Genomic DNA, 144179 nt, shown 5'->3' with positions numbered 1-144179 from the left:
GTTCCTGGTTCAATTTTTTGAATGGGGCATGCTTATCTAAGATGGTGAGGAAAGCACTTTTAAAGAATAACCAGGCATCCTCTACTGACGGAATGAGGTCAATATCCTTCCAGGATACCCGGGCCAGATCGATGAGAAATGCCTGCTTGATGAAGTGTTTTAGGGAGCGTTTGTGATGAGGGGTGGTCGTTTGACCGCAGAACCATTACGGATGCAGGCAATGAGGCAGTGATCGCTGAGATCCTGGTTGAAGACAGCAGAAGTGTCTTTAGAGGGCAGGTTGGTCAGAATGATATCTAGGAGGGTGCCCGTGTGTACGTATTTGGGGTTGTACCTGGTAGATTCATTGATAATTTGTGTGCGATTGAGGGCATCTAGCTTAGATTGTAGGACGGCCGGGGTGTTAAGCATGTCCCAGTTTAGGTCACCTAACAGTACGAGCTGTGAAGATAGATGGGGTGCAATCAATTCACATGTGGTGTCCAAGGCACAGCTGGGGGCAGTAAGTGATCTATAACAAGCGGCAATGGTGGGAGACTTGTTTCTGGAAAGGTGAATTTTTAGAAGTAGAAGCTCAAATTGTTTGGGCACAGACCTGGATAGTATGACAGAACTCTGCAGGCTATCTCTGCAGTAGATTGCAACTCTGCCCCCTTTGGCAGTTCTATCTTGTCAGAAAATGTTATAGTTAGGGATGGTGTCACGCCCTGGTCGAAGTATTTTGTGTTTATCTTCATGTATTGGGTCAGGCCAGGGTGTGGCATGGGGTTTTTGTATTGTGGTGTGTTTTGTCTTGGGGTTTTGGTGTGTATGTATTGGGATTGTAGCTAGGGGGGTGATCTAGCAAAGTCTATGTCTGTCTGGAGTGGTTCTCAATCAGAGGCAGGTGTTTATCGTTGTCTCTGATTGGGAGCCATATTTAGGCAACCATATTCTTTGAGTTTGTCGTGGGTGATTGTCCTTAGTGACCTGATGTCCTTGGTCTGTGTTACTTGACACAAGTATAGGCTGTTTTCGGTTTTCGTTACGTTTATTGTTTTTGTAGTGTTTTGTATTGATTCGTGTGTTTTTTCCATTAAACATGGATCGCAATCTACACGCTGCATTTTGGTCCGACTCTCCTTCACCACACCTAGAAAACCGTTACAGATGGAAATTTCTGAATTTTTGGTGGCCTTCCTAAACCAGGATTCCAACACAGCTAGGATATCCGGGCTGGCAGAGTGTGCTAAAGCAGTTAGTAAAACAAACTTAGGGAGGCTTTTACGGTTACAGAAGTCAACAAATGAGAGCACCTGGGGAGTGGGAGTGGAGCTAGGCACTGCAGGGCCTAGATTAACCTCTACATCACCAGAGGAACAGAGGAGGAATAGGATAAGGGTACGGCTAAAGGCTATAAGGACTTGTCACCTAGTACGTTCGGAACAGAGAGTAAAAGGAGCACATTTCTGGGCGAGGAAGAATAGATTCAAGGCATAATTTACAGAGAAGGGTATGGTAGGATGTGAATACAGTGGATGTGAACCTAGGCATTGAGTGACGATGAGAAAGGTTTTATCTCTAGAGACATCATTTAGACCAGGTGTGGTCACCGCATGTGTGGGAGGTGAAACAAAAAGGCTAGCTAAGGCATATTGAGCAGGGCTGGTAGGCTCTACACTGAAATAAGACAGTAATCACTAACCAAAACAGCAATGGACAAGACATATTGACATTAGGGAGAGGCATGCGTAGCCAAGTGATGATAGGGACCAGTGGATAGCTAGGCGAGCTGGAGACACGGCGATTCAGACAGCTAGCAGGCCGTGGCTAACAGAAGGGCCTTAGGCGGACGTTGCGACGGAAGAAGTCTGTTGTAGCCCCCTCGGACAGTTACGGCGGCAGACCAGTCGTGTTGGATCGGCAGGGCTCTGTGTAGGCAGTAAAAGGATCCAGGTCAATTGGCAACATAGGTATTGTAGCCCAAGGAGTGGCTGATGGTCCTCTTCAGCTAATAGTCCGATATGCTCTAGACAGCTAGCAGGCCGCGGCTAGCAGACGGGCCTTCATGTGACGTTGCGACGGAGGAGCATGTTGAAACCCCTCGGATGGATTACGTTGGTAGACCAGTTGTGATGGAATCGACAGGGCTCCTTGTCGGCAGTAAAGGGGGTCCAGGCCATTTGGCAAAATAGGTATTGTAGCCCAAGGAGTGGCTGATGGATCTCTTAAGCTAGCCGGGAGATTGGCCTAGCACGAGGCTAGTTCCAGGCTTACTGGTGCTTGCTTCGGGACAGAGACGTTAGCCAGGGGGTAGCCACACAGATAGCAGCTAGCTAGCTGCGATGATCCATGTGAAAAGGCTCAGAGCTTACGGTAGGAAACCGGAGATGTGGAGAAAAAGTAGTCCGGTATGCGCTGGGTTGAATCGCACTGTGCAGACTGGCAGGAGTTGACCGGGCTAAGGTTAGCTGATGACCGCTAGCAGTGGCTAACTGACTACTAGCTAGTAGCTAGTTAGCTGACTAGCCTCCGTTGGGGGTTCCGGTTCTAATGTATAGAAAATAGCAGATCCATACCACATTGGGTGAAGCGGGTTGCAGGAGTGTATGTTGAAACGGAGGATAAAAATATATTTAAAAAATACGAAATATATACGAAGAAAAACAAGATGTATACGAGACGAGCATGACGAGACAAAGACAAAAGACATCTGAACTGCTACATCTGAACTCCTACGCCATCTTGGATAGACCTGCCAGTCATACTAATTGGTTTCCCACCATGAATTACATTACATTACTATTTTTAACCATGCATCCCATGCGGGTAATGTAAAGCTCACCCAGCTTTCCAAATGGCAATTGGCTTAGAGAACTAAAAATGAGTTTAGAGAGAGCAAGAGCTCTTGTTAGCACGAAGTCCCAGTCAAAGAGTTACAAATATCACACTCTCGTTGGAATCATGACCTCACCAGGGCCACTGTGTGTAACTGTTGTTGTTTTAGCTACTCTGCTCACTGTGAATCATGGGCCCATTAAAAAAGGAGCTTGGAGCCATTATGGAGGTATCACTAGGCAACAGTGTTTCCAGATGGTGCCGGGAGGCAGAGGTAGAGCAGAATTAATCACCTGGGCAGGTCTGAGGGTAAATATTACAGGTGAAAGACCTACCTGGCAAACATGAGGGAGGGCATTAGGATTTAAACCATAGGTGGGAACAAGAAGTCACTCTTATTTGAGTCACAAGTAAATGCTAAATCATAAGGTCTGAGACCTTGCAAAAATGGGACAGACCCTCAGCATTTATTTGATAGAACTAGAGGAGATGGGCCTGTTAAAATCCACTTATTTAACAATATGCCTTGGGTTTTTAATTTAATTGGACTTGGGCTGTGAATGGATTGGTCTTTTGTGTAGGATGGTGTGGGGTGCTCATATCCCTCTCCACCCCACACATGGTGCTGTTCATAACCCGCCCCCACCCAGCCCACACAGGCTAACACACATCTTCAGCGGGAGAGAGAAACCTTGCACCTTCTGTCATGTCCTTTACTCTCTCTCTCTCTCTCTCTCTCTCTCTCTCTCTCTCTCTCTCTCTCTCTCTCTCTCTCTCTCTCTCTCTCATTCACACTCTTTTCCTATCTGCTTTATTTCTCTCTCATACCACCCATCTATTCAGTCAACTGAAATGATCATGTCTTAGATACTTTCGCTCTTTCTTTCTCTCATCATCGACAGAGAAATTAAATCAAAATCACAAACACCACATATTATTTTATTCTGATTGATTCTCAAAAGGGAGTGGCAATTCCAGAAAGGAATGTGTCCCACAGTTTTTGATCACCAAAGCGATTGATTGATACACCTAATCTAGTCCTGTGTTCCCTGGACTGTGAGCTGTCCACGGTGTTGACCAGACAGGACGCTGCCTGCCTGGGGCCTTCGCCCTCCAGCTGGTGGGTGAGTTTCTGCTGGTCCTTATGTAACATTATGATAGAAGTGACTCAAGGCTGAGTGGTATCACACATTTCAGCAGTATGTGAGGTGACAGTAATCTCAGGCTCAAGCTGTCCTGAGCAAATGGCCTGTGGACACTGATATCCTCTTTTTTTTTAAATGTCAAAGCATTAGAAGATGGGAGAAGTCCAATTGGGGAATGGAAGTTCCAACCTTCTGGACCTGGAGACATTAGCTACAGTCCCTTGGAAGTGCTTATAACGTGCATACCAAAGATAGGATTTATACAATACATTGCTTTCTGCAATGATGTAGAATTGCATTACACCACATAATCTACAGTACAGTGCTTTCAGAAAGTATTGTAATGACCTGACTAGATCATGAAGGAACAATTGTCCAAACTGAGGCTTGAGTTTACAAATTGACGGTTTATTAACCCAACTTTACACAGGTTACAGTTTGGCTGTAGCCCACGCAAATTAAATGAAAGATACCCCACAAACCAACCGTGAACTTCTCTTGTGAAGGCCAAACGTAAGAGAGAGAACAATGGCTAAACCTGGTCTTAACTTCCAATGCTCCATCCCCCTGCACAACCCCCCTCCACGCCACTACGCCAACCGCCAGGATGCCCGGCATCAGAACATTCCAGGCATTCCCGTGATTGGCCTATAGCAGGTTGATTGGCATGTCGGACCCCGCGAACACTGGTAAGTACAACACAACCCACTAATAGCCTAACACACAGCAGTCTGTGCAGGTCACTACACAGCCCCCCCGCCACAAAGTCCCTCGTCCCCGAGGGAAGAAACAAAGTATCTGAAGCGACCCGGAGGTCTCCTTTGCCTGTGTGGCCGTGATGATCTCAGAGTGTCCAGATGTGAAACAGGGGGCTCCATCTGTGGCAGGGGGCTGCCCCTCTGGGACCCAGGGGATGAAGGAAGGGATATGGGGGACAAGGAAGCAGGAATGGGGAACACAGTTCGTGGCTCCGGGGAACCACGCGGTGACACAGGGAGGGAGACAGGGGGAGTGGGCTGTCTGGAGTCTTGTCTGCGGCACCTGGAGGTGGGTGCCTGGAGAATGTCATTGCCAGAGAGGGGAATTGTGGGGGTCCCTGGGGTTTGGAGAGAAGAGGCCCCTCTGTATGGGGCTAACCTGTCCTGGTGCAGTGCCACCTTTCTCCCCTTGGCAGGAAGCTGCACCCGGTAAACAACCTCCCCTACCCTCTCCAGGACACTGCAGGATCCCACCCAGTGACTGTCCAACTTGGGGCATCTGCCTTTCTTTCTCAGGGGGCTGTAGACCCAGACCAGCTCCCCAGCCACAAAGTGCCTTCCCCGGGTGTGCACGCCATAGTTCCTTTTCTGCCTCACACCTGCATTCACCAGCTGCTCTCTGGCGAAGGTGTGGACTGTCTCCAGGCGGTCCTGGAGTCTCCGGGCATACTCCGGCCCCAGGGGAACATGAGGGCTATCCAGGGGCCAACCAAACGCCATCTCCGCAGGGGTGCGAATCTCTCTCCCCAGCATGTGGAGGGCAGGTGTGCAGGAGGTGGAGTCTTGGACAGCTGAGCGGCATGCCATGAGGACCATTGGCAGTTGCTTGTCCCAGTCACGCTGGTGTTTGGCAGAGACGATGGCTAGCTGCTGTCCAAGCGTTTTGTTGAAGTGCTCCACAAGGCCATCACTTTGAGGATGGAGAGGAGTAGTGCGGGCTTGTGCATACCCAGCCTCTCACACATGGTGGCGAAAACACAAGACTCAAAGTTTCTGCCTTGGTCGCTGTGGATGGACTCTGCAGCTCCAAACCTGCTGAACATCCCCGCTGTCAGGGCGTCGACGATGGTCTCTGCCTCCTGGTCAGGCAGAGCATAGGCCTCAGGCCATTTTGTGAAATAGTCCATGGCCGTGAGCACCCAACGGTTTCCACTGTCTGTGGTGGGGAACGGCCCAACTACATCCACTCCCACCCTCTCCATGGGAGCCCCCACTTGGAACTGTTGGAGCTGAGCATGAGAGAGGCCTGGGGGGCCCTTTCTCGCTGTGCAGTGGTCACAGTGGCGGCAAAAGTCCTCCAAATCCCTCTAGTGCTGCCCCCAGTAAAAGCCGTGACGGAGGTGGCAGAGTGTTTTTGTGACCCCAAAATGTCCAGTCACCACCCTCCCATGAGTACTCTGGAGCACAGCCTCCCGTGGTGCTTTTGGGACCACCACCTGCCACCTCTCCTCTCCCGTAGCTGACTCCTTCCATGCCCGCTGTAGCACGCCCTCAGCCAGCCGCAGTCTCTCAAACTTTGACCACAACCCTTTGGTCGTGAGTGAGAGCGCTGTCACCTGTTCCCATGGTGGCCTCACCTGCGCCCCTACCCACTGTAGCACTGGCTGCAGGCCTGTGTCCCATCCCTGCTGCTGCCCCCATTCAGCCACGTCGACTTTCTGCAGCTCACAGCAGACAGGCCCGCACGCCCGACACACTGTGGCACAGGCCCCCTCCGCTGCACACAGCTCTCTCTCACGTCGCTCTGTCCGCTCACAGTGGCGGCAGCCGTCTGCAGTACAGGGCCGATGGGACATGGCGTTGGAGTGGCGTGCCCCTGCCCTGGCACCACGTCATACGGCTGAAGCTCCTGGCCACCTGCCCCTCTGGCTTTGAAAAACATGAGCCACTGGAGAGCAGAGTGGTCAGTCCTTACAGTTAAGGGCAGGCCACCCAGGTAGTACTTGAAGTGTTTGACGGAATCCACAACAGCCAAGAGCTTCCGCCGGGTGACACAGTAGCAGCGCTCATGTTTGTCAAATGTTTTTCTGAAGTACGCCACCACTCTCTCCCCCGCTGGGCCAGCACCCCACCCATGCCCACATTGGTCATGTCTGTGTCCAGGATAAAGGGCAAGGTGAGGTCAATGGGGGCGAGCACGGGGGCCTCGATCAGTGCACGTTTGAGGGTGTTGAAGGCCTCATCACACTCCACAGTTCAAGTGAAGGCCTTGTCCCTCAGCAGCAGGCGGTTCAGGGGAGTAGCGACGCTTGAGAAGCCCCGTACAAACCTCCTGTAGTACGAGGCCAGGCCCAGGAAGCTCTTCAGCTGACGCTGGTCGGTGGGGGTGGGCCAGTCTCGGACAGCCCCCACCTTGTCCTCCATGGTGCTGATCCCCTCCTTCCCCACTCTGTGTCCTAAGAAGTGACACTTCTCTGGGGTGGAGCTTCAGACCTGCGGCAGCCACCCACTCCAGCACACGTTGAAACGCCACCAGGGCTGACTGGAAGGAGCTGCCATGGGCCAGGATGTCATAGAGGTATACCAGACACTGCTGTTGGGGGATGCCATCCAGCACCCTGTCCATCAAATGCTCCAAATTAGCTGGAGCTTTGCACAGGCCGAAGCACAGGACCTTGAACTGCCAGTGTGCTCTGTTAGTGGAGAATGCAGTTTTGGCTCTGGCCTCTGTGGAGAGAGGCAGTAGCCACTGTGGAGGTCTAGTGAGGAGAACCAGGCGGACCTCCTAACCAGGTCCAGCAACTCATCGATACGTGGTGTGGGGTATGAGTCCTTCCTGGTTACCTCATTCAGCTGCCTGTAGTCCGCACAGAACCTCAGCTTGCAGCACCCATCTACACACAATGACAAAGTGAAAACATGTTTGTTTTTTTATTGTTGCAATTGTATTGAAAATTAAATACAGAAATATCTCATTTACATAAGTATTCATGCCCTTGAGTCAATACATGTTAGAACCTTTGGCAGCGATTACAGCTGTGAGTCTTTCTGGGTAAGTCTCTAAGAGCTTTCCACACCTGGATTGTACAATATTTTCCCACAAATCTTTTCAAAATTCTTCAAGCTCTGTCAAATTGGCTGTTGATCATTGCTACACAACCATTTCCACGTTTTGCACAGATTTTCAAGCTGATTTAAGTCAAAACTATTACTCTGCCACTCAAGAACATTCACTCCAGTGTAGGTTTATCCTTGTGTTTTAGGTTATTGTCCTGCTGAAACGTGAATTAATTTCCCAGCATCTGGTGGAAAGCAGACTGAACCAGGTTTTCCTCTAGGATTTTGCCTGTGCATAGCTCCATTCCACAATTTCTTTTAATCCTGAAAAACTCCCCAGTCCTTAACCAGTTAAATGTAACTGAAAATGTCCTCTAAATAATCCCCCAAATGAATTATTTATAAAAATTGTTATAAATGACTGGGGTGTAGTCACTTTTGAGGACACAAGCTCAAGTACACAGTACAAATATGATAAAATATGAAATATTTGAAATTATGTATTTCCTATTCAATAAAACTGTATGAGCAAGACATGCAATGACTTATATGCTTTCTAAATATAGCATAATTGTAAGGTCCAGGGGGGGGGGGTCTGGAAGCAGGTGCAGAAGGTGAGTTTCATAATAATTACAAAACAGGAGCTGCGTACTGAACGCACACAACAACAAAAAACAACACAGCCTGATGACCGAGGAAACTGAGAGCTATATGAAGGAAGAGTAATCAGGGTGGTGATGAAGTCCAGGTGCTTAACGATGGGGAGCAGGTGTGCGCAATGATGGTTGCCAGGTGTGCGCAATGTGGGTTGCCGGTGTTGTGCCGAAAAGTTCCCCCCTGCCAGAACACGCACGCACTGAATTCTTCATTGCTGCGACTTGCTTGCTGGTTGAGATTTCTGTTCACGTTAGGCTGCGTTTAATTTGGCTTTGTATTTCGGTTTGATCGCGAATCGTGGGGAGGCACTTGTAATGTCTGCAGTTTTCGGTTTGGCTTTTTGTTTCAAGTGTTAGTATATAAATACATCTCTTTGCCAAAATTCGTCTTCTTTCCCATGTCTTATTTGACTAGTAGTTGTTCTGAAATGTTTATTGCTTGCCTACATTTTACTCCCTCCTCTATGTTTAATATAACACACATACATTAATTATTCATTTCGGTTGCCTATCCTGATGTGAAGTTTGTTCTATAGAAAGTATTTGAATCTGATGTGTGCCACAGAATGTATATGACTCTAGCTTCAAAATTAAGGAAATTAGAAGGGGGACTGTTCTATTTTGGGACTGTGTGCTCAAAATGATAGACTAAAGAATTTTGGATCATTTCTATCACTTTAATAATTCAATGATTCATTTAGGCCTATCCAAATAAAAATAGGCCTTCAACTTGTAGGCACTACAATTTAGGCTATCATTTTGGGTACTGGTGTCTTGTGGAATAATTTTAAGAACTCAATTTTGTGTTTTATAACTGTTTCTATTATAAGGCTCCCCTTAAAAAGAGACCCTAGCTCACAGGCCTCTAAATATAGCCTCTAAATACATGTTAAACAAAAATATTTGAAGAAGCACGTGCAGTGGCTGATAGGGAAAACAGATCTGGCAATAAGGCTATAGATAGTCTTGACCATTTGGGACCCTTCAGCTATTTCACTCGGGACATGTTATAGCCAAGACCTAATATTTTGTTTTGTCTCATTTATTGATATGGATATAGCTTCAGCGTGATGGGGTTGTGTAATGCAAATGGCTGTAACAAGCCTGCATACAGAGCCTAATATAAGGCCTACACTCCGTGCTCCCAAATACTGGAAGTGTTATTCATTAGGTTACATCATCATCACAGGAGCCCCATGCGGCTATAAAAATAAATGGCCATTAAATAACACACAATAGCATGGCATATATAAATAGCACAATAGGCCTAGCCTAAATAATATTTCCTTTCTATTTTGCAGCTCAGGCAGTTATTCTAGACAAGGCTCTTCTGTGTCTTTATCATTCTCACACAAGTCATTTGCTGAATGCCAAAGCCTATACTCCGCCATCTACTGGTATAACATCATTATTCAATGCAGTTCTAAAACAAGCTCTAGACTTTTATTTTGGAAATGAAGCCGGAAGCTGCAAAGCACTCTAATGTCTGGGCTAGAGTTGCTTGATTGACTAGCTAACTTCAACTAGCTACAGTACGTTCGCTTCATGTCCTTCGCAGGTGCCACATTACTGACAAAAGTTTGTACGCATAAAAAATATCTGTAACCGAATAAAGGGAGATGTAAAGTTAGAATTGAATGTGTAAATGTTAATTCATAGTCGTAACATAGGGTTTGTACGTTTATAGATCAAATTTAATGTTTACGTTTCATGCATGGCTTTTCTTACTATCCTAACAATTTACTTATGGATTTTCTTATGATCTTAACGATAGGTACGTTCAACCTTTTGGCAGCTATCTCGCTCCATACATGTGCTTTGTCAGTGGTTGCAAAGTAAGGTTCAGCCAGGAGGTCATGGACAGTCGGAAGAGAGAATGAAATTGTAGGAGGGACATACCAGTGGTTTCAAATTTCACATACTGTGTCACACGGGCTCAGATATACATACTACTGTGTTCGTGGGAACCAGGGCTATCGCTCAATGCAAGCAATTTTGATCTACGGTGTCCACAGATTGATTTATAAGGGAAAATATTGGTTAGAACTGGTACCAGAACCACACAGGTCCCCAAATCAGGGGACCTTACATCTACAAGTGATTAAGACCATAACATGATGCAGCCACCACTATGCTTGAAAATATGGAGCATGGTTCTCAGTAATGTGTTCTATTGGATTTGCCCTGAACTTAACACTTTCTATTCAGGACAAAAAGTGAAATCCTTTTTTTGCATTATTACTTTAGTGCCTTGTTGCAAACAAGATTCATGTTTTGGAATATTTGTATTCTCTACAGGCTTCCTTCTTTTCACTCTGTCATTTAGGTTAGTATTGTGGAGTAAGTACAATGTTGTTGCTCCATCATCAGTTTCCTCCTATCACAAACATTCAACTCTGTAACTGTTTTAAAGTCACCATTGGCCTCATGGTGAAATCCCAGAGTGGTTTCCTTCCTCTCCGGCAACTGAGTCAGGAAGGATGCATATATCTTTGAAGTGATTGGGTGTATTAATACACCATTCAAAGTGTAATTAATAACTTCATCATGCTCAATGGAATATTCAATATCTGCTTTTCTTCTTTTTTTTTACCCATCTACCAATAGCTTGTCCTTCTGACCTCCCTGGTCTTTGTGGATGAATCTGTGTTTGAAATTCACTGCTCGACTGAGGGACATTACAGATGTGTGGGATACAGAGATGAGGTAGTCATTCAACAAGCAAGCTTATAACTTTAACTAGTGCACAAAGAGTGAGTCCATGCAACTTAATATGTGACTTGTTAAGTATATTCTTGTTCCTGAACTTATTTAGGCTTGCCATAACAAAGGGGTTGAATACTTGACAGAAGATGTTTCAGCTTTTCATGTTTAATTATTCAGCAGAAATGTCTACTTTGACATTATGAGGTATTGTGTGTAGGCCAGTGATAAAATACCTCAATTTAATCCATTTTAAATTCAAGCTGTAACACAGCGAAATGTGGAAAAGTCAAGGGGTGTGAATAAGGTCTGATAAACGAGTCCCCATGCCTCTTCCAGATGTGACAGCCTCTCCATCATCTAACTGCCAATGTGGATGAATGTCTCAACTCAGAGTATTCCTCAGCTCCTGGCAACATATCCCCAAATGTGTGGCGTGAGACCTGCACCTTCCACCTGCCTCTCTCATCGCCTTGCCTTTGTGGGAATGAATTGCCCATTTGGGGCTAAAATCATAATAGACAGAGAGAAACAGCATTGTAATTATGTGTAATTATGAATGAGTAAGCTCATTGTGTTCCAGATTGGTGGCCAGGACAGGCAGAAGAAGAGCTTTACAGCAGAAGATCTGCCAGGGCCCCAATCTCTGGTTTCCCTGTATTGAAAGTAGAGAGAGACAGAGGCACTCTGGCAATAGGAACCAGTCTTCACATGTGTCATCTGCTTAAATACAAAAGAGCCAGTGAGCTCAAACAGCATAGCTAGTTATAAATAGCGTAGTGCCTCTGCATGCTTTTACTAAATTGCTTCTCCCCTGTCTTCACTGTGTCTGTCATTAAGATGCACTCAGTTCACTCAGTAATGGACATGCTGCTGATGATTCACCCTGGCCTGTACACGCTTGTCATTTGGGCCTAAATATATGCCAGTATACAAACAAGCACACTCACACAGCTCTACAAGCTCACACACACAATACAACAAACAAGCGATGCGACTGAACGTTTATCATCAGAAGGTACAGTAGTTAGCTAGCTGAATTACCGTAAACTCTGAAAACAAATGTGTTATAACAATACACATGATTGAGTATGAATTTGTATTTCACGTCACTGCTACTAACTACATAGACGCAGGTAAAAGTAGTCTCCCATGGTGGGAGGAAGTCTGCCTAAATGCACATCAGTTCATCCATAAAAACAGAATAGAATTGACACAAAGCCTGCATAATGGGCGACTTCTCTGTTCTGATCTTCTACCTTTCCTTTGTCTAAAGTTTCTCAGAAAATTACAACATGGATTCTGTGCTCTTATCCATAGAAAGCCATTGTATGAATTATGTGTGGGAGAATGTAATTAATAAAACCGAGTCCAATTGAACTGTGACAGATCCCCTCGATTCAAGTAGACTGAGAGAAATGCAATTTCTCTCTCCTTCTCGCCACATTGTACCTCATTTGTCAATCTATTAAGCCAAAAAGAGAACTACTACAGACTGTGACTATGAGACTTAAGAGTTAGAGGCTTATGTTTGAAAAATGCCTAACATTCCAACTTGACTATCCAATTCATCAACTCATAGATAACCTTAATAGGCCCCTCCGATTTGTATTAGAGCACCGTGAAACATAGAAGAATTCAAAAATAGTAATAAAAACATCCCACACTGTAGTATCAACACCTCTAACATGTCATGCCCAATATTCTCAGACATTGACCATACAAATCTATCTCCTATTGCTGAGGAAGAGGAAGGAGAGGAGATAGGTCCAGGAGCATGTCTACCACAGTTAGACATTTCCATAGAAGCCCACCCTGTCTTGCTGCTTCTCACCAGCCTGGATCCACCTGCTCAGGTAAATGGGTCCCCACACAAACGTTCACAGGCTCCCGCAGATCATCAGGAAGTGACCTCATCTTCCTCTTGTGATACGCCAGGGCCCCCTGATTGAGCTGCAGACAGGTGGACGTGAGAGGTCAGAGAGGGTGAGTGGGTGAGAGAGAGACTCATAACCCAATCCGGCTCGTAACAAAGAGGGAGACAACGCGGAGATAAAGAAATAGCAAACATATTTATTAATTACAGGATTAACTAAATGTCAATATAAATAACCCTTATAGATGTATACTGTATGTTATCCGAAGGTCAAGGTGGATGACCTCTGCAACCCTGCATTCAGGTCTGCATGATATTTAATTTTGGAAGCATGAACTGGAAAATCTGAAGCCTATACGTGCATCAGAAAAAAATCCATATGATGTTCACACATCAGCATTGGAACTCTTCTGTATCTAGCACATGTTGGAACACAAGATAGAATTCCACATTTGTAATTTGTTGACCAGTAGGCATATAGGATCTGTACATGCTTAAGATTGAACTGTATGCAATATGCGTTATTACATGGGTTAGCTCATCTGCGTATTGGATGGCCAAGGCCTGGATGGCCAATCTGTTGTAACAACATTTACGACAACCGGCACTATATACCAATGCATGCGTACAGACATGTACGGACAGGTGTGTGTATGTGAATGTGTCAGACCAGGGATCAAATACATGTGTATTTGATTATTTGTTATTTGCATACTTACTTTCTGTGTATTTGAGTATCTTCAAGTAACATGGACCAAATCAAGTATTTCTTTTGGAATTATTTGAAAGTATTTTCAAATAATTTCCTATAAATAGCTTACAGTTTGAAAATATTTTCAAATACTTCTTTCAAAAACATTATTTCAAATACTCCTAGGACCTGGGTTCAAATGAATGGGAGTATTTATGTGTATTTGAAAATGCTCTATGTATTTAATTTTTTTCAAATACATGCCAGTGCTTTCCAAGTGTATTTCCAATTACATTGCAATATGCAACTACTTGTATTTTCAAAAAAATATATTTGAATACTTACTTCAAAATGTATGTGAAAGTAAATAAAATAATTGTGTGTGTGTGTGTGTGTGTGTTTGTTTACAGCACCTGATTGGCCAGGCCTGGTGTCTCTTCACCAGAGTATCCTGCTGAGGACTGCTGTCTGTAGACTACAGTACCAATACGTGTGTAATGTAGTTCGTCTGCTGTTTGAAGAGAGTCAGACCGAAATGCAGCGTGTAGGTTACTTATGACTTTTAATGAAGAAAATAGCGGTACATGAAATAACTGAAAATACGAAAACAACAAACGAGTGAAACTAATACAGCCTATCTGGTGACTAACACAGAGACAGGTACAATCACCCACGAAATACAACGGGCACTCAAGCTACCTAAATACGGTTCCCAATCCGAGACAACTAGAATCAGCTGACTCCAATTAGGAATCGCCTCAGGCAGCCAAGCCTAACTAGACACACCCCTACTAATACACACTCCCAATTAATACAAACCCCAATACGAAATACAACATATAAACCCATGTCACACCCTGGCCTACCTAAACATATAACAAAAACACAAGATACAATGACCAAGGCGTGACAGAACCCCCCCCCCCTAAGGTGCGGACTCCGGGACGCACCTCAAGAGCATAGGGAGGGTCCGGGTGGGCGTCTGTCCATGGTGTCGGTTCTGGCTCGGGACGTGGACCCCACTCCATAAATGTCCTAGTTCCTCCTCTTCGAGTCCTAGGATAATCCACCTTCTCCGCCGACCATGGCCTAATAGTCCTCACCCTGATCCCCACATAACTGAGGGGCAGCTCGGGACCGAGGGGCAGCTCGGGACCGAGGGGCAGCTCGGGACAGAGGGGCAGCTCGGGACAGAGGGGCAGCTCGGGACAGAGGGGCAGCTCGGGACAGAGGGGCAACTCGGGACAGAGGGGCAACTCAGGACAGAGGGGCAACTCAGGACAGAGGGGCAACTCAGGACAGCGGGGCAGCTCGGGACAGAGGGGCAGCTCGGGACAGAGGGGCAACTCAGGACAGAGGGGCAACTCAGGACAGAGGGGCAACTCAGGACAGAGGGGCAACTCAGGACAGCAGGGCATCTCAGGACAGAGGAGCATCTCGGGACAGAGGGGCAGCCCGGGACAGAGGGGCAGCCCGGGACAGAGGAGCAGCCCGGGACCGAAGCAGCCCAGTACTGAGGGGAAGCCCGGTACTGAGAGGCAGCCCAGTACAGAGAGGAAGCCTTGTACTGAGAGGCAGCCCAGTACAGAGAGGAAGCCTAGTACTAAGAGGAAGCTCAGTACTGAGAGGAAGCTCAGGCAGGTAGTAGGCTCCGGTAAATCCTGGCTGGCTGGTAGAACTGGATGATTCCGGTTGTCTGGCCGATCTAGAAGATCTTGGCAGACTGGCACTTCTGGCGGATCCTGGCAGACTGGCACTTCAGGCGGATCCTGGCAGACTGGTGACGCTGGGCCGACTGGCGGCGCTGGGCAGACAGGAGACTCCGGCAGCGCAGGAGAGGAGAAAGACTCTGGCTGCGCTGAACAGGCGGGAGACTCCAACAGTGCAGGAGAGGAGAAAAGCTCTGGCTGCGCTGAACAGACGAGGCGCACTGGACGCGCTGGGCCGACTGGTAGCACTGGTGGCGCTGGACAAACAGGAGACTCCGGCAGCGCAGGAGAGGAGAAAGGCTCTGGCTGCGCTAAACAGGCTGGAGACTCCGATAGCACAGGAGGGGAGAAAAGCACTGGCTGTGCTGAACAGGCGATGCGCACTGGACGCGCTGGACCGACTGGGAGCACTGGTGGCGCTGGACAGACAGGAGACTCCGGCAGCGCAGGAGAGGAGAAAGGCTCTGGCTGCGCTAAACAGGCGGGAGACTCCGATAGCGCAGGAGAGGAGAACAGCTCTGGTTGCGCTAAACAAGCGGGAGACTCCGGCAGCGCAGGAGGGGAGAAAAGCACTGGCTGCGCTGAACAGGCGAGGCGCACTGGAGGCCTGGTGCGTGGTGCTGGAACTGGTGGTACTGGCGCGAGGACACGCACAGGAAGCCTGGTGCGGGGAGCTGCTACCGGAGGACTGGTGTGTAGAGGTGGCTCTGGATAGACCGGACCGTGCAGGCGCACTGGAGCTCTTGAGCACCGAGCCTGCCCAAGCTTACCTGGCTCGATGCCCACTCTAGCCCGGCCAATAGGAAGGGCTGGTATGAGTCGCAGCTGGCTCTGCACCCGCACTGGAAACACTGTGCGCTCCATAGCATAACATGGTGCCTGCCCGGTCTTTCTAGCCCAACGGTGAGCACAGGGAGTATGCGCAGGTTTCCTACCTGGCATAACTATTCTCCCTTTTAGCCCCCCCCAATAATTTTTTTGGGGTGACTTTCCGGTTTCGTCGCAGTGCTGCCTCCTCATACTCGCGCCTCTCCGCTTTAGCTACTTCTATTTCCTCCTTGGGACTGCGATATTCTCCCGGCTGCGCCCAGGGTCCTTTTCCGTCTAATATCATCTCCCAAGACCAGAAGTCCTCATATTGCTGCTCCTCACAATTAACAGGGAGAGTAGGCTCAGGTCTGACTCCTGACTCTGCCACTCTCTCTCTGCGCTTTCCCCGTTACCTACGGTTTTCGCTCTGTATAGCCGTGCTTTCCTTTTCGATTCCATCCGTGTATAGCCCTCTTCACATTGCTGTAGGGAATCCCAGGCGGGCTCCTGCACTCGCTCTGGGTCGGCAGCCCACCTGTCGATTTCTTCCCATGTCGTATAATCCCTGCTTCTGCCGTCCATAACGTCCTCCTTTAGATCCTGCCAGTTCACACGCTGCTCGGTCTGTGAATGGTGGTGGGCGATTCTGTAATGTAGTTAGTCTGCTGTTTGAAAAGAGTCAGACCGAAATGCAGCGTGTAGGTTACTCATGACTTTTAATGAAGAAAATAGCGGTACATGAAATAACTGAAAATACGAAAACAACAAACGAGTGAAACTAATACAGCCTATCTGGTGACTAACACAGAGACAGGTACAATCACCCACGAAATACAACGCGCACTCAAGCTACCTAAATACGGTTCCCAATCCGAGACAACTAGAATCAGCTGACTCCAATTAGGAATAGCCTCAGGCAGCCAAGCCTAACTAGACACACCCCTACTAATACACACTCCCAATTAATACAAACCCCAATACGAAATACAACATATAAACCCATGTCACACCCTGGCCTACCCAAACATATAACAAAAACACAAGATACAATGACCAAGGCGTGACAACGTGTCAATGAGGGCAGAGACTTTGAATGGCTGTGTGTGAATGCCAAGCAAGCGTGAATGCCTGAAGGACATGAAGAGTATGTCTGTAAACAGTTAATCTGGTCAGTTACTCTACCCGTTACAAATTAGATGCTACAGTACAGTGGCAAGAAAAAGTATGTGAACCCTTTGTAATTACCTGGATTTCTGCATAAATTGGTTATCAAATTTGATCTGATCAATAGACAAACATAGTGTGCTTAAATTAATAACACACACATTATTGTATTTTACTTGTCTATATTGAATATATCCTTTAAACAATCGCAGTGAAGGCTGGATAAAATATGTGAACCACTAGGCTAAGGGCTTCTTCAAAAGCTAATTGGAGTCAGGAGTCAGCTAACTTGGAGTCCAATCAATGAGATTGGAGATGCTGGTTAGAGCTGCCTTGCCCTATAAAAAACACACAACATTTGAGTTTGCTATTCACAAGAAGCATTGCCTGATGTGAACCATGCCTCAAACAAAAGAGATCTCAGAAGACCTACTTAAGAATTTAAGAATTTTTAAGATTAAGAATTTTTGACTTGCAGAAAAGGGTTACAAAAGTATCTCTAAAAGCCTTGATGTTTATCAGTCCATGGTAAAGACAAATTGTCTAGAAATGGGGAAAGTTAAGCATTGTTGTTACTCTCCCTAGGAGTGGCCACCCTGCAAAGATGACTGAAGAGCACAGCACTGCATGCTCAATGAGGTTAAGAAGAATCCTAGAGTGTCAGCTAAAGACTTCCAGATATCTCTGGAACATGCTAACATCTCTGTTGACGATTCTACAATTAGTAAAACACTAAACAGGAATGGTGTTCATGGGAGGACACCATGGAAGAAACCACTGCTGTCAAAAAAGTCTGAAGTTTGCAAAAGTGGACCTGGACATTCCACAGCGCTACTGGCAAAATATTCTGTTAACAATGAAACTACAGTTGTTGTTTGGAAGGAACACACAACACTATGTGTGGGAAAAAAAGGCACAGCACACCAACATCAAAACCTCATCCCAACTGTAAAGTATGGTGGAGGGAGCATTATGGTTTGGGGCTACTTTGCTGCCTCAAGGCCTTGACGTATTGCTATCATTGACGGAAAAATGAATTCCCATGTTTATCAAGACATTTTGCAGGAGAATGTTAGGCTATCTGTCAGCCAACTGAAGCTCAGCAGAAGTTGAGTGATGCAACAGGACAACGACCCAAAACACAGAAGTAAATCAACAACAGAATGGCTTCAACAGAAGAAAATACGCCTTCTAGAGTGACCCAGTCAGAGTCCTGACCTCAACCCGATTGAGATGCTTTGGCATGACCTCAGGAAAGTGGTTCACACCAGACATCCCAAGAATATTGCTGAACTGAAACAGTTTTGTAATGAGGAATGGTCCAAAATTCTTCCTGACGGTTGTGTAGGTCTGATCCGCAACTACAGAAAATGTTTGGTTGAGGTTATTGCTGCCAAAGGAGGGTCAACCAGTTATTAAATCCAAGGGTTCACATACTTTTCCCACCCTGCACTGTGAATGTTTACACAGTGTGTTCAATAAAGACATGAAAACGTATAATTGTTTGTGTTTTTAATTTAAGCAGACTGTGTTTGTCTATTGTTGTGAGCTAGATGAAGATCAGATCAAATTTTTATGAACAATTTATGCAGAAATCCATGTATTTCCAAAGGGTTCACATACTTTTTCTTGCCACTCAGGAGGTGCAACCTGAGAGGAGATCAATACTGATGGCTCACAATAGATTGGACAATTCCATCAAGTGGTCTTTTGTTGTGTTGGCCAAATAAGTTATCACATTATAACCCCTCTCTGAAATGCAAACTACCAGTAAAACGTTTTAGAACACCTACTCATTCAAGGGTTTTTCTTTATTTTTTTACTATTTTCTAAATTGTAGAATAATAGTGAACACATCAAAATAATGAAATAACACATGTAGTAACCAAAAAAGTGTTACAAATTAAAATACATTTTAGATTCTTCAAAGTAGCCTCCCTTTGCCTTGATGACAGCTTTGTACACGCTCTCAGCTTTGACATTCTCTCAACCAGCTTCATGGGGTAGTCACCTGGAATGATTTCAATTAACAGGTGTGCCTTAAAAGTTAATTTGTGGAATTTCTTTCCTTCTTAATGTATTTGAGCCAATGAGTGTTGTGACAATGTAGGGGTACTATACAGAAGATGGCCCTATTTGGAAAAGTCCAAATTATGACTCAAATAAGCAAAGAGAAATGACAGTCCATCATTACTTTAAGACATGAAGGTCAGTCAATATGGAACATTTCAAGAACTTTGAAAGTTTCTTAAAGTGCAGTTGCAAAACCCATCAAGCGCTATGATGAAACTGGCTCTCATGAGGATCGCCACAGGAAAGGAAGACCCAGAGTTACCTCTGCTGCAGAGGATAAGTTCATTAGAGTTACCAGCCTCTGAAATTTCTGCCCAAATAAATGCTTCACAGAGTTCAAGTAACAGACACATCTCAACATCAACTGTTCAGAGGAGACTGTGTGAATCAGGCCTTCATGGTCAAATTTCAAAGAAACCACTACTAAAGGCCACCAATAATAAGAAGAGACTTGCTTGGGCCAAGAAACACGAGAAATGGACATTAGACCGGTGGAAATCTGTCCTGATATTCGGTTCCAACCGACTTGTCTTTGTGAGACATCGTGTGGGTGAACGGATGATCTCCGCATGTGTATTTCCCACCATAAAGCATGGAGGAGGATGTGTTATGGTGTTGGGGTGCTTTGTTGATGACACTGTCTGTCATTTATTTAGAATTCAAGGCACACTTAACCAGCATGGCTACCAAAGCATTCTGCAGCGATACACTGCTTAGTGGGACTATCATTTGTTTTTCAACAGGACAATAACCCAACACACCTCCAGGCTGTGTAAGGGCTATTTTACCAAGAAGGAGAGTGATGGAGTGCTGCATCAGATGACTTGGCCTCCACAATCCCCCGACCTCAACCAAATTGAGATGGTTTGGGATGAGTTGGACCGCAGGGTGAAGAAAAATCAGCATTCCGGTGCTCAGCATATCTGGGAGCTCCCTCAACACTTGGAAAAGCATTCCAGGTGAAGCTGGTTGAGAGAATTCCAAGAGTGTGCAATGCTGTCATCAAGGCAAATGGTGTCTATTTGAAGAATCTCAAATATAAAATGTTATTTTATTTGTTTAATTAACACTTTTTTGGTTACTACATGATTCCATATGTGGCACGTGTGTCTGCGTGTGAGTGAACAGACAGGGTGGTCGTGAATGAATCACATTTCTGTACAATACACTTCCTGTTCCACTCTCCCTGTCTACCACAGTAGATAATGATAATGAAAACCATGTGCATTTCTGAATGTGGATGTGGAAAGCCCTGAAATAGTTACAGAGACACGTGTACATCCTGTTGTTGCCATTAAAGTAATAGACCTGAGACATCTATAATTATAATCTGTAATAGCAAGTTCTATTTTAACTCAAAAGGAATATACTTGCCACTGTATCAGTCTTGGCAGACTCCTCAGCCAGGCCCACGCTCACTGCCCTTTTCAGCCTAAGTATATATATAAAAATAATGTAATTGATTATGTTACCATTAAACTTTGTAGTCTATGTCTAAAATGAAGATGTTCCAACTCAGAACACAGCAGCACTCTACCACGTGCAAATGATTTTGCTTTCCAACCTGCATTTAAAGCTCCTAATACAAGAACACTATGCACTGTACCAGTACATTGAACAATGATTGAATCAATGAGTTGAATGAGTGGTCTTTTATGTGATTCCATAAGTACACATTCAGCTCATCTTGCCTTGTCTGAACCTGAGCGCTTTGACTGCCCTTACTTCTTAGTCTCCTTGGATTCACTTGGGGAGGAAACAGACAACACTCGTCACTGGAGATGATTTTGAGGCCATTTAAGTGAAAGCCTCACTCAGCCCATTACATGAAAACTATCATTCCAAAAATATATTCTGCAGCCAGGCTGTAAGATATTGTTCCAGTTCATATTTTGTAAGTGTAAGGGGTAATTAAAGATGTCCAGTATCTGTTTGATAAGTAAAAACAGAAGGTATCTTATCCCTTATACTGCTGTTTGAACACCTGGTGGCTAACGGCTGGCCTTAGATAACCATCTGCCGGGTGGAGACACTGGATTACAATCACAAGCACTCCCTGTCTTATATACGCATATACAGTGCCTTGTGAAAGTATTCACCCCTTGGGATTTTTCCTATTTTGTTGCCTTACAACCTGGAATTAAAATAGATTTTTGGGGGGGTTGTATCATGTGATTTACACAACATGTGTGTGTGTGTGTGAAGGTAATCCAGTGTAAACCAAACAGATACTGGACCACTTTGAAGATGCAAACAACTTTTTATTGTGAAACAAACAAGAAAAAAGACAAAACAGAACTTGAGCGTGCATAACTATTCACCCCCCAAAGTCAATACTTTGTAAAGCCACTTTCTTGCAGAAATTATGGCTATATATACTTGGTATATCTAGCCATTGGGATTTTTGCCCATTCTTCAAGGCAAAACTTGAAGAATGGGCAAAAAAACCCTTTCGGAAAAGCTGACCACGACTCCATTTTGCTGATCCCTGCCTACAGGCAGAAATTAAAACAAGAGGCTCCAACGCTGAGGTCTGTCCAACGCTGGTCAGAACAAGCTGACTCTACACTCCAAGACTGCTTCCATCACGTGGACTGGGACATGTTTCGTATTGCGTCAGATGGAAATATTGACGAATACGCTGATTCGGTGTACGAGTTCATTAGAACGTGCGTCGAAGATGTTGTTCCCATAGCAACGATAAAAACATTCCCAAACCAGAAACCGTGGATTGATGGCAGCATTCATATGAAACTGAAAGCGCGAACCACTGCTTTTAATCAGGGCAAGGTGTCTGGTAACATGTCCGAATATAAACAATGCAGCTATTCCCTCCGCAAGGCTATTAAACAAGCTAAGCGTCAGTACAGAGACAAAGTGGAATCTCAATTCAATGGCTCAGACACAAGAGGCATGTGGCAGGGTCTACAGTCAATCACGGACTACAAGAAGGAACCCAGCCCAGTCACGGACCAGGATGTCTTGCTCCCAGGCAGACTAAATAACTTTTTTGCCCGCTTTGAGGACAATACAGTGCCCCTGACACGGCCTGCAACGAAAACATGCGGTCTCTCCTTCACTGCAGCCGAGGTGAGTAAGACATTTAAACGTGTTAACCCTCGCAAGGCTGCAGGCCCAGACGGCATCCCCAGCCGCGCCCTCAGAGCATGCGCAGACCAGCTGGCCGGTGTGTTTACGGACATATTCAATCAATCCCTATACCAGTCTGCTGTTCCCACATGCTTCAAGAGGGCCACCATTGTTCCTGTTCCCAAGAAAGCTAAGGTAACTGAGCTAAATGACTACCGCCCCGTAGCACTCACTTCCGTCATCATGAAGTGCTTTGAGAGACTAGTCAAGGACCATATCACCTCCACCCTACCTGACACCCTAGACCCACTCCAATTTGCTTACCGCCCAAATAGGTCCACAGACGATGCAATCTCAACCACACTGCACACTGCCCTAACCCACCTGGACAAAAGGAATACCTATGTGAGAATGCTGTTCATCGACTACAGCTTGGCATTCAACACCATAGTACCCTCCAAGCTCGTCATCAAGCTCGAGACCTTGGGCCTCGACCCCGCCCTGTGCAACTGGGTACTGGACTTCCTGACGGGCCGCCCCCAGGTGGTGAGGGTAGGCAACAACATCTCCTCCCCGCTGATCCTCAACACGGGGGCCCCACAAGGGTGCGTTCTGAGCCCTCTCCTGTACTCCCTGTTCACCCACGACTGCGTGGCCATGCACACCTCCAACTCAATCATCAAGTTTGCGGACGACACAACAGTGGTAGGCTTGATTACCAACAACGACGAGACGGCCTACAGGGAGGAGGTGAGGGCCCTCGGAGTGTGGTGTCAGGAAAATAACCTCACACTCAACGTCAACAAAACTAAGGAGATGATTGTGGACTTCAGGAAACAGCAGAGGGAACTCCCCCCTATCCACATCGATGGAGAGGGTAGCTAGTTTTAAGTTCCTCGGCATACACATCACAGACAAACTGAATTGGTCCACTCACACTGACAGCGTCGTGAAGAAGGCGCAGCAGCGCCTATTCAACCTCAGGAGGCTGAAGAAATTTGGCTTGTCACCAAAAGCACTCACAAACTTCTACAGATGCACAATCGAGAGCATCCTGGCGGGCTGTATCACCGCCTGGTACGGCAACTGCTCCGCCCTCTACCGTAAGGCTCTCCAGAGGGTAGTGAGGACTGCACAACGCATCACCGGGGGCAAACTACCTGCCCTCCAGGACACCTACACCACCCGTTGTTACAGGAAGGCCATAAAGATCATCAAGGACATCAACCACCCGAACCACTGCCTGTTCACCCCGCTATCATCCAGAAGGCGAGGTCAGTACAGGTGCATCAAAGCTGGGACCGAGAGACTGAAAAACAGCTTCTATCTCAAGGCCATCAGACTGTTAAACAGCCACCACTAACATTGAGTGGCTGCTGCCAACACACTGTCATTGACACTGACCCAACTCCAGCCATTTTAATAATGGGAATTGATGGGAAATGATGTAAATATATCACTAGCCACTTTAAACAATGCTACCTTATATAATGTTACTTACCCTACATTATTCATCTCATATGCATATGTATATACTGTACTCTACATCATCGACTGCATCCTTATGTAATACATGTATCACTAGCCACTTTAACTATGCCACTTTGTTTACTTTGTCTACACACTCATCTCATATGTATATACTGTACTCGATATCATCTACTGTATGCTGCTCTGTACCATCACTCATTCATATATCCTTATGTACATATTCCTTATCCCCTTACACTGTGTATAAGACAGTAGTTTTGGAATTGTTAGTTAGATTACTTGTTGGTTATCACTGCATTGTCGGAACTAGAAGCACAAACATTTCGCTACACTCGCACTAACATCTGCTAACCACGTGTATGTGACAAATAAAATTTGATTTGATTTGATTTGAACTGCTCCAGCTCCTTCAAGTTGGATGGGTTCCTGCTGGTGTACAGCAATATTTAAGTCATACCATAGATTCTAAATTGTATTGAGGTCTTGGCTTTGACTAGGCCATTCCAAGACATTTAAATTTCCCCTTAAACCACTCAAGTGTTGCTTTAGCAGTATGCTTAGGGCCACTGTCCTGCTGGAAGGTGAACCTCCGTCCCAGTCTCAAATCTCTGGAAGACTGAAACAGGTTTCCCTCAATAATTTCCCTGTATTTAGCACCATCCATCAGTCCCTCAATTCTGACCAGTTTCCCAGTCACTGCCGATGAAAAATATCCCCACAGCATAATGCTGCCACCATGGTTTTCTCTGGGTGATTTTATTTTTATTTATTTATTTCACCTTTATTTAACCAGGTAGGCTAGTTGAGAACAAGTTCTCATTTGCAACTGCGACCTGGCCAAGATAAAGCATAGCAGTGTGAACAGACAACACAGAGTTACACATGGAGTAAACAATTAACAAGTCAATAATACAGTAGAAAAAAGGAGAGTCTATATACATTGTGTGCAAAAGGCATGAGGAGGTAGGCGAATAATTACAATTTTGCAGATTAACACTGGAGTGATAAATGATCAGATGGTCATGTACAGGTAGAGATATTGGTGTGCAAAAGAGCATAAAATAAAATAAATAAAAACAGTATGGGGATGAGGTAGGTAAAAATGGATGGGCTATTTACCGATAGACTATGTACAGCGGCATAGAGGTGATGAGAGGTGTTGGGTTTGTGCCAGACATAGCATTTTCCTTGAAGGCCAAAAAGCTCAATTCTAGTCTCATCTGACCAGAGTACCTTTTATTCTTTCAGCAATGGCTTTTTTTCTGGCCACTCTTCCGTAAAGCCCAGCTCTGTGGAGTGTACGACTTAAAGTGGGCCTATGGACAATTATTCCAATCTCCGCTGTGGAGCTTTGCAGATCCTTCAGGGTTATCTTTGGTCTCTTTGTTTCCTCTCTGATTAATGCCCTCCTTGCCTGGTCCGTGAGTTTTTGTGGGCGGCTCTCTCTTGGCAGGTTTATTGTGGGTGCCATATTCTTTCAATTTTTTAATAAGGGATATAATGGTGCTTCGTGGAAGTTTCTGATATTTTTTTATAATCCAACCCTGATCTGTACTTCTCCACAACTTTGTCCCTGACCTGTTTGGAGAGCTCCTTGGTCTTCATGGTACCGCTTGCTTGGTGGTGCCCCTTGCTTAGTGGTTTTGCAGACTCTCAGGCCTTTCAGAACAGGTGTATATATACTGAGATCATGTGGCACTTAGATTTCAAACAGGTGGACTTTATTTAATTAATTATGTGACTTCTGAAGGTAATTGGTTGCACCAAATCTTTAGGGGCTTCATAGCAAAGGGTGTGAATACATATGCTGTCTCAACTTCCACCGAAGTCGGCTCCTCTCCTTGTTCGGGCGGCGTTCGTCGGTCGATGTCACCGGCTTTTTAGCCATCGCCTCTCCATTTTTCATGTATCCATTTGTTTTGTCTTGTTCCCTATGCACCTGGTTTTCATTCCCCAATCAATATACATGTATTTATTCCTCTGTTCCGCCATCAGGTCTTTGTGTAAGATTGTTTGTGTTATGTTTGTACTGTTGACGCGCCAGACTGGCTTGTTTTTTTCCGTGTTATTTTTCACAAAGACGTTTATTGTTAAACATAATTCTTGTGACTGTTTTGAGCGTTTTGCACTTTTGCTTAAATAAAGTGTGTGCCTGTTCACAAATCTCTGCTCTCCTGCACCTGACTTTGCTACCAGTGCACACACTTTTGACATATGCACGCACCACTTTTCTGTTTTAATTCTTTTTAATTTTTTGAAACAAGTTATTTATTTAATTTCATTTCACTAATTTGGACTATTTTGTGTATGTCCATTACATGAAATCCAAATAAAAATATATTTAAATTACAGGTTGTAATGCAACAAAGTAGGAAAAACACCAAGTGAGGAGAATTATTTTACAAGGCACTGTATAAGCACACACACACACGCACACGCACACACACACACACACACACACACACACACTCACTCACTCACTCACTCACTCACTCACTCACTCACTCACTCACTCACTCACTCACTCACTCACTCACTCACTCACTCACTCACTCACATATATATATATATATATATATATATATATATATATATATATATATATATATATATATATACAGTGGGGCATGGGGCAAAAAAGTATTTAGTCAGCCACCAATTGTGCAAGTTCTCCCACTTAAAAAGATGAGAGAGGCCTGTAATTGTCATCATAGGTACACTTCAACTATGACAGACAAAATGAGGAAAATAAATCCAGAAAATCACATTGTAGGATTTTTAATGATTTTTTTGCAAATTATGGTGGAAAATAAGTATTTGGTCACCTACAAACAAGCAAGATCTCTGACTCTCACAGACCTGTAACTTCTTCTTTAAGAGGCTCCTCTGTCCTCCACTCGTTGCCTGTATTAATGGCACCTGTTACAGGCCTCTCTCATCTTTTTAAGTGGGAGAACTTGCACAATTGGTGGCTGACTAATGCCTTTTTTGCTCGACTGTACGTACGTACGTACAAGCAAGATTTCTGGCTCTCACAGACCTGTGAGAGGCTTCTTTAAGAGGCTCCTCTGTCCTCCACTCGTTACCTGTATTACAGTTTTTTTCGATTGCTAAACGACAGTGGACACAACTGGAGTCACATGTGCAAAACTCTAACTACAGTCTGCACAGAAGCAGTTCATGTGGACCAAACTCTAGTTCGTTTTTCATTGCTTGAACACAGTTTTCAAAACTCTACACACTTATCCCATGACTTTAACCACAACCTGCACAACACTGTGGATTTACAGCACTTTGTTCAAATGCTAACACCCTGCTGTCATAACTGTGAACCACACATTCAAAACGGAATAGATTTCAGCCTTGTGCCTTTCAAACACTGCTGATTGCAATTTCAGCTGAAAGGCTAAGCAGGTGTCTTGCTTTAGACTTGTTAGTGAACACACACACATATTACAGTATATATATGTAGAGCTCAGAAAAATGGAACAAGGAAGATGGGTTCGTGGAGGGAGAAGGGTGGCAGGGAGAGGGCGGATGCGTGGAGGAAGACAAAGAAGACAAAGAGCTGTTATTTCAGATGAAATAAGGGCTACGCTTATAGACCATGTTGTGAACCATGGTCTCTCATTGAGAGAGGCAGAGTTGAGGGTGCAACCCAATCTGCAAAGATCCACAGTGGCATCTGTAATGCAAATTTCCATCATGCAAACAGGTGAGAGTTACATCCTTACAGTAAATGAAAACATTACAGGAATCTATTTTGTATTGCAATTATAGGATATTTACACAGATATATATTACATATATTACAGTAAGTTTGACTGTAAAATATATTTTTACAACAGGACCCAAAGGCTGCCCCCAACAGGGGAAAGAAGAAAAATATTTTCAAATGCGCAGGAAAATGCTATTGTTGACATGGTTGTTGTCAACATTGCAATAAAACTGCGGGAGATTCAAGATAGAGTGCTGGCTGATAATTGTATTTATTTTATTTCACCTTTATTTAACCAGATAGGCAAGTTGAGAACAAGTTCTCATTTACAATTGCGACCTGGCCAAGATAAAGCAAAGCAGTTTTACAGATACAACGACACAGAGTTACACATGGAGTAAAACAAACATACAGTCAATAATAAGGTATAAAGAAGTCTATATACAATGTGAGTAAATGAGGTGAGAAGGGAGGTAAAGGCAAAAAAGGCCATGGTGGTAAAGTAAATACAATATAGCACGTAAAACACTGGAATGGTAGTTTTGCAATGGAAGAATGTGCAAAGTAGAAATAAAAATAATGGGGTGCAAAGGAGCAAAATAAATAAATAAATAAATAAAATACAGTTGGGAAAGAGGTAGTTGATTGGACTAAATTATAGGTGGGCTATGTACAGGTGCAGTAATCTGTGAGCTGCTCTGACAGTTGGTGCTTAAAGCTAGTGAGGGAGATAAGTGTTTCCAGTTTCAGAGATTTTTGTAGTTCGTTCCAGTCATTGGCAGCAGAGAACTGGAAGGAGAGGCGGCCAAAGAAAGAATTGGTTTTGGGGGTGACCAGAGAGTTATACCTGCTGGAGCGTGTGCGACAGGTGGGAGATGCTATGGTGACCAGCGAGCTGAGATAAGGGGGGACTTTACCTAGCAGGGTCTTGTAGATGACATGGAGCCAGTGGGTTTGGCGACGAGTATGAAGCGAGGGCCAGCCAACGAGAGCATACAGGTCGCAATGGTGGGTAGTATATGGGGCTTTGGTGACAAAACGGATTGCACTGTGATAGACTGCATCCAATTTGTTGAGTAGGGTATTGGAGGCTATTTTGTAAATGACATCGCCAAAGTTGAGGATTGGTAGGATGGTCAGTTTTACAAGGGCATGTTTGGCAGCATGAGTGAAGGATGCTTTGTTGCGAAATAGGAAGCCAATTCTAGATTTAACTTTGGATTGGAGATGTTTGATATGGGTCCGGAAGGAGAGTTTACAGTCTAACCAGACACCTAAGTATTTGTAGTTGTCCACGTATTCTAAGTCAGAGCAGTCCAGAGTAGTGATGTTGAACAAGCGGGTAGGTGCAGGTAGCGATCGGTTGAAGAGCATGCATTTAGTTTTACTTGTATTTAAGAGCAATTGGAGGCCACGGAAGGAGAGTTATGGCATTGAAGCTTGCCTGGAGGGTTGTTAACACAGTGTCCAAAGAAGGGCCGGAAGTATACAGAATGGTGTCGTTTGCGTAGAGGTGGATCAGAGACTCACCAGCAGCAAGAGCGACCTCATTGATGTATACAGAGAAGAGAGTCGGTCCAAGAATTGAACCCTGTGGCACCCCCATAGAGACTGCCAGAGGTCCGGACAGCAGACCCTCCGATTTGACACACTGAACTCTATCAGAGAAGTAGTTGGTGAACCAGGCGAGGCAATCATTTGAGAAACCAAGGCTGTCGTGTCTGCCGATGAGGATGTGGTGATTGACAGAGTCGAAAGCCTTGGCCAGATCAATGAATACGGTTGCACAGTAATGTTTCTTATCGATGGCGGTTAAGATATCGTTTAGGACCTTGAGCGTGGCTGAGGTGCACCCATGACCAGCTCTGAAACCAGATTGCATAGCAGAGAAGGTATGGTGAGATTCTAAATGGTCGGTAATCTGTTTGTTGACTTGGCTTTCGAAGACCTTAGAAAGGCATGGTAGGATAGATATAGGTTTGTAGCAGTTTGGGTCAAGAGTGTCCCCCCCCCTTTGAAGAGGGGGATGACCGCAGCTGCTTTCCAATCTTTGGGAGTCTCAGACGACACGAAAGAGAGGTTGAACAGGCTAGTAATAGTGGTGGCAACAATTTCGGCAGATAATTTTTGAAAGAAAGGGTCCAGATTGTCTAGCCCGGCTGATTTGTAGGGGTCCAGATTTTGCAGCTCTTTCAGAACATCAGCTGAATGTGTCATGTTTGTCATTTATTATCATGTCTTGTCCCTGTGCTCCCCATGCTATTCGTTTCCCTCTGCTGGTCTTATTTGGTTCTTTCCCTCCTATCCCTCTCTCTCCCCCTCCCTCTCTCACTCTCTCGCTCTCTCTTCTCTCTATCGTTCCGTTCCTGCTCCCAGCTGTTCCTATTCCCCTAATCATCATTTAGTCTTCCCACACCTGTTCCCGATCCTTTCCCCTGATTAGACTCCCTATTTATTCCTTTGTGATCCGTTCCTGTGCCGTCGGTTCCTTGTTTTGTATTCCATGCTGTGATTGCGTTTCGCCCTGTCCTGTCGTGTTTTTTGCCGTGATTGTGTATCACCCTGTCCTGTCGTGTTTTGTGCCTTCTTCAGACGCTGCGTGTGAGCAGGTGTCTCAGTCGACTACGGCCTGCGCCTACCCGAAGCGACCTGCAGTCTGTGGCCGCTTCTCCAGTTGTTTTCCCCCTCTACAAATCTAGAGGATTTCAGTTATTCCGTTTTGAACATTAATAAACTCTGTTTCTGTTAAGTCGCGTTTGGGTCCTCTTTCACCTGCATGACAGAAGGAACCGACCAAGGAATGGACCCAGCGACTTCAGACGCTCGTTACACTGCCGTCGAGTTCCAAGGTTCCATGCTCGGCAGACACGAGCAGGAATTGTCCGCTGCTCGCCATGCCGTGGAGAACCTGGCCGCTCAGGTTTCCGACCTCTCTGGACAGTTCCAGAGTCTACGTCTCGTGCCACCTGTTACTTCCTGGCCTGCCGAGCCTCCAGAACCTAGGGTTAATAACCCACCTTGCTACTCCGGGCAGCCCACTGAGTGCCGCTCCTTTCTCACGCAGTGTGAGATTGTGTTCTCTCTCCAACCCAACACATACTCTAGAGAGAGAGCTCGGGTTGCTTACGTCATTTCACTCCTTACTGGCCGGGCTCGAGAATGGGGCACAGCTATCTGGGAGGCAAGGGCTGATTGCTCTATCAAATTCCAGAACTTTAAAGAGGAGATGATTCGGGTTTTTGACCGTTCAGTTTTTGGTGGGGAGGCTTCTAGGGCCCTGGCTTCCTTATGCCAAGGTGAACGGTCCATAACGGATTATTCCATTGAGTTTCGCACTCTTGCTGCCTCTAGTGAGTGGAACGAGCCGGCGCTGCTCGCTCGTTTTCTGGAGGGACTCCACGCAGTGGTTAAGGATGAGATTCTCTCCCGGGAGGTTCCTTCAGATGTGGACTCTTTGATTGCTCTCGCCATCCGCATAGAACGACGGGTAGATCTTCGTCACCGGGCTCGTGGAAGAGAGCTCGCATCAACGGTGTTTCCCTGCTCCGCATCGCAACCATCTCCCTCCTCTGGCTTTGAGACTGAGCCCATGCAGCTGGGAGGGATTCGCATCTCGAATAAGGAGAGGGAACGGAGGATCACCAACCGCCTGTGCCTCTATTGCGGAGTTGCTGGACATTTTGTTAATTCATGTCCAGTAAGAGGCCAGAGCCCATCAGTAAGCGGAGGGCTACTGGTGAGCGCTACTACTCAGTCCTCTTCATCTAGATCTTGTACTACTATGTCGGTCCATCTACGCTGGACCGGTTCGGGTGCTACATGCAGTGCCTTGATTGACTCTGGGGCTGAGGGTTGTTTCATGGACGAAGCATGGGTTCGGAAACATAACATTCCTTTCAGACCGTTAGACAAGCCTACGCCCATGTTTGCCTTAGATGGTAGTCATCTTCCCAGTATCAAATTTGAGACACTACCTTTAACTCTCACAGTATCTGGTAACCACAGTGAGACTATTTCTTTTTTGATTTTCCGTTCACCGTTTACACCTGTTGTTTTGGGTCATCCCTGGCTAGTATGTCATAATCCTTCTATTAATTGGTCTAGTAATTCTATCCTATCCTGGAACGTTTCTTGTCATGTGAAGTGTTTAATGTCTGCCATCCCTCCCGTTTCTTCTCTCCCTACTTCTCAGGAGGAACCTGGCGATTTGACAGGAGTGCCGGAGGAATATCATGATCTGCGCACGGTCTTCAGTCGGTCCCGAGCCAACTCCCTTCCTCCTCACCGGTCGTATGATTGTAGTATTGATCTCCTTCCGGGGGACCACGCCTCCTCGAGGTAGACTATACTCTCTGTCGGCTCCCGAACGTAAGGCTCTCGAGGATTATTTGTCTGTGTCTCTTGACGCCGGTACCATAGTGCCTTCTTCTTCTCCGGCCGGGGCGGGGTTCTTTTTGTTAAGAAGAAGGACGGTACTCTGCGCCCCTGCGTGGATTATCGAGGGCTGAATGACATAACGGTTAAGAATCGTTATCCGCTTCCCCTTATGTCATCAGCCTTCGAGATTCTGCAGGGAGCCAGGTGCTTTACTAAGTTGGACCTTCGTAACGCTTACCATCTCGTGCGCATCAGAGAGGGGGACGAGTGGAAAACGGCGTTTAACACTCCGTTAGGGCATTTTGAGTACCGGGTTCTGCCGTTCGGTCTCGCCAATGCGCCAGCTGTTTTTCAGGCATTAGTTAATGATGTTCTGAGAGACATGCTGAACATTTTTGTTTTTGTCTATCTTGACGATATCCTGATTTTTTCTCCGTCACTCGAGATTCATGTTCAGCACGTTCGACGTGTTCTACAGCGCCTTTTAGAGAATTGTCTCTACGTAAAGGCTGAGAAGTGCTCTTTTCATGTCTCCTCCGTTACTTTTCTCGGTTCCGTTATTTCCGCTGAAGGCATTCAGATGGATTCCGCTAAGGTCCAAGCTGTCAGTGATTGGCCCGTTCCAAGGTCACGTGTCGAGTTGCAGCGCTTTTAGGTTTCGCTAATTTCTATCGGCGTTTCATTCGTAATTTCGGTCAAGTTGCTGCCCCTCTCACAGCTCTTACTTCTGTCAAGACGTGTTTTAAGTGGTCCGGTTCCGCCCAGGAGCTTTTGATCTTCTAAAAGAACGTTTTACGTCCGCTCCTATCCTCGTTACTCCTGACGTCACTAGACAATTTATTGTCGAGGTTGACGCTTCAGAGGTAGGCGTGGGAGCCATTCTATCCCAGCGCTTCCAGTCTGACGATAAGGTTCATCCTTGCGCTTATTTTTCTCATCGCCTGTCGCCATCTGAGCGCAACTATGATGTGGGTAACCGTGAACTGCTCGCCATCCGCTTAGCCCTAGGCGAATGGCGACAGTGGTTGGAGGGGGCGACCGTTCCTTTTGTCGTTTGGACAGACCATAAGAACCTTGAGTACATCCGTTCTGCCAAACGACTTAATGCCCGTCAAGCTCGTTGGGCGTTGTTTTTCGCTCGTTTCGAGTTTGTGATTTCTTACCGTCCGGGTAGCAAGAACACCAAGCCTGATGCCTTATCCCGTCTGTTTAGTTCTTCTGTGGCTTCTACTGATCTCGAGGGGATTCTTCCTTATGGGCGTGTTGTCGGGTTGACAGTCTGGGGAATTGAAAGACAGGTTAAGCAAGCACTCACGCACACTGCGTCGCCGCGCGCTTGTCCTAGTAACCTCCTTTTCGTTCCTGTTTCCACTCGTCTGGCTGTTCTTCAGTGGGCTCACTCTGCCAAGTTAGCTGGTCATCCCGGTGTTCGAGGCACTCTTGCGTCTATTCGCCAGCGCTTTTGGTGGCCGACTCAGGAGCGTGACACGCGCCGTTTCGTGGCTGCGTGTTCAGACTGCGCGCAGAAGAAGTCTGGTAATTTTTTTTCTGCTTCTGCTCCTGGTCTTGCTGGGTCTCAGTCTGTTCCCTGCCATCGCATCTCTCCTGTTCTTGTCCCTGCCCTTGCTGTGTCTCAGTCTGTCCCTAGTTCTCATTTTTTTTTTAGAGTAGTACCCTAGTTTCCCTTTTTATCGTTTTTCGTTACGGTCCTGAGGAGAGGAGTTGGGTTCTTTCTCGGGACGTGCTGGACCGTTTGATCTATGATTTCCTCCGTTGCTGCCAGTGTTCCTCCTCGAGAGCGCCAGGAGGCGCTCGGTGAGTGGGGGGGTACTGTCATGTTTGTCATTTATTATCATGTCTTGTCCCTGTGCTCCCCATGCTATTCGTTTCCCTCTGCTGGTCTTATTTGGTTCTTTCCCTCCTATCCCTCTCTCTCCCCCTCCCTCTCTCACTCTCTCGCTCTCTCTTCTCTCTATCGTTCCGTTCCTGCTCCCAGCTGTTCCTATTCCCCTAATCATCATTTAGTCTTCCCACACCTGTTCCCGATCCTTTCCCCTGATTAGACTCCCTATTTATTCCTTTGTGATCCGTTCCTGTGCCGTCGGTTCCTTGTTTTGTATTCCATGCTGTGATTGCGTTTCGCCCTGTCCTGTCGTGTTTTTTGCCGTGATTGTGTATCACCCTGTCCTGTCGTGTTTTGTGCCTTCTTCAGACGCTGCGTGTGAGCAGGTGTCTCAGTCGACTACGGCCTGCGCCTACCCGAAGCGACCTGCAGTCTGTGGCCGCTTCTCCAGTTGTTTTCCCCTCTACAAATCTAGAGGATTTCAGTTATTCCGTTTTGAACATTAATAAACTCTGTTTCTGTTAAGTCGCGTTTGGGTCCTCTTTCACCTGCATGACAGAATGGATTTGGGTGAAGGAGAAATGGGGAAGGCTTGGGCGAGTTGCTGTTGGGGGTGCAGTGCTGTTGACCGGGGTAGGAGTAGCCAGGTGGAAAGCAAGGGCCAGCCGTAGAAAAATGCTTATTAAAATTCTCAAATATGGTGGATTTATCAGTGGTGACAGTGTTTCCTATCTTCAGTGCAGTGGGCAGCTGGGAGGAGGTGTTCTTATTCTCCATGGACTTTACATTGTCCAGAACTGTTTTGAGTTAGTGTTGCAGGAAGCAAATTTCTGCTTGAAAAAGCTAGCCTTGGCTTTTCTAACTGCCTGTGTATAATGGTTTCTAGCTTCCCTGAACAGCTGCATATCACAGGGGCTGTTCGATGCTAATGCAGAACGCCATAGGATGTTTTTGTGTTGGTGAAGGGCAGTCAGGTCTGGGGAGAACCAAGGGCTATATCTGTTCCTGGTTCTAAATTTCTTGAATGGGGCATGTTTATTTAAGATGGTTAGGAAGGCATTCAAAAAACATATCCAGGCATCCTCTACTGACGGGATGAGATCAATATCCTTCCAGGATACCCCGGCCAGGTCGATTAGAAAGGCCTGCTCGCTGAAGTGTTTCAGGGAGCGTTTTACAGTGATGAGTGGAGGTCGTTTGACCGCTGACCCATTACGGATGCAGGCAATGAGGCAGTGATCGCTGAGATCTTGGTTGAAGACAGCAGAGGTGTATTTAGAGGGGAAGTTGGTTAGGATGATATCTATGAGGGTGCCCGTGTTTAAGGCTTTGGGGAGGTACCTGGTAGGTTCATTGATAATTTGTGTGAGATTGAGGGCATCAAGTAATGATATATTTGAAAATGTTCATTCTGTCAGCACAACAACTATTGCTCGAGTCCTAAAGAAACACTAAGTTACAATGAAACAGTTATACACTGTACCGTTCGAGAGAAACAGTGAACGGGTAAAAGAGCAAAGATACCAATATGTCCAGGTAAGACATCTGAGGTTACGTACACAGCTATACAAAATATTTACAGTAAAAAAAACACTAGCATTTCTACAGTAAAACTGTGCACTTACTGTTTTTCAGAGAGTAATGGAGGTGGAAGCACTGGAAAGACCACATTCATTTGTATTTATCGATGAAGCTGGATTTAACCTTGCCAAAACACGGCGCAGAGGAAGGAATGTTATAGGTCAAAGGGCCACTGTGGAGGTTCCAGGCCAAAGGGGGGGGAAATATCACCATGTGTGCTGCAATGGCCAATGATGGTTTGCTTCTCAACACACCACTCATTGGCCCATACAACACAGAAAGGCTTATAGCTTTCCTAGAACAGCTCTATACTCAGCTAGTGCCAGCAGAACAGGGGGAACCAGTAAGAAACCCCCAAGTTTTTGTCAGAGTTTGCGATAACATTGCTTTTCACCACTCTGCAGCTGTCACAGATTGGTTTGCAGCACATCACAGATTTATTGTTTTGTACCTGCCTGCATATTCACCCTTCCTCAACCCAATAGAGGTGTCATGCAGGTGAAAGAGGACCCAAAAGCGACTTAACAGAAACAGAGTTTATTTAAGTCCTAAACGGAATAACAGAAATCCTCTAGACTTGTAGAGGGGAAACAACTGGAGAAGCGGCCACAGACTGCAGGTCGCTTCGGGTAGGCGCAGGCCGTAGTCGACAGAGACACCTGCTCACACGCAGCATCTGATGAAGGCAAAAAACACGACAGGACAGGGCGATACACAATCATAGCAAAAACACGACAGGACAGGGCGAAACGCAATCACAGCATGGTGAATACAATACAAGGAACCGACGGGACAGGAACGGAACACAAAGGAATAAATAGGGACTCTAATCAGGGGAAAGGATCGGGAACAGGTGTGGGAAGACTAAATGATGATTAGGGGAATAGGAACAGCTGGGAGCAGGAACGGAACGATAGAGAGAAGAGAGAGTGAGAGAGTGAGAGAGGGAGGGGGAGAGAGAGGGCTAGAAGGAGGGAAAGAACCAAATAAGACCAGCAGAGGGAAACGAATAGCATGGGAAGCACAGGGACAAGACAAGATAATAAATGACAAACATGACAGTACCCCCCACTCACCGAGCGCCTCCTGGCGCTCTCGAGGAGGAACACTGGCGGCAACGGAGGAAATCATAGATCAAACGGTCCAGCACGTCCCGAGAAAGAACCCAACTCCTCTCCTCAGGACCGTAACGAAAAACGATAAAAAGGGAAACTAGGGTACTACTCTAAAAAAAAAAAATGAGAACTAGGGACAGACTGAGACACAGCAAGGGCAGGGACAAGAACAGGAGAGATGCGATGGCAGGGAACAGACTGAGACCCAGCAAGACCAGGAGCAGAAGCAGAAAAAAATTACCAGACTTCTTCTGCGCGCAGTCTGAACACGCAGCCACGAAACGGCGCGTGTCACGCTCCTGAGTCGGCCACCAAAAGCGCTGGCGAATAGACGCAAGAGTGCCTCGAACACCGGGATGACCAGCTAACTTGGCAGAGTGAGCCCACTGAAGAACAGCCAGACGAGTGGAAACAGGAACGAAAAGGAGGTTACTAGGACAAGCGCGCGGCGACGCAGTGTGCGTGAGTGCTTGCTTAACCTGTCTTTCAATTCCCCAGACTGTCAACCCGACAACACGCCCATAAGGAAGAATCCCTCGAGATCAGTAGAAGCCACAGAAGAACTAAACAGACGGGATAAGGCATCAGGCTTGGTGTTCTTGCTACCCGGACGGTAAGAAATCACAAACTCGAAACGAGCGAAAAACAACGCCCAACGAGCTTGACGGGCATTAAGTCGTTTGGCAGAACGGATGTACTCAAGGTTCTTATGGTCTGTCCAAACGACAAAAGGAACGGTCGCCCCCTCCAACCACTGTCGCCATTCGCCTAGGGCTAAGCGGATGGCGAGCAGTTCACGGTTACCCACATCATAGTTGCGCTCAGATGGCGACAGGCGATGAGAAAAATAAGCGCAAGGATGAACCTTATCGTCAGACTGGAAGCGCTGGGATAGAATGGCTCCCACGCCTACCTCTGAAGCGTCAACCTCGACAATAAATTGTCTAGTGACGTCAGGAGTAACGAGGATAGGAGCGGACGTAAAACGTTCTTTTAGAAGATCAAAAGCTCCCTGGGCGGAACCGGACCACTTAAAACACGTCTTGACAGAAGTAAGAGCTGTGAGAGGGGCAGCAACTTGACCGAAATTACGAATGAAACGCCGATAGAAATTAGCGAAACCTAAAAAGCGCTGCAACTCGACACGTGACCTTGGAACGGGCCAATCACTGACAGCTTGGACCTTAGCGGAATCCATCTGAATGCCTTCAGCGGAAATAACGGAACCGAGAAAAGTAACGGAGGAGACATGAAAAGAGCACTTCTCAGCCTTTACGTAGAGACAATTCTCTAAAAGGCGCTGTAGAACACGTCGAACGTGCTGAACATGAATCTCGAGTGACGGAGAAAAATCAGGATATCGTCAAGATAGACAAAAACAAAAATGTTCAGCATGTCTCTCAGAACATCATTAACTAATGCCTGAAAAACAGCTGGCGCATTGGCGAGACCGAACGGCAGAACCCGGTACTCAAAATGCCCTAACGGAGTGTTAAACGCCGTTTTCCACTCGTCCCCCTCTCTGATGCGCACGAGATGGTAAGCGTTACGAAGGTCCAACTTAGTAAAGCACCTGGCTCCCTGCAGAATCTCGAAGGCTGATGACATAAGGGGAAGCGGATAACGATTCTTAACCGTTATGTCATTCAGCCTCGATAATCCACGCAGGGGCGCAGAGTACCGTCCTTCTTCTTAACAAAAAGAACCCCGCCCCGGCCGGAGAAGAAGAAGGCACTATGGTACCGGCGTCAAGAGACACAGACAAATAATCCTCGAGAGCCTTACGTTCGGGAGCCGACAGAGAGTATAGTCTACCTCGAGGAGGCGTGGTCCCTGGAAGGAGATCAATACTACAATCATACGACTGGTGAGGAGGAAGGGAGTTGGCTCGGGACCGACTGAAGACCGTGCGCAGATCATGATATTCCTCCGGCACTCCTGTCAAATCGCCAGGTTCCTCCTGAGAAGTAGGGAGAGAAGAAACGGGAGGGATGGCAGACATTAAACACTTCACATGACAAGAAACGTTCCAGGATAGGATAGAATTACTAGACCAATTAATAGAAGGATTATGACATACTAGCCAGGGATGACCCAAAACAACAGGTGTAAACGGTGAACGGAAAATCAAAAAGAAATAGTCTCACTGTGGTTACCAGATACTGTGAGAGTTAAAGGTAGTGTCTCAAATTTGATACTGGGAAGATGACTACCATCTAAGGCAAACATGGGCGTAGGCTTGTCTAACGGTCTGAAAGGAATGTTATGTTTCCGAACCCATGCTTCGTCCATGAAACAACCCTCAGCCCCAGAGTCAATCAAGGCACTGCATGTAGCACCCGAACCGGTCCAGCGTAGATGGACCGACATAGTAGTACAAGATCTAGATGAAGAGGACTGAGTAGTAGCGCTCACCAGTAGCCCTCCGCTTACTGATGGGCTCTGGCCTCTTACTGGACATGAATTAACAAAATGTCCAGCAACTCCGCAATAGAGGCACAGGCGGTTGGTGATCCTCCGTTCCCTCTCCTTATTCGAGATGCGAATCCCTCCCAGCTGCATGGGCTCAGTCTCAAAGCCAGAGGAGGGAGATGGTTGCGATGCGGAGCAGGGAAACACCGTTGATGCGAGCTCTCTTCCACGAGCCCGGTGACGAAGATCTACCCGTCGTTCTATGCGGATGGCGAGAGCAATCAAAGAGTCCACATCTGAAGGAACCTCCCGGGAGAGAATCTCATCCTTAACCACTGCGTGGAGTCCCTCCAGAAAACGAGCGAGCAGCGCCGGCTCGTTCCACTCACTAGAGGCAGCAAGAGTGCGAAACTCAATGGAATAATCCGTTATGGACCGTTCACCTTGGCATAAGGAAGCCAGGGCCCTAGAAGCCTCCCCACCAAAAACTGAACGGTCAAAAACCCGAATCATCTCCTCTTTAAAGTTCTGGAATTTGTTAGAGCAATCAGCCCTTGCCTCCCAGATAGCTGTGCCCCATTCTCGAGCCCGGCCAGTAAGGAGTGAAATGACGTAAGCAACCCGAGCTCTCTCTCTAGAGTATGTGTTGGGTTGGAGAGAGAACACAATCTCACACTGCGTGAGAAAGGAGCGGCACTCAGTGGGCTGCCCGGAGTAGCAAGGTGGGTTATTAACCCTAGGTTCTGGAGGCTCGGCAGGCCAGGAAGTAACAGGTGGCACGAGACGTAGACTCTGGAACTGTCCAGAGAGGTCGGAAACCTGAGCGGCCAGGTTCTCCACGGCATGGCGAGCAGCGGACAATTCCTGCTCGTGTCTGCCGAGCATGGCTCCTTGGATCTCGACGGCAGTGTAACGAGCGTCTGAAGTCGCTGGGTCCATTCCTTGGTCGGTTCCTTCTGTCATGCAGGTGAAAGAGGACCCAAAAGCGACTTAACAGAAACAGAGTTTATTTAAGTCCTAAACGGAATAACAGAAATCCTCTAGACTTGTAGAGGGGAAACAACTGGAGAAGCGGCCACAGACTGCAGGTCGCTTCGGGTAGGCGCAGGCCGTAGTCGACAGAGACACCTGCTCACACGCAGCATCTGATGAAGGCAAAAAACACGACAGGACAGGGCGATACACAATCATAGCAAAAACACGACAGGACAGGGCGAAACGCAATCACAGCATGGTGAATACAATACAAGGAACCGACGGGACAGGAACGGAACACAAAGGAATAAATAGGGACTCTAATCAGGGGAAAGGATCGGGAACAGGTGTGGGAAGACTAAATGATGATTAGGGGAATAGGAACAGCTGGGAGCAGGAACGGAACGATAGAGAGAAGAGAGAGCGAGAGAGTGAGAGAGGGAGGGGGAGAGAGAGGGCTAGAAGGAGGGAAAGAACCAAATAAGACCAGCAGAGGGAAACGAATAGCATGGGAAGCACAGGGACAAGACAAGATAATAAATGACAAACATGACAAGAGGAGTTTGTCTCTGCCTGGAGGTGGAAAGTGTTTGGTCACCACCATGCATACCGGATCACCATGTGTGCCGGATGTGATGACACGAGTCCAGAGGACTCCAGAGTTGGATAAGGCACTCCAGAAGGTTCTTCCCCAGGTGCATGGCAAGATGTATCGTGAGATTTTGAGTGAAAACCTCCTTCCAACAGCAAGGGCACTGAAGATGAAACGTGGCTGGGCCTTTCAGCATGACAATGATCCCAGACACACTGCCCGGGCAACGAAGGAGTGGCTTCGTAAGAAGCATTTCAAGGTCCTGGAGTGGCCTAGCCAGTCTCCAGATCTCAACCCCATAGAAAATCTTTGGAGGGAGTTGAAAGTCCGTGTTGCCCAGTAACAGCCCCAAAACATCACTGCTCTAGAGGAGATCTGCATGGAAGAATGGGCCAAAATACCAGCAACAGTGTGTGAACACCTTGTGAAGACGTTTGACATCTGTCATTGACAACAAAGGGTATATAACAAAGTATTGTGATAAACTTTTGTTATTGACCAAGTACTTATTTTCCACCATAATTTGCAAATAAATTCATTAAAAATCCTACAATGTGATTTTCTGGATTTTTTCTCTCTCATTTTGTCTGTCATAGTTGAAGTGTACTTATGATGAAAATTACAGGCCTCTCTCATCTTTTTAAGTGGGAGAACTTGCACAATTGGTGGCTGACTAAATACTTATTTGTCCCACTGTATATATATATATATATATATATATATATATATTTCCCAGTGAAATTCCGTATATATATATATATATAATTTTATGTATGTGTGAGAGAGTGAAATACCGTATATATATATATATATATATATATATATATATATACACACATATACACGGTATTTCACTCTCTCACACATACATAAAAACCCGCACCACAATACAGGCCACCATAAGCTGGCCAAGGACCCTGAATAACCTGTATGGATGGCTGACTCATTTATTACTTCAGGTATTGTCTTTGTAAAAGATAATTTCCTTGTCTAATACCCATGCACACATGTGATTTCTACAGACACACACAGGCACACACATGAGTTCCTTATCTATATTTAGAGGTCCTGCATCATATAGGTAGGCTACTGTGATGTGTTTTGGCCCACCTCTCCAGAACGTTGAGTTCACTGATCTGTGTTTCTGTGGACATCTCCAACGGCTTGGCAAGTCGCAACAGGAAGTATCAGTAGTAGAGTGTCAGCTGTACCAAGTGCTAAACAGACCTAGCGGAAGTCTCCACTGAATTGTGTTAGAGAACATGCAGTATGTGCTGTCAAACTTCATATACAGTTGAAATCGGAAGTTTACATACACTTCGGTTGGAGTCATTAAAACTCGTTTTTCCAACACAGAACAAATTTCTTGTTAACAAACTATAGTTTTGGAAAGTCGGTTAGGACATCTACTTTGTGCGTGACACAAGACATTTTCCCAACAATTGTTTACAGACAGATTATTTCACTTATAATTCACTGCATCACGATTCCAGTGGGTCAGAAGTTTACATACACTAAGTTGACTGCCTTCAAACAGCTTGGAAAATTCCAGGCTTTAGAACTTTAGAATTCATGGCTTTAGAAGCTTCTGTTAGGCTAATTGACATCATTTGAGTCAATTGGAGGTGTACCTGTGGATGTATTTCAAGGCCTACCTTCAAACTCAGTGCCTCTTTGCTTGACATCATGGGAAAATCAAAAGAAATCAGCCAAGACCTCAGAAAACAAATGGTAGACCTCCACAAGTCTGATTCATCCTTGGGAGCAATTTCCAAATGCCTGAAGGTACCATATTCATCTGCACAAACAATAGTATGCAAGTATAAACACCATGGGACCTCGCAGCCGTCATACCGCTCAGGAAGGAGACACGTTCTGTCTCCTAGAGATGAACGTACTTTGGTGCAAAAAGTGTAAATCAATCCCAGAACAACAGCAAAGGACCTTCTGAAGATGCTTGAGGAAACAGGTACAACTGTATATATATCCACAGTAAAACGAGTCCGATATCGATACAAACTGAAAGGCCGCTCAGCAAGGAAGAAGCAACTGCTCCAAAACCGCCATAAAAAAGCAAGACTACGGTACTTTTTGGAGAAATGTCCAAATGAAACATGTCGGATGAAACAAATAGAACTGTTTGGCCATAATGACCATCGTTATGTTTGGAGGAAAAAGAGGGAGGCTTGCATTCCAAAGAACACCATCCCAACAGTGACGCACGGGAGTGGCAGCATCATGTTGTGGGGGTGCTTTGCTGTAGGAGGGACTGGTGTACCTCACAAAATAGATGGCATCATGAGGGAAGAAAATTATGTTGATATATTGAAGCAACATCTCAAGACATCAGTCAATAAGTTAAAGCTTGGTCGCAAATGGGTCTTCCAAATGGATAATGACCCCAAGCATTCTTCCAAAGTTGTGGCAAAATAGTTTAAGTACAACAAAGTCAAGGTATTGGAGTGGCCGTCACAAATCCCTGACCTCAATCCCATAGAAAATTTGCGGGCAGAACTGAAAAGGCGTGTGTGAGCCAGGAGGCCTACAAACCTGACCAGTTACACCAGCTCTGTCAGAAGGGGTGGGCCAAAATTCACCTAACTTATTGTGGGAAGCTTGTGGAAGGCTACCCAAAACGTTTGACCCAAGTTAAACAATTCAAAGGCAATGTGTCAAGATGTGTATGAAGACGAAGTCAGGTGCAGGAGAGCAGAGTATGATTAAATAAAGCGCACTTTATTATAGTTCCAAACCGGGAGCACAACAAAACAAACGCGCTCAAAAAACAGAACAATAAAGTAAAAGAGCTTAACGAACAACACTAGACATGAAAACAATTACACACAAAACATGATGGAAAACAGAGGGTTAAATACAAGTAGATTGATTGGGGAAATGAAAACCAGGTGTGTATGACAACAAGACAAGACAAATGGACACATGAAAAATGGAGTGGCGATGGCTAGAAAGCTGTTGACTTTTTTTTTGATTGCCGAACACTGCCTGAACAAGAGAGGAGCCGACTTCGGGCGGAAGTCGTGACACAATGCTACCAAATACTATGTGATGAAATAAATAAAAGCTGAAATAAATCACTTTCTACTATTATTCTGACATTTGTGAAAAATTAGGAATTGTGAGAAACTGAGTTTAAATGTATTTGGCTAAGGTGTATGTAAACTTCCGACTTCAACTGTATATAAAAACGACTAACACAACCTTTGCCATGCACTTGCACGCACTCGTGTGACTGTGACTGCCTGAGACCTGACTATGACATGCTTCTGTCGCTAGCTCGAGTGGCCTTCCAGTCCGGGGGGGGGGGGGGGGGGGGGGTCTGTTCCCTGGGCGGTGAGGTCACAACCCAGAGAAAATGACCTGATTGACCTCTATCTGATGCAGATACAGAGCTTATGTTAAGAGCGCCACAGAGCACCTGGTTTTGATGGATAATCAATACTGTGCTACAGGCCTGGCTGGATTCCAGCCATCAGCCTAAGGCATGAGGTGAGATTGACTCATGAGTTTAGGTGCATGGTGGGGCCGTGCACATGGGAATGAGTCACAGTTTTGTGTGAGTCCAGAGGAAATTGATAGACATGGTAAACAGAGCCAAGAGCAGTGTACGGTGAGAAATGGTTAGGGTGCTCAGTGGTTAGGGTGCTCAGGTGAATAGTCACAGGTGTAAGTTCATTACACACTATTGGCTTTGAATCAACACACCTTACCTGAACTGCTCATCCAGTACATGGATGCAATGTAAACAATAAAGACATCCTTGAATAAGAGATACATTATGTTTATGGAAAGAACTATCAAAAATATCCTTAATATCGAATTGACTCTGGCAGTTTGTCTGAACTTCACTGTACCTCTTCCTCTTCTTCATCTGATCACACTGCTCCATCCACAGAGCTCTGAGATCCACCTGCAGCCTCCCCTTCTGCTCCATCTCCCTCTTCCCTAGGGACGGTCTCTGCTGATCCCTACAGTAATACCCAGAGGGGGATGGATGATCCATAGAGATCCTATTAAATTACTAGAGGGGCTATCCCATAAACTCTCAATGTTCCATAATGGGGTGAAAATGGCAGCCATATTGATCAGGGAGAACTCCAAACCAGTCTAATTGGAATGAATGACAGTATAGGCATAATTCATATTTGACGTCTGCATGAAGATAAAAGTAAGGCATGTGATATATCATAAATTGAGTAATAGAATTAGTGACAACTTTATTATAAATTTCTGTATAAATAGCCTCTAAAATATATGTAAACAGACCATAGCGTGTATGTTTTCTTAGAAAGCTGTGAGAGCTATTATATGTTACAATATCAATACTCTAAGTCCTATCATCAACAGATTTCAGCCAGTGTATGGCTGTGGACTGACTACATAGTCTGAATGGAATGTTGGCATATTGGCAGTTCAGTTGAACAAGTATTGGAATCATTCCTCTAAAACTGTCTGACTAGCTAGCTAACAAAGCTAGTGCAGATAAATTCAAATTCATTATTTTACACAATATCTTACCACATCGCTGGCAAACCATGTATGAACAACTCCCTGACCAAAATGTCTGACCTTTATCCCATCATAAGAAGGTTCATACCCAATCTATTTTCTAATTATATGGGGTGATCTTTGTAAACTCACGGGGCTCTATCAACGGCTCCAGGGGCGTTATCAGGCCTCCATATCACTGCCTCACATAGAGGTCTGTTACTTCATCCTAGGAGCAGTATGCTGATTTAAAGTAGGATCCTAGGGCCAGGATGTTTTCCTGATAATGTAACCTGACCAGGAAATGGTCAGGTAAAACTCCTGGTCCTATTACTCAACAAAAGCGTCCGGGTACAAGCCTAGAATTGTTCTTCCACAAGCAATAAATGTTTCTAGTTAAAAACATATCTTACACATTACATTTTAGTCATCTAGCAAGCACATTTAGAGGATATTTTTATCCCTTCATTAAGGGCTCTACCAAGAAAAACACATTAGCTGAGGAATATTCCAAATCTCCCCTGAAGCTAATTATTATAAGTCTAAATATAATTCTTGTTAATTAAACTGGCCAAGAGAAAAACAACATGAATACATTCTGTGTGTCTGCCATCACCCCTAGTGGGTGAGATTAAAATAAAACATGAATTTGTTGAGTCATAAAATTTGAACTACAGAGGGCGTAGAAACATCTAGGAGTGTAGTAATTGTGTAGTCTAGAGCGATTTTCTAGGTTCGCTAGCCATCTATTGTCGTTCTTTTAACGCAACGTAACGTAAACAACACTGCTAGCTAGCCTGCTAGCCCCCCGAATAGCAACACTGCAGAAACTATTACACTCAACGGAACGACTTGATTAGTGTAGTGTCAACAACGCAGCCACTGCCAGCTAGCCTACTTCAGCAGTACTGTATCATTTTAATCATTTTAGTCAATAAGATTCTTGCTACGTAGCTTAACTTTATGAACATTCGAGACGTGTAGTCCACTTGTCATTCCAATCTCCTTTGCATTAGCGTAGCCTCTTCTGTAGCCTGTCAACTATGTGTCGGTTTATCCCTGTTCTCTCCTCTCTGCACAGACCATACAAACGCTCCTCACCGCGTGGCCGCGGCCACCCTACTTTGGTGGTCCCAGCGCGCACGACCCACGTGGAGTTCCAGGTCTCCGGTAGCCTCTGGAACTGCCAATCTGCGGTCAACAAGGCAGAGTTCATCTCAGCCTATGCCTCCCTCCAGTCCCTCGACTTCTTGGCCCTGACGGAAACATGGATCACCACAGACAACACTGCTACTCCTACTGCTCTCTCTTCGTCCGCCCACGTGTTCTCGCACACCCCGAGAGCGTCTGGTCAGCGGGGTGGTGGCACCGGGATCCTCATCTCTCCCAAGTGGTCATTCTCTTTCTCCCCTTACCCATCTGTCTATCGCCTCCTTTGAATTCCATGCTGTCACAGTTACTAGCCCTTTCAAGCTTAACATCCTTATCATTTATCGCCCTCCAGGTTCCTCGGAGAGTTCATCAATGAGCTTGATGCCTTGATAAGCTCCTTTCCTGAGGACGGCTCACCTCTCACAGTTCTGGGCGACTTTAACCTCCCCACGTCTACCTTTGACTCTTTCCTCTCTGCCTCCTTCTTTCCACTCCTCTCCTCTTTTGACCTCACCCTCTCACCTTCCCCCCCTACTCACAAGGCAGGCAATACGCTCGACCTCATCTTTACTAGATGCTGTTCTTCCACTAACCTCATTGCAACTCCCTCCAAGTCTCCGACCACTGCCTTGTATCCTTTTCCCTCTCGCTCTCATCCAACACCTCCCACACTGCCCCTACTCGGATGGTATCGCGCCGTCCCAACCTTCGCTCTCTCTCCCCCGCTACTCTCTCCTCTTCCATCCTATCATCTCTTCCCTCCGCTCAAACCTTCTCCCACCTATCTCCTGATTCTGCCTCCTCAACCCTCCTCTCCTCCCTCTCTGCATCCCTTGACTCTCTATGTCCCCTATCCTCCAGGCCGGCTCGGTCCTCCCCTCCCGCTCCGTGGCTCGATGACTCATTGCGAGCTCACAGAACAGGGCTCCGGGCAGCCGAGCGGAAATGGAGGAAAACTCGCCTCCCTGCGGACCTGGCATCCTTTCACTCCCTCCTCTCTACATTTTCCTCCTCTGTCTCTGCTGCTAAAGCCACTTTCTACCACGCTAAATTCCAAGCTGCTGCCTCTAACCCTAGGAAGCTCTTTGCCACCTTCTCCTCTCTCCTGAATCCTCCGCCCCCCCCCCCTCCTCCTCTCTGCAGATGACTTCGTCAACCATTTTGAAAAGAAGGTCGACGACATCCGATCCTCGTTTGCTAAGTCAAACGACACTGCTGGTTCTGCTCACACTGCCCTACCCTGTGCTCTGACCTCTTTCTCCCCTCTCTCTCCAGATGAAATCTCGCGTCTTGTGACGGCCGGCCGCCCAACAACCTGCCCGCTTGACCCTATCCCCTCCTCTCTTCTCCAGACCATTTCCGGAGACCTTCTCCCTTACCTCACCTCGCTCATCAACTCATCCCTGACCGTTGGCTACGTCCCTTCCGTCTTCAAGAGAGCGAGAGTTGCACCCCTTCTGAAAAACCTACACTCGATCCCTCCGATGTCAACAATTACAGACCAGTATCCCTTCTTTCTTTTCTCTCCAAAACTCTTGAACGTGCTGTCCTTGGCCAGCTCTCCCGCTATCTCTCTCTGAATGACCTTCTTGATCCAAATCAGTCAGGTTTCAAGACTAGTCATTCAACTGAGACTGCTCTCCTCTGTATCACGGAGGCGCTCCGCACTGCTAAAGCTAACTCTCTCTCCTCTGCTCTCATCCTTCTAGATCTATCGGCTGCCTTCGATACTGTGAACCATCAGATCCTCCTCTCCACCCTCTCCGAGTTGGGCATCTCCGGCGCGGCCCACGCTTGATTGCGTCCTACCTGACAGGTCGCTCCTACCAGGTGGCGTGGCGAGAATCTGTCTCCTCACCACGCGCTCTCACCACTGGTGTCCCCAGGGCTCTGTTCTTGGCCCTCTCCTATTCTCGCTATACACCAAGTCACTTGGCTCTGTCATAACCTCACATGGTCTCTCTTATCATTGCTATGCAGACGACACACAATTAATCTTCTCCTTTCCCCTTCTGATGACCAGGTGGCGATCGCATCTCTGCATGTCTGGCAGACATATCAGTGTGGATGACGGATCACCACCTCAAGCTGAACCTCGGCAAGACTGAGCTGCTCTTCCTCCCGGGAAGGACTGCCCGTTCCATGATCTCGCCATCACGGTTGACAACTCCATTGTGTCCTCCTCCCAGAGCGCCAAGAACCTTGGCGTGATCCTGGACAACACCCTGTCGTTCTCAACTAACATCAAGGCGGTGGCCCGTTCCTGTAGGTTCATGCTCTACAACATCCGCAGAGTACGACCCTGCCTCACACAGGAAGCGGCGCAGGTCCTAATCCAGGCACTTGTCATCTCCCGTCTGGATTACTGCAACTCGCTGTTGGCTGGGCTCCCTGCCTGTGCCATTAAACCCCTTCAACTCATCCAGAACGCCGCAGCCCGTCTGGTGTTCAACCTTCCCAAGTTCTCTCACGTCACCCCGCTCCTCCGTTCTCTCCACTGGCTTCCAGTTGAAGCTCGCATCCGCTACAAGACCATGGTGCTTGCCTACGGAGCTGTGAGGGGAACGGCACCTCAGTACCTCCAGGCTCTGATCAGGCCCTACACCCAAACAAGGGCACTGCGTTCATCCACCTCTGGCCTGCTCGCCTCCCTACCACTGAGGAAGTACAGCTCCCGCTCAGCCCAGTCAAAACTGTTCGCTGCCCTGGCCCCCCAATGGTGGAACAAACTCCCTCACGACGCCAGGACAGCGGAGTCAATCACCACCTTCCGGAGACACCTGAAACCCCACCTCTTTAAGGAATACCTAGGATAGGTTAAGTAATCCCTCTCACCCCACCCCCCTAAGTTTTAGATGCACTATTGTTAAGTGACTGTCCCACTGGATGTCATAAGGTGAATGCACCAATTTGTAAGTCGCTCTGGATAAGAGCGTCTGCTAAATGACTTAAATGTAAAAATGTAATGTATTCCATTAATATTTTTTCTTCATGGCGTTCTTCTTGAGCGCATTGAATGTGTCACTGTATTTCTGGATGAGCTGCTCTACTTTCTTCTGGAACTTCTTCCCCAGTTCCTTTATGTCCTCACAGGCAACTGTGGGCAGCTCTGAAAGAGGACACATGATATATGAATTTCAGAGGCTCCTTAGAGCATCCTCCTTAGTGAATTTCCTGAAAATAAAAATAGTGAAACATTAAAAAAGTTATCCTTTTTAGATTAAACTATACTAAATATATTCACATCACCAAATAATTTATTAAACACACTGTTTCACAATGAAGGTCTACAGTAGCATCAACAGCACTGTGTAGGGTAGCACCATGGTGTAGCTGGAGGACAGCTAGTGTCATCTGGGTACATTGACTTCAATACAAAATCTAGGAGGCCCTCCAACCTATCAAATTAGGACGTCCTCCAGCCTATCAGCTCTTGCAGTATGAACTGACATGTTGTTCACCCAATTAAAGGATCAGATAATTAATCTAGTACTAAAAGCATACGCTACAGCTAGCTAGCACTGCAGTGCATAAACCGTTGGTGAGTAGTTGACTCAAAGAGAGAAAAAGATAATAGTTTAACAGTTTTGAACAGAATAATTTAAAGGAGAAGAAAGAGAGACAGAGAGAGAGAGCTATATTTCATAGTATTTTTTACTTTCACTTACTTAGCTAGTGAATGCAGCTAGCTAGTTTAGCCTACTCAAACACCCGGCTCAAATAGAGAGGGATGCTAAGGTAGCTAGCTGGCTATTCAACATTGGAACTCTTCCAAGTCAAGGTAAGCTTTTGGTTTTGTAACGATGCATGCTGAGAGTCAGGAAGCAAGTTGAGGGAGTGAGTGTTTTAATAAATAAACACAAAATAATACAAAATAAGAAACACAAACAACGCACAGACATGACATAGAAATAATAACGCCTGGGGAAGGAACCAAAGGGAGTGACATAAAAAGGGAAGGTAATCAGGGAAGCGATGGAGTCCAGGTGAGTCTGATGACGTGCAGGTGCGCGTAACGATGGTGACAGGTGTGTTCCATAACAAGCAGCCTAGAGGCTGGAGAGGGAGCACACGTGACAGGTTTTATTAATTTATTTCCACCGGGACCCACCGGTGAAACTGCTAAACTACTTGCTGACTGTACTCCGTACTGCATGATTGTAGTGGATTTACTAACGTTTTAGTTTTAGTTGCTATGTTGATTATGGCGTTAGCTAACATGGTGACAACGATATAGGCTGTATGTAGCGGTTAGGATTTGAAGGTTTGGCTTGGAAAGTTTTTTTTGCTAGGTCACAGACAGCTGATGTGTTGTGAACTGAAGTCCACAAGCGAAGGGAACAGGTAAGAGGAATTATACGATCAAAGGGATTATGCTGTTTGTATGTGGTTGGTATGAAAGTGAACTGTGCTTGTGTGTGAGCAGGGGTGTATTCCTTCTGCCGATTCTGTTGAAAAACGTTTATTAACTGGAAGCAAGCTGAATGAAAAGAGAATAAACATACCTGAACTCTTGTTTGCAACTGTTGGACTAATGATTACACCCTCAGATTACACCCTAGATCAGCTAGATGCAGGCAAGAGTGTGCAAGGCATTATTGAACGTGTCAAGGTCAATCAACTTCATTGCTCAAATTTCTATCAACCTATACACCTGTGTTGTAAACTTTCATTTATAGGCTAGGTTGTAGCAACCTCATGATGGGCATAGGGATAATTAGAGTATCATGTAGTTGTCTAAACTTATCAATGTTACATTGAGCTGGGTGAATGGAATATGAATGACAGTCATCCAATATGCTATAATATAAATAAGGGAAAGGGGGATACCTAGTCAGGTGTACAACTGAATGTACCTTCTGCATTTAACCCAACCCCTCTGAATCAGCAATGCTCATGAAAAAAAAACATCCTCCCTCATCTTAAATGCACCAACCGCCACTGATGTGTTTCCTTTTTACAACACAGAAGAGTCACTGGTGTTACCTTCATTGGCATCTACAGGAGTGGAGTCCTCAGGTGCAGGATCAGATGAGCTGGGCTCAGATGGAGGGTCAGGAGCCACAGCAGGGTCAGAAACAGGAGTGGATTCCAGTGGAGGCTGCTGAGGGGAGAACGGCTCATAATAATGGCGGGAACGGAAATAATGGAATGGCATCAAACACCATTCAACTGACTCCGCTCCAGTCATTACCACAAGCCCGTTCTCCCCAATTAAGGTGCCACCAACCTCCTGTGGTGGATTCAACATCTGGATCAGGGGTAGGGACGACCTTGGGGTCAGGAGTCAACTCTGTGGCTGGTTCAGCCTCTGGGTCAACCTTAGGGAGGCCCTCAGGCTTTGGAAACTTCTTAACACTCCCGGTGGAGGTTAACAACAGATGGCTGAATGATTGTGGCAGGTTCATCCTCCACACTGACAGTGTTTGGGGGTGACATTTAATCCATGTTGGGTTCAGGCTCTGAAGGGGCCTCTTCAGGAGTAGGTGGAGTATCCTGGGTACTAGTAGAAGTATCAGCTTACTTCACTGGAGAGGAAGCTTTAGTATCTTTAGTATAGTGAATTGAAATCTTGGCCCTATCCAACAGGAAACAGCCTTCTTACCTGTTTCTGCAAATGCAGTCTCCTCCCCCACAGTCTGTGTTATGTTGACAAGGGGCGCCTCAAAGGGGGAGACGTAGTCTGCTGATAAATGTGGGGACAGAGCACAAGTCCATCAAATCCCTAACAAAGACACCATAAAACCAACCAAGCCCTGTTCACATCTTACTATGGAAATGTTTTGTTGTGAAAGGAGAACCTTAGGAGTGAAACATGTCATTTTCAGTGTTTCAGTGAGCTCTGTCTGGGAATTGATTTACCTCTGTTGTCTTTGTTGCCTTCTCATAATTCTTTGTTGGGTTGAATAAGGCATCTGAAATCTGAGGCAGAACAAGACAGTACAGAAGAAATCAGTCCCCTAGTGAAAATGTTATTTCAAATCAATGACTCTTAAAACACCATCGATAGGTGTTCTACCTATCCTACCTACACAATCATCCAATGTGAAAATTATTGTGTACCTTTTCTAAAAATAGAAACTGAAAGTAAGTGTACTGTACCTGCAAAAGCAGCAGGGATGTAGTCCTTGACCTCGATGTACACAAAGAGAGCTGTCAGAGTGAGCGGCATGTTGCTCTCGCTGCGCAGACAGATGTGCTGGAAGCCTGCAGGGCTCAAACCCCCATGAATCAATCAGACACAGTCAGAAGCCTTCTGACTCAAGGTCTACTTCAATCAGCCTCATTGTCGGGAAGACTGGGCAGAAGTGCAGTTTAAACCCATGTAGAAATACTGTAGGTAAGCTACATGAAGTTGCTCTTATATCTGTGTAGTAAAGCTGTAATCACTCAACACTAACAACACCATGTTAATACTGCGGTTTTACTAGATTAATAGCAGTGTTACTTCACAGGTATAAGAGAAAGGTAATGCAACATGTTATCATACAGACCTGACTGAAAGGCCTCAGTGGGAATGATCCTGTGGCCCAGAAACTTCCCGCCCTCCTCGTGAACCACGATCCTGAGGGAGGCCATGTCAGGCAGCAGGATCTGTCCACACAACAAGCTTGACCCTTCTGACATGCATTCAACAAGGCAAAATGGTTAGCTTTGAGAAATGATAGTTAAACGAATGCCTTCTCAAAAACAAATGGTTCCTCGTTCCACACTGGGTTAATGGTGTTCGGTATGGGATACAACTTGGTCTGGTACTTCTTACACGCCTGTCTTCACACTCTTGTCTGACAGAAACGGGCCTGAATAGATCTGTAAGGAATTACGATGGAGTTATGATAACGGATATATATGATACACATGAGGTTGGTGGTGCCTTAATTGGGGAAGACGGGCTTGTGGTAATGCCTGGAGCGGAATAAAACACATGGTTAGCATTTTTGTTGTATGCCATTCCATTTGCTCCATTCCAGCCATTATTATGAGCCGTACTCCTCTCAGCAGCCTCCACTGAGGATTTTAATTTAATTTATTTTTTTAACCTTTATTTAACTCAGTCAGTTAAATGACTGTAATGCCTTTAGAAACACATGTAGGCCTATGGTAAGGGTCTTTCTATTAACTATGTTAACATTGAGGATTTCCTACCCTGGACATCTAGTTACAACTGATAATTGATAATAATCTCCCCATTTTTTTCATGTCATTACCTTAATATATAAGGGAGGATCATAGCTCGATTCAATCAAATGTACAAGTTGATTTGCAACCTATGTTTAACCCTTTATCATGGTTGCTGTATTGATTGATTTGTCCACAACCGTGTGGCATAAAACATTTTTTTTCTATGCTTGCATTTATGACAGTGCAAGTTGTTAAGTATGAATCAGTTAAATTTGTCATTGAACTTGAACCCTGTAAGAATCCTGGATCTAGACCTTGATACTTGAAACCTTTATAGACTACTTGAACTTGGAGCTCAAAAATGTAAGCAGCCTACTGGAATAGGCCTACCTTGAAAATATGAACATTTCCTCAATTTGGTGCTTGAAATGTTCTTGTAATCATTGTACTCAATTTATAAGTTCTCATGCTCCCATATAATGATCTGTGATTTCATTTTGATCCATTTTTGTGAGAGATGTGGCAATTTACGTTTGTTTCGCACCGCTTCAATTGAAGGGTATTCTGCTACTCTGTTGCGGTAAAACCACATTCGGTTATTATGAGGACGACAACATCTAATGTTGGCTTCAACTTGGCTTTCCATAAAAATCATTCCTCCAAAAAAAAGAACCTTGTTTTTGGTCACTTTCTCATCATAAAAACTGCGATGGTGAGATTCAAATGGTGAGATGAATTTCATCGCTATTTATGGCTTTATTATGTGTCTCTGTGTCGGCCACATAGGCTACAAAACAATCAGCATGCATCCAATCTATTTAGTCAGGCAATGTCCACATTATTCTCACATATTTTAGAATGTAATAATAATTTGAATATCAATGCATTGGCAAGACCAAAAATAAATATTTATTCTTAAACTGGTAATGGCTTACTTTTTTGACACTTTTTGCTTGCTTTTTTGGGGGGAGGGTTCTATTTTAGGCCCTATATGTACAATTATATAAATAATACAAGTGTATAACATTGAGGTCCTGAAAAAACCTTGAATTGACTTGCCAAATGTCTGTATAAAGCCTTCTTAAAGGATTTATAGTCCTAGGCCTATGATGTTGTATAGGTAGAGTTATGGGCCAATTTTAAAATATTCACTTTTATTCCTCTAAGTACACATGTGGAACTGCATAAAAATATTTTTGCTCTCGTTTCAAACCATTTAGAAATTTGATCCCAATGTCACACATTTCCCCATTATTTATAGAAAGACCCAAGAAGAAATAGAGCTGCAGACACAGCAGACCTGTATACATATTGACTGTCCACTTACAGTAGACTATCACAAAACAGACAGACATATTCAACCAAGATGAACACACACACAGAAAGAGAGAGATGGGAGCGAGAGAAAGCCTGAGGTTATGCTACTCTGAAAAACAAGTGGGAGGAAAATAGCCCCTAGTTACAAACAGCCAGCTGCATCAGCTCTTCCAAAGTGGAACCGTGGATAATAATCCAGAGTGGTTTGATAATGACTAAACAGTCCAATAACTACATTAGATTTTTTTATGAGATATTTTCAATGCCTGGCACAAAAGCCTGAAGCAAGAATACTGAATAGTGCCGATGTCTGCTGCTCTCTCTGAGATTGGAGTTAACATAATAATAATAATTACATGCCTTGATGGTCAGTGTGTTGTCAATGATGGTGTCGATCCTGTCACAGTAGGGGTCAAACGTCTTGTTACTACTGCAGAAGAGGTCATGATTGAGGAGGTAGTCTGTCCTTCTGTTGAATTCAAATAAAGACGTTGTGCTGCATTAGGAAATCTGGAGAAAAAACAACATATTTTCAGAACATTTCAAAATCACATTCATGTTTCTTCACTAACGCATACAGCACAACATTTTCATGTGAGATGGATCTGCAGTGTTGTGGCATGTGCAGTAGAGCAGTGTGCAAGTCAAAACAGGTCAACACTGACCTGCAGTGGTGAATATAAGAAACACTTATCATCAATAAAGAAACTCTACAAATGTGCCTTATAATGACTAATAATAATAATGGGAACAATCATAAGTTATTACACCAGTTTATCAGCCATAAAACAATCCTAATCCCAGATAGATGTTATACAGTAGCTTTACCCATAGTTTGAAAGTTGAGCGCCACCATCGGGCAGCCAGCATTCCAGAAGGGCTGTGGGCTGTAGTTGGACTAGTCTGGTTCCTTTAGGGTAGATTATTCTCATCTGCCTGTTATACCCGGATTGACATGTTAAGGGAGTTTGTATTCACAATGTGTGGCAGAAAATAATTGTGATTTCTTAGTATTTGAGGGTAATTCAATCAGGGCTAAAGTAGCAGTTGAGAAAAGGATACCCCATAAACTCCACTGCAGTCTTGGATATCAAATCAAATCAAATCAAATGTTATTTGTCACATACACATGGTTAGCAGATGTTAATGCGAGTGTAGCGAAATGCTTGTGCTTCCAGTTCCGACAATGCAGTAATAACCAACGAGTAATCTAGCTAACAATTCCAAAACTACTACCTTATACATATAAGTGTAAAGGGATAAAGAACATGTACATAAAGATATATGAATGAGTGATGGTACAGAGCGGCATAGGCAAGATACAGTAGATGGTATTGAGTACAGTATATACATATGAGATGAGTATGTAAACAAAGTGGCATAGTTTAAAGTGGCTAGTGATACATGTATTACATAAAGATGCAGTAGATGATATAGAGTACAGTATAGATGTATACATATGAGATAAATAATGTAGGGTATGTAAACATTACATTAAGTAGCATTGTTTAAAGTGGCTAGTGATATATTTTACATCAATTCCCATCAATTCCCATTATTAAAGTGGCTGGAGTTGAGTCAGTGTGTTGGCAGCAGCCACTCAATGTTAGTGGTGGCTGTTTAACAGTCTGATGGCCTTGAGATAGAAGCTGTTTTTCAGTCTCTCGGTCCCAGCTTTGATGCACGTGTACTGACCTTGCCTTCTGGACGATAGCGGGTTGAACAGTCAGTGGCTCGGGTGGTTGTTGTCCTTCATGATTCTTTATGGCCTTCCTGTGACATCGGGTGGTGTAGGTATCCTGGAGGGCAGGTAGTTTGCCCCCGGTGATGCGTTGTGCATACCTCACTACCCTCTGGAGAGCCTTACGGTTGTGGGCGGAGCAGTTGCCGTACCAGGCAGTGATACAGCCCGACAGGATGCTCTCGATTGTGCATCTGTAGAAGTTTGTGAGTGCTTTTGGTGACAAGCCAAATTTCTTCAGCCTCCTGAGGTTGAAGAGGCGCTGCTGCACCTTCTTCACGATGCTGTCTGTGTGGGTGGACCAATTCAGTTTGTCTGTGATGTGTACGCCGAGGAACTTAAAACTTACTACCCTCTCCACTACTGTTCCATCGATGTGGATAGGGGGGTTTTCCCTCTGCTGTTTCCTGAAGTCCACAATCATCTCCTTAGTTTTGTTGACGTTGAGTGTGAGGTTATTTTCCTGACATCACACTCCGAGGGCCCTCACCTCCTCCCTGTAGGCCGTCTCGTCGTTTTTGGTAATCAAGCCTACCACTGTTGTGTCGTCCACAAACTTGTTGATTGAGTTGTAGGCGTGCGTGGCCACGCAGTCGTGGGTGAACAGGGAGTACAGGAGAGGGCTTAGAACGCACCCTTGTGGGGCCCCAGTGTTGAGGATCAGCGGGGTGGAGATGTTGTTACCTACCCTCACCACCTGGAATGGTGGTGGAATATTCTCCCCTTTGGTCCCCTTTGGTCTCCACAAAAGATGAGATGAGGTAGCTCTTGTTTTTCTCTGTCCACAGGATAATGAGAGGGTGTAATGAGGTCTGTGTGTAGCTGGTGTAGAGGAGTCAGGCGCAGAACAGCAGATATGAGTCAATAAATGTACTTTATTCAACATATACAAATGGAATACAAAAAAGAGAGCCCACATTAATGGACCATACTACATAAAACCATTACAAACAGACATGGGGGAACAGAGGGTTAAATAATGAACAAATAATTGGGGGATTTAAACCAGGTGTGTAAGACAAAGACAAAACTAATGGAAAATGAAAAGTGGATCGGCGATGGCTAGAAGGTCGGTGACGTCGACCGCCGAATGCCGCCCAAACAAGGAGAGGGACCGACTTCGGCGGAAGTCGTGACAGAGGGATCATGCAGAATATTATTTTCCATCAGCAACAACAACTATATTAACAGGTTCTATATATAACATGTACTTTGTGTAAAGTTTGTTTTTAATCATATGAGGTTATTATTTTAACAAAAACTGCATCTCTCATTCCTATTTCTGTAGAGGCAAAAGTTACCCTCATCTAACTCCTGCCCCAACTTAACATCAGCAAATCCCTTCGGGCGCCAGGGGGGAAGAGCGGGAGCAGGCGTGACAGATTCAATGCAAACAAGACACAGTGGCACTGGAGAAATATGATAAGATGAACACATAGGCCAATCTCTCTGTTCATTCTTAGCCTGACATTTCAGTGATTTGTGTGGTATTAAAAAATATTCTGCTAACATGTGTCAAATAACGTGGATTTGCATAATATGTTTATGGCCCGCTATCAAAATTCCTGCGTTGCCATGTAATGATTACAGAATGAAGAAAAGTTTTTAGTACTGCATATCCAGGCTCTGGTCTGTCCACGAAGTGAAGGTAAACGGTAGACATGTTCTCTGTATCCACTTTATCTTTTAATTATTATTTTGGGTATAAGGGAGGATCACCTGTTTTTTACAAATATATTTTGCTGAAGAGAGGGCCATCCATTTTCAATTCAAAGAGGTCCGATTTTATCCATGTAATCCTTATTATAAATAATGTTCACTCCCTGAATGAGCTGGAGGCAGGCCAAACATCATCAAGCCTGGAGGAAATCAGTGTGTGACAGTAAACTATGCTGAGGCGTTTGGTTTGGTCTGTGTACCAGTTGGGTGCCCTTAAATGGCAGTGTTGAGTAAAGGGGCCATGAGATGTGTGGTGTGGTGTGGAGTGGAGTGGAGAGGCTGCTGTGCTGCACACATGCTTCAGTGCCCAGGCCCAATATGACACTCTGTATTGTGTCTCAATGGACACCTGCTGGCAGAGCCCCAAAAAAAGCTGTCACTGTGAGATGTAAAGCAGGGGCCACTTCCTGGTACACTGTTTCTGTAGGCACTGGGGTCTGGACTACGGTTGTAACACTCTCTATCATTAGTAACACTCTATCTCTGTTGTCTGTCTGAGTCTTAATGAATGAGGTATGTGTTTATGGGGACTACAAGAGGGGTCGACAATTGGTCAATGGTCTACATTAGTTAGATGCTTTGTTTTTGTTGGCACACACCATACCGGATCAATAGGGCTATTCTCTAGCATTAAGGTCCAAAATAGCATTAGGGTAAGTGTTAGGACTGGGGCTAGAATCCCCCAACATAGGTGGCATATTCCATTGAAAATGGGTGAATAATTTGTTTACTACAGCACTATTGCACTGCCTGGCACTGAGAGATGAGGACTGACTGACACCCGACTTTGAACAGGATCTCGGTTGTCATGGTGAATCAGTGGATGATGATGGGTTCTTCATCCAGTGGTTTTCCCTTCCAGCAGTCCAGCTCCAGGCAACGGCAGCCGGCCAGCAGACACTGGCGGCGCCGTCACGCCGGAAAACTGACCCACTGTGGAGGGATCACAGGGAAATATGTTCCATTACACTCTAGAGACACTCAAAGGCATAAGCAACAGTCTGTACGATTTTAATTAATGAAATAAACCAAAAAGGATTGTATAAATTATCATTAATCCATAGACTTTCTATTGCTTCTATTACTGGCTCTGTGCTCACATTTACAGACAAGAAAATGCCTTTCCATTTTTATAGCTCTGGGTAGACTTTCATAAACCTTGTTTACCATAGCCGTGTTAAATGTGTGATATCAGGTCTAAAGGCAGTTCTCGCCTGACCTGTCTGGTATGTGTTGGACTTGATTAGGCAATGTGGCAGCGGTTGGCTCATCTCCTGACACTTGGCCAGTTTGTCCAGTATTACCACAGATGTCAGATAGAACAGCGGACCTGTAGAATAAGACACATGCACATCATAGCAGTGTTACACATCTCTCTTCTATAAAACACTGGATTGAAAATACAGTAATGATTGGGAATAAAGTGCAGTCAATGATGATCGGTTAGTTCTCCTGTCCTGTCTGTAGTAATCAGACAGCATCTATGTGTATCTCTCCTCTGTTGGCGTTGGAGGAGCAGGGCTCATACTTTTCGATGAGGTCCTTCATCTGGTCAGGTCCGATACGGGAGAAGAGCTCTTCAGTGAGGCGGGGGTAACGCTGCTTCTTGTTGACCACGCCAAACCCTAAGCCAGGGAACCACTGCATGAGCTGGACCCTCCAACCGAGCAACTGTTGAGGGGAACATAATGACAATCACACCTGGCATCGCCTCATGCCTGTATTCTCCAATTAGTAAGAATCACACTGCTCGGTCAATTTCGATTTTTCACTTACTAGGATGTGAATATCTCATATATCTCAGGCCAGGGACAAAGACTCATCAGGAAGAGCTTGAAAGCAGCTTCATGGAAGATGTCCAGTTCATAGTGTCACCCTGAGAAAACACAATTTACCTCTCACATTATTACATTCCACTGGAAATCATTCATGACACACATTCAGAAAGGACTATAAGTACTTGAACTATATTTGTTTGTCATTTAGTAGACACTCTTCTCCAGAGCGACTAGGTTTAAGTGCTTTGTTCAGAGCACATATTTTTCACCTAGTCTGCTTTGGGATTCAAACCAACAACATATTATTTCTGTTACAGCCCAATGCTCTTAACCACAAGGCTAGCTGCCGCCCTATACAGATGCAAAACTCAGAATTGTGGGGAGGTGTGCTGAAGCCAGGGCACTCTCCACCCTCTTCTTATCGGCTAGAAACATCTTGTAAACACTGAAGATGAAAATAAAGACAACACATGAATCTAGTTTAAATTGATTGAATATGTTGAACTGTTGTGGGAGCTGTTCAACAAATTCAACAAAATTGTCTGTGGCTCACTTTTTGACAGGGATCTTAACATCTTTATTGGTCTGAAGGGAGATACGGACATACCTAGGATGGAGAGTTTCATCATTTTTTTACATTTATTTTTTACATTCAACATAAAGAGAGACCGGTCCTTTTCCACTCACATTTTCTCCATGAAGACATGTCTGCATGCGTTGGTCCTCGATGGGTTGTAAGCAATGGACAGGATATCAGCAGCCCAGTTCTATAACATCAGACCACAACCGCATGAAATTGCTGTCTGGATTTACTACTTGTCATGATAATAACTGTTTCGTTTTTGACCACTAGAGGGCATAGAAATGATCAGTCACAGTGCCTCAGGAAGAGAACCAATTGTTATTTTCATTAGAGTTCATTAAAACTGGATATTGTAGTCGTAAACTCATAAAGAGTGCAAGGACAGAGGATGCTTTGTGGAGGAAATGAAGGCTCATATTAGTGGTTGACCTGAGGCAAGGTTAGTGCTGCAGAGCCAGTTTGGAATCTGGCAACTAATATAAACCAATGTTGGCGGTTAGGTGATGCTGATAAGCAAATGTACTCTAGACATTTTACATACCTATTGATGCATGTTTATGACACTTAATGATTTTAAGATATGCTACATACAGTATGTGTAGAATGAGCTCTGGTTATTTCATGTTGCTGTGGGGAAAGATGTCATGATGTAAGGATTGTGATGTGTATTACCTGTAATCACATTCTCCTTGTAAGCAAAGAAGCTGTGGTAAGTCACTGTTTGGAAAATGCAGGTTGAACACATTCCTGACTTTAGGGTGCCGTTGATGAGGACGGACAGACGTGAATAAAACAAAGATGAGGGACCAAAAGTCATTCCTATGTTCCTACGTTATCACAATGATGATTATTGTGTAGGCAAAGTATTTCGTTTTGTGTTTTTATGATCTCTTTCTTTCACACAGTAAAAAAAGTACATTATTTGACACTTTCTCTTGTATTCCCCATCATCCTCTACTATCCTCTAGGTCTCCATGTATATTTGGAAAGGGGGAAATGAAGCCTGCTACATCCTGGTGTCTGTCTTCCATACACAGGACGCCTGGGAGCTCAAGCCTGACCAGACAGGCAAATCACTGCAAGAAAACTCCAGACAAGAGCAGAGAAAGATGAGAGCAGCAGCTCAGCAGAGGAACTGGGGATCTACTATATCTTCAACAGATCAAGTGTTTGTTTTGATACAGTATCCGTGGCTTGCGGAGGAGCAACTGATCCCCTTGAAAGCAGAACAGAGGATAGAGTGTCATCCGATGGCACACCAGTTATAGGGATGATGTTGTTTATTCCCCAAGGAATAGCTGTGACCTCCCTCAGTAGTAGGGAGTAAATGGCTGAACACTGAAACTCTCTATGGAGACAGCTCAGGGTGGGTGCAAGCAGTGGGAGAGGTTCAAACTGTCAAACTCAATCATCTCTCTACAGCTTGATCTGCTAAACAGAAATCACAAATCTGGGCTCTCTCGCTTTAGCTGCAATCACATCACCAACACTGTGTGTGGCCAGTATGTGTGCATTTGCATTGTGTTTATTGCTGCTTTTGCAAGACAAATTCCCTCTCAGTTACACAACACACACTTTAGAGGCTTTGACAGGAAAGCAGATAAAGACTGGCTTTATTGAGTGGATCACACAGCAGTGGAAGCTGTGCACATCTTAGACAATGGTACTCACTTTAGAAAGTTTTGCATATTTTCCTGATATGTTCTCAACATCCAGGAGCTCTGTCTACTAGAAATGGGGAATTATAAATCCACAAGCCAATGACTATGATAGAACAATTATTATTTTATGATTGCATGAACAGATAGGCATCTGCAGCACCCATAGTTAATTGAATTATGCGTTTTACTACTTGCCTGAATCCTCTGTACGGAACAAGTGGTTAACAGACTGATGTACTGCAGAACAGAAGGTGTTGTGAGAGGAGCGAGACGGAGAGAGGTAGAAAGCAAAAGAGCAAAAGAGAGAGCACTACAGTAGAGAGAGAGAGAGAGAGAGAGAGAGAGAGAGAGAGAGAGAGAGAGAGAGAGAGAGAGAGAGAGAGAGAGAGAGAGAGAGAGAGAAGGAAGCAGCTGTCAGCCCAGTGAACGTTGTGCGGTGCAACAGGCTGGTAACAGGCTGGTAAAACCCACATCAGCTGTGATCAATACAATTCACGAGGCTGCTGGGACTGTAACGCGTAATGCAGAGTTTTGAACCATCTCACAACTCTGTTAACATATATTGTGGTAACAGTGGTTGCGGCGCTGAGTCATCCCAAATCCTGACGGACCCCATTTCAGAGTTGTGGAGTCTGAAGCAGCCAGCACAGCTGCCAGGACACGTTTCTGTTGGTCTGGATTCAGGATCTAAACTGTTCAACTAAACAACCAGGCAGATAATATAATGTGACAATATTTACTCACTGTAAATCAATTACTTCCAAGTAATTTCTGGTTGTACTAGCCGTTAGGGTCCATCTTCATGGTGACAGGTGTCACGAATTCCACCAAAGTCGGTTCCTCTCCTTGTTCGGGCGGCGCTCGGCGCTCGGCGTCACCGGTCTTCTAGCCATTGTCGATCCACTTTTCATTTTCCATTTGTTTTGTCTTGTTTTTCTCCACACCTGGTTCTCATTTCCCTCATTTTGTGTTGTGTATTTAACCCTCTGTCACCCTCCATGTCTTTTTGTGGAATTGTTTGTTTGTAAGTGCTTGTGCACATTGGTTACTGGTGCGTGTCGGGTTTTGTACCCATGATGGTTATTTTCTGTATGCTGTTGGTTTTGAATTAAACTGCTCCGGCTATTACCTCGTTCTGCTCTCCTGCATCTGACTTCAATGCCACCTGTTACACACCCCTTACAACAGGCACAGTCTTGGTTGACTCCTGATATTAGAGAATTACATTTTGAGATATTGCAAACTTCTACACAAATGACTTTGCCACAGAACTATGGCTATTGTTATTGAAGACAGACAAGTTGTATTATTTATAGAGGCAACATTTTGTAAATTGCAATGGATGTTTTACATTAATGGAGTCTTGTAAATGTCATATTATGTTTTTCAGAAAGGGCTTTCTCTGATTCTCATTCAAAGTGAACTAATTAACTTGTTTTCAACTGCAGATTTCCTCCAGGAATTTGCTGCACTTATAAGAATAGCCGACTCACCTCTGACCATTTGGTAAACCCACCTCCTTTGACCAAGTAGCGTTTGACCTCTGGTGGCTCCAGGGTATACGTCTCTTGTCCATTGTGTTGGTTCCTGTTGTTCCTCTCCTGTTGTGTGACTGGTGGAGGTGACCCCCCTTCCATTTTCAATTAGATTTTATTTTGATCACTCCTGGCCACTAGCAAATAAATGACTGACCTTATGGACCTTAGCAATACTTAAGTCTGTTGACGTTTTTCCTCTTCTCAGACACATGCTTTACAAGATTTAAGCAAATGTCACTGCATACCTCACATAACAATCAGTACCCAAATATAGACTGCCATACTGTACAATATTGAGAGACAATAGCCAGGATGCTTGTTCAATCTGTGATTGCTGATCTACCGGTATATTGATATTAATTTGCATTCAGTGTTGTGGAGATGAGAAATGAAATGTACTGCATCATGTTAGATGTCCAGATGTGGCAGGGAGGGCACTGATTAATGTTGATTCATGGCCTCTGCTCCTGACTCCTCCCTCCCTGTCATTTGGGTAAAATCCATTTTAACAGCAAGTAATACCTTAGGCAAATTGTATAGGGATCGGAGGACCCAAGTTACATAAGGATAAAAGTGTTTGGGGTAATAATAATGTATCTTACTTCCATTAGATTAGATCAGGGATGGGCAAATGTCACGTAGAATTACATTACATTTGTTATAAAATTGCTAAATCTTCTCCAAGCCCATGGCAAATATATATATACGTATCTGCATTCAAGAGGGGGAGTCACTAAAATGTTTTACTGTGGCCCCTGATGAATTCAGATGTGTTTGTGGCCCCCAGCCCCCCACCCCATCAAAGTTGCCCATCTACCAATTATATCAAAAAGAACATGATTCACACTTTTCAAGGGAAACTTGATAGGCCAGTGGAAATGATTTCCAATGCAGCAATAAAAGCAGACAGTATGGTAGAACTACAACATACAATATCAAGCATTTACACTGTAGAGATCCTCAGTCAAAAGTATGTGATTCATATAATGAATAGATGGGCCAGGATCAAAAGAAAAACGGGGTTTCACTCATACCCCTCACTCCCCGTCACCATATAGCAGGCACCATATAGCAGGCAAATAAGTCAGTCAAGCCCCCCCCCCCCTGGCTGCGTCATCTATATAGATTCCATCCCACACGAACACACGCACGAAAACAAACACATATGAGACAAATACCCCCAAATGATCCTGCTGAGCTGCCATCCTGCTGAGCTGCCACGCTTTGTTTAAACGTCTGACCTTTCAAGCTGTTGAATCCATCCGTAAAACCAATTGTGTTTTATTAAAAGGTTTGTATATGACCCACATATACTATATTACATGTTTTTCATTTGCACCCAATGTCCTCTGCTCTGCCAATTTAGGATCAGTTGTTGCCATGTGCACCAGTAAGCCTATCGCGAAAATATAGGTTATCTGCCACTGTCCAAGGTGCTGAAATCACAAGGGGCTGAAATCATATGCGCGCCACAGCACCAAGCGTTGGCACTGCCATTGGTGACGTTTAATTTGAGCCTTCAGTACCTGCCCTTCAAGCTTTCCATCCCTCATTCTCATAAATACAGTCTAGACTCTACACCGCAACACACACTGCTTCCTTCCTAGTACCAGTTCCACGTTTATGTCATGACGCAATCATGGGCTACTTGGTCTGGACAATTTACACCATCCGCATACATGCATTTATTTTTTTAACTCTAGTGTTGGGGTGCGTTTGGTGCGGTATCATTAGTTAATGCAGCCATCTGCATATAGCTGCTGGCTCTTTAAGAACCGTCACACGCCCCCTCTCCTATATTTTTAGCTGAGACAACCACTTCATTTGTTGTAGGCTACGGTAAAGACAGCTGTGTACCGTATGATTTCACTTAATCGATTTTTTAATGACATCGAATCCTTTACTGCGGATTCGCTGTATAGATGATTCCTTGGGAAATGCCGTCGGAATAAACATTGGTCGTACGGGACCGGGATTCTGCTGGTGGATGCTGAAATTCTCAAGAGACCCTGAGCTGCCTGCCTCATCCATGGTGTACATTATGAAACACAATGTTAAACTTGGTTTCTGAGACAAACCGCAGTGCCTTCTAAGATGAAATGAATTAACCAAAAATATATTTAGCAGTAAACTGTTCAAGACCGCATATGGTCCACAGTAAGCCTGACGTCTTCTCTCGACCGGATAGGTTCCCGTGTTCTCTTGGATTGTGGATAACAAGAAATCTTCAAGACGGACGGGGTAGTGGAGCATCGAGGGAAACATCGGGGCAATATGAGAGAGCGGGACTTTATGCCCAACACGGAGAGGGGCAAACCTGCCACTTATACAGGGGACAAAAAGGCTAAAATGGCTGCGAAGACGAACAAAAAGTGGGTGAGACTAGCCACTGTCTTCGCATATGTATTGTCTGTGTCCTTAGCAGCCATCATTCTAGCCATTTACTACAGCTTGATATGGAAGCCAACGAGCGCATCCTCTCCAGCCGGGAAGCTAGGGATGCCCGAAGGGGTCACAGCCTCTGCTAACATCTCAACAAACATATCCACAAGCACTAACGTCTCAGACACTAACTCTACACAGACAGACATTTTATCTGTCAATGAAACCAGGTTTGGTGTAAAGTCTCAGACCAAGGCATTTCACTGGGAGGGCAGAAGCAAAAGCGCCGCCGTCATCTCCGACGGCGTTTTATCAGAAAGTGCGCATTCGCAACCGAAAGGACTCTACACGTCTGCCCAAAGCCACATAGCCGCACAAACTGCGGAGAGACCAAACACTGCGGGGAGAGATAACCAGGCGTCTCAGCCTGCTGAGGACAATCGGAGCCCGTTGCGCACTGGAGCCCACAACACCATGCATAATGAAAAAGGGGAGAAGGATGCGGACCGACCAACTACTGGCAATGCGGATCAAGCAGCGGCGGATGCTGCTCCTTCATCCACAAAGGTTCCGCAGCGCACCTCCGCTACGAGACAACAAGGTTTGCGTAAAGGAGAGTAACCAGGCCATTAAACAGGAATCGAACCAGGAGTGTTTGACAGACGTATGCAGGGGGTCGGATAGCCTAGATAGTGGTCTTCGTGGAAGATATATCAAAGAACGGATGATGCTGCGAGAATTGCACATGCACGTATTTTATTGATATCTTATATACCAATAATCTGAATGTGTATGACGGACAATTATAGACTTAAACTGCTTAAAAGAAATATTGTTTCCCCTAAAATACTATGCGTTTTCTGTTACTGTATGCCTTAATTGATGTAAGTCATCTTTCCTTTGGACAGCTCCACCAAGTAATTTATTTATAACCATATTATGGACAAGGACATGACACACCTGTATTTAACTGGTAGGATATATGCCTTTGCAGGATATGTAAACTACGCATTACTTATAGGCCTCCAATGTTATTCTATAACACAACCATTTATCACTGCCTTTGATGGGCCGAGCTGTTGAATAACAGGAAGCATTTATATAGCATTTCGTCCTCTATAGATACATCTGGATTGCTGGTATAGAGGAACCTGTATTATTGAGTTAAGCTCAGGTATGTGCATATAACCATGGAAATGTATTGAGTATTTGGTCATGTATATTGAGATATTGAACATCCTTTGGCCTTGATCGAACTTTTAGTCTAATTCAACATTTTTTATTAAGACTATGTTAGGTCTAGGCATCTATTACGAGGCAAATAAACTTCCTTGTAAAAATGCTTCATCATTTAGATTTTGTTTAAAAAAGGTTCACACAAAGCAACTTAATAATAACACCTTTCATATTAAACATTTTATTTTTGAGAGATCTGAAATCGTTTTTGAAAAACTATGTAAAGAAATTGTGTTGGTGTTTTGGAGTTTTGATACAGGTCTATGATCAAATTTGATAGAAGCTGTTTTCAAATCATGTGTTGTGATATGTTAGATATATTAGATAAGCAATGTTATATCACTTTCCAGTCAAAGGGCTTGTTGTAGACATAGTCAACTCTTAACCAGCTACCAAGTTGAATTAAGAACCAGTGATAATCCGTCCAATGTTTTGTCCTACAGCTCAAAGGACAGTCAGTTTACTGTCGATGTCTTCATGTGAGCCTAAAATCTATGACTTTTACAGTATGAACAGGCTAAGATGTGTTCAACAGAGGCAAGGCCCATTGTTTATCAGTCTGCCACAGCACATAGTCAGATATATCTCGTTCTCTCTCTTTCTTTCATATTCCTGCTTCTGACTCACTTCTGGTGAACTCTGGAGAGGGGAAAAACAAGCCTGTATGTATGTATGCTTTCTACTTGAACTGAACGGCATGTGAGGGAGGTGTATTGATTGAACGCTCTGTAGTTACAGTCCACAAAGGAAAGAGGAACGCATTACATAATACTGGGTCGGTACTATTTCCAGCAAACATTCTTTGAAAGGCTTATTTTTCACTGAGTGGTGGGGGGGTTCTGTTGCTGGTTGGACCATCACACTGTATCACAGTGAAATGTAAGCCTCAGTTGAGTAGTGCTGCACTGAAAACCTGTCATGGTGGGTATCTGTTACACTGAGACGTAAACAAACATAATGTAAACACTTGGGACTATTGTAAAACAGCAGGCACAAGTAGCAGGATACTTTGAACAGATTTGTGCACAGCACACAGTGGATATCGCTACAGTTGTTTCCCCATAGGCGCTACAACACGACAGTGACATGTTTTGAATATTTCAGTTGGTAAAATCAAATCAACAACAAAAAATGAATGTGCCGAATAGACCTTACCGTGAAATGCTTACAAGACCCTATGCTTGTGGATGAAAATAATAATGGAGCAGGATATTGATGAAGGAGTGGATCTGATGGTCTCATCTGATGTTCTTATTCTTCTATATCTGCCCATGAAGAGTGGGAGGGGCTAGTGACCTTTTGACCTCTAAACCCAGTCGCCCCAGAGAATGTTTACATGATGGAGTACTCTGTAGGAGATGGGGGTTGCTGCTCTGTCATCACTGGGGCCAGGAGTTGTTCCTGACCATCTGGCCTGGCCCAAGTCATCCCCACTACTCTCAAAATATCACACCTGAATCATAGATTCTAGCAAAGATGAAAGATGTCCTGTTATCCTCTTTTCTAAGGCATCCGTTTAAAAAAACAACAGTTTGCTCAATCTCACAGCACCAGCTGGATTATGTTACAGTATTTGAAGCTCAAGCACAGCTACCACTACTTGGACAATGCAAAGCTGAGCGGGCAACATCTTGGGTCCCAGGGAGTTGAGAGTTACACTACCAGTGGGGATTAGCTCAATGCCAGCTATGGAGGATGAGTGACTGTTGATACTGTTGACAGTGTTAGTCATCAGGGCATTACTCTTTGCACAGCAGCTTTCCTCTACTTGCCTTTGGATATCCCAGAACTTCTTATGTTTATCAGTCTCTGCATGTACTGCAGTGACACCAAGCATTATTTTAATGTGCCAAAATGCCACCCTGGAGAGACTTTTAAAACAAAGGCAAAATAATCAACGTTTAGAACCCCATTGTCTGAACAAGATACTAACACAGGAATTGTGAATAATTAATGAGCTCTTGCAACACAGGAGAACAATATGAAGCAAGCTCATAATAGGCTCTTCAATTATTAAAGTCCGGGAAGAATTATAGGCCCAGATTTTATTAATCAAACTAAAGACAAGCCCATGCTGTCATAGTCACTCTTTCCCACAAGATACCATATGGTAAAGTATTGAGGTTTATACAGTGCCTCAAACCATGCTGGGATTTATTTGACCATGGGAAATAGAGCTACTGTGTAAATACCTCAATACGAGTTCAGTTGAGTTGAGCCCTTTGTTTTCAGGGACCTTTTAACCAGGACCTCTCAGATGATTGCTGGACTAAGTGTGTATGATTTCACCATTACAACATGGGGCACAGGTGTAGAACCATGACGCAATGCAATAAGCACATGGTGAGGTAGACGTTTCATACGCCTATTTTTTTTAGAACCAGGCTGTCTATTGAACATCTCAACGACACCTGCCAAGACCCTATGCTGATATTTCATAACAATGCATTTATTCAATAAGGAACAACAGAAGTGCTGGTCTTGAGTCAGTTTAGCTGTGGTTCCCTATAGGATTTTATTTTTATTCTTATTTTACTAGGCAAGTCAGTTAAGAACAAATTCTTATTTTCAATGACGGCCTAGGAACAGGGGCAGAACGACAGAATTGTACCTTGTCAGCTCGCGGGTTTGAACTGGCAACCTTCCGGTTACTAGTCCAATGCTCTAACCACTAGGCTACCCTGCCGCCCCAGGATAGATTAATAAAAAATGAATGCTTGTTACTGACACCCACCATTTTCTGTTATATAGAAGACTACTGGTTGCTGCCTATACCTTTAGATTGAGGACTGACCTCTCGCCAATGGAGGGTTTCCTGCTGAAATATCAGAGGGTGACAAAATACAACTTCAGGGAAAAGCAATACATTTATTTCATACAAAACATCGCAGTAACAATCAATATGGTAGTCTGACAGGCTGTCTGCTGGAGTTGTTTGATGACACAGTACCAGCGGAGGTACCATGGCTCAGATCAATAAGGCAAGCTGTACATTGACGGCCTTGTTAGCCCCCTCTCTGGGGGGGGGAAAAGGAAGAGCAGAGCACGTTCAGATACCTCCCGTGTGCCTGTGATGGACCAGGCCAGCTGCTGAGGCGTCTTTGGTTGGTACAGCCTGGGCCGCCATATAAGGGCAGAGGGATGACACACACGCTCAGTAGGGGAAGAGGCCTGCCAAAATCCACCTGTCTGTACAGAGTGTCAGGGCCACAGGGCTGGATAACCCACGCCAATCAATGCAATGATTATTAACCAGACCATGATCGGAAAGAGGTTATTACAACTACAGATATAGAGATATAAAAATGTCATGGTGCCTCAGATTCACTATCACCCTAACACATGCGAGAGCAAGTTGGTTGCATATCCAGAGCGTAGCTTTAGGAGCTTACTATCCTCACCAAGGCACTTAGGGCTACAAGAATTTCTGAACCTGGTTCAGATAAGGCTTTTGCTTTGACAGAACATGATTGTCTGAAGGAGACAGCTTACTCCTGGTGAGGCCTCTCTCCTAGCCCCGGGGGAGAATGCAGCAGTCAGGACTGAAACGTGTTAATGCCCTTGAAAGGCCCCGTTTCCTGCAGTGACAGCATCACCCATGGTGACAGGATTGGCTTCCCGCTCAGAGACTCTCTGCTGCCAAATGTTAGGGTGCTTTGGACTGACAGCCGAGCTACTGTCACATCCTTTACGACAGAAAACTCTCTGCGTTTCAATTCTTATCTTGCTGTGTGTGAAGACAGGTGGCATAGTCCCATACTCCTCTTTAATCCCTCATCAGTTTGTACCACTTATTTCCAAAGCTACTCATAATCACACTGTTAAAGCATAGAGGTGCATCACACCCCTAAAAAAACTATTAGTCGCCACTGTGTTCAAACTGTAAATTATATCTGGTAGCTCAGTGAGTTAATTCATTTTCATTATTGGAATGAATACCTAGAGACGGTGGCCCCATGTCCATGAAATACGGTAATTTAAAGGAACAAAGGATAAATTGCCTATTGTTTTCTACCAGGTAAAAGGCTATGAAACATGAAAGTAAGGGCTGATGCAAATGCAACTAAAAAACAAGGAGCCACAAAGCACCATGCTGAAGTCACAGGGCCCAGGGCCTTATTAATGACAGGTGGCCCTAGTGAACGCCAGAGGAAAAGGTAATTAAAAGATTAACACCTTGGAGGATTCTCACCAGAGAAGATGGAGGGAACTGTCTCCAACACAACAGGCTGTTAGAGCAGGCCCATGGAGAGCTCATTTGAAATTAATCAGAAATGACTCCCAAATGGAGGCAGCTTAACACCACACTGTCACAGTCCCCCATTCTGAAACACAATTAGTTTTTGCCTTCAAGTTCAGTCAAATCAAGGGATATCGTGTGCTGCTATCGTGTCATATTACATTATTCAATCCAACTCTCATGGAACACAGATCACACAGTATCATACTTTTCTAAAGTTGGCCTGTTATCAGTGGTGGTTAAGTACTTTGCATAAGCTATCCAATATGGGGAAGTTGGCAGCTGATATGCATGCGAATCATCAGAAACTTCTCCTGGGAAATTCACTGGTGCTGCTTATCAGTCCCCAAATTTAGTATGGGAAGTCAATTGTATTTCAAATGTGACATACAGCGCATTCAGAAAGTATTCAGACCCCTTCCCCTTTTCAACCTTTTGTTAATTTTTTTCCTCATCAAGCTACACACAAAACCCCACAATGACAAAGCGAAAAACGAATTTATAAAAAATATATTTTAAAAATAGTATTCAGGTTCTTTGCTATGAGACTTGAAATTGAGCCCTGGTGCATCCTGTTCCCATTGATCATCCTTAAAATGTTTCTACAACTTGGAGTCCATCTGTGGTAAATTTAATTGATTGGACATGATTTGGAAAGGCACACACCTGTCTAAATAAGGTTCCTCCGTTGACAATGCATGTCAGAGCAAAACCATGAGACAGGATTGTGTCAAGGCACAGATGTGGGGAAGGGTACCAAATATTTCTGCAGCATCGAAGGTCCCCAAGAACACAGTGGCCTCCATCAATCTTCAATGGAATAAGTTTGGAACCACCAAGACTCTTCCTAGAGTTGGCCTCCCGGCCAAACTCCACGATGGTGGGAGAAGGGGCTTGGTCCGGGAGGTGACCAAGAACCTGATGGTCACCCTGACAGAGCTTCAGAGTCCCTCTGTGGAGATGGGAGAACCAGCCAGACAGAAGCAAAAGTCTCAGTAAAAGGAACATGACAGCCCGCTTGGAGTTTGCCGAAAGATACCTAAATGACTCTCAGACTATGAGAAACAAGATTCTCTGGTCTGATGAAACCAAGATAGAAATTTTTGGCCTGAATGCCAAGTGTCACGTCTGGAGGAAACCTGGTACCATCCCTACGATGAAACATGGTGGTGGCAGCATCATGCTGTGGGAATGTTTTTCACTGGGAGACTAGTCAGGATCATGGGAAAGATGAACAAAGCAAAGTAAAGAGAGATCCTTGATGAAAACCTGCTCCAGAGCACTCAGGACCTCAGAGTGGGGTGAAAGTTCATCTTCCAACAAGACAACAACCCTAAGCACACAGCCAAAACAACGCAGGAGTGGCTTTGGGACAAGTCTCTGAATTTCCTTGAGTGGCCCGGCCAGAGCCCGGACTTGAACCCGATCAATCATCTCTGGGGAGACCTGAAAATAGCTGTGCAGCGATGCTCCCATCCAACCTGACAGAGCTTGAGAGGATCTGCAGAGAAGAATGGGAGAAACTCCCAATATTCGTGTGCCAAACTTGTAGCATCATACCCAAGAAGACTCAAGGCTGTAATAGCTGCAAAAGGTGCTTCAGCAAAGTACTGAGTAAAGGGTCTGAATACTTATGTAAATGTGATATTTCAGTTTCTTATTTTTATACATTTGAAAAAATGTCAAAAACCTGTTTTTGCTTTGTCATCATAGTGTATTGTGTGTAGATGGATTGGGTGGGGGGGGGTCTATTAAATCCATTTTAGCATAAGGCTGTAAAGTAACAAAATGTGGAAAAAGTCAAGGGGTCTGAATACTTTCCGAATGCACTGTACTATAGTGTATATAACATAGGAAAAATATGTTTCACATTAACTCTGTTTTGATGCTGTTATAGGGCAGGGACAGGGTACAAGACAAACTCTGTCTAAAGATAGGGTTACAAAATTCCTGGAACTTTCAATAAATTCCCTGGTCTTCTCAGAATCAGGAGGGAATTAACAGGAAATCCAGAACCCTCCAACCAGGATTTCTGGAAAACCAGGGAATTTATTGAAAGTTCAGAATATTGCAACACTAGTAAAGCACGACAACAAGAGCAAGACAGAATCTGTAGCAGCGGGTACTTTATTAATGTGCTGTATGCTAACTTAAGTTAGCAAGGAACTTTAATAGTAAAAAAAGCTGAGAATTAAGCTCTATGCACACACACGTCCTGTGTGAGTCCATGAAGCACATGGTTGGGTGATGCACACGGATGTCGAAAGGAGCAGTAATGTCAGACAATCACCTCTCAATTTTCAAGAGGCCTTAGACAAGGCTTGGTGATAACATAAATATCAAGCGAACCTTGAAGAAATACATTTACCAAACAAACTGCAACCGTTATGTATAAACAAACAGTCACGGAACAGGGAAGTATGTTCTGCACTAGTCACATGGTTGAAGTCAATTCCACTACTTTTCATTAAAAAAATATCCCTATGTTCAACTCTTTCCATTTCTCCCTCTCCCAGGATAAATTTGATCCGTTCAACTACAATGCATTGAAGCAATTCTCCTTTCTCCCAACAAATAACTTCAGTTCTGTTAGCTCTCAATTCCAGCTATTCTTTTCTTTTGCACCTTCACGGCTCCAAAAGTCATTTGAATTACAAATGAAATTACCTCAACCTGTTACTGTGACTTGTCACCTGGTTATGGCAATGCACATTTAATGCCAGTGTTATAATGCTTGAGGAAACTCAGTCCTACTAAAAGTAAAATTGCTTTGGCAGGTCAGAAGATAACATCTTCAGTTAACTGCCACAGTTCCCTCTCCAACATGTGCTGTACACTGAATTGCCTAAATAAGTTCTCTAAAAAGAACAAAGTAAGTGCTTCGTTAACACACTATTTATTATATGCTAAGGCTCTTTGTCAAATGATGTTGTCAGACTATTAAAGTATAATAAAACAAAGGGGTACAAATAAATAGCCTTTCCCTCCTTAAAATAAAACAATCCAGCTGCTAATGCATGTCAACAAGGGTTTATTCTCCAGCAAATTATATTTGACAATCAGTAGTCCAAAGGAGAGAATAAATAAATAAAATCAATAATGACAGTTAATACCACATTTCAAAATTTAAAGTCAAAGGGTTCCCCGAAAACATTTGAATAAATATGAAACAATTTTAACTATATTTTATCTTTTTAGCATTTGTAATATCAAATTCAATAGTTATGGTTTTCAAAGTAATCATTCCCACACTACAATAATGCACTTGAATTTACTTTTACTTCATTTAACTGGTTTCACCAAACCAAGCTGTAAACTAACACATGAATGAATGAGCTATCATATCTCAGTCGTTAAGTGCAATGGTCAGAGCTTTCTAATTGGAAAAGTTACATACAGTACCAGTCAAAGGATTTAGAACACCTACTCATTGAAGGGTTTTTCTGTATTTTGACTATTTTCCACATTGCAGAATAATAGTGAAGACATCAAAACTATGAAATAACACATATGGAATCATGTAGTAACCAAAAGTGTTTAACAAATCAAAATCTATTTTAGATTCTTGAAAGTAGCCACCCTTTTCCTTGATGATAACATTGCACACTCTTGGCATTCTCTCAACCAGCTTCATAAGGAATGATTTTCCAACAGTCTTGAAGGAGTTCCCACATATGCTGAGCACTTGTTGGCTGCTTTTCCTTCACTCTGCGGTCCAACTCATCCCAAACCATCTCAACTGGGTTGAGGTCGGGTGAGTCTGATGCTGCACTACATCAGTCTCCTTGGTCAAATAGCCCTTGCACAGCCTGGAGATGTGTTTTGGCCATTTTGCTGTTGAAAAACAAATGATCGTCCCACTAAGCGCAAACCAGATGGGATGGCATATTACTGCAGAATGCTGTGGAAGCCATGCTGGTTGTGTGCCTTGAATTCTAAATAAAATCACAGACAGTGTCACCAGCAAAGTACACCCACACCACCTCCATGCTTCACAGTGGGAACCACACATGCAGAGATCATCCATTCACCTACTCTGTCTCAGAGAAACACACTGGTTGGAACACAAATCTCAAATTAGGACACAGACCAAATGACAGATTTCCACCGGTCTAATGTCCATTGCTCAAGTTCCTGGCCCACGGAAGTCCCTTCTTATTAGTGTCCTTTAGTAGTGATTTATTCGCAGTAATTTGACCATGAAGGCCTGAGTCACGCAGTCTCTTCTGAACAGTTGATGTTGAGATGTGTCTGTTACATTTATTTGGGCTGCAATCTGAGTTGCAGTTAATAGCAGATTTCTGAGGATGGTAACTCTAATGAACTTATCCCCTGCAGCAGAGGTAACTCTGGGTCTTAATTTCCATGAGAGCCAGTTTCATCATACCGCTTGATGGTTTTCACGACTGCACTTTAAGAAACTTTCAAAGTTCTTGATATTTTTCAGATTGACGTTTTAAAGTAATGGACTGTTATTTCTCTTTGCTTATTTGAGCTGTTCTTGACATAATATGGACTTGGTCTTTTACCAAATAGGGCTATCGTCTGCATACAACCTCTACCTTGTCACAACCTAACTGAATGGCTCAAACGCATTAAGAAGGAAAGAAATTCCACAAATTAACTTAAGGCACACCTGTTAATTGAAATGCATTCCAGGTGACTACCTGATGAAGCTGGTTGAGAGAATGCCAAGAGTGTGCAAAGCTGTCATCAAGGCAAGGTGTGGCTACTTTGAATAATCTCAAATATAAAATATATTTAGATTTATTTAACATGTTTTTGGTTACGACATGACTCCATGCATGTCTTTATTATTGTACAATGTAGAAAATAGTTTTTTTTACATGAAAAACCATAGAATGAGTAGGTGTGTCCAAACTTTTGACTAGTACTGTAAATAAAGTCAGTGTACAACTATTAGCATATAATGCTAATTATATTTTGTCATTCAACTGCTAAGGCTGGCAAAGGTTAATGGCAGGGCCTGTTCAGGTTATGTAGGTTAGTCATCCATAGGAACTGAACTAATACAAGCATTGGGACTGGTACCTTGAAATAATACTTCAAATGTAAACAAAAACAGCCATTCAAATAACACACTTAAAGATGGAATCCGCAGTAAGGGGAAACAGCGCCGCTGGCCGCCCCACCACCACCATTGTTACTATTGCTGAGCTGAGGAGCGCCGTGCAGCATGGTAAAAAAAAATGCAATACATATTGTGCTCTTCTATCACGCGTGAAATGATGTCAGAGGAGAAAAAAAAACTGTTCGTTGTTTGCAGTAACTTCTTTGTTGTTGTAATATCGCAAACGGACGTAGCGGTTTCACCATTAAAGATTCCAACTTTAAGTAATGTATGACATGTCAGTACTCATACCTCATAAAGAATAAAGTGCTTGTAAGCAAAGTATTTTCAAGCAGACAAAAGGCTCAAAATGACTTCACTTGAACATGTATGGTTTCCTTTTCCCACCTGGAGCAGCTAGCATCCTTTCAAAAGAAACAACATTGTGCATGTTAGTCTTAACCTGACCAACTAGACATCTACAAAGAGTTATTGGAAGCAAGTGCGGTATTAAACTAAAAGGCTCATGGTAAACGCTTGAATTAATTAAGCATGTTGTTGTTCAGTTCTAGAAAATATTATAGCAACATCAAAAGTCCTTCAAACAATCTTCCCATTTTCTCTTGCCTATGAAACAAAACAATAAAAAGGGGTTAAACAATGTGGTTTTTAAAAATAGGTGTAAAAGTACATTGTTTTTACTCAAGAGGAAGGCATATACAGTACTTATATTTACAGTTGTAATGCAGCACCCTGCTACAGTGGTTGGTAAAGCATTATCACCCTGCCACAGTGGTTGGTAATGCATTGTCACCCTGCCACAGTGGTTCTGAACATGCATCGTCTCTCTTGTCTATTCCAAATCTACTTAAACACTACAGAAGACCATAGGGAATGCACTCATGCAGCAATCAAAAATCCCAAATTTGCAGTGATGATGAATCATACACTAATCACCTTTTCAATCCATCCACAGCTTCTTTCTTTCATTCACTCCCTCTCATAGTCCAGACTACAATGCATATGAGTCATGCACTCATTTCTTTCCATCAAGTTGTTCATATTCTCTCAGTCCATACTGACCTTATCGGTACTGGTGGTGTGGGTTGGGTGAGTCTCTCCTGACTCCAGGCTGAGAACAGACAGACTGGAGTCAATCAGCTCCTCTGTGAAGGGAACCAAGCATTACTTACATTGCATCATAGTGATAACTATACACTGTACCTATTTCAAATCAAAATCTATTGGTCACGTGCGCCGAATACAACAGGTGTAGACCTTACAGTGAAATGCTTACTTACAGGTTCTAACCAATAGTGCAAAAAAGGTGTTAGGTGAACAATAGGTAAGTAAAGAAATAAAACAGTAAAAAGACAGGCTAAATACAGGAGTGAGGCTATAAAAATAGCGAGGCTACATGCAGACACCAGGTTAGTCAGGCTGATTGAGGTAGTATGTATATTTGACAGGGACTAACCACGAACAAAACCATTGCCTACCTGTATTGCTCTTGGCATGCTCTAAAGGTTGGACAGAATTATCCTGTGGAGGGGCATCGCAGTGTGAAATGAGAAGAACAGGGCTGAGCACACCGTCATGGCCGCTTTCAGCACATTCTGTTTTGGAGGCATCAAGAAACGGAGGGCCCTCCTGACCCTGTCTATGCCCATCAGATGAGCTCTGTGCCTGGAAAGCTGCAGCCTGCCGATCCCCCCAGTCCAGGTCATTACCAGCATGCTCCTGGTCGCCCTTGGGGGACTGCTTCTGCTCCTCGAACTTCTGTCCGTTTTTGATGGGGGAGGCAACTTTTAACACGCTGGTGCCCTTGGTTTGTGAGCGGGCAGAGTTCTGGGCTCCAGTACTGGGCTTCTCGTAGGCACCGGGCCCCTTGATGAGCTCCTCTGAGAAGCGGACCTTCTTCTCTGTAGCTTGAGGGGACGAGGCCTCAGCCTTCCCCTGTCTGGATGTCCCATCCTCCAGGGGGTCGGCTGGGGCCTGAGCCGTCTCGGCCTTGTCCAGGCCAGGACTGACGCTTCCACTCTCTTTCTCGGTCTTCACCACATCCAGGGTTAGCGAAGACTCCATTTTGAGGTCACCCTCTTTGACCTCTGGAGTTTCTGCAGTGGAGTCATCCATGTCAGGGTCAGCCAAAGCATCAAGCTCTTCTAAGAATTCATCCAAACTAGTCTTAGAGGCCTGAAGGAGCAAAAATAAAATTCCATTAGTTATATGATAAAGAAGACAAAGAGGTCTTTGTTGAGCCCAAGCACAGCCATTTTTCACCAAAGCACAGCATTCAGTTTAAACCTCTCACCTGCAAATCTTCCCCATCCTCGCTGGCATCCCATCTGAAATATTAAAATAATGATTAGAAACATACAGAATGAGAAATGTACCCTCTGTACATCCTGAGAAATGCTCTACAGTCTACACTTAGAAAAAGGGTTCCAAAAGGGTTTTTAGGTTATCCCCATTGGAGAAACCTTTTGTGGCTCCAGAGTGGCGCAGCAGTCTAAGGCACTGTATCTCAGTGCTAGAGGCATCACTACAGACCCTGGTTAGATTCCAGGCTGTATTACAACCAGCTGTGATTGGGAGTATCATAGGGGGAGGCACAATTGGCCCAGCATCATCCGGGTTAGAGTTTGGCCTGTGTAGACCGTCATTGTAAATAATAATTTATTCTTTAACTGACTTGCCTAGTTAAATACAAAATGGATCTAGGTAAAAACCCTTTTGATTCCAGGTATAGCCCTTTTTGGTTCCAGGTAAAACCATTTTGGTTTTCATGTAGAACCCTTTGTGGAAAGGGGTTTACATGGAACCCAAAACGGTTCTACATGGAACCAAAAGGGTTTTACCTGGAACCAACAAGGGTTCTTCAAAATGTTATCCTGTGGGGACAGCCGAAGAACCTTTAAGGTTCTAGATATAACTTTTTTTTCCTAAGAGGTAAGGCTGGTCTGAGCAGTTCTCTTCACGCTCTGGTCTTTTCCAATTAGCACCAGCAGCAAAACCTAATAACAGGCAACTGAGGCAAGAGACCACTCTGCCTGGACATACCTGACTGCTCTTCCCCCTGGTCAGCTCAATCTCACAGAGGACCGCACAGCCACCAATACCTGCCTCTCAAGCGCCACTAACAGAACCCAAAAGTAGTCTAGCCTCACCAATGGCTTCAGTGCAAAAAGTTGGAACAGTGGGCTTAGCTGTTTTTGGTCATTTTGGTCATTTGACACGTTGTGCTCTTTAGAGTAAGTCCCAGTGTGTTTTGCATACAGCAAGGCTAGGTGTGTGGTTTCCTTACATCAACACAGGCTGTTATGATTAAATCTGCTGTTACTGCCACTCACCTTCTGGCCCTCCCAGTCAGCCGGTCCTTGCCCTTGGCTTTACTGCTGACCACTGGAACATTTTTACCCCGCTTGTCTTTGCCCCCCAGCTGCTGACCTGGAGATGAAAACAAGCAAAGCTAAGAGAAACAGCAGAATAGTTCTCCATCATTGGCTGATTGGTTGCTTGTACTGAGGATTTAAATGATTCAGCTGCTGGTACACCGTATAAAGCATTCAAACTCACCCAGTGGATCAGCATTTGATTTGGGGTGACCTCTCTTTGCATTTCTTCCTCCTGGAAATCAAACAAGTTCAACAATTATTGGGCATCACTGGAAATAAGACATACTTGATTATGGTCTGACTATTCCTCAGTGTTTGAGTTGAAAATAATTTTACTTCAGAGTGAATTTCTCACCTCTGGCTGTAGGCCCCCTTTCTCTCTCCCTAGGAGATTTATCTGAAAACCTAAAGAGAGACATTTAGTTTACAGTGAAATAATTAAAACCTAATACACAGCTGGGATGTTCCATTAACAGATGAACTACCAGATAACGAGGCCATGGTTTTGGTGTTAAAGTAAACAGACAAAATCTTACCTACCAGGGTTAATGAAGGGTCCAATGCATTTGGTTGGACATTTCTCAAGTATCTGTGTTGTTCCACTAACCTAACAATTTACATTCCATTACTTTCATTCAACAGCCATTTTCATTTCCAAGTAATCATTACATGCTGAGCTCAGAGCTAGAATGAGACATTGTACAGAGATGGCTGTGATATCTTGAGGTCGTGTAGCTACAGATTTGAAATGCTCTCAATCAATGAGAGAAGATTTGAAATGGACAAGACGGCTGCTTACACATTGTTGGATTACTTAATGGAGCAAAAAATATATTTTAATAACGGTGCATTTTATAACGTCAAACAAACCACCTGCGACTGAACACATTTTAGAAGATTCATGTTTGGCCGAGTCGAGAATGAAGATAGTATCGCCACGTCAAGGTTGGTTGAAAATTCTCTGCTCTACGCCAAACAGTAAATTTCCTGTAACGGCTAATGGAGAATCACATTACAAATCTGTAGCTAGAGGTCACGATCCTACACTCCTCATTCATTGACAACATCTAAACTGCTGAATCAAAAAATATTTTTCCTACTCTAGTTAGTCTGAGGCCTTTTTTAAACCATGCCACAAAAGGAAAGGCATCCCAGCCCCAGCTAAAATTATCCTATTATCTTGTCTCTTTAAAGTTTGATGCTTCTTTCTTCTAAACAGAACATTTATTTATCCAGCCACTGTACTGCTCACAGCACATCTGTTGTGTTTGTGTTTGAACAAGGAACAGAAAGAGGGGTGTCATATATTTAGCTCCTAAGCAGTAAGGACGCCACTGTGAGAAAGGACAGCGGCTCCATACAGTCAAATACTGGGTTCCAAATTCAAATCATGTAAGCTATATATAAGCAGATGTTTTCATTCCGTGGCGCTCAAGGCCTAAAACTGGCCTACTTTTATCCTTTCTCCATGGTTCCAAAACATTGCATATCAGCTTGTTACAAACTTCTTCTAGTGAAAGTGTCCAATGTCTAGCATAGCTGACAAAGGGAGAGGGTGGTAAGAGTACTAGGTAGAGGGTAGTTAGATGATAGGATAAATACCATTTCAAGATTTATCAAAGCCATTTTCTGAGAACGGCTCATAAACAGAGGTGATCCAATAAGGACGATACCTCAGAAGAGAACAAACACATTTTTGCCAGGTCATTCCGTCTCCCTCTCTAATAGCGTTATTTGCCAGTCTCCATCCAACATCATTACATTTGCTGTGACTTGTTATTTATGTCTTGTGACTTGATTGGATTAAGTCTTGTGACCGTGTGAAATCAGTATCATGGGATAGGGCATGGTCCAAAATGTGGATCGCGTGAATACCTCCAACAACGGAAATCTTCCACCAGAGTAAATTAGCATTCTGAAAGTACCTAGTTTATACCACTATCTTCTCTGTGCAGACACCATTCTGCACTTCTTTAGAAAATTCAATGCAACCATTTCTAAGTTTAAAAGTACAGAAGATAGAAAGACTGAGATACAATCATTGTTCAATAGAGGCAGTAATAGAGAAGGTAATCTGCTTGATGTGTCAATGAGTTAACGTTTTAGTTTAGTTACAATGACAAGAGAATGGCCTATTTTGCATGGTAAGAGATGAGATGTGTGGTAGTTAGCTGTAGTTGTTGTGAGAACAAGACCAGAAGACGAGCACATACAGAAGAGTACTCATTTAATTGTAACATTAATTTAGAATCTAAATGGAATTTGAGCACTCAGACATGCATCCTGCAAACATAATAGCCAAACTGAAATGATTGACAGAGGAAACTAAAGTGAAGAAGTGCAAAGCAGCCAGGGATGGGAGTGGGCTTACATATTCTCTGTTTTGTCCATGTCCCATGCCCGCCTCCACTGGCCCTTGGCATTTTTGTGGCGCGCCAAGCGTTCACGGTCGATCTGCTCACGCTCCATCTTCCAGCACAAGTACTCCTGCTGCTCCACTTTAGACGTGGGGATGGTGAGGTCTGTGTCGCACGCTGGGTCTAGCCTCTCAGACTCCTGCAAGAAGAACACAAGTACCAGTCATAGCTTAGTGCCAGTGGTGAAAACTGCAAAAGGCCTACCATGGTCAGATATCCAATCTGTACTTCGGCTGTGAGAGTAAGCTTTCTTCAAACATTTTGTGTGAGACAGTGGCAATACAGGTCAAAATAACAGCCTTATATAATAATTGGCCTTGGGTTGGTGAAGCCTCTGGGCAGTCCAGAAGATCAGAGGAACCGCAGGGGTCTGAGGGAGAACTGAACAAGTGCTCTTAGTTCATACATAAAAGAGGTCATATCTGTAGATTGGATGGGCTTTCATCACATCATTGTGACTAGTCACCCGGGGTCCTAGAATGCTACACTGTCTGAAGGCTTTCATCCAAGTTATCCGCTTGTTTCACTCATTAATATACTTCAAATTGAGAATCACCCTGCCTGACCAGTGTTGGTAGTGGACATACAGTGTGATGAGGTCTTCAAGGGTCTAAAATGTTGGACCTGTTCCAAAATTGACCTGGAGCTTTCCCACCCGGACCCAATATGCATAAAAATGTTTTACACACACACACACACACACACACACACACACACACACACACACACACACACTTTATTAACTGGAACTGATACAGCGTGAGAGGGAGAGAGGTGATGCTCTAGCAGGCGAGGGAGGAGCTGTACTGTGAGCAAGTGACACTGAGAGGTAGAGACGAGGGACAGAAACCAACCAAGCTGACTCGCGTTATAGTTGACTAACAGCTGCCATAGCTAGGCTATTATCAAATATGATTACACAGTACCTGTCTTGACTGCATCAAAACCAAGAGAAGCTAGTTAAACTAGCTAATGTCTCCGTTCAGAATATAAAGTAGCAGCCTGCCTACCTGTGTGCTCTCAGCTTTGAATTCCATAATTTAAATTCCATTTCCATTGATTAGATATCTCCTAACTTTTGCCACCATGGAGGCTCTATGATTTTAGACTGTTGTCGCATTCGGATCTGTACAGGCCCTTCCGGACAAGTCAGTTAAAATTACACATACCCAAGACCACTGACAATCATATCAGATCCGACCCAGACTCGTGAAATTATTTAGAATTCTGGATCCGTTCTGGTCTCGGATCAGGTCTTGGGTATTCTGGTACAGCTGGATCCATGAAGACTTCTTGTGTGATGATACTGGTGGTAACGTAGCGTGATGATACTAGCGGTAACGTAGCTGGATGATGCTAGCGGTAACGTAGCTGGATGATGCTAGCGGTAACGTAGCGTGATGATGCTAGCGGTAACGTAGCGTGATGCTAGCGGTAACGTAGCGTGATGATGCTAGCGGTAACGTAGCGTGATGATGCTAGCGGTAACGTAGCGTGATGATGCTGCGGTAACGTAGCGTAATGATGCTAGCAGTAAAGTAGCGTGATGATGCTAGCAGTAACGTAGCGTGATGATACTAGCGGTTAACGTAGCGTGATGATACTAGCGGTAACGTAGCGTGATGATACTAGCGGTAACGTAGCGTGATGATACTAGCGGTAACGTAGCGTGATGATACTAGCGGTAACGTAGAGTGATGATACTAGCGGTAACGTAGCGTGATGATACTAGCGGTAACGTAGCGTGATGATACTAGCGGTAAGGTAGCGTGATGATACTAGCGGTAACGTAGCGTGATGATACTAGCGGTAACGTAGCGTGATGATACTAGCGGTAACGTAGCGTGATGATACTAGCGGTAACGTAGCGTGATGATACTAGTGGTAAGGCTTCCATGGCTGGCCAAACTAAACTGCTACTAATATGAGCTCTAAGAAATGCCCTTCACAACATTCTCAGGGACACAGGGATGTTGATGGATGTGCTTGTCACATGGCCCCAAAGATGCATCTCAAATATCAATAAACTCCTGTCTTTAGGGAGACTTGATGCTTGGCAACAGCAGGGTAAGGAAAAAGGCTGGAGCGTGTCATTGCTGAGAGTGTGTGCACTGTGCAGGTGAGGGGTGTGTCTCCTGAGAGTGTTGCTACAGACAAAATAACTTACACACTGCTCCAGAATCCAATGCTTTACACCACTCCAGCCGATGCTTGGCATTGCGCATGGTGATTTTAGGCTTGTGTGTGGCTGCTCGACCATGGAAACCCATTTCATGAGGCTCCTGACAAACAGTTATTGTGCTGACGTTGCTTCCAGGGGCAGTTTGGAACAAGATAAATCAGTGTTGCAACAGAGGTCAGATGATTTTTACGCACTGTGCACTTCAGAACTCGGCGGTCCAGATCTGTGAGCTTGTGTGGCCTACCACCTAACAGCTGTTGCTCCTAGACGTTTCCACTTCAAGATAACAGCACTTATAGTTGACCAGGCCAGCTCTAGCAGGGCAGAAATTTGACTAATGACTTGTTGGAAAGGTGGCATCCTATGACAGTGTAACGTTGAAAGTCACTGAGCTCTTCAGTACGGGCCATTCTACTGCTAATGTTTGTTTGTGGAGATTGCATGGCTGTGTGCTCATTTTATACACCTGTCAGCATCAGGTGTGGCTAAAATATCAAAATCCACTCATTTGAAGGGGTGTCCACAAATGTTTGGCCATGTAGTGTAGATACTACTCTACAAACCAGGAGAATCGATGTGTGGTTCCATTCATGTTCTTTCTGTGAAGGGTTTTTACGACTGGACAGGAGCAGTCAGGAGACAAGAATAATGGAGACCGACAGACAGACGCAAACCACTGATTGGGCACAGAGGGATAAACTAGGGACAGGCAGAAAGATGTTTTCCTCCACGGTGTGGACCAATCAGAGACAGGTAAACATGTGGCTCTCCTGCAGGCAGTATCGGGAACGTGGCATCTGTGATCATCTCTCGGTTTGCTTCTCCTCGCTCTTTTTTGTCTATTCTTCCCCGGTCCTGGGGGATGCAGGGGCCACAGGGGACGGCAAGTCTCACATGTTCTAACAGGCCTGCTCCCACTGGCTCCGTCAAGCACACCACTAGTTAGTACTTTCAATTTCCTGCCTCTGAGGGGCTCCCTCCCAGGGTTACAGGGGTTCAGGGAGGAGCAGCACACTGGCCAACAGAAAAAACCTGGGTCATATTCATTAGGGCATTGTAGCAAAACATTTTAACAGAAAATGAAAACAAGACTGATTGGACTTAAGTTCAATAGGTTTTATATTTATTATTCTATTTGGTGTCCATTGAATACCCTGGGCTCCGTCTTGTCTTGAACTGTCTGACCATACTTATTCCGAAGCGGTGTTGGATACCTCCCAAAACAGAACAACTTCATATCTAGGCTATATCAGATCATAACTGCTAACATAGCTCTGATCATGGTCTTCTTATGCAACTCTGGCATCCAAAACCAGCCACGATGGAAGAGGTTGCATAACTCATAGCATTCTCCACAGCCGGGCTGAGAACACACCAACGTAGTATACCCGAGTGGGACACGAACAGCATCACTTGTCATGTGGCTCCTTCCTTAGGGGTAGGAGCGTTGTGCCAGTAACCGAAAGGTTGCTTGGTCGAATCCCCCTGAGCCGACAAGGTAAATATTTGTCATTCTGCCCCTGAGCAAGGCATTTAACCCCCAAGAACAATTACTCCCCGGGCACCAATGATGTCGATTAAGGCAGCCCCCCGCACCTCTCGGATTCAGAGGGGTTGGGTTAAATGCGGAAGACACATTTCAGCTGTACAACTGACTACGTATCTCCCTTTCCTCTGAAGGCTCTGTTCCCTCCCTGCCTCCTGCTTCTGGGTGTTTATCACACTCCTGATCTGTTACCCCACCTGCCCTGCTCCTACCCTATATTTGACTGGCAACACTAACAGACCAAGAGCACAGGTGGCACATGGGGACAACTTACCAGAGGGGGGTGTAAAGGGAGGGGGCGATACTTTTGTTTTGGGAAAGATGCAGTCTTCTTCAACTCCAAAGACCGGGAGTGTTGGAGTCTGTTTCTATATTTCCTTGGTTATAGAAATATGTGTTTATTAGATGACATTGCTCATTAAGAATATAATATTGCATTTCTATATACATATATGGTGTTTACATTTATTTAGTTATGTGGCCTCTTATTATGGTCCTATAATTTGAATTAAAATATGGCAATTACGCCCTCTAGGCTCAATCAGTTGGAAGTACGGGTGGGCTTTCCCAGATAGGTGCATATTGGGTATAAGGAGGGGAAGTAAGTGCCTACTAGTTATGGAAAATGTTTGTGATACTGGGATGGCATACATTTTCTGAACCATATACATTTTTACCCTGATCTTTCTTGTTTGCCTTGCATTTAACATTTTGGGTTCCACAAATAAAACGTCAAGTTTGATTCATCATGCCATCGATTTAATTTGGATTCTTGGGTTTTCTAAAACAGATTTTGGATGTACGTCTCAAACGTGGAACTAGTTTTCCCACGGCTATTCAAAAGCCACCACATTTAAGTTAAATTGTCATGGATTTAGTACAGTTCCACACTTTATAGATTTATCAAGTCACCTGGAGCAAATCAGCGATGCCAACCAAAGAAACCGTGAGTACAGTACGGGTATAATTTTCAAGTTAAGCCACTTCTTTGTGATGTTGGTTTGGAAACATTGTCACAAGCTATTCAACTGTAAATGAACCATCCGTGCGATGGGAAGCTGTTAAGCGCTATTGCTCAGAATGTTTGTAATAATTTCCTAATACCGACAAACACTTCTGGATCATGAATCGGAAGCCACACACTTATGGCTTAGTCTCGCAGATCTGGAATAGTAGTTTCGCTACTTTGTTCCATGCACAGCGGGCTTACCTGTTCCCCATGGCCGAGATGACCTAAAGCAAAGCATGCAACGAAGAGGAGGAAGGAAAGCGAGGCTGAAAAGACGGGCTACATTGCCTACTTTTCCTAGTATCCTGATGGCTAATGTCCAATTGCTGGAATTTTATTACTTTGAACTGAGCAAGGCTTCAATCGCAGCGGGATATCAGAGAATGCTGTGTCTGTATTTACTGAGACGTGCCTTACTGATAATACACTCGTCTGCCAGACAGCTTCACCATACTCCGAATGGATCGAACAGCGGCTTCTGGTAAGACTCGGGGAGTTGAGGGATGTTTCCTCAAACAATTTCTGGTGTACCGAAGTTGAAAACATTGCAAGCTCCTGTTCACCTGACCTGGAGTTTCTGACGATAAAATGCCGACCCCACTATATGCAGAGGGAATTCACATCTGTTATTATCACAGCTGTGTACATACCGCCACAAGCAAACACCAATGGTGGCACTCAGTGTATTGTACAAGAATATTAGAAGAATCCTCTCCACTAGAAGCAGTCTAAGACATGTATCCTGCCCCACAAGAGGATCCGGCGTGCTTGACCATGTATACACAAACATTTGTGACACGTACAAATCCACCCCCCGGCCCCACTTCAGCCAATCAGATCACGTCTCTCTGTTCCTATTCTCCACCAACAAGCAGCAACTCACGAAGGAGCCACCAACTCAGACAGTAGTGAGGCCCTAGACAGAGACAGTCTCAATACTGAGGGATTGTTTTGAGAATACTGATTTGGAATATGTGACCCACCACCTGGATTCGGTCCTATGTAACATTTAAAAATTTTGTTTTGTATATTGTATAAAAAGTAGACTCATGGCTAGAAAATGTTATTATACACTGCAGTTGAGGAACAATGGGAAAATAATTCTGCTTTTAAAGTTGATAAACTTGTAACCCCACTTGAGAAAATGGCCAGTGAGTGTTTTGGCAAACCTACTGGAGAACTCTTCTTTGTCGACAGCCATTCAGCATCGTTCACACCCTGCAAATTGGTCAGATATCTCTTACTCCTTGTCAGAAGAGGACAATTTGCACATTAATATGTAAAACTGAACACTACAAAATAACAACGTGAAAGACCAAACAAAAAAATAGAGACACCGGAAACAATCACCCACAACTCAAACGTGAAACCAGGCTACCTAAGTATGGTTCTCAATCAGGGACAACGATTGACAGCTGCCTCTAATTGAGAACCATACCAGGCCAAACACAGAAATCCCAAATCATAGAAAAAGGAACATAGACAACCCACCCCACTCACGCCCTGACCATACTAAAACAAAGACATAACAAAAGAACTAAGGTCAGAACGTGACACTTAAGCCTTAACCCCATCCATCTCTTTAAGGAATAACAGTGTAGTAAACAACCAAAGATTTCAAGACTAAAAGTTTTAATTTGACCTTTATTTAACTAGGCAAGTCAGTTAAGAACAAATTCTTATTTCAATGACAGCCTAGGAACAGTGGGTTAACTGCCTGTTCAGGGGCAGAACAACAGATTTGTACCTTGTCAGCTCGGGGATTTGAACTTGCAACCTTCCGGTTACTAGTCCAACACTCTAAACACTAGGCTACCCTGCCACCCCAGTGAATAAAGTAGTAGTAAAAATGCACTTTATTTTGTCCTTGGCCTATATCCACTGCTTAATTTGTAAATCGGTAGGTGCCGGAACAAAAAAAGTGAGCGTGAGAGGAAGGTGACTTGGAGAGCTCTGAGGCACCAGAACATCACCTTTATAGTAAAGCATTGTAAGCATATTATCGCATTTGTATAGTGGTCTAGACTATAGCAGTAGAGCAGAGGGGCTTGCAGAATTTATTTTGTAGCCTTGGGTGTGGGAAAAATTGGGCCTTTTTATAAACTCATTTCATGCAATTCTATGTAATTTTACATGACTGGAGACTTTAGCAGAATCTCTTTTAATACCGCACAAATGATTGAAATGCCAGGCTACTTTGACACTGACAAACTGAGAATAAAAAAACAACAACCTCGTCTTCAATCCATCAATAGCCTAGGTATGTGTGTGTGGAGGAGACACCCATACTACACAATATGAGGAGGAAATTATAGTCTTAAGCCTAGTCCTAAACTTTCTAGTTTCAATGACTCACCCAATGATGTGCAGCTCACTCACCTGCGATGGCCGATGTGCTCATGGCAAAAGTCTCTCGCTCTCTTTTTAGTTTGTAAAAACAATGCTGTTCGCTCAATAGGCCTATTTGTAAGTTGATAAAATAGTTGCATAGCCTACAGACAGATAAGTATTTTTGTTTCAGCAGGGGCCATTTGCTTTCCAACCTGTGCTATCCCACGATTGTATTTGAAATATTGCAAAAAGGCCTGTTTTGGCTGCATGCTGTTCACCGACATTTACCACTCGTTCCCAGGGTAGCCTAGTGGTTAGAGCGTTGGACTAGTAACCGAAAGGTTGCAAGTTCATATCCCCGACAAGGTACAAATCTGTCGTTCTGCCCCTGAACAGGCAGTTAACCCACTGTTCCTAGCCCGTCATTGAAAATAAGAATTTGTTCTTAACCGACTTGCCTAGTTAAATAAAGGTAAAATAAAATAAACTGTAGGGAACCTTGTGATTGGGCTACACACAATCCACTGCTAGGCCATTTTTTTTAATTAAAAAGCTATTGATCCCATGTGTCTAAATTATAGGCCTACTGCTGGTGTAGTATTCTGAATGTTATTTCTGAACAGACAGCAGTAATTCTAGAACTTTGGCAAATGTATTTACATTTATCAGGGGTGATAAAGCACCACCACATCTATTCACATGACTATGATTCTATAAAGAAATACATTCAGTACAACTCTGGAGAGATGGTAGTTGCAGGCTCAAGTCTATCAGAGCAGAGTGAGGGAAAGAGCTCATAGAAAGTGAATCTCATTCTGGTTCTGTGAGACATACAGGCATGCTTTTCTCTCACACCACAGTAACTGCTACGAGTTGGTGTCCAGGCTACAATGTTGCTCAAATCATATACCCGGACTTACCCAACCCAAATCAATTCTTAGAATATCAGGCTCAATATCATTCTTAGAATATCATATATGTTTTCACATTAGGCAACGTTTTTTAGGGGGCAGGATAATTACATTTACATTTACATTTAAGTCATTTAGCAGACGCTCTTATCCAGAGCGACTTGAGGTGGAAACTCAAATTAATGCTGATTGCTTTTATTTGAATTTTTACATTGCAAACAGTGAACATTTATTTGTCATACCAGGTGAGGTACCGGAATCTCGCAAATAGGTTCCGGAACGAAACAGTCCAAAACTGAGAACTGCCTATATCCTAAAAAAACAAGCTTCGACTGGAGAAAAAAAAGATTTGAGCTGTCATCCAACTCAGAATTCTAACTCGAGAAACCGGGCTTCTTTTAGAGCTCCGACTTTTCCAACCTGAAGATCAATATAATAATATAATATATGCCATTTAGCAGACGCTTTTATCCAAAGCGACTTACAGTCATGTGTGCATACATTCTACGTATGGGTGGTCCCGGGGATCGAACCCACTACCCTGGCGTTACAAGCGCCATGCTCTACCAACTGAGCTACAGAATGACTCAGGATCACTGACGTCATGCTTTGACCTCGTATTTTTTCAGAGTTCCCAGTTGTTTTCAATGCATCAATACTACCATGGAGGAAGCTAAAGCTAACAACTAGGTTCAATGTTAGCTAGCTAGCTAAAATTAGGCTATATCTAGCAATACAAATGGGTTTCTGAGAAACTAATAGTATTACTACACAGATCAAACAAGTAATGTTAGCTAGCGAGCCAGCCATCTAATGTTAGCGAGCTAGCTAACAGTATCCTTTAACAGGCAATGAAAACAACTTTCTTACAAATTAGAAACGTTTAATATCTGAAAATGTAGTGAGACTCTTACCGGTATGCATGGATGAACGCTTCTCTCCCTCTGTCATGGATGCCATGGTTGCCCTTAGTTTGAAGATGTAATCCGGAGTGAGGTATTTTACACAACAGCCTTTGTTGTGTTCTCTTTTTGGACTCTCTCCGGATTTTGGCAATCTTGCTGCTTCCACCGGGCATTCCACTGATTTCAAAACTGTCAACTTCTTCCGTGACAATGACAAAGTTTCTTCACCACCATTGTCATCAAAAGACTCTACAATGTCTGATTCAATGAGAATGTTTTTACCTAAATCAGGGATTTCCTTATTCCTCTGATTCATTTTCAGAGTCCGAGAGTGTCAGCATGGCACGATCATTATCCAACTTTTTTCCACTGAGCTATGTTGATAGCGCTACTAACTTCAGGGCAGCATTGCTGAGAGCAGTAGCAAAATGTTCAGTTATTCATGGCATCTTAAAAATAAATACAAAATTTAAAGCTGCAGTAGAAAGGATTATCCACACAAACTGAGCATCTCATGTTATAGACAGAAGCACGCTAAATGGCAGACCAATCTGAGTTCATCTCTAGGCATGTCCAGCCCACCCATAATCTCAGCCAATCATGGCTAGTGGCTAAACCAACTTGGCTCAAAATTTAACAATTGTATTCATATTTACAGATGGCATACAAGTTTGTTATTAAGGCACATGAAAGTTCACATGTTCCACAAGATATTTCTGCAACAAACAAAAAACATTTTGAAAGAAGAAAAAAACTTCAAATGCTACTCCTGTGAAATAGTAAGGTGCGACATACGCAGAGCTTATTGAAATGGGTCCAATACAGTGCATTCAGAAAGAAGTCAGACCCTTTTAATTTTTTTACATTACAGCCTGATTCTAAAAATGCATTAAATTAATTGTTTTCCTCGTCAATCTACACACAATACCCCATAATGATAAAGTGAAAACCAAACTTGTTTTGCGTGGATTCCTCATCTCGGTTACCTTTTAACAGCTAGGACCGCTATTTCTTGACCCGGAATCCCGCTTAACAGACAGGTTGAAGCATGCTTGACAGAGATGCTAAGCTGTTAGCCATCAAGCTAATTAATTTGGTACCAGATGAGTTTTGCAATGGAGCCCTCTTTGTCTGGAGAAATAAACAAACAGTTCCAGTGCTGTAGGAGCTGTATCTACTACGCTTTGTTTCGGGACAAACCGGATCACTCAGAGTTCCAATGCAATTATTTACTTGCCAGGGATTATAGGCTTGAGGAGGCTTTCTTGATCACGCAGGTCGCCAGCCTACGTAAGAAACTGGGGAAAACACAGAGTTGAATGTTTACATTTTATACGCCAGTGGCTGGACGACATTCACGCTTGTTGGATGCATCTCTGCCTTGCGGAGTCGAAGGAGCACAGCAAGAGGAGCAAGGCAATCAATGATGGTCGCATGTCACGAGCCGTGGAAGCCAAAGACAGCGGCCTCCCACAAAGCCATCTACACTCCCAACGAGAGGCCCGGGGCGGATACAAACAATGAATAGTTTAGCATCCTGGAGCCTGATCTTCTTGCACCTTCGTCGCTGGGGTTGCCGGTGTCTGAGGCCGCAGTGCATACTACTACGATTTCAAAGTCGACATCGTCAACCTTCCGTCCCTGCTCTGGATCAAGCAGGGCTTCTCCATCTGTTGGAGGACTGCACCAGGAGCCGGGAGCAACGGGCTCAAGTTATCCTGCCTCTCGCCCATCCATAAAGGGTTCTCCAAATCCTGTGAAGCGTGGGAGTGGGTGGATTTCCTCGTCATTCTCGCCAGATATGATTTTGGGTAGTTCCCTGGTAAGAAATGTGACCATTCCTGGTGCAAAAACAACGTCCTACCCCGGAGCTCAGGTAAAATACATTACTAAGCTGCTCCCGAATGTACTACGTCAGGACATTGAAATCGATCCTATTGTAGTCCATGTGGGTTTAAATTACATTATGAAGGGCAGCTCTGAACAGTTGAAACTGGATTTTAAAGAGTCTGCTAGACACTAACAATATACCCATCATATCTGGCCCTGTGCCGCCTCTGAATTGTGGCATTGAACACTTTAGCAGGATTCTCTCTCTTCACAAATGGCTACGTGAGTATTGCAACTCAATGGGTGTAACTTTTGTTGACAATTTCGATAACTTTTGGAAACAAAACACATTTTTTATAAGCATCTCAATAATTTGGGTTCCTGGACCGTTTCACAGCATTATAAGACTGTGTTGGGACAATGGCTTATCAATGACCCAAGCCCAGCTCAGCTAATCCCTACCATTGTGACGCAGAGTTGTCATAATGCTTCAGCAAATGTACATTACCAGGGGCGTTGGTAGACAGAATGTAAGTAACCTAATTAATGCCTCTCTTAACTGTCCTGAATGCATCTGCTGATCCTACAGCTATAGTATGCAGTAATCATGTGCCTATGAACCAGATTTATACTGCTGGCACTGAGCCGGTGTGCCCTAGGAGGAAGTTCACTGTTTGCAGTTCACCCTGCACTAACATAAATAACATGAGCGTATCTACTTCTGCTAAGCTTCCCAGTAAAGCAATAAAAATAAGTAAGCATCCTTAGAGGAAAAGTGATCAAAATAGCCCAAGTTAACATGTGTAGCTTAAGAAACAAGGTTTATGAAATCAATAATTTGCTAGTAAAAGATGACATTCATATTCTGACTCTCAAACTCACTTAGATAATACTTTTGATGATACAGTGGTAGCAATACAAGGTTATAACATTTACAGAAAATATATAAATGCCAATGGTGGAGGTGTTGCTGTTTATAATCAGAACCACATTCCTGTAAAGATTAGATAGGATCTCATGTTAAATACTGCCTCTCCTAAAGCCCATTCTGGTGGGAAGCTGCTATAGACCACCAAGTGTTAACACTCAGTATCTGGATAACATGTGTGAAATGCTTGATAATGTATGTGATATCAGAGGTATCTTCTGGATTATTTTAAATATTGACTGGCTTTTATCAAGCTGCCCACTCAAGAAAAAGATTCAAACTGTAACCAGTGCCTGCAACCTGGTTCAGGTTATCAGTCAACCTACCAGGGTAGTTACAAACAGCACAGGGATGAAATCATGAACATGTATTGATCACATCTTTACTAAGGGTGCAGAAATTTGCTTGAGAGCAGAATCCAGATCCATCGGATGTAGTGAGCACAAAACAGTAGCCATATTTAGGAAAAATCAGATTTCCAAAGGCTGGGCCTAATATAGAGTATATGAGGGAATACGATAAGTTTTATAGTGATTCCTATGTTATTGATGTAAAGAATATTTGCCAGCAACAAACGCTGACACTACACAGACAAGTATATATTGTCATTTTGAATTCCTTAAAGTGAGTGTGTGTCACGTTCTGACCTTAGTTATTTTGTTATGTCTTTGTTTTAGTATGGTCAGGGCATGAGTTGGGTGGGTTGTCTATGTTCCTTTTTCTATGTTTTGGGATTTCTGTGTTTGGCCTGGTATGGTTCTCAATCAGAGGCAGCTGTCAATCGTTGTCCCTGATTGAGAATCATGCTTAGGTAGCCTGGTTTCATTTTTGAGTTGTGGGTGATTGTTTTCCATGTCAGTGTTTGATCCACACGAAACTGTTTCGGTTTTGTTATTTCACGTTGTCGTTTATTGTTTTGTTCAGTGTTCATTATTCTTATTATACAATATGGACACTTATCACGCTACGCATTGGTCCTCCTCGTAAGAGGATTTGTGACGCATTCATCTCGTGCTACACGTAACTGGTCTGGCAGAGTCTAACCATTTGCAACATCCGGCTCACACCGTATTCTGCTTGGTCTAATGTGAAAGGGGTTTTATGCACGCTGGTAAAAGCGGGCGTTCCATGACGCCGACATAATGTCTGTGCTCATCTGGGTGTGGTCACTGACTGGGTAGAACATTTATGAAAAACTATTCTCATTTAGAAGGCTAAAATCACATTTCATCTTATCACAAACAGTTTCATATTTAATCTTATAAGTTCCACAACATTTAGATGTAAACCTGACAACTTGGAAATGTACACTTTCAGAGATAGTTATGTTGTTCTATTGTCTTTAATGACATCACAATATCGAAATTAAGATTTGTTATTTAAATACCCACGGACAATTCCAAATGTTTGGATTACAGAAATACTGTTTCATTATCCAATATTGGATGTTACAGTACTATAAAATAATTCTCTCTGTTGTAAAAGGGATTCTTTTTTACTTCCATTTCTACAGAGTGGGAGAGAAAGTTCCTGCAAGGTATTTAAGACCATCATAAAATGGCCACCTTCCACCCCCCTCCTCTCTGGTGGGAGAGAGAGGGGCTCTCTCTGATCCTCACACAGGAGGGAAGGTCATGACACTATCAACCAACGGGGTTTGACAACTTGGATGGAAAATTGAGGATAATAGTGGACGATATTGCCACTCCTATTTGCCATATTTTCAATTTAAGCCTTCTCGAAAGTGTGAACCCCCAGACTTGGAGGGAATCAAAAGTCATTCCGCTACCTAAGAATAATAAAGCCCCCTTTACTGGCTTAAAGAGCTGACCAATCAGCCTGTTACCAACCCTTAAAGTTGGAAAAAATGTTTGATCAGATACAATGTTATTTTACAGAAAACAAATTGACAACAGACTTTCAACACGCTGATTGGGAAGGACATTCAACAAGCACAGGTCACTTACACAAATGACTGATGATTGGTTGAGAGAAATTGATGATACAAATATTGTGGGGGCTGTTATGCTTCAGTGCGACTTTTGACAATCATAGTCTGCTGCTGCTGGAAAAATGTATGTGTTGACTACACCCACTGCTATATTGTGGATAAAGAGTTACCTGTCTAACAGACACAAAGGGTGTTCTTCAACGGAAGCCTCTCCAACATAATCCAGGTAGAATCAGGAATTCCCCAGGGCAGCTGTCTAGACCCATTACTTGTTTCAATCTTTACTAAGGACATGCCACAGGCTTTGAGTAAAGACAGTGTGTCTATGTATGCAGATGACTCAACACTACACATGTCAGCTACTACAGTGACTGAAATTACTGCAACACTTAACTTCTTATGGGCAGGTGGGACGGTAGCATCCCACCTTGACAACATCTGGTGAAATTGCAGAGCGCGAAATTCAAACTATAGAATTATAAATATTTAACTTTCATACAATCACAAGTGTAATACATCCAAATAAAGCTTACTTTCTTGTTAATCCAGCTGCTGTGTCAGATTTCAAAAAGGCTTTATGACTAAAGCACACCATGCAATTATCCGAGGACAGCGCCCCGCATAAAAAAGCATGAAAAACATATTTCAACCAGGCAGGTGCGCCACGAAAGTCAGAAATAGCGATATAATAAATGCCTTACCTTTGATGATCTTCTTCTTTTGGCACTCCAAAAGGTTCCCAGATACATCACAAATGGTCCTTTTGTTCGATAATGTCCTTCTTTATATCCATATCCATATCCATATCCCTCCATCACAATGCATATAAAAAATGAATCCCAAACATTACAAATAAACTTTTCCAAACAAGTCAAACAATGTTTATAATCAAACCTTAGGTACCCTAATACGTAAATAAACTATCAAATTTAAGACGGAGAATCGTTAGTCTTTACCGAAGAAAAATACCAAAGAACGCGCTCTCTTCCAAGCGCTTGGAAACACTACAGCCAAGATGGGAGCCACCTAGAAACACTACAATTTCTGGCTCATTTTTCGATAAACCAGCATGAGACTATTTCTAAAGACTGTTGACATCTAGTGGAAGCCCTAGGAACTGCAATCTGGGAGGATTTTGCCTTGTAATAAAAGTGACAGCCATTGAAAACAGTAGTAGGCTGAATTATTTTTGGGGCGGCAGGGTAGCCTAGTGGTTAGAGCGTTGGACTAGTAACCAGAAGGTTGCAATTAAATAAACTATACAATTTAAGACGGAGAATCGTTATTGTCTTTACCGGAGAAAAATACCAAAGAACGCGCTCTCTTCCAAGCGCTTGGAAACACTACAGCCAAGATGGGAGCCACCTAGAAAAACTACCATTTCTGGCTCATTTTTCGATAAACCAGCATGAGACTATTTCTAAAGACTGTTGACATCTAGTGGAAGCCCTAGGAACTGCAATCTGGGAGGATTTCACCTTGTAATAAAAGTGACAGACATTGAAAAGAGTAACCCAATAACAGTAACCCACTGTTCCTAGGCCGTCATTGAAAATAAATAAGAATAAGAATTTGTTCCCATTTTGGTCAAATAAATAAATACAATTATCTTTTGGGGGGGATGGTTTGTCCTTGGGGTTTCGCATATCCTAGCTTCTGGGCCTGAGTAACAGGCAGTTTACTTTGGGCATGCTTTTCATCCGGACGTGAAAATACTGCCCCATACCCAAGAGAGGTTAACAAAGAGTTGCAGTTAGTTTCAGAATGGATGGCAAGGAATAAATTAGTCCTAAATATTTCTAAAACTAAAAGCACTGTATTTGGGACAAATCATTGACTAAACTAAATCGTGGAAATTGAGAAAGTTGAGGTGACTAAACTGCTTGGAGAAAAGCTGGATTGTAAACTATCATGGTCAAAACATAATACAACAGTAGCTAAGATGGGGAGAGGTTTGTCCATAATAAAGCGCTTCTCTGCCTTCTTAACAGCACTATCAACAAGGCAGGTTCTACAGGATCTGTTCAGTCATGGTCAGGTGCCACAAAAAGGGACTTAGGAAAATTGCTTTTGTCTCAGAACAGGGCAGGACGGCTGGCCCTTGGATGTATACAGAGGGCTAATATTAATAATATGCATGTCAATCTCTCCTGGCTCAAAATGGAGGAGAGATTGACTTCATCACTACTTGAATTTATAAGAGATAGGAATTTATGACATGTTGAATGCACCGAGCTGTCTATTTGAACTACTGGCGCACAGCTCGGACACCGATACATACCCCACAATACATACCACAGGAGGTCTCTTCACAGTCCCCAAGTCCAGAACAGACTATGGAAGGCTCGCAGTACTACATAGAGCCATGGTTACATTGAACTCTATACCACATCAAGTAACTGATGCAAGTACTAAAATTTGATTTAAAAAAACAGATTAAAAAAATACCCCTTATGGAACAGCGGGGACTGTGAAGCCACACAGACATACACAACCACACACGCACATGGATTTCTGTACTGTAGATTTGTGGTAGTGGTGGAGTAGGGGCCTGTTATGAAATCTGCGAATGAAATAATGTATTTAAAAGTGAATAAACTGCCTTAATTTTACTGGACCCGAGGAAGAGTAGTTGGGGATGCATAATAAATACAAAACAGGTTTTTAGACATGTTTGAAAATGCATTAAAATAAAAAACAGATTCCTTATGTAAATAAGTATTCAGACACTTTGGTATGAGACTCGAAATAGAGCTCATGTGAGTCCGTTTCCATTGATCATCCTTGAGATGATTTCACAACTTGACTGGAGTCCACATTCAATTGATTGGACATGATTTGGAAAGGCGCACACACCTGTCTACATGTACAGTTGAAGTCGGAAGTTTACATACACCTTAGCCAAATACATTTAAACTTAGTTTTTCACAATTCCTGACATTTAATCCTAATAAAAATTCTGTCTTCGGCCAGTTAGTATCACCACTTTATTTTAAGAATGTGAAATGTCAGAATAATAGTAGAGAGAATGATTTATTTCAGCTTTTATTTCTTTCATCACATTGGGTCAGTTGGTCAGAAGTTTACATACACGCAATTAGTATTTGGTAGCATTGCCTTTAAATTGTTTAACTTGGGTCAAACGTTTCAGGTAGCCTTCCACAAGCTTCCCACAATAAATTGGGTGAATTTTTGCCCATTCCTCCTGAGCTAGTGTAACAGTCAGGTTTGTAGGCCTCCTTTCTCGCACACGGTTTCAGTTTTGTCAACAAATTTTCTATAGGATTGAGGGTTTGTGATGGCGACTCCAATACCTTGGCTTTGTTGTCCTTAAGCCATTTTGCCACAACTTTGGAAGTATGCTTGGGGTCATTGTCCATTTGGAAGATCCATTTGCGACCAAGCTTTAACTTCCTGACTGATGTCCTGAGATGTTGCTTCAATATATCCACATACATTTGCTTGCTCATGATGCCATTTATTTTGTGAAGTGCACCAGTCCCTCCTGCAGCGAAGCATCCCCACAACATGATGCTGCCACCCCCGTGCTTCACGTTTGGAATGGTGTTCTTCAGCTTGCAAGCCTCCCCCTTTTTCCTCCCAACATAACGATGGTCATTATGGCCAAACAGTTCTATTTGTGTTTCATCAGACCAGAGGACATTTCTCTAAAAAGTACCATCTTTGTCCCGATGTGCAGTTGCAACCCGTATTCTGGCTTTTTTATGGCGGTTTTGGAGCAGTGGCTTCTTCCTTGCTGAGCAGCCTTTCAGGTTATGTCGATATAGGACTCGTTTTACTGTGGATATAGATACTTTTGTACCTGTTTCCTCAAGCATCTTAAATAGGTCCTTTGCTGTTATTCTGGGATTGATTTGCACTTTTCGCACAAAAGTACATTCATCTCTAGGAGACAGAACGTGTCTCCTTCCTGAGCGGTATGACGGCTGTGAGGTCCCATGGTGTTTATACTTGCATACTATTGTTTGTACAGATGAACTTGGTACCTTCAGGCATTTGGAAATTGCTCCCAAGGATGAACCAGACTGGTGGAGGTCTACAATTTGTTATGAGGGCTTGGCTGATTTCTTTAGATTTTTCCATGATGTCAAGCAAATAGGCACTGAGTTTGAAGGTAGGCCTTGAAATAAATCCACAGGTACACCACCAATTGACTCAAATGATGTCAATTAGCCTATCAGAAGCTTCTAATGCCATGATATCATTTTCTGGAATTTCCCAAGCTGTTTAAAGGCACAGTCAACTTAGTGTATGTAAACTTCTGACCCACTGGAATTGTGATACAGTGAATTATAAGTGAAATAATCTGTCTAAACAATTTTTTGGAAAAATGACTTGTGTCATGCACAAAGTAGATGTCCTAACTGACTTGCCAAAACTATAGTTTGTTAACAAGACATTTGTGGAGTGGTTGAAAAACAAGTTTTAATGACTCCTAAGTAAGTGTATGTAAATTTCCGACTTCAACTGTATATAAGGTCCCACAGTTGACATTGCATGCCAGAGCAAAAACCAAGCAATGAAGTCGAAGGAATTGTCAGTAGAGCTCCGATACAAGATTGTTTCTACACTGTGCTTCTACATCTGCATTGCTTGCTGTTTGGGATTTTCGGCTGGGTTTCTGTATAACACGTTATGACATCTGCTGCTGTATAAATACATGTGATTGATTTGAAATTTGATTGTTTTGAGGCACAGATCTGGGGAAGGGTACCAAAACATTTCTGCAGCATTGAAGGTCCCCAAGAACATAGTGGCTTTGGAACTACGAAGACTCTTCTTAGAGCTTGCCGTCCAGGCAAACTGAGCAATCAGAGGAGAAGGGCCTTGGTCAGGGAGGTGACCAAGAACCCGATGGTCACTTTGACAAAGCTTCAGAGTTCCTCTGTTGCGATGGGAGAACCTTCCAGAAGGACAACCATCTCTGCAACACTCCACCAATCAGGCCTTTTTGGTATTGGCCAGACGGACGCACATCAGTAAAATGCACATGACAGCCCGCTTGGAGTTTGCCAAAAGGCACCTAAAGGACTCTCAGACCATGAGAAACAAGATTCTCTGGCCTGATGAAACCAAGATTGAACTCTTTGGCATGAATGACAAGTATCATGTATGGAGGACACCTGGCACCATCCATTCACCTACAGTAAAGCACAGTGGTGGCAGCATCATGCTGTGGGGATGTTTTCCAGCGGCAGGGACAGAGACTAGTCAGGCTTGAGGAAAAAAATGAATGGAGCAAAATACCGAGAGATCCTTGACTAGTCTCTCAAAGCACTTCATGATAACAGAAGTGAGTGCTACGGTCCAACAGTCATTTAGTTCAGTTACCTTAGCTATCTTGGGAACATGAACAATGGTTGACATATTGAAGCATGTGGGGGCAACAGACTGGGATAGGGATTGATTAAAAATATCCATAAACACACCAGCCAGCTGGTCTGCACATGCTCTGAGGATGCAACAAGCGATGCCATCTGGGTCAGCAGCCTTGTGAGGGTTAACACATTTAAAAGTTTTACTCACGCCAGCCATGGAGAAAGAGCCCACACTCTTTGGTAGTTGGTGGCACTGTATTGTCCTCAAAGCGCGCAAAGAAATTGTTGATTTTTTCTGGAAGCAAGACGTCAATATCCACAACGGGGCTGGTTTTCTTTTTGTAATCCGTGATTGTCTGTCTGTAGACACGGTCACATACGTCTTGAATTGCAACTCCACTTTGTCTCTATACTGACACTTGTTTGATTGCCTTATGGAGGGAATAACTACACTGTTTGTATTTGGCCACATTCCCAATTGCATTGCCATGATTAATTTCGGCGGTACGTGCTTTTAGTTTTGCGCAAATGCTGCCATCAATACACGGTTTCTGGTTAAGGAAGATTTTAATAGTCATAGTGGGTACAACATCTCCTATACACTTCCTTATAAACTCAATCACCGAGTCAGCATATATACGTTAGCTGAGGCTACCCGGAACATATCCCAGTCCACGTGATTGAAGCGTGGAATCCTATTGGTCAGACCAGCATTGGATAGACCTAAGCACGGGCGACAAGAAGGAGTCATGGTCAGATTTGCCAAAAGGAGGGCGGGGGTGGTTAAGTGCTGATGTTCGACAACTCCAACTCGTGTCGCATGTGGCAAGGATTACAGACTATCACAGACTACAAATGCAAATCCAGCTGTGCCGTGACACCAAGCCTCCCTCACAGTCAAGCTTGACACATTTTATGCTCGCTTCAAGGCAGAAAATACGGAGCCATCCAAGACAACTCCGATCCAACCAAGTGTTTTCACTCTCTGATGCTGCTTGCCCAGATGGCATCCCTGGCCGCTCCTCAGAGTGTGTCATAACCAGCTGGTGGACGGCTTTTCAGACATGTCAACCTGTCCTTGTCCCAAGCTGTAGTCCCCACCTGCTCTAAGGAGACCACCATTGTCCCAGTGCCCAAGAAAAACAAGGTGACATGCCAAAGTGACTATTACCCTGTCGCACTCACCTTGGTCATCATGAAGGGCTTTGAGAGGCTGATCATGGCCCACATCAAGGCCAGCATGCCAGGCACACTGGAACCATGCCAATTTTCCTACCGCTCCAACAGTTCCATGGAAGATTCTATTTCCATTGCTATTCATCATTCACGTAACACATCTGGACAAGAGGAACACCTATGTGAGAGTGCTGTTCATTGACTACAGTTCAGCATTCAACACTATTGTTCCAGCCAAGCTCGACACCAAGCTCAGTGCCCTGGGTCTGGAAACCACCTCTGGAACTAAATCCTGAACTTCCTGACTGGTAGACCACATGCTGTAAGGATTGGCAACAACACCTCCACACTGACTCTTAACACAAGGGACCCCAGGGGTGTGTCCTCAGTCCTCTGCTGTACTCAACAACTGCGTGGCTTTGCACGACACCAACACCATCATCAAGTTTGATGATGACACCAAAGTTGGGGGGTGATAACCACCAATGACGAGTCAGCCTATAGGGAGGAGGTAAGTGAACTGGCATTGTGGTATCATGATAACAACCTCCCCCTCAACGTGAGCAAAACAAAGGAGTTGATTGCTGACTTCAGTAAGCAGAGAGGAAGCATTCCCCGATACACATCAACGGGACTGCAGTAGAGAGACTCACAAGTTTTAAGTTCCTCTGGGTCCACATCACTGAGGACTTGTCATGGACCAACAACACCACCACTCTTGAGAGTGCATCGGTGTCTCTACTTCCTATGGTGGCGGAAGAAATTTGACATGCTTCCCCGGGTCCTCTCCAAATACTACCGCTGCACGAAGGAGAGCATCCTGACCCGTTGCATCACGGCCTGGTATGGCAACTGCTCGGCATCTGACCGTAAGGCGCTACAGAGGGTAGTGCGTACGGCCCAGTACATCACTGGGGCCAAACTTCCTGCCATCCAGGACCTATATAATAGGCGGTGTCAGAGGAAAGCTCATAAAATTGTCAGAGACTCCAGTCACCCAAGTCACAGACTGTTTTCTCTGCTACCGCACGGCAAGTGGTACCAGAGCGCCAAGTCTAGGACCAAAAGTCTCCTCAACAGCTTCTACCCCCAAGCCATAAGACTGCTGAACAATTAATAAAATCCCCACCCTTTTGTACACTGCTGCTACTCGTTGTTCATTATCTATGTATAGTCACTTCACCCCTACTGTAGCTACAGTACATGTACAAATTACCTCAACTAACCTGTACACCCGCACACTGACTCGGTACCGGTAGCCCCTGTATATAGCCTCGTTATTGTTATTCTTACTGTGTTACTTTTTACTGTAGTCTATTTGGTAAATATTTTCATAACTCTTCTTGAACTGCACTGTTGGGGGCTTGTAAGTCTGTTAAGGGCTTGTAAGTAAGTATTTCACGGTAAGGTCTACAATTGTTGTATATGTGACAAAGTTTGATTTGAAATGTTTATTCTATTTTACTGAGCCATTTACTTTATGTTTGTATTCTTATATTTGACTTCTTATTGTTGTTGCCTTGTCGAGAAGGTAACTACAAGTAAGAATTTTGTTGGACGATGTAAACCATGCGTATCCTGTATATACGACTAATAAAACTTGAAACCTACTCCTACAGGATCCCAACAGGGAGAACAAACCATGGTGCTCCAAGGCTACATTCTGCAACCAACATCATACAAGCACAGCAGCAGCCACAGCAACAGCAACAGCAACAGCCACCAACACCCACAAATGGCGCTAATGGGTAAGCAACTCAAAGTGCAGGTTCCAACCAGGTTAATGCTACTAGCAACCAAGCTGATGCTACTGCCTCCCGGGTGGCACAGTGGTCAAGGGCGCTGTACTGTAGCGCCAGCTGTGCCACCAGAGACACTGGGTTCGCTTTTCCTCCGACACATTGGTGCGGCTGGCTTCCGGGTTGGATGGCGCTGTGTTAAGAAGCAGTGTGGCTTGGTTGGGTTGTGTATTGGAGGACGCATGACTTTCAACCTTCGTCTCTCTCGAGCCCGTACGGGAGTTGCAGCAATGAGAATGACATCACTGAATTTCTGCTAAATAGCAAAAACTCTATTGCCAACAAGAGGCCTACCAGTGTTCGATGGTGACCCACTTCATTACAGGTCATTCATTAAAGCTTTCCAACATGGTATTGAATGCAAAACTGACACCATGCAAGACAGGCTTTATTATTTAGCGGAGTATAAAAGTGGTCAACCAAGAGAACTTGATCGTAGCTGTTTGCACATGAATCCAGCAAGGCTATACAATGAAGCAAAGAAACCACTTGAGTTCAACTTGGTCAATGAAATGAAGAAAAAAAAACTGCACGTATGGAAAAAGCTCTGAGCTGGTCATTAAGCCAGTAGATGGGAAGGCATTGTATTCGTATCCATTGTTCTTGAAAGGCTGTTCTCACACATTGCAGGACATTAAGCACACAGAGGAGCTGGAGAATGTTGGAGGATCACAAATGTCAGTTCAAAGCAAAGCTGTACACTCAGACTCTCAGTGGACAACATTGCCCAGGCAGAGGAAGCTGTTGTATGCTTTGTCCAAGAATAGAATTGCTGCATTCAGCAAAGGCACAGTTAACAGATCAGCAACATATACAGTACCAGTTAAGTTTTGACACACCTTTGAGATTCTTCAAAGTAGCCACCCTTTGCCTTGATGACAGCTTTGCACACTCTTGGCATTCTCTCAACCAGCTTCATGAGGTAGTCACTTATAAAACATTTCAATTAACAGGTGTGCCTTGTTAAAAGTTAATTTGTGGAATTTCCTTCCTTCTTAATGCATTTGAGCCAATCAGTTGTGTTGTGACAAGGTAGGGGGGGATAAACAGAAGATAGCCCTATTTGGTAAAAGGCCAAATCTATATTATGGCAAGAACAGCTCAAATAAACAAAGATAAATGACAGTCCATCATTACTTTAAAACATGAAGGTCAGTCAATGTGGAAAATGGCAAGAACTTTTAAAGTTTCTTAAAGTGCAATCACAAAAAGCATCAAACGCTATGATGAACATGGCTCTCATGAGGACCGCCACAGGAAAGGAAGTCCAAGAGTTACCTCTGCTGCAGATGATAAGTTCATTAGAGTTACCAGCCTCAGAAATTTCAGCCCAAATAAGTTCTTCACAGAGTTCAAGTAACAGACATACATCAACAGCAACTGTTCAGAGGAGACTGCATGAATCAGGCCTTCATGGTCGAAATGCTGCAAAGAAACCACTACTAAAGGACACCAATAAGAAGAAGAGACATGCTTGGGTCAAAAAACACGAGCAATGGACATGAAAAACTCTTGAATGAGTAGGTGTGTCCAAACATTTGACTGGTGCTGTACAGAATGGATCCAGTCTTGTTGAACAGTGTCCTGAGGGTAGGTGGAAGGCAAGCAGCTCTGCCATGCCTGAAGATTAAAAACACCCAGCCATTCTTCCCAAAGACAGAGACATCTCAAAACTGATCCTTTGTCATGACCTGGTTGGCCACAGCAGGAGAAATGACATGCTCTCCAGGCTGCAGCGCATATACGGGGTTCTGCGTAGCAACTCTGCAGCAAGCTCCATCATACAGGAATGTCTGGCTTGTCAACGCAAACATGGAAATGTAGGACAGCAGAAAATGGCTTCTCTTCCTATAGGCAGAATCTCTACAGATCTATCACTTTTCACTCATGTAGGCATCGACTACTGCGGACCTACTGAAGTTAAGAGAGTAAAAAGGTAAAGAGGTATGGAGTAATATTCACATCTGACCTGCTGAGCCATCCTTCTCAAAATGGCTCATTCCTTTGACACAGACTCATGCTTCAGTTGAACTCTGGAGCGGGATCGATTTGGAGGTGGAGGGTCCGTCATGGTCTGGGGCGGTGTGTCACAGCATCATCGGACTGAGCTTGTTGTCAATGCAGGCACTCTCAATGCTGGTCGTTAAAGGGAAGACATCCTTCTGCCTCATGTGGTACCCTTCCTGTAAGCTCATCCTGACATGACCCTCCCTCATGACAATGCCACCAGCCATACTGCTCATTCTGTGAATGATTTCCTGCAGGACAGGAATGTCAGTGTTCTGCCATGGCCAGCGAACAGCCCGGATCTCAATCCCATTGAGCACGTCTGGGACTTGTTGGATCAGAGGGTGAGGGCTAGGGCCATTCCGCCCAGAAATGTCTGGGTCCTTGCAGGTGTCTTGGTGGAAGAGTGGGGTAACATCTGACAGCAAGAACTGGCAACTCTGGTGCAGTCCATGAGGAGGAGATGCACTGCAGTACTTAATGCAACTGGTGGCCACACCAGATACTGACTGTTACTTTTGATTTGGACCTCCCCCCCTTGTTCAGGGACACGTTATTCCATTTCTGTTAGTCACATGTCTGTGGAACTTGTTCAGTTTATGTCTCAGTTGTTGAATCTTGTTATATTCATACAAATATTTACACATGTTCATTTTGCTGAAAATTAACACAGTTGACAGTGAGAGAACGCTCCTTTTTTTTGCTGAATTTAGGAGAGGACAATGGAATAAAATGTGTCAGCTTTAACCGTGAGCTAAGAGAAGCTCTGAAGGAACTAAACCAAGACAAAATTCAAAAGGCCCTGTTGCAGGATGGCATAAAGTGGAGATTCAACACTCCTAATGGTGCTCACCATGCCGGTGTGTGGGAACAACTCATCCAGCAAGTAAAGAGTGTTCTTCAACCCGTCATGATGCAGGTTGGATGACGAAGCTCTGTAAACAGCTCCATGTAAGATGGAGTCAATTCTTAATGACTGCCTAATAACTTCAGTCTCGATTGACCCAAGTGGATTCCCTAACGCCAAATCACGTCATTCAACTCAAAGGATAACCATTGTTGCCACCAGGTCTGGTCAAGAAGGACGACTTGTATGCTCGAAGGAGATGGAAACAAGCCCAGTACCTTGCAGAACTTTACTGGAGAAGATGGACATGTGAGTATCTGTCAATGATGCAGGATCGTCCGAAGTGGAACAGCACAAAGCTGAGTTTCACCATCGGAGACTTTGTTCTCATTGTGGATGCTACAGCTCCACGTAACTCATGGGGCGAATCATTGACACTATGGCAGAGGTCTGGTACGCAGTGTGTGTTTAAAAGACCAAGACCAGTGAGCTGAAGAGGCTCATCAGAAAGCTCGGTTTGCAGTAATGGAGTAGTAATAAGGCAGTAATAACCTGATGACGATGTCAGTCAGACTGCATGTAACACCGTTTGAAGTGAACGTGCCTCTGAGCTGCCGCCTCTGGGTTTCAACACCTACGCTCAACACCTACGCTCAACACCTACGCTCAACACCTACACTCAACACCTACGCTCAACACCTACGCTGACACGTGCACACTGATTTGACATGGATTATCCTATGATGGACAATGCACACACTCTTCAAAAGAAGATTCAGTATGCACAATTGGACAATTAAACAAAATGTGAAAGAATGCATAATGAAATGTTGGTAATATGGTACTTAGGTTACATTTATATTCATGGTAATTGATTGGCTTAGGACAGTACACAATTAAGTGCCAATAAGAAGGGGTCTGGTCTCTTACCTGGTGGTAAGGCTCACACTCTGACAGCCAGTGACGCTCCTCTGTCAAACACTTCCCCTGCCCCACTTCATCCTGAAAGAGAGAGAAGAGAGAATGGAGGAGAGAGAAAGACGTTATCAGCACGACAAAAGAAAATGATGATGTCTATCAACTAAGTCCTTATACAGAAGGATCATACTACAGCAGGTCCCACTGCTGCCACTGACATTGCTGTCACAAAAATGAACTGTTCCTGTCCTCAGCAGCACAATACAGACTTTCAAAGAGCTACACTGCCCCCAAGTGGACACATGATATCATAGTCTTTTTCAAAGACACTATGAAATATCGATTGTACACAGAATTGGCGGAATATCAACTGGGGGGGGATACAACAGGCAATGTTTAATTGATCCCCTTTCAAACAGTCCCAATTGTACCAATTTCTTGCTGATATATCCATTATATACATCCCAGTGCGAAGTCCTGGGGAGGGGTGGGAGCAAGAGACTTTAAAAAAAAGTTTTACTTTGACCCTTACCCAATCTTTTTTCTATTACCTTTTTCATATATGATTTGGGATTATTTATATTCTTAAGGCAATATTCTTCCCAGTATCCATTCAATTCAACGTCTCTACTGCCAACCTTCTAAACGTTCCACTACTGAATAAACCCTAGACTGCTGGTGCTACTAACAGCCATCTCCAGAACAGTGTGAGTGAGAGAGGTACAGGGAGTTCTGGAAACAGTCAGGAAGCTTGTCCGAGGAACGATAGAACACCTTCGGAGTCATACCATTGAGCCTGGGTTTTTGTTCCCCTGTGCGCACACACTCAAAAAGGATCCCTCTCCCTCTCTTACAAGTCTTGTAAATCACTTTTCCTCCCCCTCTCTCACACGCTTTATTCCACTCGCTTTCTTCTCCTATCTCCATCCCTCTTTCCCCCTTCATTGGCATGCTGCCCACTCTGTCCTGTCGTTGGCGGCATAATGAGCCCATTCTGAACAAAAGGCAGCCAAATGTTAATTAGATTAAATCAGGATTTTCATGACGGCAGGAATGGGGAAACAATGTGACGGAGGAGAGCAGGCTCTCTGTGGTTTAGGAGAGCAGGCTCTCTGTGGTTTAGGAGAGCAGGCTCTCTGTGGTTTAGGAGAGCAGGCTCTCTGTGGTTTAGGAGAGCAGGCTCTCTGTGGTTTAGGAGAGCAGGCTCTCTGTGGTTTAGGAGAGCAAGCTCTCTGTGGTTTAGGAGAGTAACAGAGACTGGAAAAACCTGTCTGCAAGCCTGGTTCTCGCTCTCTCTCCATCTCTTCCTCTCGCTCTATCCCTGGGCCTGTAGTGATAGTACCACCCTGAGGCTCTACTTGTCACTCTCATCCCATGCTGCTGCAGTAACAGGGCTGGCTGTCTGAAGAGTGTGTTCTGCAGAGCAATCTCCCCCATATAGAGGCTGAACAACATTATGTAAGCGGGGTCCAAATAGAAGTGGACCTGGCAAACAGGCCTAGTTTTTCACGGCTGTATCAAACACTGGCCATGGCTCAAACGCTGATTCAGTGTACATGGCATGACTATGAGCGTCTGTCCAGATAGATATAGGCCAGAAACACAGCCAGGGAACATCCTGTTCACCCTGTACATTTGTCACATTAACTTCACTGGACCTGGCAGCAGCAGCCTGTAAACACAGGGTTGTGTTCTAGATCATTCTGGAGCCATGGTCTGTCTGTCCTGTCCCACACTACAGCTTTGTGCAGCTCTCCACTCTTCCTGCAGCACAGATCCACTCTCTGTTCACAGAGCCTGACGGACTGGCTGGGTTTCACTTTTTAGTGCTGGAGGATCAGCTGCCGGTAGTGTGCGTCAGTGTGTTGATTGGGCCATGTGCGTGTAAGAGTGTGTGTCCTTGTGTGTTCCCGACGACAGTCAGAACACTAGCAGCTGTCCCAAAGACTCTGTGTGCCCAAGGGCTCTAAATCAGAAACCGTGTGGCATTTCACAGAGCAGCTGGGAGTACTGTGTGTGTGTGTGTGTGTGTGTGTGTGTGTGTGTGTGTGTGTGTGTGTGTGTGTGTGTGTGTGTGTGTGTGTGTGTGTGTGTGTGTGTGTGTGTGTGTGTGTGTGTGTGTGTGTGTGTGTGTGTGTGTGTGTGTGTGTGTGTGTGTGTGTGTGTGTGTGCGTGTGTGCGCGTGTGTGCGTGTGCGTGTGTGCGCGTGTGCGCGTGTGTGTGCCTGCACAGCGTCTATGAAACCACCTGCATCAGGCAGTTCTTTTAAAACGTTTCCATCTGTACGTATTTATAAACGACCATATCACATCGCCGAATCATAACTCATGAACTCATAAAAGGCAGGATGTTAGGGACTTGAAATACAGTAACTCAATAAGGACCATCTTAATTGTCCTTAAATGGTAAGCTTAAACAATGGCTCTGAAAACCAAAATTAAAGAAAAATCCTTGGAGGAAAACACACACAAGCCATTTATGATCTATTTTCCAAGTTATTTGCTGCAGCCATTCTCAATGGCCGGCCCAGTGTCAGGGGATATATGAAAGCCCTGGATCAGCTAGATAAATACTTCTCCCTACAGTCTCATGAGGATAACAGCCATGCCACTGTAGAGAGAGGGACTAACAAGCTGTATGTCTGCTGTCTGCTGAGGGCTCTCGGCTCTGTCTGAATACAGCAGCTACACCCCAGCAGGACTGCTTGAGGGGCTCTGCTACAGTATAATGGCCCTACAGATCAGAACACTGTGAAAAACAATACACCATATACCATCAAATGTGATATTTTTATTTTTCAACAAACTATGTCAACTGAGCACTCTCAGCTCTGACTACAGACGCTACTAGCTACACTCAGCTCCTGAGTGGCACAGTGGTCTAAGGCACTGCATCTCGGTGCAAGAGGCATCACTACAGTCCCTGATTCAAATCCAGGCTGTATCACATCCAGCCATGATTGGGAGTCCCATAGGGCGGCACACAATTGGCCCAGCGTGTAAATAAGACTGTTCTTAACTGACTTGCCAAGTAAAATAAAATAACAATTTAAAAAACAGCAGGCCCAAATAGCTCCAGGCCAGACCCCCTCCCCCCCCCCCCCCCTCCCCCTCCTCTCCCCGGTCAATCACCACCGCTGCAGCCCGCCCTGTGTCCAACAGTCTTTGTGCTTCTTTACAGGAGGGGAGGGGCCAGCCGGCATGTCTGACAACTATGTAAAACAAGACAGCAGCGTATGAGAGGACAGACACAAGGGAGGGGGGGGGGAAGGGGAATGTGGCTAGACAACAAGGTACAGAGCAGGGAATGATGTGGAAGCAATATAAACTAGCCAAAGTCTTGACAGTGTAAAAAAGTGCATAGCCAACTGCCATATTCTCAATCTATAAAAAGCAGGCTATTATGACATAGGCCTATCAGTTTCCCCAAGGACTCTCAGTTTAGAGTCTCATGTCTCAAGCTAGGATTCGACCCAAAGTATGCACTGATGACCTGTGGTCCTGTGTCCCTCTTTGCTGTGTGCTGGTGTTTTCCTCTTGCTGTTGATTCCACACGGTGCTGGTTGTCCTCTGTAGGGCTCTTCACATCCAGTGGACTGAGGGGACCTGGACCTGGTCTTCTCTCCAGCCTCTCACTCACCACCCTCTTACCCTGGGATCAAACAACCATGGATCATCAATATCAATCATTTCAATGAGGTTAGGACTTTTCCCTGACCAAGTGACCTTATCAGAAAAAAGTCCTGGCCCTTAACATAATTTGTATCATTCAATGGCATCATTTGACTACAGTTGGCTACAGAACTTTATAATTCCTGCTGTACCTCATAGGCTCGTCATGTTGTTTACCTTTGTGTTGCCAGCCATGGTGACCAGTAGCTGCTTCCTCCTGCCCCGCCCAGAGCCCAGCAGGTTCCCCTCCGCCTCCCCCTCCCCAAGCTCCTGGACCCACTTTGTGGAGGGAGAACCACCCGTCCCTGGTTTGGTCATCACAACACGAGGATCCTACTCAATAGCAAAGTGAAAATGACAGTGTGAATCACAGTATCTCAGTAATACATCTCTATTGCTGATAATATGTGTATGCATATGGTTTCGTTCATCAATATGGACATTGTAATTGTGTTGGTATGAATATTCATATTTCAGAACTATTCGGCATGTAAAAGCATCTCTGTGTACATCTCTGTAGGCAGACGGGGCAACTCACGCTGGTAGACTTGTTGATGGTGATGGTTAAGTCTCCTGCTTTACCCTTAGGGCTTTGCAGTATCATTCCTTCCTTCTCCGCTCTCTTCTTGTCTTCCTCTACCTCCTGCATGGAATGAAACAGAACATGAAACACTTGACAACATCAGGAACCTGATATTATTATTAGTCGTCAACAAACCCTGTAAAAAATGTGAGTTAAAATGCAGTATTTGTCTTAGATCTTAATCAAAATTATTTTGAGATTCTTCAAAGTAGCCACCATTTGCCTTGATGACAGTTTTGCACACTCTTTAGCATTCTCTCAACCAGCTTCATGAGGAAGTCACCTGGAAGGCATTTCAATTAACAGGTGTACCTTGTTAAAAGTTAATTTGTGGAATTTCTTTCCTTCTTAATGTGTTTGAGCCAATCAGTTGTGTTGTGACAAGGTAGGGGTGGTATACAGAAGATAGCCCTATTTGGTACATAGTACATATTATGGTAAGAACAGCTCAAATGAGCAAAGAGAAATAACAGTCCATCATTACTTTAAGACATGTAGAAAATAGTAAAAATAATGAAAAAACCTTGAATGAGTAGGTGTGTCCAAACTTTTGACTGGTACTGAATATGCTTTAAAGTACATGTTTCTTTATTATGTTCCCCTAACCCTACCACCCCTCCCCTAATTGGAGCAAACTAATGGACAATACCACTTTGGCTTCTACTTCCATCTTACACATACTATATACATTTTACAGACACAATGTATTTCAAAATAGTTATCTTTTGTTTGTTTTTAATCCCATCCTTCAGCTACGCTCAACCCCTCCCATCTATCTCTGAACACCATCCAGTCCCATCCTTCAGCTACGCTCAACCCCTCCCATCTATCTCTGAACACCATCCAGTCCCATCCTTCAGCTACGCTCAACCCCTCCCATCTATCTTTGAAGATCATCCAGTCCCATTCTTCAGCTACGCTCAACCCCTCCCATCTATCTCTGAAGACCATCCAGTCCCATCCTTCAGCTACGCTCAACCCCTCCCATCTATCTCTGAAGACCATCCAGTCCCATCTTTCAGCTACGCTCAACCCCTCCCATCTATCTCTGAAGACCATCCAGTCCCATCCTTCAGCTACGCTCAACCCCTCCCATCTATCTCTGAAGACCATCCAGTCCCATCCTTCAGCTACGCTCAACCCCTCCCATCTATCTCTGAAGACCATCCAGTCCCATCCTTCAGCTACGCTCAACCCCTCCCATCTATCTCTGAAGATCATCCAGTCCCATCCTTCAGCTACGCTCAACCCCTCCCATCTATCTCTGAAGACCATCCAGTCCCATCCTTCAGCTACGCTCAACCCCTCCCATCTATCTCTGAAGACCATCCAGTCCCATCTTTCAGCTACGCTCAACCCCTCCCATCTATCTCTGAAGACCATCCAGTCCCATCCTTCAGCTACGCTCAACCCCTCCCATCTATCTCTGAAGACCATCCAGTCCCATCCTTCAGCTACGCTCAACCCCTCCCATCTATCTCTGAAGACCATCCAGTCCCATCCTTCAGCTACGCTCAACCCCTCCCATCTATCTCTGAAGATCATCCAGTCCCATCTATCTCTGAAGACCATCCAGTCCCATCCTTCAGCTACGCTCAACCCCTCCCATCTATCTCTGAAGATCATCCAGTCCCATCTTTCAGCTACGCTCAACCCCTCCCATCTATCTCTGAAGACCATCCAGTCCCATCCTTCAGCTACGCTCAACCCCTCCCATCTATCTCTGAAGACCATCCAGTCCCATCCTTCAGCTACGCTCAACCCCTCCCATCTATCTCTGAAGACCATCCAGTCCCATCCTTCAGCTACGCTCAACCCCTCCCATCTATCTCTGAAGATCATCCAGTCCCATCCTTCAGCTACGCTCAACCCCTCCCATCTATCTCTGAAGACCATCCAGTCCCATCCTTCAGCTACGCTCAACCCCTCCCATCTATCTCTGAAGACCATCCAGTCCCATCCTTCAGCTACGCTCAACCCCTCCCATCTATCTCTGAAGATCATCCAGTCCCATCCTTCAGCTACGCTCAACCCCTCCCATCTATCTCTGAAGACCATCCAGTCCCATCCTTCAGCTACGCTCAACCCCTCCCATCTATCTCTGAAGACCATCCAGTCCCATCCTTCAGCTACGCTCAACCCCTCCCATCTATCTCTGAAGACCATCCAGTCCCATCCTTCAGCTACGCTCAACCCCTCCCATCTATCTCTGAAGACCATCCAGTCCCATCCTTCAGCTACGCTCAACCCCTCCCATCTATCTCTGAAGATCATCCAGTCCCATCCTTCAGCTACGCTCAACCCCTCCCATCTATCTCTGAAGACCATCCAGTCCCATCCTTCAGCTACGCTCAACCCCTCCCATCTATCTCTGAAGACCATCCAGTCCCATCTTTCAGCTACGCTCAACCCCTCCCATCTATCTCTGAAGACCAGTCCCATCCTTCATCCTACGCTCAACCCCTCCCATCTATCTCTGAAGACCATCCCAGTCCCATCCTTCAGCTACGCTCAACCCCTCCCATCTATCTCTGAAGACCATCCAGTCCCATCCTTCAGCTACGCTCAACCCCTCCCATCTATCTCTGAAGACCATCCAGTCCCATCCTTCAGCTACGCTCAACCCCTCCCATCTATCTCTGAAGATCATCCAGTCCCATCTATCTCTGAAGACCATCCAGTCCCATCCTTCAGCTACGCTCAACCCCTCCCATCTATCTCTGAAGATCATCCAGTCCCATCTTTCAGCTACGCTCAACCCCTCCCATCTATCTCTGAAGACCATCCAGTCCCATCCTTCAGCTACGCTCAACCCCTCCCATCTATCTCTGAAGACCATCCAGTCCCATCCTTCAGCTACGCTCAACCCCTCCCATCTATCTCTGAAGACCATCCAGTCCCATCCTTCAGCTACGCTCAACCCCTCCCATCTATCTCTGAAGATCATCCAGTCCCATCCTTCAGCTACGCTCAACCCCTCCCATCTATCTCTGAAGACCATCCAGTCCCATCCTTCAGCTACGCTCAACCCCTCCCATCTATCTCTGAAGATCATCCAGTCCCATCCTTCAGCTACGCTCAACCCCTCCCATCTATCTCTGAAGACCATCCAGTCCCATCCTTCAGCTACGCTCAACCCCTCCCATCTATCTCTGAAGACCATCCAGTCCCATCCTTCAGCTACGCTCAACCCCTCCCATCTATCTCTGAAGACCATCCAGTCCCATCTTTCAGCTACGCTCAACCCCTCCCATCTATCTCTGAAGACCATCCAGTCCCATCCTTCAGCTACGCTCAACCCCTCCCATCTATCTCTGAAGACCATCCAGTCCCATCCTTCAGCTACGCTCAACCCCTCCCATCTATCTCTGAAGACCATCCAGTCCCATCCTTCAGCTACGCTCAACCCCTCCCATCTATCTCTGAAGACCATCCAGTTCTGATTTCTATTTGCCATATATTTTTCAACTGTGCTGTGATGTTTTCCACAGATTGTAAATTAAAGATAATCATTTTTGCTAAAAGTAGTATTATATTATTTATCGATTGACTATGACTTTTAAAAATCACCCAGCAGTGCAATTTGCAGAGTTAGCTCCAGGTAGATTTTGCAATACTTCAGCTATTCCTGAACCTGCGACCAAAAACAAGCTACATAATTTGGACAGTACCAGAACAAACTATATATTTATTGTCTCTTCGCAGAAAAATCTGTAGAGATGGGATGGTTGTATCCCCCATATATATAGCATTATATTGGTTGCAATAATTTTGTATAATAATTTGTATAATGAAATAAAAAATGTCAGGTCTGTCAACCCCAATCCTCTAACTTCTCCATGTTCTCAGTGCAGGTTTAAAACGGTGTATCTGTTTCAGAGTAAGAACAGTTGAACACTAACTCACCTGGTACCTCTTCATGAGTGCTTCATTCTTCCTGCGGAGCGCCTCAATCTTCTTATCCAGCTCCACATCCTTCTCTTTCTTCAACATGACGTCACTGGGGGTCTGGAGACGAGAGAGAGAATACTCAGCTCATCAGAGCTTTACTGTAGAATCTTATTGGTACCTCAATCAATCCAATTTATTTATAAAGCCCTTCTTACATCAGCTGATGTCACAAAGTGCTGTACAGAAACCAAGCCTACCTGTGAGTGGCTACAGTATCTACAATAAACAATCCAGTGCATGATGGGCATTCCGAATGATTAACTCTCAGCAAAATCCAGCAAAATCCAACAATATGTAGCAAGCACTGATGAAATGATCTTCTTACAATTCTCGGCTTGATGTGATTTACAGAAGGATCCATCCATGAGTATGAAATATTATCTCCATCTTTCTACACCAATGGTGTCTGTTGCGGTCACGCACAGTAATAGTAGTAAACACACACAAACCTACAAACATACGTGTCCTCATGGAATGTTCATAATTGGGCTCAGTTACCCAGTAGGAACACCAGAGCAAAGCATAGCATCCTAAACATCCTGACGCCGTCAGCACTACAGAACAGAGCAGCATGTCTCCTCATACGACAAAAGGCCCTGACTAAAGCCTCGTTGAATTCTTATGGGGCTGAAACAGGGTGTGTGTTACGCCACTTTTAAAACAGATAGCATTTCATATGTCATACCAATGTGGCACTCTGTGGTTTTGACTAAACAATAGTCATTACAGTAACCATGAAGGCCGCTAGGCCTTATAACACAAATCCAATTAACTATAAAAACTACAGCTGGTAAGTTGACCGACACACCATTTTGAAATGTATTCAGTGCACAAATCACAGGGATGGAAAATCTAATCCAAAAAAACAATCTGGGTCAATTTTGGGCTTCTGATCCTGAGCATTCTCGTAGCACTCTCTGGTGATATATGGGTAAGTGTACCTATTTAGCCCACCAAAATCTAAGTTTAGACATTTCTAACGTACACAGCCCTAACTTGGAGATAAGATGAAAGATTAATCTCTCGTGAAGTTTTATGACTTTAATTTCACAATATATTTAATGTGACATCAAAATATTTGATAAAATATGTTAAAAGTCCATACTAGACTTAATGGGTACTGAATGTACCCTTTAAGCCCATGGTTGTTCCAGGTAAGCCCACTCTTTAATAATCAACTGTAATTCATTTCCAAATGTTAAACACTTGCAAAATGAAATGTCTTTATGTAAGCTTACAATTACAAGAATCTCCCCTAAAATGATTCAAATCAAGTGATCATTACTATTTATCTTTGAAGTAGCATTAATAAAAAGTGGTGTCCAATTGTATCCGCAGAGATCCATTTGGGCTCAGTCTTTTGTTCTTGACAACCAGTGTACACCAGATTAAACTAATCATAGACTTCAATCAAAACTTGATTAGTTGAATCAGGTGTCTTACTGCTTGTTTAGAACAAAAACCCGCACCGGCCCTCTGTGGATAAGACGCCATCCACAAAGACCATAACACAAACAACTTTTAATGAATTATCTGAAAGCTGTTTAACATTTGCTGTATTCCTATACTTGTTAATTAGTTTAACTTGCCTATCTGAAGATTGTTTCAAATCCTCCGCTCTGCTGTTGTATTGCAAAGGGTGATCCAAACAATAGAAACACCTGGATGAATAAGGGACAACAATATGACAACGCCCCGGCCCTAACTGCATGAGTTGTCATCCAATAGTCGTCTTCCTGTCCCTCATTTGTTTCAATTTTTGTCCACTACTTGTAGGTCTTCTATCCCTGATATCCTTCAATCCTGAACGTATTCTTCTTTCTCTGCATCAGTGACTACCTGTCCACTCCAAACGTTGTGGAGAGAGTACAGGGTTTTTTAATTGTATTTAAAAACTTGGTAAAGGCGCCACGGACAGATGCATAATATGCATAACTGTAGTTTAAGTGTTTTAATCAACTTAAATAAAAAAACATTTATGCTCAGGTCTATTCAATATTATGGATATCACACAATCACCATGTTGTCATGACTTCCGCCGAAGTCGGCTCCTCTCCTTGTTCGGGAGGCGTTCGGCGATCCACGTCACCGGCTTTCTAGCCATCGCTGCTCCATTTTTCATATATCCATTTGTCTTGTCTTGTTTCCATACACACCTGGTTTTCATTTCCCCAATCAATCTACTTGTATTTTACCCTCTGTTTCCCATCCTGTTTCCCATTATGTTCTGTTTTTTGAGCGCGTTTGACTTATGTAGTGCTCTCGTTTTTGGAACTATAATAAAAGTGTGCCTGTTCATTATACTCTACTCTCCTGCACCTGACTTTGTCTCCAATACACCATTGACATATGTTGCAATACAAACACGGCATAATTGGAGCTTACTGGAACAATAATGATTTATGGTAAAAAAGACACTATAGCAAAGTTTACTTAGAATATATTTAGAAACCTATGGTTTGGGGTATTAATATATATATATATATGGCAATATTATGCAAAGTCAGTATTGATCACATTGAACAATATTTATTTATTTCCATTTATATTTTGTATAGAGGGTTCTTTTTGTGCTACTTTATCCTTTAAGCCCACCTGAGATAAATGTCAAATTTACGAAAGGCAACAAAGTTCAGTTCATTTCACAGTAAAATAAGCCTAAATGTATAAAAAGAAATGTGAGCTGTCAGTGCTTAAAATATATTGTATTGTTGTGGTTCACCAAGTTATGTTGCTACTGTATTGACTGTGACGTGGCACGACTGCGTGCATGAAAATCCCATATTTTCAACTGGCAAGATATTTTCCATTAAGTATGATCACTTATCTGAAAAATATCAGAAAAATGTGTTTAGCTGAGAGTCGCCTCCACACAAGTTTGTTTGCAGCTTTGAAATTGGCCACTAGTAGGAATTTACACATAACTGTCAATAACTGTCACGCCCTGACCTTAGAGAGCCGTTTTATTTCTCTATTTGGTGAGGTCTGGGTGTGATGTGGGGGGGGGGGGCATTCTATGTCTTGTATTTCTTTGTGTTTGGCCGAGTGTGGTTCCCAATCAGAGGCAGCTGTCTATCGTTGTCTCTGATTGGGAATCATACTTAGGTAGCCTTTTTCCTCACCTATGTTGTGGGATCTTGTTTTTGTACAGCTCTTGTAGCCTACAGAATGGTACGGTTGTTTTGGTTTCAATTTGTTATTTTGTTGCTGGTTCTCATTTAAATAAATATGATGACCACCAATTACGCTGCGCCTTGTTCTCCTTCAAACAACGCACGTTACAATAACTTAAGAAAACATCAGATTGGCTTTGAATAAAAATTGGTATAATACAACAACCACATGAACTGGTTGAAACATTAAATTGCAAAAAATATATACAGTACCAGTGAAAAGTTTGGACACCTACTCATTCAAGGCTTTCTTTTTTTTCTATTTCTACATTGTAGAATAATAGTGAAGACATCAAAACTATGAAATAACACATGGAATCATGTAGTAACCAAAAAAGTGTTAAACAAATCTAAATATATTTTAGATTCTTCAAAGTAGCCACCATTTGCTGACAGCTTTGCACACTCTTGGCATTCTCTAAATAAACCAACTTCACCTGGAATGCTTTTTCAATAGTCTTGAAGAAATTCCCACATATGCTGAGAACTTGTTGGCTTCTTTTCCTTCACTCTGCGGTCCAACTCATCCCAAACCATCTCAATTGGGTTGAGGTCGGGAGATTGTGGAGGCCAGGTCATCTGATGCAGCATTCCATCACTCTCCTTCTTGGTCAAATAGCCCTTCACAGCCAGTTGGGTCATTGTCCTGTTGAAAAACTAATGATAGTCCCACTAAGCGCAAACCAGATGGGATGGCGTATTGCTGCAGAATGCTGTGGTAGCCATGCTGGTTAAGTATGCCTTGAATTATATTTATTATCACTGACAGTGGACTGGGATATGTTTCGGATAGCCTCTGACAATAACATTGATGTATATGCTGACTCGGTGACCGAGTTTATTAGCAAGTACATCGGAGATGTCGTACCCACTGTGACTATTAAAACCTTTCCTAACCAGAATCTGTGGAATGATGGCAGCATTTGCTCAAAACTGAAAGCGCGAACCACCACTGGGAACATGACCGAATACAAACAGTGGAGCTATTCCCTCCACAAGGCAACCAAACAATCTATAAGCGTCAGTATAGAGAAAAAGTAGAGACGCAAATCAACGGCTCAAACACGAGACGTATGTGGCAGGGTCTACAGTCAATCACGGATTACAAAAAGAAAACCCGCCCCGTTGCAGACATTGACGTCTTGCTTCCAATGAAATTAAACAACTTCTTTGCTCGCATTGAGGACAATGCAGTGCCACTGACACGGCCCGCTACCAAAGCCTGTGGCCTCTCCTTCTCCATGGCCAATGTGAGTAAAACCTTTAAACGTGTTAACCCTCGCAAGGCTGCCGACCCAGACGGCATCCCTAGCCGCGTCCTCAGAACATGCGCAGACCAGCTGGCTGGTGTGTTTATTGACATATTCAATCAATCCCTATCCCCGTCTGTTGTCCCCACATCCTTCAAGATGGCCACCATCAACCCTGTCCCATGATAGCTAAGGTAACTGAACTAAATGACTATCGCCCCATAGCACTCACTTCTGTCATCATGAAGTGCTTTGAGAGACTAGTCAAGGATCATATCACCTCCACCCTACCTGATACCCTAGACCCACTCCATGTTGCTTACCGCCCCAATAGGTCCACTGACGATGCAGTCGCCATCACACTGTACACTGCCCTATCCCATCTGGACAGGAGGAATATCTATGTAAGAATGCAGTTCATTGACTACAGCTCAGCATTTAACACCATAGTACCCTCCAAACTCGTCCTTAAACTCGAGCCCCAGGGTCTCGACCCCGCCTTGTGCAACTGGGTCCTGGACTTTCTGACGGACCGCCCCCAGGTGGTGAAGGAAGGAAACAACATCTCCACTCCCGCTGATCCTCAACACCACCCACAAGGGTGCGCTCTCAGCCCTTTTCTCTACTACCTGTTCACCCATGACTGCATGGCCATGCACGCTTCCAACTTAATCATCAAGTTTGCAGATGACACTACAATGGTAGGCCTGATTACCAACAACGACAAGACGGCCTATAGGGAGGAGGTGAGGGCCCTCGGATTGTGGTGTCAGGAAAATAACCTTTCACTCAACGTCAACAAAACAAAGGAGATAATGATGGACAGGAAACAGCAGAGGGAGCACCCCCCAATCCATATGTACGGGACAGCAGTGGAGAAGGTGGACAGTTTTAATTTCCTCGGTGTACACATCACCAACAAACTGAAATGGTCCACCGACACAGACAGCGTGGTGAAGGCGCAACAGCACCACTTCAACCTCAAGAGGCTGAAGAAATGTGGCTTGTCAACTAAAACATTCAAACTTGAACAGATGCACAATCGAGCGCATTCTGTCGGGCTGTGTCAACTGCACCTCCCTCAACCGCAAGGCTCTCCAGAAGGTAGTGCCATCTGTACAACGCATCACCAAGGGCAAACTACATGCCCTCCAGGAGACCAACAGCACCCGATGTCACAGGAAGGTCAAAAAGATCATCAAGGACAACAACCACCCGAGCCACTGCCTGTTCATCCCGCTATCATCCAGAAGGCGAGATCAGTACAGGTGCATCAAAGCTGGGACCGAGAGACTGAAAAACAGCTTCTATCTCAAGGCCATCCGATTATTAAACAGCCATCCCTAACATAGAGAGTCTGCTGCCTACATAGACTCAAATCTTTGGACACTTAAATAAATGGAAATAAAGGTATCACTAGTCACTTTAAATAACGCCACTTTAATAATGTTTACTTAATACTACATTACTCATCTCATATGTATATACTGTATTCTAAACTATCTACTGCATCTTGCCTATGCCGCACGGCCATCGCTCATCCGTCTATTTATATGTACATATTCTTATTCATCCCTTTACATTTGTGTGTATGAGGCAGTTGTGAATTTGATAGCACAAGCATTTCATTACACTTACATTAACATTTGCTGACCATGTGTATGTGACCAATAAAATTTGATTTGACCAGCAGAGCACATCACACCTCCTCCTCCATGCTTCACGGTGGGAACCACACATCCAGAGATCATTCGTTCACCTACTCTGCGTCTCACAAAGACATGGTGGTTGGAGCCAAAACTCTTACATTTGGACTCATCAGACGAAAGGACAGATCTCCAGCGGTCTAATGTCCATTGCTTGTGTTACTTATTCTCTGCAGCAGAGGTAACTCTGGGTCTTCCTTTCCTGTGGCACTCCTCATGAGAGCCAGTTTCATCATAGTGCTTGATGGTTTTTGTGATTGCACTTGAAGAAACTTTCAAAGTTCTTGCCATTTTCCACATTGACTGACCTTCATGTCTTAAAGTAATGATGGACTGTCATTTCACAGTTCTTATTTGAGCTGTTCTTGACATAATATGGTCCTTTAGCAAATAGGGCTATATTCTGTATACCTCCTCTATCTTGTCACAACAACTGATTATCTCAAATGCATTAAGGAAAGAAATTCTACAAATTAACTTTTAACACAGCACACCTGTTAATTGAGGCTCCCGAGTAGCGCAGTGGTCTAAGGCACTGCAAGAGGTGTCACTGCAATCCCTGGTTTGAAGCCAGGGTGCATCACATCTGTGTCACGCCCTGACCTTAGAGATAATTATTATTATCTATGTTTGGTTAGGTCATTAAAAATCATGAACACTTTCCACGCTGCGCTTTGGTCCACTCCTTTCGACGAGAGCCGTTACAATCTGACTGTGATTGGGTGTCCCATAGGGCGGTGTACAATTGGCCCAGTGTCGTCCGGGTTTGGCCTGGGTAGGCCGTCATTGTAAATAGAATTTGTTCTTAACTGACTTGCCTAGTTAAATAAAAGTTAAATGCATTCCAGGTGACTACCTCATGAAGCTGGTTGAGAGACTGCCAAGAGTGTTCAAGGCAAAGGGTGGCTACTTTGAATAATCTAAAATATATTTTGATTTGTTTGACACTTTTTTGGTTACTACATGATTCCATATGTGTTCATTCATAGTTTTGATGTCTTCACTATTATTCTACAATGTAGAAAATAGTACAAAATAAAGAAAAACCTAGGAATGAGTAGGTGTGTCCAAACTTTTGACTTGTACTGTATGGGATACTATGGAAAAAGAAGTAGCCTACCATCATTACGTTCAATCCAAAATATTATTTGGGAGCTGCAAACAAGTGCTTACAGATAACTGTACACACAGCAGGTTTTGAGCTCAACTTATGATTATTTGATCTGCTAATTAAATGCTGGCGTTGGTATGAAATTGCATTATTGCGATCCCTTGTGGGTCCTTTTAGATGTAACTCCAGCAGTGTCTGTGCTGACACTTGTGTATGACGAGTAAAACTCAAACGGAGAACATTTTAAAAAGGCACATGGATGCCCTGAGCAGAGCTTATGACGTAGCGCTGAATATAACACTTGTTTCCTCTCCAGGCTAAGTGAACGCCCACACCACACACACTAGTAGTGTCAGTTCTGAACAAATAACAGCCACACACAGTGCTCAGAGGAAAGTGACCAGATTGTATTGGCACAGCAGAAACACCACTCTGGGATACAATTCCCAAAGTTCACTAGATCCTTCATATAAGGCTAGTATACACGAGGCGAGTAAACCTTGAGCTCCTACAACACACACACACAAATGCATATGCACACACACCAACAAGAGCCAGGAGGGAAATAAAGTGGATTTTCAAAGCCAATTCTGTCATTGTCCTCCCCCTGTCATCCTTGTAGTGGGTTTATCATGAAGAGTATGAAAGGTCAAAATATACAGCAAATAACGCTAATGGTGACAGTCTAAACAAACAACAAAACCAACAAGTGGCCATATCAAAGCTAGACCCAGGCCTCCTCAAATCTAGTTATACAATGACTTGACATCAGAGAGGCAGTGTGACAACAATCTTAACCAGGGAGGAAACCCTAACAAACATATCCCTTTCAACCCCATGTTGTACAATTCCCCCATATAAAGGGACTACGGTGAGGTCTGCAGCACAGACCTAGCAGACAGCTCGACTGCCACAGACAGAGAGCCAAGAGGTGGCACTCACTGCAAAACTGCCTGCCTGCCAGTCACCCACCGCCACCAAAGTGACGACAAAAGATGATCCTGGCTGCTCCATGTGAAATTCCACTTTGCAGAACAATGACTCCCAGCGTAGCCTACACCACACAGCTCTCTGACTCTGCACGGGATCCTTCCAAGCCGTTCCACTGCCACTGCATTGGCCACAAAGAGCGGCTGCCACACTCCTGGCGCAGATGGTAGGAGATTTTGGAAGAGAGGTGTTGGTCAAATATCTTGTTTTAAAATTGACTGAAGAAAGGAATATATTATTTGAAGCTCCATGTTAAGACCAAACATTCACATTCCTCAAAAACCTTAACATGCTGTCGGAAAATGGCACATTCATCAGCCATGCTAATTTTTTTAAATGGACAGACTGAAAATCTTTAAGTATGTTTCCAGTGCAGTGTAGCCAATGGCAATGATTCCTAGACAGCCCAAACTGAACATTAGCAAGTAGCTTTAAAGGACGAGATAGCATCAAATTAAATCTAAAGCCTGTGAAAACAGTGAGATAGAAGTTGGGACTCACAGAGAGGCAGGGCGGGAAGTGCCGAGCTGCTTTAGAGTTTCTGGTTGTCAGGGTATCCAAACAAAACAGGCCATGATGACACCAGGAATAGGACAGAGAGGGAAAGGAACACCACCAGCACTCATGCAGGCGAATGGCGGCTCACAAGAACAGCCAGCTACAGTATCACAGCGAGGGAGAGACACCACACATGGAAAATGTTGTGAGGGGGATGTGGATGTACCAGTCTGGGTTAGGGGTACCTCCTTTCTCTCTCCGAGCCCCTGTCACTGTGATCGCCTGTGAAGGAGGCAGGTCCTTAGCACACGGTAGCTGGCAGAGCCCCACACACGTAAACACCCACATAGGCTGTGAGACTGCCAGTTTATGGCACCCATGCCCAGGCAGGTGGGCCTGCAGAACCGAGGTCGGCAGAGCCTCTCTCTCTCTAGTCCCTTCCCACCCAGCATCCCCAGCACCTACTGGTAGGCCAGGAAGGAGAATAGAGACAGGATGTCTGACTGAAGCACTGCAGTTAGTTACAGCTATAACCTCCATCTGGAGACAAGAGGAAGGGGGGAGCAGAGAAACTAGCCTGTAGCAGGAGACAACGAGAGAGGCAAGGAGAGAAAGAGCTAGAGAGAGTGCAAGAGAAAGATTGCGAGAGAGAGCGAGAAGGCACTCACAGGTCTCTCCATGTCAGCGTTGAAACCTGGGCTGGGTCCAAGCGCGAGGCAACAGCCGAGGTGGCGGAGAGGGCTGCTTGGAGTCCACGATCATGCCTTGATTACAATGAGCCAAGTTGGGCTGACAGCCAAGACGTCTAACAAATGCACAGAGCGCCCCTGTTAACGGATTTACAGCCCCTGTCCCCTGACTTGCTCTCACACTCTCTCTCTCTGTCCCTCCCACACACATGCTCTTGCTCTCTACCTCTCTCTGGAGCACTTGCTCTCAGTTAAAATTACCTCTCACACCCCTTTCCCTGCCTGTCCCTGCCTGTCCCCTCCTCCTTCTGTCCTCTGCTCAGAACACACTGGTTAAATACTGTTCCCCTACCAATACACTCACTCCTACCCACCTCTCTGAATTTAAAGGGAAACGGGAGATTATTTTTAGTAAGCAAATCTTTGGTCTTTCTAAGAGTGATACAGTCCCTCAATACTAATAACAGCAGTCCAGGAAGTACCATTCAGCGTTCTATTTACAGCCTGTCATAATGTTATTCCAAACATGTACCAGCCCATAATGAGATGGATGTATTTGGTCGTTAGAACAATCCCCCTACCATCTCTTTAACAGCTGTTTTGCCTGTGAGTGTGAGTGCCCAGGCAGGGTATCGGTTGGGGTGGGGGGTTGACTGCAGGATTTCCCACGACTCCTCCTGAAGGGCATGCTCCAGGCAGACAAATGCCAGACTGCTCAAGGAAGCGGCAGGGAAATCAAAACACTACGACTTGCACTCAGTTGCCCAGAGTTTTCCCAGAGTGCTTCAGACAGACAGCTTCTTTGACAGAGTATTACGTTACCATCCCAGCACACTATTCTGGGTTAAATAACACTTAACACCCACATAGCAAACATTGTTAGAGGATTACACATATCAAATGCTCTCAACAGTGGTATTTTACAAATACTTTAAGATTATTATTTTAGAAAAACAGCAATATGTAATTTCCTGCAGTGGTTGCCAAACTTTTTATAGTCCCTTCAAACATTCAACCTCCAGCTGTGTACCCCCTCTAGCACCAGGGTCAGTGCACTTTCAAATGTTGTTTTTTGCCATCATTATAAGCCTGCCACACACACACTATACGACACATTTATTAAACATAAGAATGAGTGTGAGTTTTTGTCTCAACCCTGCTCGTGGGAAGTGACAAAGAGCTCTTATAGGACCAGGGCACCAATAATAATAATCAATCATTTTGCTCGTTATTTAGCCATCTTACATATAAAACATATTTGTTCATTGAAAACTGTGAATAACTCACCACAGGTTAATGAGAAGGGTGTGCTTGGTTCACAGCATGGTCACTACAGGGCTAGGCCCTCTTCCACATAGCCAATCTCTTCGTGCAGGTATTCCATACCCACTTGCCCAACTGTTGAAAGTTGGCTCGCTAAAAAGATGGTTGCATACTTACAATAATAACTGCATTAAACAGCACATTAAAAGATCTGCAGTGACACTCAATTATAAATTGTTATGCATAACCTGCATGCATGATGAATTGACCTAGCTAAATATACAAATCAATGGAACTGTCCTCGACGGATTGCAATTTAGCAGGTCAAATTATTTTGATGACAAGAGAGCAAAATATTGCTAGCTATCTGTACCTGAGATGTTGCAAGCCACGGTGGATGATCTGTCACATTCGTCAGGGTAAAACACTTTGGGAACTGTATCTGCTATAGGATAGATGGTGACTGCAGTGTGTATTATTGTAAGCTCATCTCAACTCTTTGACATATATGGCCATCAAAACTTTAACATGTCGTCATGGCGAAGTGTGCACCCTTCATTCAAATAAAAATTGTTCAGCATCTGTGCAAATTGCAGATGTAATTTGTGTGGAAATATGGCAAGTGAGGATGCATTTTACCCTCTAGGTGGAGTACTTGCTTTATCCTTCTGGTTGGTCGTGTGAACACCTCACTTGCCATACTGCAGGTATTCTTTGTTTGCATGTTTTCATGCATAAGTCTATGTTGTCATATCATTGTTGATGAAGGAAAGACCTTTTTATATATTATATATCATATTTATTACCTATGATAAACCTTGAGAGATTCAACTGAGAGACACAACTAGGTTATGGGGTTAGAGAGCCCCAATGAGACCATTGTCACCGGTCTCATATGGGGCCATGGGTTAGCAGAGGTAGGTCTGATAAAGTGCTAAATAAACCAGCTCTCTGTCACATACTAAAATATTTACTAAACTAATAGTAGATTTCACATAAATGGAAAGAGCCACTGATGTTTCAGCAATTTGCATGAATTGTTAACTATCAATCATGTTGCCAAAGACTAAAGAGATTATGGTTGGTTTTAGTGTTCTCTCTTGAGTTAAGGGAGTTGTTGATCATCTTTAGCTACAATTAGCTTTTGCTCTTCCTTTTACATGTACAGTATTAAGATGGGTGGGCCAAGTCAAGCTGTCCTCAGATTACTTCTTTCATCTTATCTTATTTTTGAAATGTGCATCTCCTGGATCTTTAGGTTTGACATAGTCATGATGTCCTAATTTTGTCTTTGTTTTCAACTTCCTAATTTTCAACCGTCAGTATCATCATCATGACAACATTTAGGGTGGTACTCTCAGTCATTCAATTATCACTCATTGTCTCGTCTCTCCGCCCTACTTTACCTGGCCAACAGCAAACACCCATCCACCTGTAATCAAATTAGGACTGGGTGTGGTTATTTTATACTCTACCGATGTATCAAAACGCTCTATCTTATAAATACAAACTGAATATACATCTTATGTACAGTCTGTCAACATTCTGCACCAGGTAAGGCTTTCACTTTAATGTGAGAATGGCAGTGTTCTTATGCAATTATTGTTTATGTGCAGAAAATTACTTTGATATTTACAAGGACAAGAAGATACCAGATTTTGATTTGAATAACAGATTATTTTCAGTATATACTAATAATTTAAAGCATAACTAGACTATAGGGTTAGATAGCCAAAATGAGACCATTGTCACTTGTGTTATATAGGGGTCAGTCTGGTGAAGTGCTAAATAAGTCAGCTCTCTGTCACATACAAAAATATTTGATGGAATAGACAAGGATTTATCAGTAAAACTGTGTGTCTCATTTGTTTTCATCAATGATTGGTGTAGCCAAGCTGAAGTAAGGAGGACTTGGAGTTTGGTATCAGCCAGGCAATTTTTTTCTTGAGATGAGAAGGGAATAATTACTTCCCATAGAAGCAGTGGCATGATGTGACAGGGAGATACATTTTCTGTACATTTCTATGTGGTGAGGTGGATACCCAGCTAGCACATAAGGTTCTGAGAACCATATGTTTCTTAGAGCTTGGCAAGAGCATGGTTGTCCTATGGTTATTTTGGATACAACCTTCCCACAACTTTCTGAGAATGGTGCAGGATAGTTGCATTTTATTTGGAACATTCTCAGCACATCTAAGGAAGATTGACAAAAACCTTGACAGAAAACATTGTTTTCTTGGTATTGCATTACTTTAACCAGTGGTGGAAAAAGTACTCAATTGTCATGCTTGAGTAAAAGTAAAGATACCTTAGAAAATGACTCAAATAAAAGTGAAAGTCACCCAGTAAAATACTACTTGAGTAAAAGTCTAAAAGTATTTGGTTTTAAATATACTTAAGTATTAAAAGTAAATTGAATTGTTAAAATGTACTTGAGTATCAATTGTAAAAGTATAAATAATTTCAAATTCCTTATATGAAGCAAAACAGACAGCACAATTTATTTTATTTTATTTTTGGCGGTTAGCCAGGGGCACACTCTAACACTCAGACATCATTTACAAACTAAGCATTTGTTTTTAGTGAGTCTGCTAGATCAGAGGCAGTAGGGATGACCAGGAATGTTCTCTTGATAATTGTGTGAATTGGACCATTTTCCTGTCAAAATACTTTTGGGTGTCAGGGAAATGGTTGGAGTAAAAAGTACTTTATTTTCTTTAGGAATGTGGTGAAGTAAAAGTAAAAGTTGCTCAAAATATAAATAGTAAGGTAAAGCGCAGATACCCCATAAAACTACTTAAGTAGTACTTTAAAGTAGTTTTACTTAAGTACATTACACTACTGACTTTAATAGAACGTTTCCTAAAAGTTCAAACATGGTTACATTTCATTTCAATTTCGTAATATTCTAGGAACGTTCTCCAAATGGTTTGACATTGGAAGCGTTCTCAAATAGTTCAAAGTACGATAAGAAACAACGTTCTTCTGTGGTATTTCTGCACTTTAGCATAACGTTTCCGACAGGTTTCCTCATGGTTCTCAAATTGTTCCATACAAACCTCAAGCAAACTTAAATAACATTATAAGAATGTTATTTAAAAATATATGCATTCACTTCTCAGCATCAACAAAAATCTATCCTCGATGTTGTTAAGTGTGATCAGGTGTGTTGGCCGCACCCACTAATTGGCCACAACTGATCTTAATGAGTACTTGTTTCCTTTGGAATGGGATCTATTGAATAGACTAATATGAACAGCTTTGTATTCGTAAAAAACATGGCATGCTACAGTTGCTCCATCCTGGTGTTGCAGGGACTAATTCCATGAATAGAGAACAGAAGATTATAAGTTTGAATCTCACTGAGGCCATGTCCCAATAAAAAATAAATGTTTTTCCTTGAATAATGCCTAAGGAAATTATTATCCATGTGTCCCATCTGTGCTTGGAGTAAAAAACAAGTTAACCCCAAATAAGCTAGCAGTGTTATTAAAAACCTGATTAAAACATTCAGTGAAAGTTTTAAGGAAGTATTCAAAAACCTCCAAATAACCTAGCATTTATCACGTTCTGACCTTAGTTCCTTTGTTTTGTCTTTTGTTTTAGTATGGTCAGGGCGTGAGTTGGGTGTGTTGTCTATGTTAGTTTGTCTATGATTTTCTATTTCTGTGTTTGGCCTGGTATGGTTCTCAATCGGAGGCAGCTGTCAATCGATGTCCCTGATTGAGAACCATATTTAGGTAGCCTGTTTGCCATTGTGTTTTGTGGGTGGTTTTTTCAGTCTTTGTGTGTCTACACCAGACAGAACTGTTCCGGTTGTTTCTTTGTTGTTTTGTTATTCAGTGTTCAGTTTACTTTATTAAAAAGATTAACATGTACCACACTGCGCATTGGTCCTCACCTTCTTCCACCAACGACGGCCATTACAGCATTTCTGTTCTGAGACCATTAATAAAACCTCTCTCTAAAACGTCAAAGAAGCAGAGTAAAATGTTCACAGAACCTCCCTGCAATCAAAAAATAAACATTCCCAGGACAGGCTAAATTCTCACTTCTGTTCTCAGAACGTAAAAAAAAACATTTAGCTTTACTGGTCAGGAAACGTACGTCTTCATTCCCACGACGAATGTAAAACAAAAAACATACGTTCCCACAACTTCCAAGGAACCAAATATGCTAGCTGGGCAGAGTTATGGCTGAGACTCCCTGGCCTTAGGCAATTTGCAACCTGAGAGCAATTGTCAAACCTCATTCAAACAGAAATACATTTCAAACTCTCTTTTGAAAAGAGAAATCTCTTTGGAGGTGAAAACTTAGCCGCGAGACTCAGCAAACAAAGAAACGTACCTTTTTCAGGACCCTGTCTTTCAAAAATCCAAATAACTTCACAGATCTTCATTGCAAAGGGTTTCCCATGCTTGTTCAATGACCCATAAACAATTAATGAACATACACCTGTGGAACGGTCGTTAAGACATGAACAGCTTTCAGACGGTAGGCAATTAAGGTGACAGTTATGAAAACTTAGGACACTAAAGAGGCCTTTCTACTGACTCTGAAAAACACCAAAAGAAACATGCCCAGGGTCCCTGCTCATCTGCATGAACGTGCCTTAGGCATGCTGCAAGGAGGCATGAGGACTGCAGATGTGGCCAGGGAAATAAATTGCAATGTCCGTACTGTGAGACGCCTAAGACAGCACTACAGGGAGGCAGGATGGACAGCTGATCATCCTCGCAGTGGCAGACCACGTGTAACAACACCTCCACAGGATCGGTACATCCAAACATTTACATTTTGCGGGGATAGGCACAGGATGGCAATAACAACTGCCCGATTTACACCAGGAACGCACAATCCCTCCTTCAGTGCTCAGACTGTCCACAATAGGCTGAGAGAGGCTGGACTGAGGGCTTGTAGGCCTGTTGTAAGGCAGGTCCTCACCAGACATCACCGGCAACAACGTCGCCTATGGGCTCAAACCCACCGTCGCTGGGCCAGACAGGACTCGCAAAAAGTGCTCTTCACTGACAAGTCGCGGGACTACCAGGCATGATGACTCCTTGTTGTCCCCAGTCCACCTGGCCGTGCTGCTGCTCCAGTTTCAACTGTTCTGCCTGCGGCTATGGAATCCTGACCTGTTCACCGGACATGCTACTTGTCCCAGACCTATTATTTGACCATGCTGGTAATTTATAAACATTTTAACATCTCTGCCATGTTCTGTTATAATCTCCACCCGGCACAGCCAGAAGATTTCTTCCTAGGTTTTGGCCTTTCTATGGAGTTTTTCCTAGCCAACGTGCTTCAACACCTGCATTGCTTTCTGTTTGGGGTTTTAGGCTGGGTTTAGGCTAGGTTTCTGTTCAGCACTTTGAGATATCAGCTGATGTATGAAGGGCTATATAAATACATTTGATTTGATTTGAATGTGTCTCACCCGGGATGATGGTTCATGTTTATCATCGAAGGAATGAGCGCTATACCAAGACCTGTACTCTGGAGTGGGATTGATTTGGAGGTGGAGGGTCCGTCATGGTCTGGGGCGGTGTGTCACAGAATCATCGGACTGAGCTTGTTGTCATTGCAAGCAATCTCAACACTGTGCGTTACAGGGAAGACATCCTCCTCCCTCATGTGGCACCCTTCCTGCAGGCTCATCCTGACATGACCCTCCAGCGTGACAAAGCCACCAGCCATACTGCTCATTCTGTGCGTGAATTCCTGCAAGACAGGAATGTCAGTGTTCTGCCATGGCCAGCGAACAGCCCGGATCTCAATCCCATTGAGCATGTCTGGGACCTGTGGATCGGAGTGTGAGGGCTAGGGCCATTTCCCCCAGAAATGTCTGGGAACTTGCAGGTACCTTGGTGGAAGAGTGGGGTAACATCTCACAGCAAGAACTGGCAAGTCTGGTGCAGTCCATGAGGAGGAGATGCAATGCAGTACTTAATGCAGCTGGTGGTCACACCAGATACTGACTGTTACTTTTGATTTTGACCCCCCCTTTGTTCAGGGACACATTATTCCATTATTTTCTGTTAGCCACATATCTGTGGAATTTTTTCAGTTTATTTCTCAGTTGTTGAATCTTGTTATGTTCATACAAATATTTACACGTTGCTGAGTTATATGTGTATAATATATATAGTCGTGGCAAAAAGTTTTGAGAATGACACAAATATTTTTGAGAATGACACAAAAATGTGCATATACTCCAGAATGTTATGAAGAGTGATCAGATGAATTGCAATTAATTGCCAAGTCTCTCTTTGCGATGCAAATAATTTGAATCCCAAATAAATATTTCCACTGCATTTCAGCCCTGCCACAAAAGGACCAGCTGACATCATGTCAGTGATTCTCTCGTTAACACAGCTGTAAGTGTTGACGAGGACAAGGCTGGAGATCACTCTGTCATGCTGATTGAGTTTGAATAACAGACTGGAAGCTTCAAAAGGAGTGTGGGTGCTTGGAGTCACTGTTCTTCCTCTGTCAATCATGGTTAACTGCAAGGAAACACGTGCCGTCATCATTGCTTTGCACAAAAAGGGCTTCACAGGCAAGGATATTGCTGCCAGTAAGATTGCATCGAAATCAACCATTTATCGGATCATCAAGAACTTCAAGGAGAGAAGTTCAATTGTTGTGAAGAAGGCTTCAGGGCGCCCAAGAAAGTCCAGCAAGCGCCAGGACCATCTCCTAAAGTTGATTCAGCTGCGGGATCAGGGCACCACCAGTCCAAAGCTTGCTCAGGAATGGCAGCAGGCAGGTGTGAGTGCATCTGCACGCACAGTGAGGCAAAGACTTTTGGAGGATGGCCTGGTGTCAAGAAGGGCAGCAAAGAAGCCAATTCTCTCCAGGAAAAACATCAGGGACAGACTGATATTCTGAAAAAGGTACAGGGATTGGACTGCTGAGGACTGGGGTAAAGTCATTTTCTCTGATGAATCCCCTTTCCAATTGTTTGGGGCATCCGGAAAAAAAGCTTGTCTGGAGAAGACAATGTGAGCACTACCAAATCAAATCAAATATATCTATATAGCCCTTCGTACATCAGCTGATATCTCAAAGTGCTGTACAGAAACCCAGCCTAAAACCCCAAACAGCAAGCAATGCAGGTGTAGAAGCACGGTGGCTAGGAAAAACTCCCTAGAAAGGCCAAAACCTAGGAAGAATCTAGAGAGGAACCAGGCTATGTGGGATGGCCAGTCCTCTTCTGGCTGTGCCGGGTGGAGATTATAACAGAACATGGCCAAGATGTTCAAAGGTTCAGACATGACCATTAGACCTGTGTCATGCCAACAGTAAAGCATCCTGAGACCATTCATGTGTGGTGTTGCTTCTCAGCCAAGGGAGTGGGCTCACTCACAATTTTGCCTAAGAACACAGCCATGAATAAAGAATGGTACCAACACATCCTCTGAGAGCAACTTCTCCCAACCATCCAGGAACAGTTTGGTGATGAACAATGCCTTTTCCAGCATGATGGAGCACCTTGCCATAAGGCAAAAGTGATAACTAAGTGGCTCGGGGAACAAAACATCAATATTTTGCGTCCATGGCCAGGAAACTCCCCAGACCTTATACCCGTTGAGAACTTGTGGTCAATCCTCAAGAGGAGGGTAGACAAACAAAACACCACAAATTCTGACAATCTCCAAGCATTGATTATGCATGTATTATTTTCAAAATTCTTCAAGCTTTGTGAAGTTGGTTGTTGATGTTGATCATTGCTAGACATTTTCAAGTCTTGACATATATTTTCAAGCAGATTCAAGTCAAAACTGTAACTAGGTCACTCAGGAACATTCACTGTCTTCTTGGTCATATCATGGATCATTTAGCTATTTGATTTTGAACTTTAGGATCCCTGTAGGAACAAAGAAATATATTTAAAAAAAATATTTGATAAAATATTGAATTTGGCCTTTACTACAATAGCTCATAGAAATTAATTGAATAACACATTCATAAATGGCAAAACATAAGGAATAAGGTTGTGAAGTGTCTGTCCTATATCTTAGAGATATAAGAAAGCTCAATAAATATATATATTTTTTGGGACACATACTGTACTTCAGCCCTTTTTTTGTTGGCACAAAACTACTTCCATACTTCATCATTTTTAAAACCAGTAAACCAGACGAGTCCGGTGACTCCCATATGGGACGTAGAGCAAAACGTAGAGCAAAACTGAGAACACCATCTTTCCATGGAACATTACTAATGTTTTCTTGTGGTTTTTATGGAAAGTTTTCTTAATGTTTTCAGAACAGGACTATTTAAATAGAACCATGAGGAAACCTGAAATACAAAAATTCCCACAGAAGAACGTTTTCTTAATGTTCTCATAAAAATGAGAACATGACCTTAAATAGCACCATGATGAAACCTGTAGAAAACGTTATGCTGAATTTCGAAGGTTTTCCTGAGTTACAGTTCACATAAGGAAATCAGTCAATTGAAATAAATGAATTAGGCCCTAATCTATGGATTTTTCACATGAGGGCATAGGCCCACCCACTTGAGAGCCAGGCCCGCCGACTGAAGAGCCAGGCCCAGCAAATCAGAATTTGTTTTTCCCAACGAAAGAGCTTTATGACAGACAGAAATACTCAGTTTCATCAGCTGTCTGTCATAAAGCTCTTTCATTGGGAAAAACAAATTCTGATTTGCTGGGCCTGGCTCTTCAGTAGCTGGTATCAGACGATCCCGCAGGTGAAGAAGCCAGATGTTGAGGTCCTGGGCTGGCGTGGTTACACATGGTCTGTGGTTGTGAGGCTGGTTGGACGTACTGCTAAATTCTCTAAAACGACATTGGAGATTGCTTGTGGTAGAGAAAGGAACATTACTTTCTCTGGCAACAGCTCTGGTGGACATTCCTGCAGTCTGCATGCTAATTGCACGCTCGCTAAAAACTTGAAGTCTATATCATTGTATTTGTGTGACAAAACTGCACACCTTAGAGTGGCATTTCATTGTCCCCAGCACAAGGTGCACCTGTGTAATGATCATGCGGTTTAATCAGCTTCTTGATATGCCACACCTGTGAGGTGGATTGATTATCATGGCAAAGGAGAAATGCTCACTAACAGGGATGTAAACAAATTTGTGCACACGTTTTGAGAGAAATAAGCTTTTTGTGAGGATGGCAAGTTCCTGGGATCTTTATTTCAGCAAATGGAACATGAGACTAACACTTTACATGTTGCGTTTATGTTTTTGTTCAGTATACAACCATGAGGAAACCTGTAGAAAACATTATGCTTAAGTACTGAAATACTTATTTTCCACCATAATTAGCAAATAAATTCATTAAAATCCTACAATGTGATTTTCTGGATTTTTTTCTCATTTTGCTGTCATAGTTGAAGTGTACCTATGATGAAAATTACAGGCCTCTCATCTTTTTAATTGGGAGAACTTGCACAATTGGTGGCTCACTAAATACTGTTTTGCCCCATTGTATTTATTTATTCTTTATTCTGTATTTATTTATTCTTTTCACCACCCCTACCTCGTCGGAGGACCAAAATAAACTTTTTCTTTTGTTGTTGCATGTAAAAAAAAAAATTTGATTACATAACAACTATTAATGAATTTGATATCCATCCTGCCACATCTAGATATATAGTACTTATACATTATACATTGTTTTCAATCATAACTATTATAGAACATTAGCTTTTAAACCCACCCCTCAGCTACTCTCAGTCCATTCCACCTACAGTATCTCTGTAAACCGCCCTCTTATGATTTTCAGGTTCCATATATTTTTCAGCTGTGCTGTGATGTTTTACATACATACTCTCTCACCACGTTCTAAGACACATATGATTCTCAGAAGGTGATGTGCTAGCTGGGTAAACTCTTTACTCTTTGACAACATGATCGGCAGTTGTCAATTCATACACTAGTTAAATAAAGGTTAAAAAATAAAATGTAAAAATACAGATTTTTTTTATGAGGAAGTTGTAGATCATGGATTCACAAAATTGCTGAAACATCAGCTGCTCTTTCCATTTATATTAAATCAACCTACTCCAATGCAATTGGAGTTTTACACCTCAAAAGACATTTCATTTTTTCTTTAAGTTTTAAAGGTATTTCTGTTGGAACGAGGTTTGATGTTCTCACAGGTTGCAAATTGCCTAAGGCCAGGGCGTCTCACCCATAACTCTATCCACCTCACCACTGAGAAATGTAAATAATTTCTCTCTCCTTCACTGCTTCTTTGGCGAGTAATCACGCCCTTCTCGTCAACATTGCCTGGCTGATACCAAACTCCAAGTCTTCCTTAAATTGATAGTATAGGCCTATACTCCAAATGTTCTGTATATCAAATCAAAATCTGGTATTTATATGGCAGCAGCTACTCTTCTTGGGGCCCGACAAAATTAAGGCAGTTATCAAATTTTTTAAACATTACAATACATTCATTACAGAATTCACAGTATGCCCTCAGGCCCCTACTCAACTACCACGTAGAAACAACACAAAATCCATGTGTACATTGATGCTTGTGTATACATGTGTATGCATGTGGCTGTGGCTGTGCCTATGTTTGTGTTACTTCACAGTCCCTGCTTTTCCAGAGGTGTGTGTATATATATATATGAGGTAGAAAACACACCTCTGGAAAAGCAGGGACTGTGAAGTAACACAAACATAGGAATAGCCACATGCATACACACACATGATGACATGTACACATGGATTTTATGTTGCAGATATGTGGTGGTGGAGTATGGGCCTGAGGGCGCACACTATATATATATGATTCTACTGCTTGCACCATTTACCTGATATGGAATAGAGTTCCATGTCATCATGGCTCTATGTAGTACTGTTCACCTCCCATAGTCTGTTCTGGCCTTGGGGACTTTGAAGAGACCTCTGGTGGCATGTCTTGTGGGGTATGCATGGGTGTCTGAGCTGTGTGCTAGTCATTTAAACAGACAGCTCGGTGCTTTCAACATGTCAATTTGCTCTCACAAATACAAGTAGTGATGAAGTCAATATCTCCTCTACTTTGAGCCAGGAGAGATTGATGTGCATATTATTCATGTTTGCTCTCTGTACATCCAAGGGCCAGCCGTGCTGCCCTGTTCTGAGCCAATTGAAATTTTCTTAAGTCCATTTGTGGCACCTGACCACACGACTGAACAGTAGTCCAGGTGCAACAAAACTAGGGCCTGTAGGATCTGCTTTGTTGATAGTGCTGTTAAGAAGGTAGAGAAGCAATTTATTATGGACAGACTTCTCCCCATCTTAGCTACTGTTATAGCAATATGTTTTGAACGTGACAGTTTACAATCCATGGTTACTCGAAGCAGTTTAGTCACCTCAACTTGCTCAATTTCCACATTATTTATAACAAAATTTAGTGTTCAGTGAATGAGTTGTCCCAAATACAATGCTTTTAGTTTTAGAAATGTTTAGGACTAACTTATTCCTTGTCACCCATTCTGAAACTAACTGCAGCTCTTTGTTAAGTATTGCAGTCATTTCAGTTGCTGTAGTAGCTGATGTGTATAATGTTGAGTCATCCGCATACATAGACACACTGGTTTTACTCAAAGCCTGTAGCATGTTGTTAATAAAGATTGAAAAAAGTAAGAAGCTTATCAGGGCAATTCTATTGAGTGTCATCTGTTACGAGCAAGTTATTAATTTCATGGACCTTGTTTCTTAAGCAACATATGTTAACGTGGGCTATTTTGAGCACTTTTCTGGGATGCTTGCTTGTTTTCATTGCTTTACTGGGAAGCTTAGCAGAAGTATATATTCTAGTATATATGTTATTTATGTTAGTTGGACTTCCTACTGGGGCACACCGCCTCAGTGCTAACAGCATAAACCTGGTTCATAGACACATGATTGCTGCATACAATAGCTGTAGGATCAGCAGAGGCATTCAAGGTAATTAGAGGGACATAAAATAGGTTACTTACATTGTGTCTACCAATGCCCCTGGTATAATGTACATTTGCTAAAGCATTATGATGACTCAGTGACACGATGGTAGGGATAAACTGAGAGGGGCTTGGGTCATTGGTACCTTCTTATCCTTGTGAATATCAAAGTTAGTTTCTGCATATACAGTGCATATCATAAGTATTCACCCCCCTTGAACTTTTCACATTTTGTTGAGTCAAAGTGAGATTTAAATGGATACAATTGAAAAATGTTGTCACTGATCCACACAAAATAGCTCATGTCTAAGTGAAAAGAAAAATCTTCTTTTTTTTAAACAAATGAATATAAAATAAACTACTAAAATATCTTGGTTACTAGCTTTGTTGTGGCTAGCCTAAATAAGTTCAGGATTGAAATAGTGCTTAAGGAATCATATAAGTTGCATGGACTCACCCTTGTTTTTTAATGACCACCCCATATCAGTACCCCACACAATTATCTGCAAGGTCCCTCAGTTGAGTAATGTATTTCAAGCACAGATTCAACCATAAAGACCAAATGGCTTTTCCAATGCTGTGCAAAGAAGGACACCTATTGGTAGATAGGTTTAAAAAATAATAATAGGCAGACACTACCATGCTCAAAGGGATATTCAAAGTTATTAATTAGACTTTAGATTGTGTATCAATATACCCAGTCACTGCAAAGATACAGTCGTCCTTCCTAACTGATTTGCCAGCAGAGGAAGGAAACCACTCTGGGATTTGAGGCAAAAGGTGATTTTAAAACAGTAACAGAGTTTAATGGCTATGATTGGAGAAAACTGAGGACGGATCAAAAACATTTGTTACTCCACAATACTAACCTAAATGAAAAGGAAGCCTGTACAGAATAAAAAAATATTCCAAAAACATGCATCCTGTTTGCAACAAGGCACTAAACATGTAATGCTGCAGAAATGTGCCAAAGGAATTCACTTTTTATCCTGAATAGAAAGTGTTTTGTTCGGGGCAAATCCAACGCAACACATCACTGAGTACTACTCTCCATATTTTTAAGCATGGTCGTGGCTGCATCATGTTATGGGTATACTTGGCATCGGCAAAGACTAGGGAGTTTTCAGGATACAAAAAAAAACAGAATGGAGTTAACCACAGACAAAATCCTAGAGGAAAACCTGGAGCAGTCTGCTTTCAACCAGACACTGTGAGACAAATTAACCTTTCAGCAGGACAATAACCAAAAACACAAGGCCAAATATACACTGCAGTTGCTTACCAAGAAGGCAGTGAATATTCCTGAGTGGCCTAGTTACTGTTTTGACTTCAAATTGCTTGAAAATACTCATGACCAAAAGTATATGGACACCTGTTCGTCGAACATCTCATTCCAAAATCATGGGCATTAATATGGAGTCGGTCCCACCTTTGCTCCTATAACAGCCCCCACTCTTCTGGGAAGGCTTTCCACAAAATGTAGGAACATTGCTGCGGGGACTTGCTTCCATTCAGCCAGAAGAGCATTTCTGAAGTCGGGCATGATGTTGGGCGGTTAGGCCTGGCTTGCAGCCAGCGTTCCTATTCATCCCAAAGGTGTTCGGTGGGGTTGAGGTCAAGGCTCTGTGCAGGCCAGTCAAGTTCTTGCACACCGATCTCGACAAACCATTTCTGTATGGACCTCGCTTTGTGCATAGGGGCATTGTCATGTTGCCACAAAGTTGGAAGCACAGAATCGTCTTTGTACGCTTAGAATTAAGATTTCCCTTCACTGGAACTAAGGAGCCTGAACCATGAAAAACAGCCCTAGACCATTATTCCTCATCCACCAAACTTTACAGTTGGTACTATGCGTTGGGGCAGGTAGCGTTCTCCTGGCATCCGCCAAACCCAGATTTGTCCGTCCGACTGCCAGATAGTGAAGTGTGATTCATTACTCCAGAGAACACGTTTCCACTGCTCCAGAGTCCAATGGTGGCGAGTTTCACACCACTACAGCCAACGCTTGGCATTGCACACGGTGATCTTAGGCTTGTGTGTGGCTGCTCGGCCATAGAAAACAAATTTCATGAAGCTCCCGATAAACAGTTCTTATATTGATGTTGCTTCCAAAGGCAGTAGTGAGTGTTGCAATCAAGGACAGACGATTTTTACAGGCTTCACACTTCAGCACTCTGAGGTCCCGTTCTGTAAACTTGTGTGGTCTACCACTTTATGGCTGAGCGGATGTTGCTCCAATACTTTTCCACTTCACAATAACAGCACTTAAAGTTGACCTGGGCAGCTCTATCAGGGCAGATATTTGACGAACTGACTAGTTGGAAATGTGACGGTGCCATGTTGAAAGTCACTGAGCTCTTCAGTACAGGCCATTCTACTGTCAATGTCTATGGAGATTGCATTGCTGTGTGCTCGATTTTATACACCTGTCAGCAACGGGTGCGGCTGAAATAGCAGAATCCACTCATTTGAAGGCGTGTCCACATACTTTTGGCCATGTAGTGTATCAAGAAAATGTTTTTTTTTGACAAGTTCCTTAAATGCGCTAAGAATTACATAAAAACAAACAGATATCCTGCACCATTCCCAGAAGATTGTGGGATGGTTGTATGGAAAATAATCATAGGAAAACCACACTCTCACCAAGCTCTATGAAACAAAGCTGGGTAGATTGCTGCTTTCATCATCAATTTTCAGGTTTGACATAATTATGATGTCCCTGTTTTGTCTTTGTTTTTAACCACCTCGTTTTTAACTGTCAGTATCATTACAATGCCAATATTTTGGGTCACCTATCATCTCATTTCTCCGCCCTGCTTTTTCTGTCCGACTACAAACACCTTTCCACCTGTAATTAAAAGGACTGGGTGTGGTTTTTACATACTCGACACTCTTATAAATACAGACTGAAAATACAGTTTATGTACAGTCCTTCAACCTCCAGTACCAGGTGAGGCTTGCTTTAATGTGTAAATGGATGGGTTCTTATGCAATTCTTGTTTATATGACAAAAGTAACTTTGATATTTACAAGGATAAGAAAATACCGGATTTTAATTTGATATACTGATTATTTTGTCCAACAGTGTGATTTCAGTGCCAATTCTTGTCTGAGAAAATGAGTGATCCAGGTAAGTGTTGAAGTTGTTCACTTCATTTACTGTATTATGTGCACTGAGGTTTTAAATGAGTATGTAGTTATGTAGTTTCACAAGTCAACCCTGAAGTTGAGAATATATTGCATTGACATTCATTGCATTTACGATTTCAAGGAGTAGACTAGTATGGCCATACATGCTTTCTCAATGCTTAATGGGAAATAATGACAATGCATTCCTCTATTTGAATAACTTCAAAATATTCCTTACTTTTTATCCACAGCAAAGAAACCGGTAAGTTACTTTTCAAATACAGAAAATACCTTCACACATGCTATGTGTTTGCTATGTGTTTGACATAATGTGTTGTTTGTTCCAGGCGGAGTCCACACCTGGGACTGATGATGTAAGATATCTGCATTATTTGTCTATCTATCTCTGCTTCTTTACTTCAGTCAACTCAGTCTTAAAAAAACGTTTCAAATCAAGCGAAGTAAAGAACAAAACTATTTTCTAGCTTGCTATATCTTAGATCCCAGTGTTATCCTGGTGGATGTAAACAGAATACTGTCTGTTTCACAGGGCTCCGGAGGAGAGGGCAAGGGAGAGTTAGGAGGCTTACAAAATAATAGTTCATACACATTAACGTAATAACATTAATATTGTTTCGGAAACACCCCAAAAAATGGAATTTAGATTTTCACATGTCAGGGTAATGGGTGTAATCGTTGAGACAATTGAAGGGAAAACATTTCCATTCATAACGGAAAGGTTTTCCGATACCAATAGGTGAGTCTAGTAATGTTATTTTTGTCATTTCCAGGGGAAGAAGGGAAAAGGGGGAAAAGGGGGACATGGGCATGGAAAAGCCGGCGAGCATGGAGGAGATCATGGGGGCGACCATAAAGGAAAAGGATGCGAGCATAAAGGAAAAGGAGGCGAGCATGGAGGAGATCATGGAGGCGACCATAAAGGAAAAGGAGGTGACCACGGAGGAAAAGCAGGTCGTGGAGGACATTAAAGATTTAATCATGCACCATTTGTATGTTTCATCACGGTAGCTAATTACGGAAAAAACAAGTTGACAAATCTAATAAAACCTACTTATAAAAGAGTCATATGTTTGTATAACTTCTTAATGCATAATAATCATGCAATACAATGAACATTTTACAAAATAGAAACACAAAAAATATAGCAAAATGTGTCGTTTTTTTGCCATCTAAACAAGTCACTATATGTCAGAGTCGTCGAGATACTATCATACTACACCATTCCTGTGTAGCCAGACCAACACATCAAACATTCAGTGAAGGACAGCTCAACGCCATTTTTATCATTTTACTCACATACAGAACATTAACCAACGGGGTAGTAATAAACCCGGAACAATGACCATGTATGTCCCTGAGTCTTGGAAATATAATCATTTCTTGTGGATATTTGTCTCCCCTTGCACCACTCTGTTTAACCGCTGTTATCAATCATTTCCATGTGGACAACATTCAGGAAGAAAATCCCAAATGTTTTATTAACCATCAGCGTTTTTAAGCGCGTAAAGTAGGCCTACTTCACGGATAAAAAACATGTCACAATAGGCCTGGTGGAAAGAAAATGTCGGTAAACTTTCCAAATGTCGTCAAAACAAAATAGGACAAGGTGTGATCTTTAGGTTTAGGTCAAATTACGGGGGAAACGCTTTTATGCGCAAATATTGATATAATAACCATCATATCAAGTAAAGTCTCACGACATGACATGTTGCGTGGTCCTCCCACTACGACTCAAGAAAACAGACATTTTATTAGGCAACCACAAGTTAAATATACGAACTTCACAGGGTGGTAATGAGCTTGATGCTCTTTTCCAATAAATATCGAGGGTATTATTCTGGTGACATGATGATCGATTCTTGGCTGCCGTTTAACAAATTAAAATGATCTCGCTCTTTTGTTCATAATCATTTCAAATACGTATTATATATATCTGCAAACTGTTGGCTAGACAGCACGTGCCAATACCAGAGTGAGCACATTCGCTATATAACGCCCAAAAAAGTATCTGAGTTGAAAATGCAATGGAAACCATTTACTTGTATTTGACTGCAAAATATATTTTTTGTGCACTACGTCATCACGCACAGACT

General features: G+C 43.7%; 4 protein-coding genes across 8 annotated transcripts; 2 read left to right on the top strand and 2 right to left on the bottom strand.

Annotated features, from left to right (window-relative positions):
• Positions 1 to 49226: 49226 nt before the first annotated feature.
• plcb2 (phospholipase C, beta 2) lies at positions 49227 to 63809 on the bottom strand. Its single transcript, XM_046309703.1, is given in 24 exon segments — positions 49227 to 49360; positions 51482 to 51667; positions 51857 to 51946; positions 52113 to 52173; positions 52349 to 52458; positions 52746 to 52845; positions 52932 to 53013; positions 53015 to 53061; positions 55051 to 55180; positions 55182 to 55200; positions 55519 to 55589; positions 55591 to 55633; positions 55748 to 55783; positions 57156 to 57209; positions 57733 to 57772; positions 58937 to 59054; positions 59056 to 59083; positions 59370 to 59482; positions 59631 to 59755; positions 59869 to 60026; positions 60297 to 60373; positions 60482 to 60535; positions 60616 to 60695; positions 63666 to 63809. Coding segments are annotated over 24 exon segments (2100 nt in total).
• A 1579-nt stretch (positions 63810 to 65388) lies between these two features.
• Positions 65389 to 67487, top strand: LOC124002076. Its single transcript, XM_046309334.1, has one exon. It carries the CDS (start codon positions 65985 to 65987, stop codon positions 66711 to 66713), a length of 729 nt encoding a protein of 242 aa, XP_046165290.1. The 5' UTR covers positions 65389 to 65984; the 3' UTR covers positions 66714 to 67487.
• A 7716-nt stretch (positions 67488 to 75203) lies between these two features.
• LOC124002078 (coiled-coil domain-containing protein 9B) lies at positions 75204 to 126051 on the bottom strand. Of its 4 annotated transcripts, XR_006832909.1 has the most exons (15): positions 125735 to 126051; positions 116294 to 116395; positions 112343 to 112447; positions 111982 to 112137; positions 111626 to 111784; positions 108146 to 108217; positions 82409 to 82593; positions 80393 to 80442; positions 80219 to 80269; positions 79993 to 80089; positions 78954 to 78987; positions 78139 to 78835; positions 77723 to 77805; positions 76952 to 77064; positions 75204 to 75402 (listed from the first exon to the last, which is right to left on the bottom strand). XR_006832909.1 is itself a non-coding variant. In XM_046309338.1 (14 exons), exons 1-14 carry the CDS (start codon positions 125744 to 125746, stop codon positions 77240 to 77242), a joined length of 1830 nt encoding a protein of 609 aa, XP_046165294.1. In that variant the 5' UTR covers positions 125747 to 126051; the 3' UTR covers positions 76349 to 77239. The 4 variants fall into 4 exon arrangements, 3 of the variants coding, with proteins under 3 accessions (XP_046165294.1, XP_046165292.1, XP_046165293.1); XM_046309338.1 differs by lacking the exon at positions 75204 to 75402 and having other exon boundaries at positions 76349 to 77266; XM_046309336.1 differs by lacking the exon at positions 75204 to 75402 and having other exon boundaries at positions 76349 to 77064.
• A 2500-nt stretch (positions 126052 to 128551) lies between these two features.
• On the top strand, positions 128552 to 143147 carry si:dkey-248g15.3 (glycine-rich cell wall structural protein 1.8). Of its 2 annotated transcripts, none has more exons than XM_046307800.1 (5): positions 128552 to 128572; positions 142022 to 142066; positions 142317 to 142327; positions 142413 to 142439; positions 142857 to 143147. In XM_046307800.1, the coding sequence occupies exons 2-5, from the start codon at positions 142054 to 142056 to the stop codon at positions 143052 to 143054; spliced, it is 249 nt and encodes an 82-aa protein (XP_046163756.1). In that variant the 5' UTR covers positions 128552 to 128572; positions 142022 to 142053; the 3' UTR covers positions 143055 to 143147. The 2 variants fall into 2 exon arrangements, with proteins under 2 accessions (XP_046163756.1, XP_046163755.1); XM_046307799.1 differs by lacking the exon at positions 128552 to 128572 and adding an exon at positions 141814 to 141886.
• The last annotated feature ends 1032 nt before the right edge of the window (positions 143148 to 144179 follow it).

This window comes from Oncorhynchus gorbuscha, linkage group LG17 (assembly GCF_021184085.1).
Source record: "Oncorhynchus gorbuscha isolate QuinsamMale2020 ecotype Even-year linkage group LG17, OgorEven_v1.0, whole genome shotgun sequence".
Lineage (NCBI taxonomy): Eukaryota > Metazoa > Chordata > Actinopteri > Salmoniformes > Salmonidae > Oncorhynchus > Oncorhynchus gorbuscha.
This window is presented reverse-complemented; position numbering and strand designations above follow the sequence as displayed.

Coding starts and splice junctions, on each gene's coding strand:
- LOC124002076 (XM_046309334.1), top strand. CDS start 65,985: ATGAGAGAGCGGGACTTTATGCCCAACACGGAGAGGGGCAAACCTGCC.
- LOC124002078 (XM_046309336.1), bottom strand. Junction 112,448..116,293: donor CACTCATGAAGAGGTACCAG/GTGAGTTAGTGT, acceptor CATTCCATGCAG/GAGGTAGAGGAAGACAAGAA. Junction 80,090..80,218: donor ATCAAATGCTGATCCACTGG/GTGAGTTTGAAT, acceptor TTTCATCTCCAG/GTCAGCAGCTGGGGGGCAAA.
- si:dkey-248g15.3 (XM_046307800.1), top strand. Junction 142,440..142,856: donor CCACACCTGGGACTGATGAT/GTAAGATATCTG, acceptor TGTCATTTCCAG/GGGAAGAAGGGAAAAGGGGG.